This window comes from Cryptomeria japonica, chromosome 1 (assembly GCF_030272615.1).
Source record: "Cryptomeria japonica chromosome 1, Sugi_1.0, whole genome shotgun sequence".
Lineage (NCBI taxonomy): Eukaryota > Viridiplantae > Streptophyta > Pinopsida > Cupressales > Cupressaceae > Cryptomeria > Cryptomeria japonica.
Window position 1 is genome coordinate 717,908,898 of NC_081405.1, and position 144,179 is coordinate 718,053,076.

Sequence of the window (144,179 nt, forward strand, 5' to 3'; positions counted from 1 at the left end):
GGTAGTTTAGGGATTTAAATAAATATTTTATTATTTATTTAAATGATGAAAGGGGGTTAAATTAAATAAATGTGCTTTATTCATTAATAGGAGAGAGGTTGAGGATGAAATTAATTAAATATTAATTTAATTAATTGATTATTGATGGTTAAATGATCAAATAAATAGTAAATATTCATTTAATTAAGTGGACAGATTTATGTGACTACACTATGTTTTGCTGGATGCATTGTTCTATCTCTCTGAACTTAACCAAATCTTCATTCCAACTTTTGGTAGGATCAGATCACACATTGAAGATGGAATAACTAACTTGGGTTGTCATAAATGACAACATTGGATGACCTATGCAATGTCTCTTGCCAACAAGTTCTTCTTCCATTGCTTTTACCCAACTTTTATCTTTACTCGCTTCCTCATAAGTCTTCGGCTTAGTCATTGATAGAAAATAGTAATTGGCTTGTTCTTGAGCTTTTGCAATATTTCTTCTTGTCTAAACACCTTTTGTCTTATCTCCAATTGTCTGTTTTTATAAATGGTGCTTCTAAACATACTTAGCATGAGCTTTTGGCTAATTCTTTCTCTTCTTCTTCTCCTTCATTATTTTCCTTCTCCTTGTTCTCTTCCAGATAACCCCTTTGAATATGAATATCTGGGCAACTGAGATTGGGGGTGAATCAGTTGATAGTAAATTTTTTATTTTAACTTTAATGTACAAATCCAGAATATTGAGCAGAAATGATAGAATTAGGAAACACATGCAAAACACAAGAAACACCATAATTTATGTGGAAAACCCAAGAAGGGAAAAACCACGGAGAATGCTAATTCTCAATATCTAAACACCGGTTAAGGTGATTTTTACAAAGTGTGGCTCACTGCTCTGAAAGGCTCACTGCCTGAAAGGCTCATTGCCGAAGAAGAAAGAAAGACAAATAAAATCCACCACAAAAAACACAGTCTACACTGCTAGCACTCCTAACAAATGTCTCATGTAATCACTAGATTCCTTCAATCTTGCATATCTTCAAAATAAAAAGCCACATATATAAAATCAGCAAATCAAACTCCTATATATACTGTCTCCAGAAATCATAATTCTCCATGTCAGCTGAGACAGGCATCTAAAATAGGTCTCCACTAAACATTTTGGTGGTGGTAAGAAATGAAAAGTGAACCATATCACATCGTTTCTCCTTGAACATATTAACATGCTACATACATCTCCAAGGCCAGACCTAAAACACATCCACACACTATACATCTTCAATATCCAGTCTAAGGCCTCGAGCTCCGAATCACACCGGACCCAAAGATAATACAAAAAACATCTTATGAGATATCAATCACATCCATTGAAACCGAGAAACCTTCACAGACACAATATGCCTACTCTTTCTTGCCATACCACATCCGGACTTAATTGAGACCTAAAGGTTGATGTCAGTGACAACACATAATGCAATTCTAACAATGTCCCCCTTTGTTATTGATGGCTACATCCATCGATAATAATTAATGAAAGATCATCACTAAATCAATAAGGGCAGAACCATTTACTCTTATCTCTCTCTCCCCCTTTGAAAACAATGACAAAGGTGGTCAAACATCTCCCTAAGAAACTCACTCCTACTCCCAGAGAGGAAGCATATCAGGACCAGTCTAGAAAAAAATATACATTCTGCTTGCTAGACCAATGCACACCTGAAATGCACATTAGTTGAAACTGGTAGGGGGTAATACCCCCAACTTCTGCCAAAGATAATCAAAAGTATCTTTTCATAACTCCTTTGTGAAAATATTTGCAATCTACTCCTTTGTGGGCACATACTCAAGTCTGACCTCATTATCTAGAACTTTCTCCCTCAAGAAGTGATACTTGATAGATATATGCTTTGTTTTGGAATGTTGTACCAAATTATTGGAAATGTTTATTGCACTAGTATTATCAGACATGATTGGAATGGGGCCATAAAACTTCACACCAATGTCCTTCAAAGTCTACTTCATCCATAAAATTTGAGTGCAACAAGAAGATGTTGCAATGTACTATACTTTTGTCGTAGATAAGGATACAAAATCTTGCTTCTTGATTGACCACGTGACTAATCGGGAGCCAAGAAAGAATGCTCCTCCACTTGTGCTTTTTCTATCATCTACACTTCAAGCCCAGTCTACATCTATGTAAGTTGTGAGGTTAAAATCTGAATTTTTAGGGTACGATAGTCGGAACTCCTCTGTACCTTTAAGATATCTAAAAATCCTTTTTACTACTACAACATGTGATTCTTTCGGTTCTTGTTGAAACCTTGCTTCCAAACACACCACATACATGATATCCAATCTAGTAGTAGTCAAGTATAACAATCCTCTAATCATTGAACTATACCAACTTGCATTTGCCTTAGGTGATTTATCATCCTTGTTAATTTGAATCCGGTATTTATAGGTGTGCATACTGGTTTAGAACTCTCCAACCCAAACTTCTTCAATAGTTCTTTGACATACTTAGATTGAGAAATGTAAATTCCTTTATCATTCTGATTAACTTGCAATCCAAGGAAAAAATTCAATTCACTGATCATGGACATTTCAAATTCTTTTTGCATCTCAACAACGATTTTTTTGCACATACCTTCATTTCCTCCAAAAATTATATCATCAACATATACTACCACAATCTGAATTTTACCTAATTATGTCTTGAAGTACAAGTTATTGTTCACTGAACCCTTCTGAAATTCTTGATCAGTTAGATACTTGTCTAATCTTCCATACCAAGCTCTAGGAGCTTGTTTCAATCCATATAAAGCCTTTATCAATCTGCAAACAATATTCGGATCATCCTTCAACATGAATCCTTTTGGTTGTTCAATGTAAAATTCTTCTTTTAATTCTCCATTAGGAAATGTTGATTTCACATCCATTTGATAAACCTTGAATCTTTGAATGATGTAAATGCCAGGAATATTCGGATTGCCTCCATTCTTCCAACCAGGGCATAAGTTTCATCAAAGTCAATGCATTCAATCTGAGTGTAAGCTTTGCAAACCAACCTTGCCTTATTCCTCACAGCCTTTCCATCTTCATCCAGCTTGTTCTGAAATACCTATTTAGTACTGATTACATTCTTATCTTCTGGTCTACTGAATAATTCCCATGTCTAGTTTTTCTCAATCTAATCTAGTTCCTCTTTCATTGCCTTCATCTAATACTGATCTTTGGAGGATTCCTCTACTGTATTTGGCTCAGTCTCAGATACCAGACATATCAAGACACGTGCTTGTGTTGTTTTGCTTCTTGTGATAACTCCTTTGATCTTGTCTCCAATGGTCTAAGCTTCTGAGTGATTCTTCTTGACAAACATTGGAGTCTTGGATGCAGGTGGTGGAGTATCCTGATCATTCTTTTCTTTATTCTTGGTTTCTTCCTTCCTTTCCTTTTCTTTAGACTTGTCTGAGTCATATCCAACTGCTATTTCTAACTCCTTTGAAGAATTCTCATCAACTTTTACACTTGCACTTTCAACAATCTTGTTCAACCTATTGTTAAAACATTGATATGCCTTGATCTTTGTTGAGTAACCCAATAATATTCCTTCATCTTCTCTATTGTAAAACTTTCCAAGATTATCTTCATCTGTCCTAATATAGCACTTTCTTCCAAAAACTGAGAAATATTTTACTATGGGAGTTTTACCATACCATAGTTCATAAGATGTCTTACCATACTTCCTCTGTGTTGGTAAATAGATTTTCCCCTTTTTGAAATCTTAACAATTATCTTCCTTAAGCAAAAATATAACTCTGTTTCACCCTTATAAAAGGAGACAAATTACCAACAGTTGGATGAATTAATAAAAAATCAACCTCTGCATTAGAGGGCAGCTCCTCATATGATTTGCAATGAATTTACTATACAAATGATATGCTAATACTTTTTACCAAAAAGCATTCAAAGGCTTCAACATTCACTCATCAACACAAATAAATGCCTTCAAAACTGTAACATAGAAAATTTTCTGAAAAAATATTTTAAAGAGAGTTCACAGACTCTAATTTACAAACATGCTCACTGTATAAATTCAAAACACAATAGAGGCTCAGCAATATTGATGGCTGACCGATACTCTCTCATGCCTCATTGGGCAAGGGGGATCAAGAAATCAATACATGCGAGTCTTCTAACAACTAATGATGACCATGAACTCAAGAAAAATACAAAGATAACTGATCACATAATTATATCATGCCATAACAACTTTCTCAAGAAAGATTACGAATCTTCAAACACACAGATTCAAAGATTGCATAACATAGCATTTCATTGATAATCAACTATTGTATTTTTAAACAATTCATATGCGAACCAAAATATTATCTGCTGCTCCTAAAAGTCACAGTTTTTTGGAACCTTATAAAGACAAGCTTTTCAGCTTAAATAGCCTCCAGGCTCATATTTTTTACATAATCAAATTACATTTACTTTTGATCAAAGTGAAAGAAATCATTTAAAACAACAGGAAAGAAAACTAAATCAACAACCACTGGGAGGCTGACACTTCATCTTCGGATCAACTATGCTTCCACAGTGGCAGAGGAGGTTACGGATCTATCCTGCTTTGTCACAAAACCATGCCATTCCAGGTGCGCTACCAAGAAGTTAAGGATGACTTGGAAATAAGGAAGGCCAATGTGTTGAATCCTTTGCTTCCACACCTCCTTATCCATATTCACTTGTGTCACTTTTGCCTTGTGTACCTCCAAATGACTAGAATACACTATGAGCATTGATTTGATCCTTCCCACCTTTGAGAAGTCATCCGTGGTTAAAGATTTTGTCATCTGAATGGATTGGATTCTTTCCTGAAAAAATCTTGGTCATATCCTCAGCTACCTCAATTGTCTTGGCACCATCTTTCATGAGCTGAATGTCAATGCACTTGAGATCCTTATGTATTGTATCGATCAAATCTATCAATCATCTGAGCAATTTGGTGGATTCTTCATGACCTTGTTTAATGATCGAGTTGCGCCACTCCATGTTCTTCCTTGATACATACAATGCATTATCATCTAGACTTTTGATTGGTTTTTCGGCCAAGAAATTCATCATCGTATTTCTATATATCATTCATTTGTGCAAGGACTACCACCCATTTGATTCTTTCTTTCTCCCAAGCCACCATTTCTAGCTCTAATTCCTTGATGATAGTTTCAACATCTTTATAAACTTTTACCAGATTAACAATATAATCTGATCCCTGTTGCATAATAAGATCCAACCATTTATTGAACATTTTTGTAACTACTTTGTTCCTTTGAACCTGGTCCAACATCCTCTGATTAGCTGGAGATTTGGGTTCAAATGATACATACATCTGTGACAAAGGTTGGGGATTTGGACTGTGGATGGCATTGATATACTCGGCCATCGAAGTAACAGCTTGTTTCAATTCTCTTTTGTCCTTTTCATCCTTCCATGTTCTTGAAATTATTCCTTTTGTGGATGATTCCAAATGCTTAACATCCACAACACACAAAGCAACTCCCAAATCTATCTTTTCAATGGTAAAATATCCCTTAGTAGCTTTATCTACATCCTTCCCTGGAATTGGTTTGGCTATCTCAGCTATCCAGTGACCTGTTGCTTCATCCACTTCAAGCATTGTCTGTCTCTTGAGTTTCTTCGACCTTGATGTCTTTCCTAAACATCGGCTGACCATGTCTTCCATAGGGATTGTAATCGGCATGACACTCTGTTTCTTTCCAACAACAACTTCCAACCATCATGGTGCACCCGTAGGTTCCTTAGGTGGAGGAGTTGTCTGTATATCAGGTGAAGTGACAATAAACATGGTGTTCATGGGGTCCTGTTGGCTTTCTTCTTCCTTGCTCATATCCATTTCTTGCATTTCAGGTTCATCTAGATTCTATGAATCCATTGTCTCCTCAACCTCTTCACTAGGGTCTAGGTCTACAACAATCTATTTTGATACGGGCTCCTTACTCTTCTTCTTGCTCCTGGAGCGAGTTACCCGAGCACTTGTGAGACCAAATGGTGACCTCTTTGATCTCCTTGGTTGGTTTTTCTCAATAATAGGTCTTGAAACACCTACAACATTAACAATTTTGTTAGTGGAAGAAATGGGAGATTGAGTCACAATGTGTGAATCAATTCTTAGATCATGCGAGGACATGTGAGGTCCCTCCTTGAACTTTTGGTTTCTCAACCATCTTTTTGTTCTTCTCACAACATTGAAGGTTCTAGTTTGAATACTATCATCCTCCTTTTTATTCCAATAAATTTCTGGATTTGGTTTTCCCTGAACCCCTGTGTCAAACTTAGGATCTAGGATATCTTCCCCTATATCTTTTGATACTCCAGATATATTAATTGGAAGCTTCATGGTAACTTTTTTCTATAAAGTGAACCTTGACCACAGTCTTTTCCTTACTTCATATTCATCACTGTAGTTCTCCCAGTAATCCTCCAACTGAGGCTCATGGCAAAAATGACTATCTACATTTAGGTTTTCCATTGCATAACCCCTACTGTCAAACTTTTGCCTTGCCACATATGGTTGTAGGTTCATCCTTTTGAATTCTAGTTCCAGGTTCAGGGCGTCTGATACAGATTTGCAGCTATAGTATCCAAGTTCAACAAGGAATACAACTCTAGACTCGCCCTTTGTTTCCAATCTTTTATCAATGTAAGCTAGCTGCCTGCTTACCTCTATAAGTACATGACTATCAAAAGCATACCTAGGCAGCTTGAATGGTTGGCCCTCAAAACCGCCTACTCGTAGATAAGTAAACCTGGGAAATTGATTAAAGAAGCTACCATATATGCTCACGAATTCCATTGCTTCAATAGACATCCTCTTGTTCACATTCCCCTAAAGCTCAAAAACAAGTCTTCCCACGAAGACTCCATTCCATCTATCAATCTGCTCAACGTGTCTCTATTGTTGTAATATGGGATAAAAATTATACACACACATCCCATCTACCCAAGGTTCATTAGGAAAATTAGGCCAATCCCTTGTACAAACTAGTATGTAGAAAAGATAAGAAGACATATAAAAACCAGTAATTCCCACAAAATTACTCAACCCTTCATGAAGTCTCTCTGCAATTACCTGAGACCAATCGAGATACCTGTCACCAGATAACACCACTTGGATGAAAATGTACATCCAATCTTTCCAATAGAAAGAATGTGAGTTTCCCTTCACCCTATTTAGAAGTATCAGAATATCTCACACTTCTATGATGAAGTGCTCTCTAGTTAGGGGTATTGGAAGTCATGACCCTCCTTTTTGAACTTTTAGGAGCCAATTTGGTGCAGGAGCACCCCATTGTAGAAGCACAATCAGGATGTCCAAGGTCACTATTTGATTATATTCGGATCATTTATGACTAGTAAATAATATATGTATGTATTTGAGTTCATTTTTATCCAATGGAGTCATAATGTAAGGTTACTTGAGCCATTTGTGTAAAAGTTGCATAGTTTACCATTTAGGACCTAGTGGGGTCAAAGAGTCCAAATGATGTAAACATGCCATGAAAGGACATAAATGCTTGTAAAAGGTCATTTAAGGGTTATTTGATATGTTTATAAGGTTTTTGTCAAGTTTTGGGGTCATTATGTGAAAATGTCACAAAAAGTTGTCAAAAAGATGAAAAATGGCAAAAATGCAATAATGTAAAATTGCATTAAAAGTTGAAAATGGGAAGTTGAAAGGTCTTGGAGGTAGTTATAAGGTCCAAACTGATCAAGAGGCTATAAAAGGTTGTATTTGGTTCAACCAAAGAGGAATGAGAAGGAGGATAACAATTTTGAACAATTTGTGTATTCATAAGCTTGCCATTTTGATAGTTTCCATTGTTAATTTGTTGTTTCCTGGCCTTGTACAGACTTGTACAGCCTACAAACCATGTATAATTATCATGGTTAGATATTATTTTGAATTATCTTCCTTCTTGTTTTGGTTTGGAGTGATTTCATTGAGAAACGAAGAAGTTATGGATATTTTATGGATTGCAACTTCCAGATTTCCTTAATAAAGTCATGTTGCAGCGTATGGTATTGACGCATATTAAATATTTATGAACTCTAAATGGATTATTTGGAAATATGTGTGATTAACCTTTATTTCTCCTTTGGTTTGAGTCAATTTCATTCAGTTTTGAGAAAGTTATGAAGGTTTTGGTGAAAACTGGTTTTAAGTTGTCTTAAATGGAGTTACTGGAAAGGGTTTGTAATTATCTTGTGATTTCACCATTGAAAAAATTAATGGCTTGAATATTCTGAAAGTAGACTCAGAGAGATTTCGTTTGAGTATGGTCTTTTTTTCATTTGGTTAAGTATTTATTGTGAAATATGATGCCCTAGCAGGCAACAAGCATACATTTTCTAGATTTATGACAGTCAAAATTGGTCTCGGTGTAGAGATGTTAACGTCTTATTTCACTGTTGGATCTTTATTAATTTTGGATATATTGTTCTCAATAAAGATTTCTAAAACTCCACTGGAGAGACTACCTTAATCGTTTCGAGTTTGGAAGTTATTAATGACTGAGTGGAGGTATAGAAACCTGTCATGTGAATGACAATCACCTTGATGATAGTGAATTGGATTCTTTCAATGAACAATGATGTTTAATAGTTTGCATAGGTATAGATGATTGGATATGTTTGAGACAACATTAATGAACCCCTGTAGCATGCATGGAAGTACAACTATTGAGATGCGATATATTACCTTGAAATCAATATGGTATATGAGTTTGATGTTTTAGTACCTTGATAAAGAGTGTTGGATAAACTTGAAATGGATCTGGATGAAAGTAATATGACAATATGAGAAATTTTAATATGTTTATGCCTCTAATATTGAAGATATTGTGTTGAATATTGAACTCCATGTTTTATTTGGGGTTCTTGGTTGGTTTTTTCATGATGCTTTGTATCAAATTGGTATTAGAGCTCAACAAAAGGTCTGGGCTGAGCAAGTGATTGGTATTTTGGTTTGCTAATGGTTGTGGTTGTAGATGTATATCCACTAGTTTCAAGTAGGCAGACATGAAGGTTTGTCATGGGGCCATAAGAGATGGTCCAAGGGGCCCGAGAAGGAGGTCCAGTGAGTTGCCAAAGGACCTGGGGAGAGAGGCAAGGAAAGGAATCCTGGGTGAGGCAAAGTAGTTATTGAGTTTGGTGCAACATTGAGGGTAAACTTATGTTTGGAGCAACATCTTGACACGCAGCCAGTATGAACTCCATTGATGGGAGTTTTGATTGAAGTAGAAGACAAGAAAAAGCAACAAAGGCATCAAGAGAATCCAAAGAGACAAAGAGAAACAAGGAGGCTATGTTGAAATTAAAAAAATGATGAACATTTTTGGTCTAATTTTTCTTGCAGGTTGTATTCCTCATTTCCAAGAGACTTGGAAACTTTTGAAGGCCGGTAGTATGGTGCAGGAGCACCCCATTGCAGAAGAACAATAAAGATGTCCAAGGTCACTATCTAATTATATTTGGGTCATTAATGACTTGTAAATAATATATGTATGTATTTGAGTTCATTTTTATCCAATGGAGTCATAAGGCTACTTGAGCCATTTGTATAAAAGTTGCATAGTTGTCCATTTAGGACCTAGTGGGGTCAAAGAGTCCAAATGATGTAAACATGCCATGAAATGGCATAAATGATTGTAAAAGGTCATTTAAGGGTTATTTGATATGTTTATAAGGTTTTTGTCAAGTTTTGGGGTCATTATGTGAAAATGTCACAAAAAGTTGTCTAAACGATGAAAAATGGCAAAAAAGCAATAATGTAAAATTGCATTAAAAGTTGAAAATGGGAAGTTGAAAGGTCTTGGAGGTAGTTATAAGGTCCAAACTGACCAAGAGGCTATAAAAGGTTGTATTTGGTCAAACCAAAGAGGAATGAGAAGGAGGATAACAACTTTGAATAATTTGTGTATTCATAAGCTTGCCATTTTGATAATTTCCATTGTTACTTTGTTGTTTCCAGGCCTTGTATAGACCTGTATAGCCTAGAAACCATGTATATTATCATGGTTAGATAGTATTTTGAATTATCTTCCTTCTTGTTTTGGTTTGGAGTGATTTCATTGAGAAACGAAGAAGTTATGGATATTTTATGGATTGCAACTTCCAGATTTCCTGAAAATAATCATGTTGCAGTGTATGGTATGGATGCATATTAAAGATTTATGAACTCTAAATGGATTATTTGGAAATATTTGTGATTAACCTTTATTTCTCCTTTGGTTTGGGTTGATTTCATTCAGTTTTGAGAAAGTTATGAAGGTTTTGGTGAAAACCAGTTTTAAGTTGTCTTAAATGGAGTTGTTGGAAAGGGTTTGTAATTATCTTGTGATTTCACCATTGAAAAAATTAATGGCTTGAATATTTTGAAAGTAGAATCAGAGGGCTTTCATTTGAATATGGTCTTGTTTTCATTGGATGAACTTGAAATGGATTTGGATGAAAGTAATATGACAATATGAGAAATTTTAATATGTTTATGCCTCTGATATTGAAGATATTGTGTTGAAGATTGAACTCCATGTTTTATTTGGGGTTCTTGGTTGGTTAGATAGTATTTTTCCATTGTAGAAGCACAATCAGGATGTCCAAGGTCACTATCTGATTATATTTGGGTCATTTATGACTTGTAAAGAATATATGTATGTATTTGAGTTCATCTTTATCCAATGGAGTTTATTTGATGCTAAGCATCATGAAATAACCAACCAAGAACCCCAAATAAAACATGGAGTTCAATCTTCAACACAATATCTTCAATATCAGAGGCATAAACATATTAAAATTTCTCATATTTGTTGGCATATGTGCAGAGTTTGATGACATGCATGATGACATTGTATGTTGTCATTGATGTCAATATGCTGAAGTATGAACCAGTATATTGAAGAAAACAAACTGGCAAGATAACCGATATGATGGTATGAAGTGAACCGGTATGATGATGTGAACTGATATATGTGAAATGGTGAACCAGTATGTTTGAATGTGAACTGGTATATGCAAAGTTTGTATCGAGGTTTCATTTGATATGACTACCAGTTGGTAGTCTCGACTTCAGGGTTTCTGGTTGATGCATTTCGAGTCTGTGTGATTCGACCGATGACATCCTGTGATGGGTTAGCATTGAAATGAAGATCAGATCATGTTGCCACATCAACCTTGTGTGCTTGAATAATTTCCTTGAGGATCTTGCATGAAGAAGATTGATCCTATCTACCTCAGGAATGTGCAAAGTCTCAGTAAACGGTGGAGAGCGCGTGATGGGTTATCAGCTTCCAGAAGTGACAAAGAATGAACGATGGAGAATGTCTTGAGATTTTTTCAAGATTATTTTACTCTATACAATGTGATTAAATGGTCAGGATTGGACCGACTGTATTGTTAACCTAGATGCTTAGGGTTTTAGGTTTTAGCTACCGACCTAATTGTTGTCTATAATGTCGATGATGATTTGTATTGTGAAGTTGTTGGCAAATGTTATGTGTGTATCTAAGTGAAGAGATACTTGATTCTTGCCAGACTGGTGCAGTGAGTTAAGATCTGTAGAGTGTGATTGCAGATATGAAGGAACTAAAGTGGATCTGCCTTGGCATTGAGTGTTGTTATCAGATCAGTGTTTTACCTATTGACTTCTAACCATTTCAGCAGTTGGAAAATCCCTTGACCGGGTAGCTTTAACAGGCTTGTTGTAAATCCTCTAATAGGGTGACTCAAAATCATTGAGTTCTTCAAATCCTCTTGCGAGGTAACCTTTAACAGGGTTCTAACCTTTACCGGGTATTTAGCCATCCCTTAACCGGGTGATCACTAACAGGATCGGTTCCTAGCAAAACCCGTTGTAAAGTCCTTAATGGGACTAGGCTCCTAATAGAGCGGACTTCAGAAGAGATCAAGAACAACTTGTGGGTAGTCATCCCCACCGTGGTTTTTCCCAGTTGGGTTTCCACGTGAAAAATCAGTGTGTTATGTGTGATGCTTTTTCATGTGATGTCTTAGTGTTTTCTGTTAAGTGGTAAAGCATGCTGATCCAATGGTCTTTATATTTCTGATGTATTACTTGCTTATGCATATGGATGAAGTGGAAATGAGATATTAGGTTTTGTGATGATCTAGATGTTATGGGTTTATGTGTTTCACAGTCTCACTGTGTTTTACTGGTAGTGGCCTGATTTAGATCGGTGATGTTGTTTACCAGTTAGTGCAATCTTTGCAGTCAAAGTGGTTTAAGGAAGTTTTTGTCTATACTAATTCACCACCCCCCCCGCTCAGTATCTATTGAGTACTTACTATTCATCATTATTCATCAATATTTTCATATTACTTTCATCCAAATCCATTTCAAGTTAATCCAACACTCTTTATCAAGGTACTAAAACATCAAGCTCATATACCATATTGATTTCAAGGTAATATATCACATCTCAATAGTCATACTTCCATGCATGCTATAGGGGTTCATTAATTATGTCTCAAAAATATCCAATCATCTATACCTTTTCAAACCATTAAACATCATTGTTCATTGAAAGAATCTAATTCACTATCATCAAGGTGATTGTCATTCACGTGACAGTTTTCTATACCTACACTCAGTCATTAATAAATTCTAAACCCGCGATGATTAGGCCAATCTCTCCAGTGGAGTTTTAGAAACCTTTATTAAGAGAAACATATCCAAACTTCATAAAGATCCAATAGTGAAATAAAAAGTTATCATCTCTACACCGAGACCAATTTTGACTGTAATAAATCTGAAAAATGTATGCTTGTTGCCTGCTAGGGCATCATATTTCACAAAAAATACTTAACCAAATGAAAACAAGACCATACTCAAATTAAATCGCTCTGAGTCTACTTTTAGAATATTCAAGCCATTACTTTTTTCAATGGTGAAATCACAAGATAATTACAAACCCTTTCCAACAACTCCATTTAAGACAACTTAAAACCGGTTTTCACCAAAACCTTCATAACTTTCCCAAAACTGAATGAAATCAACCCAAACCAAAGGAGAAATAAAGTTTAATCACACATATTTCCAAATAATCCATTTATAGTTCACAAATATTTAATATGCGTCCATACCATATGCTACAACATGACTATTTTCAAGAAATCTGGAAGTTGCAATCTATAAAATATCCATAACTTCTTCGTTTCTCAATGAAATCACTCCAAACCAAAACAAGAAGGAAGATAATTCAAAATACTATCTAACCATGATAATTAGACATGATTTTTAGGCTATACAGGTCTATACAAGGCCTTGAAACAACAAAGTAGCAATGGAAACTATCAAAATGGCAAGCTTATGAATACACAAATTGTTCAAAATTATCATCCTCCTTCTCATTCCTCTTTGGTTGAACCAAATACAACCTTTTATAGCCTCTTGGTCAGTTTGGACCTTATAACTACCTCCAAGACCTTTCAAATTCCCATTTTCAACTTTTAATGCAATTTTACATTATTGCATTTTTGCCATTTTTCATCTTTTTGACAACTTTTTGTGACATTTTCACATAATGACCCCAAAACTTGACAAAAACCTTATAAACATATCAAATAACCCTTAAATGACCTTTTACAATCATTTATGCCCTTTCATGGCATGTTTACATCATTTGGACTCTTTGACCCCACTAGGTCCTAAATGGACAACTATGCAACTTTTACACAAATGGCTCAAGTAGCCTTACATTATGACTCCATTGGATAAAAATGAACTCAAATACATACATATATTCTTTACAAGTCACAAATGACCCGAATATAATCAGATAGTGACCTTGGACATCCTGATTGTGCTTCTACAATGGGGTGCTCCTGCACCACAATTCCTAGCAACCAGACTCTTGTACTTATTCTTGTTTTTTGAGAAGTAGGCATACGAGTTCCCAATAGTCCAGTACTCATATTAATCCATTTGTGGAATTCCCATTGTTGCCATTACTGTTTCTCTATTGATATTGACCAGAAGCTCACCATTACTAGTTCTGATGCATCTGTTCTCTGTGTCATATCGGTTCATGCAAGCCATCACTAAATCCGGACACGGTGTGACAAGCGGGAACACAACAGCTTCCACAAGACCGCGTTTCACTATTTTCTCCAATAATGAACCGGTTTGAGGGTTCTTGGCTCTTTCTAGGAAATCCCCTAAATCTACATGAACCAAGGAGGTGTCTTCTAGCTCTAGTAAAATACTCACTAGGCATGAGGTCCAACCAAGCTTCGACAGTATTGGCCTCATACTTCCTATCTATACTTCTAACCAAGAAATTCTAAAACAAGGCAGAATCCTACTCCAACAATTTAGAGATTTTTCTTTCTATACTGATAAATCTTTAGAACTTAAAGAAACATAGTTTAGGAAGAATCATCTGAACTTACCCGTTACCACCATGAAAACTGGAAATTCCTTAGGAAATCAGAGCTGGTTTTACCTTTGGCGCCTCCAATTTGCTCAAGTATGGCAGTTGCAACCTTCTCAACTGTGGAAATAAATTCATACATTTCCTTCAATCAGACGGGAAAATATCTATAAAGCCACACACGCTTCATCAGGATTTACCCAAGCATGCGAAGTAATGGTGAAATGACCAAAATCTGACACCTTCTTAATTATCCATCACTTCCGCACAAGTAGTCTGATGCACTCATGATTACTTTCCATATTTAGAATTTTAAACTGCTAAAAAGGGAATATTCCTTCTTGTTGCGCCGCTTTCATTTTCATCCAAAAAGCCTTAGAGTTAGTTTTGAAATGAACTCATGAACCTTTAACCATTTGATAAAAAGTTCAACTGTTCAAGTTCATTTAAGAAATATAACAGTGAGTGAGCGGCACACAACAACACCGGGAACGAGCGACAAGAATGACTATTAAACGTGAACCTTGAACCCATTGAACTGCTTGAGATTTGGTTGAAGGTTCAGGACCGCAAATCAACTTAAAACATATGGACCCACGCTCGTTATACAATGATACATTATCGTGACTCAAAAAAGGCATTTTGAACCTTGAACCATTTAACAAAAAGTTCAACAGGTTCAAAACTTCAAGATGAAAAATAAAAGCGCACTTGCTCACATGACGACAAAGACCACAAATGACTCTCTTCTAAATGTGCTTTGAACCTTGAACCTTTTGAACTTTTTAGAAAGAGTTCAACGGTTCATATACGAAGGAGAACAAACGACCCGATGAAAGTAAAGGCACAAAAAGGCAACCCGCGAGTATGAATACTCAAAAGAGAAAATTATGGGGGGGACTAACACTCTGATACAAAACTTTGTTGAGTGTGTATGCTGCTATATGAATTGCTTCTTTCCAGTAGACTTCAGATAACTCTGCACCTTTTATCATGGCTCTAGCTACTTCTTGTATAGTCTAGTTCATTCTTTCTACTACACCATTTTGTTGATAGTTGTCTTTTGATGCCATGCTTTTCACAAAAGTCATTGAGATCATCCGAGATGAATTCTCCTCCTCTGTCAAACCTTAAACACTTGATTTTCCCACCAGCTTCATTTTCAAAATTTGCCTTGAATATCTTGAACTTTTCTAATGTGAAGCAGCCACCAGTGAGGAGGGACCTCACAGAGATCAATCTGGATTGGTTGACAAGAGTAAACACAACAGAAACAAAAATATATGATGGAGGCAATACAAAATAGATTGTTTTAATGCATGAAATTCAATTACATCCAACTGGTAACAACTAGGTTAAACATACTAGCTTACATGGTTGGTAGAATAGGGCACAACCGAAACCTTGCATCTTATGATCTATCTTCTATGAATAGTCTAGCTATCTGATTCTCTGATTGATTCTAATTTATTTCATTCTAATGTATAATTAATGTAGCATAGGAATTTCGGAAATCATCACAAACATTATCAAAATACTAATCTAGCCCAATCACGAAAGCTTAAATGTAATGATCTATCCTAAACACATTCAATAAAGACATAAAGATAAAACATTCAAAAGTAAATACTATGCAAACTGATGCTCTGCAAAAAGGATTAGAAAATCTGCTTGATGGCAACACACACAAGAGCACAAGAAACAAACGTTAGTGTTAGAAACAAAAGATTATCCTAAACAGGCATATCAAGAGAGATATTAAGCATGAAATAGAAAGCATATAAACATATAATAAAATAGCTAATCAAGATGCTCATAGTTGCTCCTCCCTTGTTCCTCTCCTCTCCAAGTCCCAAATGAGTGTAGCTCTCAGCTTTTAGCACTAGCCATAGATGCCATATGGAGATTCAAGATAGTTGAATATGATAAGCAAATGCTATGCAAGTGTAGATAGTGATGCTATGAGAAAGCTCTATGCTAATGCCAGTATAACAACAATACTCTAATGCTTCCTCTTGCTTGAGGAGAAGGGTTCTATTTATAGAAGAAATGGGGAAATGAAGGGTTAAGATTGAATGGTTTAATCAAGGGCCAAGTTTGAAAGTTGGGGATCCATGTGCACAATTGGCACCAATAAAATGGTGACAAGTGTCAACATAGGATTGGGTTGAGAGAAGAGGTTGGAGGCATTAAAGGCCTGAGAAGACCTCATGGTTATCTAGAAGGTAAGGGTCAAGTCTAAATTAAGATTACCCATTGGATTAAGAGTTAATCCAAGGATAAATCTTTGTGCAAATGATTAAGAGATAATCATGGTCAAAGCATTAAAGGCTTGATGAGACCCTTGGGTTGGGTAGAGGTTGAGTCAAAACAAATGTTTTAACCATGTGGGAGGGTTTGAGGTAACCATTAATGGTTATTGGAGACTTTGGGGATTAAGTGGTTGAAGGTTGAAAGCCTTCAATGGTTATCAAAGACTTTGAGGGTTAATTTGTTGAACACACAAAGCATTAATTGCTTTTCAAAGACTTTGGAGTCTTTGAGAAGTGATGATAAATAGGATTTTAAATAAATAATTTATTTAAAATAGTTGTGCAACTTGCTTTTGTAGGAAAATACAAGTGGGTGGAGGATAAAGGTGATTTAAATAAATTATTTATTTAAAATAATTGTGCAACTTGTATTTGTAGGAAAATGCAAGTGGGTGGAGGATAAAGGTGATTTTAAATAAATGATTTATTTATTTAAATGTGAGAGGTGGGATTTTGGGGGTTTTAAATAAATATTAATTTATTTAAATGTGAGAGAAGATTTAATTAAATAAATATGATTTATTTATTTAATTAATGGTCTGAATTTGGTTAAGTGAATTAAATCAAATAAATTGAATAATTTATTTAATTAATAGGAGAATAGGGTTAAGATGAATTAATTAAATATTAATTTAATTAATTATTAATTGATGGTTAAATAATCAAATAAATACTAAGTATTCATTTAATTAAGTGGACAGATTTATGTGACTACATTTGCCCCTCTTTGAGACGGTGCGGTTTATCGCGTCGTTTCAAAGAAAGAAAAATAGGTGTGAAGAAATGCCCCATAAAATGTAAATTTAAAGGGTGGTATGCCCCCTCGAGAGATGGGCCGAATGTTTTTTTTTTTTTTAAAAAAAAAAATTGGGCGATCTCTCGAAAAAGAATGAAAAGTGGAGGGGAGGTAGAATAGAAGAAATCAGAACTAATGATGAAAGAATGGGAGAAAATGGAGTGAATATGAAGAAACAACAAGCCAACGAGTACCCTGAGGTCATGCAAGAGATACATAGCAGATGTAGTGTGGGGTTTTGATTGATGCTATACAATTGATCAAAATTGGTTGGACAATCTGGTGCAATCGGTTGAATTGCCCCGGTCAAGTCAAAGCGTGACAGTTGATGTCACTTGGTCACTTGGACATGATAAAGTCTGAGTAAGTGAATCAAAGTGACCTGATGTGACTTAGACAATTGATGTAATTGTCCGATGAAGTCAAGGTATATGAAGCAAAATACTCGTTGAGACTTAGACAATTGATGTAATTGTCTGTTGGATTGTGTTTGATTGGTTGATCAATTGATAGTATGTGTGTGTGATGGATGGTTGTGGGGAATCATGGCAGCCCCGTTGAGACTAGGTCATTATGATAAATGCCTGATGTAGTCTAGGATTACCATAATCGATTACCTGTTGAGACCCGAAGATACGTGATCAGAGTATCTGTTGATAGTCTAGGTGTGGGGGAGTCGATGTATCTATGTAGACAGAGTAACTGGCTTAATTTTGTGGATGAGTGAGGATGGCAAGCGATGAAGGGATTAGGATGTTATTGATGATCAAGATAGGGAGGGTGAGGGGGGATTCGATGTTAGATAGAAGATATGGAGGACTAGGACCGAGTCCTATGGAAGAAGATGAGTAAAATAGAGTATGCATTATTATGACTATGTATGCATGATATGCAGCTATTATGAATGTATGGATGGGTGGAATACAACGAAATGCAATATATACAGATGAGATGGAATGACGATCCATGGTGCTTTATTTTTCATCATTGAGCTGTAAAATGTTGTAAGAAAATACAAGCAACTTGACATAAAGATTCAAGATGACCAGAGTATTTCTTACATGGATTTGATATAGCAAGTTAATACAAGCAACTTGATATAATGGATCAAGTTGACCTGAGTATTGCTTGCGGAACAGATAAGGATTATCTCCTTTCATGCATGACTTGGAACGTCCTCCTTGATCTTAGGCTGATCATATCCTGAGACAAGTGCATACCGTAATAAGAGATAAAACCTTTATCCAGTTTGGATGAGGTAGGAGGAACCAAAGAAAGAGAATTGTACCTGCAAACAAACAATATATACATAAAGAATAAAGAATATGGATCCTTGGTAATGGTTCATGCTCATATGGTCGAGGTATACGCTGTAGTCAGCAAGCCGTAATGATCTATGACTGCATTTTGCATAAGATCATGTAGCTTGGTGAACTTCCCACATAGACACCATTAGTACATGCCCCAGTACTTCATCGGAAGTAATGCGCAAACGATACAAAACAATGCTAAAAGATCCCGATACAGATAAACAAATGATTGTACTCATAAATCAACCAAGTATTTGATAGCTTAACATAATTTTCTTGTCAAAGAAAATGTCATCTTGTCTTTGTTTTGATAAGGAATGATGCATCCTTGTTTAAGACAGTTTGGATTGTTGATGTTGATTGTGTTGGTCGAGTGATAAGTGGTCATTTGTGTGAGTATTTTGTATCTGATCGGATGAATATGTACAAGGTGTTGTCATGTTTTTTTGGGTGATTTTCGATGGTTTTTTGATGTTTTTGGATTTTGTGTAATAGTTTTTGAATGTTTGTGGATTTTGTGAGTCATTTTTGAATGTTTTTGATATTTTGCAAGACATTTTTGAATGTTTTTGTATTTTGCGAGACATTTTTGAATGTTTTTGTATTTTGCGAGACATTTTTGAATGTTTTTGCCAATGAATCACCAGTAATGTAGAATCCACTTCCATCATCTAGATTGTAAGGGCATTTCCCCCAAGTTGGACATGATTTATGAAAAAGCGGGATGCTAGACGCATGAAGTACTTTCTTGGATGACAGATCAAATAACAAGCCATGGTTAGATGGATGGATGTGTGTATGTATGAATGTGATCGCAATGAGCCTGAAAGATACTGGAGCCATTGCCTTTACGAGTGGCGCCTGTTTGCCAGGTTTTCACCATCGTACTTACCCAAGGTGCCACTGGAGTGGTTGTTCACCGTTTGGATGCATGATTTTTCTTTACTTATTTGAATGTTTTTGTATTTTCTTCAGGACATTTTTGAATGTTTTTGGTATTTTTCTTCAGGATATTTTCTGATATGTAGGGGAGCCTGATGCTCTGTACACCTTAGGTATAAAACCGTTTGAGGTGCATGCTATTGATTGGATCTGCGAGCGGTTCTCCGTCTGATGTAGCCAACTGATATGCCCCGGACCCGAATACAGCAGTGACAACATATGGGCCGAGCCAATTTGATTCAAACTTGCCTTGATGTTCTCTGTTTGGTTGGTTGCGAGGATTTTCTCGAAGAACAAGATCACCTACCTCAAATGTACGAGATCTAACTCGGTGATTGTAGCTTCTACTCATGCGCTGCTGATAGGCTTTGAGGTGATTGTATGCAGCTTGTCACTTCTCATCTAGTAACTCTAAGTCCTGAAGACGAGATACTCTGTATGCTTCATCATCGATGAGATTGTGCAATGAAACTCGTAAGGATGGTATCTCGACCTCAATAGGTAAGATAGCTTCAGCACCATAGACCAATGAATAAGGAGTTGCACCTGTAGGGGTCCGAATGCTAGTTCGATATGCCCATAGCGCTGGATTCAATTGAACATGCCAATCACGGCCGACATCATTGACTGTCTTCTTTAGGATCCTCAATATGTTTTTATTGGATGCTTCGGCCTGACCATTGCCTTGTGGGTAATAGGGAGTGGAAAAGCGGTGTTGGATATGAAATTTCTCACAAAGCTCACGGACATCCTGATTTTTGAAAGGAAGACCGTTATCTGTGACGATGGACATGGGTACACCATACCGGCAGATGATGTAGTCGAGGATGAATGAGGCGATCTGCTTGCCGGTGACTTGGGTAAGTGGAACAGCTTCGATCCACTTGGTGAAATATTCGGTGGCGGTAATAATGAATTTATGGCCATTGGATGAAGATGGATGGATTTTACCCACAAGATCAAGACCCCATTGACAAAAAGGCCATGGTGTTGTGATTGGTTGCAGTTCTTGAGCTGGTGCATGTATTAGGTCGCCATGAACTTGACATTTTTTGCACTTCCTGACAAAGTAGTAGGAATCCTTTTCCATAGATGGCCAATAGTATCCAGCTCGCATGATCTTCTTGGCTAGTGATGGACCACTTGAGTGAGTCCCGCAAATTCCTTCATGTACCTCTTCCAAAGCCTTTGTTATCTCACCTTGTTCTAGACATCGAAGGAGAGTACCATCAAGACCGCGTCGGTATAGGGTTTCGGCAATAATGGTATATCGAGCAGTTTGGCGAATGAAGGTTTTACGTTGGTTATTTGATTGGTTGGGAGGAAGGGTGTGATCGCGGAGATAGGTGTAGAACTCACCATACCATGGGGATTCTGAACTAACAAGGCGACATATCATTTCGGATTCGGGGATATCATAAGCGGGGATCCAAAGTTGTTCTACCAAGAACTCGTAGTGTGTTGAATTCTGTGGAAGATCTAGGAGAGATGCGATGGTAGCCATAGCATCAGCAGATCGATTCTGATCTCTTGGTATCTGGTCAAAAGTGATAGTAGTAAATGATGTCTTTAGAGTGTCCACCATTTGCTTATATGGCATGAGTTTATCATCTTTGGTCTGATATTCATCTGTCGCTTGTCGAATGACTAGTTGTGAGTCGCCATATACTTGCAGTTCTTGTAATTTCCATTGTACGGCTAGCCTAAGTCCTATGATCAAAGCCTCATATTCTGCTATGTTGTTTGTGCATGGAAATATGAGCCTGTAAGACTTCAGGATGCTATCACCTTGAGGTGTGATAAACAGAATGCTTGCCCCCGAGCCGTGCCTAGTGTATGACCCATCAAAATATAGTTTCCATGGTTGTGCTGCTGTGATCATGAATATCTCTTCATCTGGAAAATTGGAAATGAGAGGATGATCGCCTGTGAGTGGTGCATCGGCCAACTGATCTGCAATAACTTGACCTTTGATAGCTTTACGGTCCACGTACTCGATGTCAAATTCACTTAGAATCATCACCCATTTGGCCAAGCGGCCTGTCAATGCTGCTTTGCTGAGCAAATACTTGAGTGGATCAATCTTTGCGATGAGTTGTACCTTGTGTGTCAACAGATAGTGTCGCAATTTAGTGGCTGCTAAGATTACTGCTAGGCAAGCTCGCTCAATAGGTGTGTAACTGAGTTCATAGCCAACCAGTGTGCGAGAGATGTAGTATACAACACACTCTTTACCTTCTGCATTATGTTGTGCCAGTAGCACACCCCGTGTTGTACTTGTTGCTGAGATATAAAGTAACAACGGTCTACTTGGATCTGGTGGCATCAACAATGGTGGATTCATGAGATAGCCTTTAAGTGCCTGAAATGCTTGCTGGCATCTGTCATCCCATTGAAAGCGTATGTTCTTGTGTAGCAGGTGTGTGAATGGGTGACACTTATCAGCCAATTGTGCAATGAATCTTCGGATGGATTGAAGCCGCCCTTGTAATGTCCTTAGCTGACTGATATTCTTTGGAGGTGGCATGTCCATGATTGCTTTTACCTTTGCTGGATCGACCTCAATGCCTTTGCTTGAGACAATGTATCCTAGAAGCTTCCCGGAGGTCACTCCGAAGACACATTTCTTTGGGTTGAGTCGAACATGGTATTGTTCCAGTCTATCAAAGATTTTATCTAAGATGTGAAGATGTCCTTCTCTAGTAAGTGATTTTGCTAGTAAATCATCCACATAATCTTCCATTATAGTATGCATCATGTCATGGAAGATGGTGGTCATTGCTCTTTGATAGGTCGCTCCTGCATTCTTTAGACCAAAAGGCATTACATTCCAGCAGTATGTGCCCCATGGACATGTGAAGGCTATCTTATGTTGGTCCTCCGGTGCGATCTTTATTTGATTGTATCCTGAAAAGCCATCCATGAGTGAAAGCACGACATGTCCTGCTGTCAAATCTACTATGATGTCGATATTTGGTAGAGGGAAGTCATCCTTAGGACATGCCTTATTCAGATCTCTGAAGTCTGTACAAATGCGGATGCCCCCTTTTGGTTTGCCAACTGGTACAATGTTGGAGATCCATTCTGCATAATCAATTGGTCTAATGAAACCAACATCCAGGAGTTTCTTGAGTTCTGTTTTGACTAGCACGGCAATCTGAGGATGCATCTTACGAAGCTTCTGCTTGACAGGTTTGGCTCCTTTTGCTACTGTGAGATGATGCATGACTAAATCAGGATCAAGCCTAGGCATGTCTGCATATGACCATGCAAAGTTGATCTGACGCTATTGGAAGAACTCTATAAATTGAGGCTGTTCCTCTGGAGTGAGAAGAGATGCCAGATGTATGATATGAGGGTTTTCAGGAGTCCCCACATTGTATTCTTTGGTCTCCTCAATGAGAATCGTCGATCGTTCCTGTTGTGTACTAGCAAGGAGAATGTCAAACCCTTCATCCTCAAGTGCCTCAGAGAGGTTTTCACCGTTGGATACACTCTTTCTTTTTACTTTTGTTGGATCAAACAGTGCCACAGTGTGGTTTTCACTGGAAGATCCATGTTTTAATGTTATATTTTTGTAGCTGAAGGGTTTGGCATCTGCCCCGAAGTATGCTGCGCTATTAAGTTCAATGGCGAATCCAGCTTTGTGATCCCCGCTTGGTAGATTATCCCTTAATTCCAAAAAGTCAATGATAGCCTCATCATTTTGGAAGAGGTCAAGACATGGGGGATTTGGTTGGTTCCATTCGATGAGTTCAGGGTGGATAATGGGCATTACTTCATCGATTAAGTTAAGTGTGGGAGATGTATCAGTGAGGGTTAAGACAGTGTGGTGAAGGTCATTGATGGTACTTTCCCTGTCAGAATCAGGCGTAGGATGAGACGTAGGGTCTGTGGAAGATGTTTCCAGCTCAGGTACCCAAGTGGTCTTTATCTGTGCTTCTCCGTAAACAGGGATGTCTTTGCGTGGCAGAAGTGGTGATGTGTCTTCCTCATCTGAAGTGTTAAGCTGTACAGAATCAAATTCCCACTCATGTGAGTCAGTCTCTGAATCACTTTCCAGCATGCGATTGCTATACCATACTGGGATGTCGCTGGAGTTGAATACTGCAGGCGTGGTCGGTTTATGTACCTTTGTAGTGACTGGTGCTGCAGGAACTGTGATGGGGATTAAAGGTTTTGTTACTGAAAGTATCGGCAGTGTTGACTTAGTGGCTTCTATTGGAACGACTGGTGCCATAGATGTTGCTGCGAGTTCCGATATAGTTGCTGCTATGAATGGTTTTATTGATGTGATGACTGCTGTGGATGGGATTACTGGTTCGTTTGGTGGAATGTTTGGCACTGATGATGGTTGCGGTGGAGTCGTGAGCCTCGATGGGGCAGTGGGGATAGTGCTTGATGGTGCTTTGATTATAAAAGGTGTCCTCTTTGCAGTAGGTGGGCAAAATGGTCTGCTGGGTTTTCCTTTGAATCTGAGTTTAGGAAGGACTTCTCTTTCAAAGCCTAGGCCTGTATTACCTTTGGGTTTTAACTCTGGCAACAGCGGTTCATGTTGTCCTTGTTTGCAGGATCCCAGAGCACTCTGACCATCATACCCCATTCTTTACATAATGAGGAGGCCTTTACCATACTGTTCCGTACGAAGTGTAACTTGCGGTTTATCAGTGGTGATGGGATCCTTATAGATCCATTCCGCTAGGTCCTCATCTTGTGTCTCTTCCTCTTGACTCTTTCCAAGGATGAAAGGCGTCAAGGCACATGCAGGCATGATTAGTGGTTGCTGGAGTAACTGTTGTGGTTTACCATGTGTTCTAGGAGAAGTGGGCATTTGTCCCACACAAAAGAGCTGACTTAAGTTGTATTCTCCAGGACCTTCCTCTACGACTTTCATCTTAAGCTTTTCTTGCTTGGGTATAGGAGTGTTTGAACTGGCAAGAGAGGCGGGATTTACATATGATGTGGAAGAAATAGCTTCCCTATTATTAGGAACAGTAATCTCCAGTTGATGGCTGATATTATGGCAAAATGCGAAGGGATTTGCATCGCCCAGGATTGTGATCTCTGCACCGTTATGTGGGAACTTGATACATTGATGGTAGGTAGATGGAACGGCTTGCATGGCATGTATCCAAGGTCTCCCTAATAATAGATTATATGGCAGAGGAAGGTCCAGAACCTGACAAATTATGTGTTTTACCACAGGGCCCACTCGGATTGGTAGGACCACAGCTCCTTTAGATGAACGCTCTGCATCATCATAGGCTTTGATGGTGATCTTCTTGCGAGGATCCACTGATTTTATTGCATATCCCAATGCTGTGACCAATTACAGTGTACAAATGTTTAGGCCTGCTCCATTATCTATCAAGACTCGCTTGATCCTGTGTTGGTTGATAAAGCCTTCAATGTGTAGGGAAGCATTATGAGGTTGTTGGAAAGAAGAGTTGTCACTTTCGGAAAAAGTGAGACAAGGTGATGACTTTAGATTTCCAACCATGGCTTGAAACTGGTCCGTATTCAGGTTTGCAGGGACTGACGCCTCTTGGAGTGCTTGTTCCAAGATAGTTTTATGAGATGGTGATAGGCGTAATAGCTCTAAAATGGATATGAGCGCAGGGGTTTTATCTAATTGTTCCACAAGGTTATATTGCTTTGGGGCGGAGGTGGTGCCTTGTGGAGCTGCCTTGATGGTGACTTTGCCGCGACGTGTAACAACATTGCAATTTGAGGTGGGATTTTTGAAGGTTATAGTTGCAATTTGTTCACTGGCATCATACAGGTGATTTACAGTGTAGTTATACGCAGCCTGCGTATAATCAGTGGTATCAGTACCTCACTTGGAAGTGGAAGGACCCCTTTGATCTTGTGATGGAAGTGGATTTTTGAACATCAGATGATCATTATTGGTTGTTTTTGGGTCATGTCCTTCAATCTCAATTTCTCCTCGATCAATGAGATCCTGAATGAGATCTTTCAATCGGTGACAATTACTTGTCTTGTGTCCTCTTCCTTGATGGAACTCATAGTATTCAGTATCTCTCCACCATGCCGGTTTGACCTGAGGTTCATAGTTGGATAGCTTAGGTAGAGTGATCAAATTCTGAGAAATGAGTTGTCGTATCACTGTTTCAATGGGTTCCCCTAAGGGAGTATATGTGCGTTTTTGTTTTTGCTGACGAGGTCTTGGTTCATCTTGAGATGTGATGGGACCTTGATTAGGAGGAACATTTGTGTTATTTTGAGGTGGAGGATTTTGTCCTGCAAATCGAACCACATGTTGTGCATTTTGGATAGTTCGAGCATCCACAACCCCATTGTTGACGATATTTTTATTCTTGTTCCAGAAGTTTGGTTTATCGCTATTGAAGCGCGGGAGAGGACCATCTTTTGGTTCATTAAAGATTTTGATGAGTCCTTTCTTGATGAGTGCCCTTTCACATTTTAAACCCTTGGTGATCATATCGTTAAAAGAGTCTGTGTCTTTGACATCCAGGTGAAATTCCATTTCTTCGTTTAAGTTGGAAATGAAAATTTCCACTAGTTCTCGTTCAGGTAACTGAAGAGAACGTCTACTAGACATTTGGCGCCATCGTTGCAGGAATACTGAGAATAGTTCACCTGGTTTTTGTTTGGTATTGCACAGATCAGCCATGGTGATGTCGCGTTCAATGTTATAAGAGTAATGAGATAGGAACTTCTGGATGAGTTCCTCAAATGTTCTAATGCCACCTGGAAGTCGGGAAAACCATGATGTGGTTGTTCCTCCCAAGCTTTGGGGAAAAAGGCGCATTAGGTATGTGTCCTCATAAGCCACTTCAAGACAAGCAGAATGAAATTCTCGGACATGATCACGGGGATCCCCGTTTCCTCTATATTTTTCAAATTTGGGTGTTTCAAACCTGCGTGGAAAGGGTGGCATATAAAGATTCCTATCAAACGGATAGGGACAGATGTCGTTAAGTGAGAATTGATTGGTCTTAACACCACTATGAAGTTGTTGGGCGAGATTCTCGACTTGTTGCTGCAACATCTCCATTTCATTTGGAGGAGGAGGTGGTGGGTTACCTCGAGGAATGTTATATCTGATGTGATCTCTACCTCTTTCCTCCTCATGGTGACTTTGTCTTTCTGATGCATATCTTAATTGGGCAAGATCAAAGTCAGAGGGGAGTTTGGCTCCTTCTTGAGCAAGTTTTAAGAAGTGAGCATCCGCATTACTCCTGAGTATTTCGTCAAATAATCTGTTGAAGTGAGGGTTATGCTGAGCCCTTTCGATTGTTGAAGGAGTGGGAGTACTTGGGTTTTCATCAGTTACAGTTCCTCCAAGTGCTTCTTGAAATTCATTGAGGTTGTCTTCTTCTTCCTCAATTTCTATTTCTCATTGCCTTGATCGCGATCGGGTTTGAGCCATTTTGTTTGTAAGTTTGTGTTGAAGTTGATTGAAGATGATGATGAGTTATTGATGAAAGATTGATGATTGGTGAATTGTAGATCTCTAGCACTCTAAAGGTAAATGTAACCAGAATTCTTTCTTTGAATTGCTTGTTTGTTTTGATGATTTTGGATGTGATAAGGTGTAGAGAAATCTGAGATGTGTTACAGATTTTGACTACCTAGTAATGAGAGGATTCACTCATGAACTAGTTTTAACCTACGTAGATGTGTCTCTTAGGATGAGCTTATCCTAGATGTAGAAACAATCTAAAAGTGATGTGATGTGTTTGATTTCAAGCAATATCTAAAAAGGAATCGTGGGACAAGAACCTCTTAATGTTTTGAGAGTTGGGATGGATTGATGATGAAGTGATGATGTATGAGTGGGACGATGGATGAAAATTTTTTCAACTTTCAATAAAAACTTTGTGTCACAAATGGGACAAACTCTTCTTCTTCCCTTTCAAACGTTGGTGGCACTTCTCGAGCTGTGTTGTAGGTGATACAGATGTTTGGGAAGAAATTGGGATTAATCTTTCCTTCTTGATTTTTGTGATAACTCAGAGCTCTATATTGCATAAAAGCTCTGCGGTTCAATGATTCTGAATCAAACTCGTTTGTTTTACCTTGAAGGTATAGACGCATGCGATGTAGAAAGACTCTATGGGAGACAAAGATTTGTCGATTGATATAGAAGAATTTCCTCCTTTTGATTAAAGCCTTTGAGCTTAGTGGTCTCTTTTTCAAGGTGATACTCTGATGACACTTCTTCTTTCGCAAGATGTGAAGAATGGTCATAAATTTTTGACTCTTTGTTTGTTTGCACTTTGTTTTTGGTATTTTTGGTTGTGTTGACAGATGTTGGATGAATACTTTGTTTTTGGGATTGATTTTCTGATTTTTCTTTGACAAGAAAACAAAGCAAGCACACAAACACAAGATTGTAGCCTCAAAGGCACAAATGAGTATGGGTCTAGATCAACCCAATTCTTGGACTTGTTTTTGACCCTTCCTTTAGATGTATTTTAAGGTGTATTTCCAAAGCCTGAAGTCGGCTCAATTCGCACTAGGTCTGTAAAACGAACACACTTCAAACACTTTTTATCCCTAAGGTCAAATGGCCAGTTGTGATAAATTTAGCCCACATCTTGATATTTCTTCGACTTTGGTACTACATACCTTATGAATCCTGCCATGGCAGGTAAGGATGTGATATACTAAGTCTTGCATGAGCATAACAAATAGATGATCCCTATGATGGGGGAGTCACCACTTTTATCAAGCCACAAGTGACTTTTCAAAAAGCTATGTTTCTACTCAAGGAAATATGTATGGTGAGTATCTTGGGAGCAAAACCTTCTATGCTCTTGCACTAAATTATACCTCAAATATCCTCAATCAATAGAACAGGTGGGCTACTACTTAAAGGTGTTTAGTCATGTTTGATGGCTTTGGACATAAGTTCATTCTGCAGTGACTCACTTAAGAGCCTTGTAACTGGTGGTGGGGGCCATTTGTCCTTTCGGCCAGTTACACTGTAGGAACAGCTATACCCAAGGCTACAGCTTTCGCTCTCACCTGATTTCTATAGCGGCTCGAAGGATTTACCGCTCGAGGTCATTCCCAAGAGTATCGATCCCTTGGCAGGCCTCTCTTAAAAAGATAAAATTTGAGCGTTACTAACACTTTTCTCTTGCACCTAGGACCACGAGAGCCAAGGGAGAGGATAGTGTGTGTTAGAGGTAGGACCACTCGACCAACTCTTTTGCACAAGTGTGCCAAACACAAAATTCACTTGTTCCTTTTAATTTGTCATCGCAATGATTTTCTATCTATTTGGAGATGTTGCTCCAACAATCATGGTGTTCTTTTTAATTTTCAAAGGCAATTGTTGGAGTAAACTAGAATTTGAAAATCCTGGTCAACTTAATGAAAAACACGTTTGCATGAAGTAAAATTGCTTTAAAAATGAGACAAGTTGATTGTGAATTTTATTTGCACCAAAAATGGAAGTGTGGATTGTAAGTTTTATCTTGATGCAAGAAATAAAATTTGCCTTGTTGATTTTAAGCACCAAAAGAATTTGTTCCTAACTTTGCAACAAAAAAATTTGCGTGTTTTTGTTTTTGTGATTCTTTTTTAGAGCTCCAAACGAAAGATATGGTTCTTTTTAAAACTCCAAATGAAAGTGTAGTTGATTTTAACCCAAAAGGAAAATGAATTTATTTTATCCTAACTTGAAAGACAAAGTTAGCAATATGAACAAATTTATTTCCTAAGCTAAAATTGCTAAAAATAATGCTATTGTAGGGGTTAGTTAAAACCTGCACAAAAGATAATTAGTTAGAAAAATCTGCATGTTTTGGTGGGCTTCTACAAGCCTAAAATTTTTGGTTTTCAGTTACAAGGAATTTTCTTACAACTCTTTGTTACAATAGCTCTACTCTGTGTGAAAACAGAAGTGTTATTTAACATGAAAGAGCAACATTATAGACAATAGCGTTAAAGTATCAATTTGCGAAGGTGCTAAATTGAGAAGAAAAATGCAAGAGAATGACCTGTGTGTCAATTAAAACATTCAAAAGTTAGTAGTCTTCAAAATGATTGCTCTTTGATTCACGTCAGGTTCACCAAATGATGTCATGGAAATGGGGACAAGGCAACAACAAAGTTCAATGTTAATAAGTTAGTTTCAACCATAAAAACAAAACAAAGAACTAAAAACCATTCCAAACATATCAAGAGAGATTTCAAAAAGCATGAAAGAAGTTTAACAAAATAAAAGAAAGGAGAAGAGCCTCCCTAAGATGCTTCCATGATGCCTTTTGATGCTTCTCCCTTGTTTCTCTCCTCTCCAAGTCCCAAATGAGTGTAGCTCTCAGCTTTTAGCACTAGCCATAGATGCCATATGGAGATTCAAGATAGTTGAATATGATAAGCAAATGCTATGCAAGTGTAGATAGTGATGCTATGAGAAAGCTCTATGCTAATGCCAGTATAACAACAATACTCTAATGATTCCTCTTGCTTGAGGAGAAGGGTTCTATTTATAGAAGAAATGGGGAAATGAAGGGTTAAGATTGAATGGTTTAATCAAGGGCCAAGTTTGAAAGTTGGGGATCCATGTGCACAATTGGCACCAATAAAATGGTGACAAGTGTCAACATAGGATTGGGTTGAGAGAAGAGGTTGGAGGCATTAAAGGCCTGAGAAGACCTCATGGTTATCTAGAAGGTAAGGGTCAAGTCTAAATTAAGATTACCCATTGGATTAAGAGTTAATCCAAGGATAAATCTTTGTGCAAATGATTAAGAGATAATCATGGTCAAAGCATTAAAGGCTTGATGAGACCCTTGGGTTGGGTAGAGGTTGAGTCAAAACAAATGTTTTAACCATGTGGGAGGGTTTGAGGTAACCATTAATGGTTATTGGAGACTTTGGGGATTAAGTGGTTGAAGGTTGAAAGCCTTCAATGGTTATCAAAGACTTTGAGGGTTAATTTGTTGAACACATAAAGCATTAATTGCTTTTCAAAGACTTTGGAGTCTTTGAGAAGTGAGGATAAATAGGATTTTAAATAAATAATTTATTTAAAATAGTTGTGCAACTTGCTTTTGTAGGAAAATACAAGTGGGTGGAGGATAAAGGTGATTTAAATAAATTATTTATTTAAAATAATTGTGCAACTTGTATTTGTAGGAAAATGCAAGTGGGTGGAGGATAAAGGTGATTTTAAATAAATGATTTATTTATTTAAATGTGAGAGGTGGGATTTTGGGGGTTTTAAATAAATATTAATTTATTTAAATGTGAGAGAAGATTTAATTAAATAAATATGATTTATTTATTTAATTAATGGTCTGAATTTGGTTAAGTGAATTAAATCAAATAAATTGAATAATTTATTTAATTAATAGGAGAATAGGGTTAAGATGAATTAATTAAATATTAATTTAATTAATTATTAATTGATGGTTAAATAATCAAATAAATACTAAGTATTCATTTAATTAAGTGGACAGATTTATGTGACTACATTTGCCCCTCTTTGAGACGGTGCGGTTTATCGCGTCGTTTCAAAGAAAGAAAAATAGGTGTGAAGAAATGCCCCATAAAATGTAAATTTAAAGGGTGGTATGCCCCCTTGAGAGATGGGCCGAATGTTTTTTTTTTTTTTTAAAAAAAAATTGGGCGATCTCTCGAAAAAGAATGAAAAGTGGAGGGGAGGTAGAATAGAAGAAATCAGAACTAATGATGAAAGAATGGGAGAAAATGGAGTGAATATGAAGAAACAACAAGCCAACGAGTACCCTGAAGTCATGCAAGAGATACATAGCAGATGTAGTGTGGGGTTTTGATTGATGCTATACAATTGATCAAAATTGGTTGGACAATCTGGTGCAATCGGTTGAATTGCCCCGGTCAAGTCAAAGCGTGACAGTTGATGTCACTTGGTCACTTGGACATGATAAAGTCTGAGTAAGTGAATCAAAGTGACCTGATGTGACTTAGACAATTGATGTAATTGTCCGATGAAGTCAAGGTATATGAAGCAAAATACTCGTTGAGACTTAGACAATTGATGTAATTGTCTGTTGGATTGTGTTTGATTGGTTGATCAATTGATAGTATGTGTGTGTGATGGATGGTTGTGGGGAATCATGGCAGCCCCGTTGAGACTAGGTCATTATGATAAATGCCTGATGTAGTCTAGGATTACCATAATCGATTACCTGTTGAGACCCGAAGATACGTGATCAGAGTATCTGTTGATAGTCTAGGTGTGGGGGAGTCGATGTATCTATGTAGACAGAGTAACTGGCTTAATTTTGTGGATGAGTGAGGATGGCAAGCGATGAAGGGATTAGGATGTTATTGATGATCAAGATAGGGAGGGTGAGGGGGGATTCGATGTTAGATAGAAGATATGGAGGACTAGGACCGAGTCCTATGGAAGAAGATGAGTAAAATAGAGTATGCATTATTATGACTATGTATGCATGATATGCAGCTATTATGAATGTATGGATGGGTGGAATACAACGAAATGCAATATATACAGATGAGATGGAATGACGATCCATGGTGCTTTATTTTTCATCATTGAGCTGTAAAATGTTGTAAGAAAATACAAGCAACTTGACATAAAGATTCAAGATGACCAGAGTATTTCTTACATGGATTTGATATAGCAAGTTAATACAAGCAACTTGATATAATGGATCAAGTTGACCTGAGTATTGCTTGCGGAACAGATAAGGATTATCTCCTTTCATGCATGACTTGGAACGTCCTCCTTGATCTTAGGCTGATCATATCCTGAGACAAGTGCATACCGTAATAAGAGATAAAACCTTTATCCAGTTTGGATGAGGTAGGAGGAACCAAAGAAAGAGAATTGTACCTGCAAACAAACAATATATACATAAAGAATAAAGAATATGGATCCTTGGTAATGGTTCATGCTCATATGGTCGAGGTATACGCTGTAGTCAGCAAGCCGTAATGATCTATGACTGCATTTTGCATAAGATCATGTAGCTTGGTGAACTTCCCACATAGACACCATTAGTACATGCCCCAGTACTTCATCGGAAGTAATGCGCAAACGATACAAAACAATGCTAAAAGATCCCGATACAGATAAACAAATGATTGTACTCATAAATCAACCAAGTATTTGATAGCTTAACATAATTTTCTTGTCAAAGAAAATGTCATCTTGTCTTTGTTTTGATAAGGAAGGATGCATCCTTGTTTAAGACAGTTTGGATTGTTGATGTTGATTGTGTTGGTCGAGTGATAAGTGGTCATTTGTGTGAGTATTTTGTATCTGATCGGATGAATATGTACAAGGTGTTGTCATGTTTTTTTGGGTGATTTTTGATGGTTTTTTGATGTTTTTGGATTTTGTGTAATAGTTTTTGAATGTTTGTGGATTTTGTGAGTCATTTTTGAATGTTTTTGATATTTTGCAAGACATTTTTGAATGTTTTTGTATTTTGCGAGACATTTTTGAATGTTTTTGTATTTTGCGAGACATTTTTGAATGTTTTTGCCAATGAATCACCAGTAATGTAGAATCCACTTCCATCATCTAGATTGTAAGGGCATTTCCCCCAAGTTGGACATGATTTATGAAAAAGCGGGATGCTAGACGCATGAAGTACTTTCTTGGATGACAGATCAAATAACAAGCCATGGTTAGATGGATGGATGTGTGTATGTATGAATGTGATCGCAATGAGCCTGAAAGATACTGGAGCCATTGCCTTTACGAGTGGCGCCTGTTTGCCAGGTTTTCACCATCGTACTTACCCAAGGTGCCACTGGAGTGGTTGTTCACCGTTTGGATGGATGATTTTTCTTTACTTATTTGAATGTTTTTGTATTTTCTTCAGGACATTTTTGAATGTTTTTGGTATTTTTCTTCAGGATATTTTCTGATATGTAGGGGAGCCTGATGCTCTGTACACCTTAGGTATAAAACCGTTTGAGGTGCATGCTATTGATTGGATCTGCGAGCGGTTCTCCGTCTGATGTAGCCAACTGATATGCCCCGGACCCGAATACAGTAGTGACAACATATGGGCCGAGGAAATTAGGAAATAATTAGCAGTGATGAAAATTAGGAAATTAGTGAATTAATCAATAATTTTTCATTTATTAATTAATTCATTCACAAAGAGGAATAATTAGCCAATTAAATGAACATTTAATTGCGATGAGAAGACTTAGGATAAATAAACAATTTATTAATCCTAAGGAAGAAATGACACACAAGGTTAAATGATGAAATCACGAAACCCTAGAAGACGAATTAGCAATGCGAGAATGACAATTAGGTCTTGACAAAGGATAATTGATATCGATTCGATCATGATTTTGAATTGATAAATGACCAGTGTTGATAAATGATTTGATTGAGATTGGTTGACAAAAATCAATGACAAATTGACCAAATTGACATGATTGAAAAGGACAAGGATCAATGACGAATCGATTGCAATATGGCAAGATTGACAAGGACAAAGATTGACCCAAAATCATGATTGAAGATTGTTGTCGACAAGACCAAATTTGAGAGCAAGACGAATGAAGAATGTAGAAGAAAGACTCGATGCTCGCAAATGATAAAAACCAAGTGCGTGACATAGGAGAAATGTTAATGCGATGCAAAAACCTAAAATGAGGCAATGCACAAATGTTAAAGTATGATCCCACAAGCGTTGACCATTTTTAGGTGTCTACATTTTGCCCCTCTTTGAGACAATGTGATTTTAAGCGTTGTTTCAAAGAACAATAATAAAAATGCCCCAGACAATGATAATGACATATGCATGCCCCCTCGAGGAATTGGCTGGAAATAGGCAGAGAAGAGGCCAATTGATCGATAAAAATGATAGAAAATGATAGGAGCAAATAGACTGACAAGACTGACAGAAGATATGTTAGTAAGCAGAAATTAGACAGAGGATAGGTAGAAATGAAGAAAAAATTGCTTTCAGTAATGCACTTTGTAGGTGAAAACCTTTATTTTAATGTAGCAAAATGGATGCGTAGCATCATGGCATTGAAGGCCAGAGCTGAAATGCAACCCTTTTTGCAAAAGACAAACACATCGCAGACAAATAGCAATCACAAAAGAAAAGAATAGAGACCATGAACCATCCTGGTCACTCTAAATCACTCAGTGACATCATCGAGCAACATAGGGACATGACCGAAGCCAAAGATAAATCAGTAAAAAGATAAGGTGCACAAATTCCAACAAATCAAACAAACATCTTGATCTTCATTGTCAAAAGTTGAAAGTGCTGATAAGACGATCATGCTGTCTGATTTCAGGAAATGTGATACCCCGTCTAAGACAGGACATAGTCTGGTTTCGAGTATACCACACCCTGTATAAGACCCATGATAGTAGAGACAAGGACAAATGATTTGCGGTTGATGCTGACATTCGATTGAGAAGACAATTGTGATCAGTTTGAATGTTTGGTTTGATTGAAAAAGGTGATCTGTTTAAGCGTGATTTCATTAAAGCACAGTGTTGGATTGCGAGTGTCGTTGGATGTATACGCAGTGATCTGTCTATGCACAAAGGGATCATTTATTTATTTTTGTTTTGCTTTTCGAATTTTTACAATTTTTTTTTTTCTGTGTTCATTTTTTCAGGACTTTATTTGATGTTTAGGGATTTTTTCAGGACATTATTTGATTTTTAGAGATTTGTTCAGGACATTTTACAATTTTTTGTGAATTATTTCAGGACATTTTACAATTTTTTTTTTTTTGTTTCAGGACATTTTCAATTTTTAAGAGATTTCTTCAGGACATTTTTCAATTTTTAAGAGATTTTTTAAAGACATTTTTCAATTTTTTAAGAGATTTCTTCAGGACATTTTTCAATTTTTAAGAGATTTTGCCCCCAATGTCTAGCAAGGCAAGGAATATGACAGGTGAATAAATAGGCTTACTAAAATGTTGGTGGATAGAGGGAAGACAAAGGCCTTTTATTATGGAGACAATGCAGATGCAATTTTCAAGGGCTATGGCGTGATGGGACAAGAGACTGGATATGACAATGTAAAGCAAGAACATGGCGTGAGGGACATGTCAAGAGGCTTTTGAAACCATGTTTAAATTTTGTGTCCTTATGTTAGATCAAGATCAAGGAATGAAGAAGAGTGTATGGATAGTGATAAGATATGGATAGGATAAGCAAGACCAAGAATGGATAAGGGACATGGACTGAAGGTCGGGATAGGATACGGGATAGTGGCAGAAAGTTGCAATAAGACAGGGAATATGGATGAAAAGTTATAATAAGCAAATGGATAAAGACCAAAAGCTATGATGGACTAAAAGCTGCAAACAAGATGCGTGATGCTCATAATGATCTTCAGCCTTGTCAAGATCAAATGTGGAAAGAGGAAATGGACCTGAGGGACAATAGGATAATGGAGGGTAATGACAGGGGTTTGATAGGATAATGGAACAATGAAGGACAAAAGGATATGATAGGATAAAACTTTCCCCCAAGTGTGGTGTGCAAGAAGTTCATAAATTACACATGACGCCTGTTTGCCAGGTTTTCATCACGGTACTTGCCCAAGGCGCCTGTTTGCTAGGTTTTCACCAGTGGACGAATTATTTTTCTTTACTTTTTTCTTTTTCTTTTTTTTTTTTTTTTTCACTTTTTTTGATTTTTTTGTATTTTTGAGCTTTTTCAATAGAAGATGGACACATGATAGGGGATGGAAGAAGGACTCAAGCGTCTTTTTTTTTTTTGGATAGTAACCTTGAAAAAAATGGACCATGACCTTTAAAAGTATGCACAAAGACGTTGGTAGGACAAGAACATGGAAAATAAGATGAAACTAAGGCAAGGATTTATGTAAAGGATGGGATCAAAGGGATGGAAGGATGGAAAATATGCATTGGATAATGGATAGGGTATTGGAAGAATTGGGCTTCACTGGATGGAAATGGAGGCAAGATCGACATTGGCACACACCTTGAGGGGTGATGGACTGATGGAGGAAAGATGTATTTTGGATATTGAGATTTTGACAAAGGAATAGCTTGGGATTTTGGGACATAAGGGCCCAAAATGGATGAAGAAGGTGATGGAGGAACAAATTTGAGAGGTTGGGATGGAGGAATAGCAACTTTGGATGCCAAGTTGGATGTTTCTTTAGGCTTTTGTGCTTCAAGGAGCCGCTTAGGAACCCACATTGTTTTGGATTTTTCATGCTTTTGTGGTTCCTTGGAGTGCATTGCTTGCACAAGGGATTTAGGAACCCATATATATTTTTACTTTGCTTTATTTTTCTCAGTGGGCCTTTGTGGCCTTTTGGATATATCTTTTTCTTTATAGATCAAATTTTTCTTTGCTTTGACATGTCGATTATATTGGACATGTTGATCCTTGAATACATGTGGATTGCTAGACTTATGACTTTTATAATTGGCATCCAAATTGCTTGGAGGAGGAAAGGAATGCATGGATGGATATGAATGAAGTGGAGTTCTTTTGGATTGATGAAATTTACTCAAGGATGTGTGCCTTTGTTGACCTTGCATAGAGGATGAAGGGATATAATGACCTAAGATGGATGGAAGGGATGATGGGGAAGATATATGTTTGGATTTTGATGGAGGGATACCAATGTCTTGAGAGTGAGCTGTGTAGAAATGACCCTTAAGATCTTCTTTAACATGAAGGGATTCTTGCTTATGAAGATCTACTCCTTTGCCTTTATGAATATCTTGACTTGTAGGATACTCTTTTCTTTGGGAAGAAGATGCGAGTCCATTATGAGGTGGATATGATATGAGAGAAATAATGAGATCTTGAAGTGGATCGGATTGCACCAAAGTGGAAGAACCCATTATGCATGTTGAGGGTTCATGAACATCTTGCACTGACACATTAGAATCATGAGTGGGATTAGGATCATGAGGGGGACTAGGATTGTGTAGTGGACATGGTTCAATGGCAGGCTCTTCAAGAGATGGAATGGGAGAAATAATGGGATCATCAAAAGGAATGAGATCTTGGAGTGTATATGCTGCATTAAGACAAGGAGATGGAGGAACAAGTGGATCTTGTGGAGGATCTGAAGGAATGATAGGGTCTTGTGTTGGAAATGAATTTGGAAGGATACTTTGATCTTGACAAGGAGGAAGATCATTGGATTCCTCTTTAAATGTGCTTTGCTCTTGACTTTTAATGGGATCATCGGAAAGGATGGAAGGGATATCTTGCTCTTTCTTAGGAAGTAGAATGTCAATGGGATTTGAAAGGACATTGTGTTCATGAAATGGAAGAGGATCGTTTGGGATTGGATGAGTTGGGATATCTTGATCTTGCCCGGGGAATGGAGTGTCAATAGGACTTTGGATAGGATGGACAAGAATAGGGGAATCATCATGAGTGTCTAGGAAGATGGGATCTTGGTCAAAAATTGGATGGGATGATAAGGTTTCAAGATCTTGATCTTGATTTTCTTTAGGACTCATTTCTTCGTGCTCTAAATTATCCTCTTGACATGGGGTTGGACTTTGGATATACATGGGGGATTCTAACAAGGGATCAATGTTTTGGGATGAAGGAAATGCACTTTGAACATTTGTGATGGATTCTGGCAAGGAATCAATGCTTGAACATGAGGAAGAGGGACTTCGAATGGGGTCCTCTAAAATAGGTAATGGCAATAAAGTGCATGGTTGCATTGGGTCTAGTATTTCTGAAACATGACAAGGATGTGCATCATGAATTGGATTATCGTGGCAATCAATTATGGATAGCCCTTGGGTAATTGCATCCTTGGGTGTATTATTTGAGGAGGACAATATGGAAGGTTCTTGTGAAACTTCTAGAGGTGTAGGGATAGATGCCACTGGAGAGTCAATTTGCTTGTGGGGGGATGAGGCATTGCTAGACATAATTGTATTATCTTGATCTTCCTCAAAGAACTCACTTGGTAGTTTCCTTAAGAGCATTGCAATAAAGCCACCTTTCTTTCGAGGTTTTGACATAGTTGTATCTGGAATTTTAACTTGTTTGGAAAGGAATTGGTCTTGGTTTGATGTCATGTTTTGATATTGGATTTGGTTCAATTGTTCTAACATGTTTGAAATTTGGGTTGGTGTGTGCTGCAACCTTTGTTTTTGAATGTTTGGTTGCGGTTGTTGACATTGATATGTTGGTTGAACTTGTTGATATTCCACCATTGGTTGAACCATTTGTGGACATTGTATAGTTGGTTGGACATATTGTTGAAATTGGACCATTGGTTGTATTGGTTGTATATGTTGGACAATTGGTTGAACCATTGGTTGAAAATCTGATTGATAGTAAACACCTTGTTCTTGTTGTGGAGGCACATAATGTTGTTGTTGATGTTGTCTCCTTTCTTGAAATTGTTTCATCATCTCTATTTGGGAGAGGAGAGTTGGTATGTCTGATCGTTCAAGAAGAGATCTTACATCAATTGGCTCAATCTTTGGATTTTGACCTTGAAATTTTCGAAACATTTTGGACATTTGTGATCTATTCTTCTCAATGTTTTTCACTCTTTGTTCCAATATCTCCTCTTCTTGAGCTAGTTTCTCCTCTAGTTTTTGTATTTGGAGACTTGTTTCATCATAAAAAGTTTGATCAATGTTGCTTTGTTGTTGGGTTGGATATAATTGTGATTGCATTGTCGGTTGATATGTCAAACTTTGTTGCATCATTGGTGCTTGGAACCTTGTTTCAATAGACATGTCACTATGCAAATGCAATATTTTTGGAATTTTTCAAGGATAATGTATGATATGCAACTAAATGCAAACTAAATAAATGAAGATGCAATCTATGGCAAGAATGCAACCTATGTTTTTGGTTGTTTTTCAAGATTTTGACAAACTTTTTGGAATGCAAATCTAAAAGAGACCCTTAGGAAATTGAAATGATGTCTAGACCTCAAAGGACAAAAGGACCAAGTGACAAAAGGACAAATGACAAAGTCTCCCCTATATGCTTGGATACTAAGCTAGGTTTGACCAAATGACAATAATGACATAAAAAGAAGAGGTTTGACAAGGTCTAGACTTCTTAACAATGACTTAGGGTTTATCAAAGATTTGGATTACTCAAGTATGACAAAACCTAGTTTTGACACTATATGCTAAGGGACAATTACTATGAAAATGACCCCAATATGATATGATAATGACCTAATCTTTATGAAGAGACTTAAGGTATGCAAACATGAATGTATGACAATGGTATGACCTTAATGCAAGAGGACACATGCAAATGGACAACCCTTATTGATATGCAAAGGAGTATGACCTAGGTGAAACCTAACCTTGGTAGTTGACAATGACTTTGCAAAATGGACACCTAGGATGAACCTAGATCTAAGTGACATGAATGTTGAGACAAGATTTTGGAAAATGTTTGACAACCATGTTTGAAGGTGTTTTGAACTTTGTTGAATGAAATGTTCTTGTGTTTAATCTTATGTTGGATCAATTTGTTTTGTTTTTGAAATGGGATGCAATTCAACTTTTGACAAGCAAAGAATACAAGATATTAATCATGCTCATTCCCACATTTCTTATGGTAGGCAAGGACATTAGGTACTTGAGAGGTAGACTTGTTATGGGATTCAAGGAGAATACATAGATGCTTGACCCCACGGGCTCCCCTCCACGGCACTCACTTCTCAGGGCAGCCAAGCATCAGTCCCCATGGAAATCTCCCCATGGCGAACTTAGTATCTCTTCCAAGTATCCGAACTTGTCCTTCTCAAGCAACTAGAAGGGTTTTTGGCCTCTAAAAACAAGGTGTTTAGTAAGGATTTCTGTTAAGTGTTACTCCTTGATGTCACGCAAGCGTGATTGAGACATTAAGCCCATCAAGATACCAAACAAATGTAGTCGCGCAAGCATGATTTAGACCATGAGGTCCTACTTAGATGTTGATATGAGAAAGAGTCCAAGGGTCATCACTTCCCAAGTAACTGCAATTCCCACGTAACCCTTCCTTCAAAGCTTTCGCTCATCAGGTATTTGTTTATAGTGAGTTAGAATGCCAAGGTATTCTAGCTGTACTCACTTTGGGTCGTTCCCTTCTCATGTTTATCTCTTGCTTGCAAAAGCAAAGTGGTCGGGAAGGCAGGCCCTCTAAAGGAGACACACAATCAAAGACATGAGCATGGTATCAAAGATCTGGATTTCTGATCACCCTAAGAAGGATGAGAGCATACTCTCCTACTCCAATGTCACACTCAACAATCAAAGAAAAAACATGTTCATTCCAACCTATTTAGAAATCACTAGGTGCCTAAAACATTAATGACAAACACAAAGTTTAGTTGTTTCTCCAAGGCAACCTGCAAAACCCAAGTTAGAAGTTTGAGGTATTTATTCTTTGACTATCGATTCTGCATAACACATGTTAGTAGTTTGATTTGTTTTCTTTGCCATGTGTATGCCAAGATGCTGCACAGATAATTAGTACCAAAAACCAAAACACAGAAAATAGAATGCAAAAACAAGACAATTTTCAAGTAAAACACTGCATTTTTACCTCTGTTCTGGACTTTACACAGGCGCAGAACCCATGACACAAGCACAAAATGTCTTCAAAATAGGCGCAAGTTGCTTCACACAGGCGCAAGTTGCTTCACACAGGCGCAGAAGTCTCCAGAAAACCCTGCACGACCCTGTTTTTGGGTTTTTGGCCTGCAAATCAACTTGAAAGCTCTCAAAAACACCATAAAGGGGTTAGATGGTTAGTGTTCACGTCGGGTTCACCAATTAATGTACATTAGGAAATAAGAAATCATCACAAATAAGATAAACATACCAATCATTAGCTCAATCACAAAAACTCATTGCAATGATCTATCCTAAACAACACTCAATAGAGACATGAAATAAAAACATTCAAAACTAGAAATTAAGCAAACCAAAGGTATGATTTGAATGCTCCTTCATGCGGCTCCATTGTCCTTCTTTCTTCTTCAAATAGTTTTGTTGTGGATCTCACCTACTAGTGCATGATCATGATATGAAAGCAAGTAAGTAAGATATTGCTCAAGAATACTCGAAGCGTGATTAACTAGAAATTTGATAATCTGATTAGCGGCCTTTAATTGAAGAAATTCATCCAATTTATAGAGAAATTGGAGAAAAAGATCAAATTAGCATGATAATGATTCGAATGGAAATTCAAATCAAGAATAGCAAAATTATGACATGTGTATGACAAATTGCTATGCAAGGATTTATGACAAGATTATGAGAATTTATGACAAATTGCTATGCAAGGATTTATGACAAGATTTTGAAATAGAAATAGACATTTAGGAATTTAGGAGAAATTAGAAAATTAGGTTAGAAATGATGACTTGGAAATTAGAAAATTGATGCAAATTAGGTAAATTAATTAATAATTTCTCATTAATTAATTAATTTACAAAAATAGGAGGAATTAATTAGCCAATTAAATAAACATTTAATTGTGACAAGAAGACCTAGGATAAATAAATAAATTATTTAACCTAGAGGGAAAATGCCAAACAAGATTAAATGAATAAATCATAAAACCTTGGAAGATGAATTAGAAATGCAAAGACGACAATTAGGTCTTGACAAAGGATAATTGATATCGATTCGATCATGATTTTGAATTGATAAATGACCAGTGTTGATAAATGATTTGATTGAGATTGGTTGACAAAAATCAATGACAAATTGACCAAATTGACATGATTGAAAAGGACAAGGATTGATGACGAATCGATTGCAATGTGACAAGATTGACAAGGACAAAGATCGACCCAAAATCATGATTGAAGATTGTTGTCGACAAGACCAAATTTGAGAGCGAGACAAATGAAGAATGTAGAAGAAAGACTCGATGCTTGCAAATGATAAAAACCAAGTGCGTGACATAGGAAAAATGTTAATGCGACGCAAAAACCTAAAATGAGGCAATGCGCAAATGTTAAAGTATGATCCCGCAAGCGTTGACCATTTTTAGGTGTCTACAATTATATATATATATATATATATCCAAACAATCCATTCGGCCCAAAAGGGATCAAAACCCAAAGAACAAGACCTAACGTGCAAAATAAACAAGGTCGACCTCTGCCAAGAGATTCCTCTGGAAAATACAAAGAATGAAACATAGATCATGGGAAAAGGTCGACCACACACCAAGGAACATCAAAATCAATTCCCAAGGCTCTGCAAGCTTTGTAATGGGTTCTGGTAGATCACTAGAATAGGTCTCAGGCAACTGGTAACAAAGAAACAACCGATAACAAGAAATTGTCATGGAAACCGGTAGTGATATCTTGCCGGAAAATGATCCAAATGCGATGTGGTCTAGAAGAAAGAAAGATGATCAATTATTGAAGTAGAATCCAACTCCACATGATCTGGTGAGACAAATATGAGACACACAAAAATGAAAATTGAAACTGCAAACATAAAACAAAACATAAAGAAAAGTGTTTTTGGTTGATGCAAGATTGCTATGAATCGGGGATGCTCCTGCATCAGACATCCAGGGTTATTGAAAAAATGAGCCTCTCACTTTGCTGGGGTCAGAGCGAAACCAGGGTAGTCTACCTCTGCTTGAGAAATACAAGATGAATCTTCAATTGGTCTATCCTTCCACTTCAATAGATATTCTTTATACTTACTGCTCCGGGTACTACGCCCAATCCTACTGTCCAAATTTTTTTCAATCTGATCTGGTTTCTTTCGGGGTAACTGTTTCTCCAAGTCTGCAATACGATCCTCACTGAATTTTGGTTCATGATACTCATGAAGATCTGCAATGTTCAATATAGGTGAAATAATCAAACTATCCAGTAACTCCACTTCATATGCATTTCCAGAACTGAACTTCCTCAAAATCCTGCAAGGTCCAAACTTCTTCATCTAAAACTTATTATAAATTCCAACCAGGACTCTTTCTTTTCTTAGATATACCATCACTTCATTGCCAAATTCAAATTTCTTATGTCTCCTCTTCCCATTTTCCTTTTCCTCATACTTGTTGTTCATGTCTTCCAAATGTTGCTTAACCTGAATATGCAACGCTGCCATGTGATATGCAAAGTCTTTTGCTTCTGAACTCCTCTGGTCTTCATTGCTAATGTCTCTCAATTCTGATATCTCTCTAGGACTCACTTTGGTAACAATCTCAAAAGGTGTTCTTCTGGTACTCCTATTCACTGAATTGTTGTAGGCAAACACTCCTTGTGCAAGGATTAAATCCCAACTTTCGGTTTTGTCTCCCATTAAACATCTCAAGTTTCCCAAAATTCAGTTAACAACTTTTATTTGTCCACCAGTATGTGGATGAAAAGTAGAGCTGAACTTCAAATTTGTCTTCATCTTCTTCCAAATTTCTCTCCAAAAATATCCAACAAACTTAGTATCTCTGTCTCAAACTATGCTCTTAGGTAATCCATGCAATCTCACCACTTCCTTGAAAAATAGGTCTACTACATGTAATACACCTAATGTCTTCTTAAAAGGCATGAAATGAATAATCTTTGAGAATCTATCTACTACCACAAATATATAATTCCCTCTCAGTGTCTTAGGTAATTCAAGTAAAAAATCCATGCTTATATCCTCCCAAAGTCTTACCAGTACTGTCAAAGGTTTAGACAATCTCACATTATGACTACTACCTTTTGCAACTTGACAAACTCTACAACTTTGCACATATCTCTTAACATCCATATGAATTTGGGGCCAAAAGTACTACTTGATGAATACTAAGAGGGGGGATGAATTAGTATGCCAAAAATCTCTATACTTAAACACTTTACTAGTCTAGCAGTAAACTGGTAACACAATTTAGAAAACAAACCAGTTAGCACACATGCAAACCAAATGGAAAATAATGCATTCACCCACAGAAGCACAAACACCATAACACAAGATATTTTGACGTGGAAACCCAAATGGGAAAAACCACGGTGAGATGAAACTCACAAGTAACTATCTGTAGAATAGGAACCAGACCAGTTAAGGTCATACAATGTTCTTTACCAGAACAGATCCTATTAGGAATCTCAATCTCTATTAGGAGATAAGTCCGATTAAGGACTACCTTACTAGAGGATTTTAGATCCACAGATGTGAACAACCTTGTTAGAGGATTTACAAAAGGCTTTTTGGGCCTACCCGGTTAAGGGTTTCAGACTTGTCGAAGATGTGAGTAATCAACAAGTGAGTGATCTAGCAAATAGCACAGATTGCTTGATTAGATCCTTTATAGCTCATTCCTGATGCATTCCAGCATTACTTCAGTCTTCAACACATTCATACTCTACCTTTTTCTCATAGACATGAACTTATCTTCTATAATCTCACTTACAAAAATTCATCAACAACCTTAAACCCTAGACATGATGTCCTTATAAAGGAATTTGATTTCATGTCGGTCCAATAGGATTACAATACAATTTCCTAGGTTCAATGCATCTAGACATATCTAGTAACATGATACAAAAAGCACCGCCAGAGTGTCGGCACCACAAAACAATCGGTGGATGGTAGCTCATCACAAAATGTCGGTTGGTAACTCATCACAGAGTATTACCGGTTCAAACAGAATACTGGTTTAAGAAAAATACCGGTTGCTAATTAGACAAAATGAAGACTATGAAATATGAGTTGTGCTGCTTCATTCCTTCATACGGCTTGAGGTCCTCGAACCGCTTGGGGTCTTCATACTGCTTCAAATCGGTAAACACTTTCTGGAAAACACCGATAGTCTAAAGACTATAATACATCATGCCGGTTGGAACAAATACCGGTTGAGCTTTAACTCATACATACAAAAAGTGATCTCATAGAAATCCTGTGTCCATCAATGACAATCACAACATAATCATCAAAAATGCCAACAATCTCCCCCTTTGGCATTGATGGCAACACTTAGGAAAATTTTGACATCTAAGTGTTTTACAATAAAGAATATGCCATAATCAAAATTACTCCCCCTAAGCATATATACTATGTTGGCATTTTTTATGATTATGTTGTGATTGTCATTGATGTACACACACTTGAGATCACTTTTATATGTATGAGTTATGCTCAACCGACAATTGTTCCCAACTGGTATGATGTATTATAGTCCTTAGACTATTGGTGTTTTGTAGAAAGTGTTTAGCGATCTGAAGCGATATGTTGACCCCAAGCGGTTCAAGGATCTCAAGCGGTATGAAGGATCAAAGCGGTACAACACATATTTCCCAGTCTTCATTTTGTCAAACCGGCAACCGGTATTTTGTATGAACTGGTAATACTCTATGATGAGTTACCATCCACTGATTGTTTGACGGTGCCGACACTTCAACGGTGCTTTTTGTGTCATGTTACTAGATATGTCTAGATGCATTGAACCTAGGAAATTGTATTTGTAATCCTATTGGACCGACATGAAATCAGATTCCTTTAAAAGGACATCATGTCTAGGGTTTTAGGTTGTTGCTAGGGTTGAACATGGTTAATGAGTTAGAGAGTGTGAATGAGCAGAAGATTGAAGTAATGCTTGAATGCATTAGGAGCATGCTATCAAGGATCTAACCAAGCAATCTGTGCTATTAGCTAGATCACTCACTTGTTGATTACTCACATCTTCGACAAGTCTGAAGCCCTTAACCGGGTAGGCCCAAAAGACTTTTGTAAATCCTCTAACAAGGTGGTTCACATCTTTGGATCTAAAATCCTCTATCAAGGTAGTCTTTAATCAAACTTATCTCCTAACAAAGATTGAGATTCCTAAAAGAATATGTTCTGGTAAGGAACATTGTATTACCTTAATCAGTCTGACCTTAACCGGTCTGGTTCCTATTCTGCAGATAGTTACTTGTGAGTTCCATCTCACCATGGTTTTTCCCATTTGGGTTTCCACGTCAAAATCTCTTGTGTTATGGTGTTTATGCTTCTGTGGGTGAATGCATTGTTTCCTATTTGGTTTGCATGTGTGCTAACCGGTTTGTCTCCTAAACTGTTTTACCGGTTTACTGTTAGTCTAGCAAAGTGTTTAAGTACAAAGATTTTTGGCATACTAATTCACCCCCCCTCTTAGTATTCATGAATTGGTATCAGAGCCTACCTTTCTACAAGTTTAACCACTTGGAAAGAGATGTGGGGGAATACACATTGAGGGAACTTACTCATCGGCTCACTCAATCTGAGAAAGCCTATGATGATCTTATGGTCAAATACAAGGCCTCTCAAGTAAAAAGGAGAGAACATGCTGAAAAGATGATGGAGCTATCTGAAAATAGTTCTTCTGATGAAGTGGACATGGAAGCCCTAATCCAAGAAGTAGAAAAGATGAATGAAACCAATTCCAATCTGAGAAAGGAGTTGGAAGGACTAACTATCCGAATGTGCCAAGAGCTTGAGAACCGGAGGAAAGCTGAAGATCTGGTCAAAGACAAAGATCATGAAATCTCCAAGCTGAAGCAAGAGATCAGTGCCCTAACTGCTCAACTCCATGTGAACAAAGTGGAAAAGGAAGACATGCAAGGAGAACTGAACATTGCCATCTCTGAAAATGAAAACCTGATGGAAACAAATGCTGCTATTTCCAAAGAACTCTCTGAGTCAAAGGAAATGCTTTCTAAGTTCAACAAGAGTACTGTTAAGCTAGAGAAAAAGCTTGAATCTATCAAACCTGTCAAGAATACTGATGGACTTGTTTATTCTAGTCATGAGGAAGGTGAGACCTCTAGTACAAATGTTGGAGCATCAAAGAAACAACTGACATCAAAGGATAAAGATAAGCAAAAGTTTAAACCTGTTTGCTTTAACTGTCTTAAAGAATGACATACTGCCAATGTGTATAGGAGTAAGGCTTACAATAATTTTCCTTATTTTCTAAATGATAAGCCTAGATCCTATAGATTCAATGGTAACTGTTATGCATGCAACAAGTTTGTTCATAGAGCATCTGAATGCAGGTTTGTTATGAACAACGCTAGAAGATATCCTCAGAGAACTCAACGAGTTGGTCTTGAACCTTTTGTGAACCATAATCACAACCCATTTAATGCCTTCAATCATCAGTCAAGAAGCGGTGGCTATCAAGCGGCAACCAGATGGAGAGCAAACTGTATGGTCTATCATGGTCATGGTCACACTGCTGCAACATGCAGGAGGAAGAATGACAACATGAATAATGGACCTTGGAGAGCACCTGGAATGGTTTGCGATCATTGCAACAAACTGGGTCACATTGCCAGATCCTGCAGAACAAGAAAGAACATATCGGATGACATACCAATCACTCCAGAAGGAAAAATTGATATTGACACTGTTCAAGTAGATATGAACAAAACCTGGAAGAAGAAACCAACAATGCTGCAAGAAGAATCAGTTTCTGCACCTAGTGTGGAAATATCAGAACCGGCAAACTAAGCATCAGAAAAGCTTAGGGGGAGAAAATGGCGAAATGTTTCGAACCCCCGATTTACACCGGTAAAAGACCTTAACTGGTATGTGATACCTGTCATTTGGCAGAAGATCAAAAATGGTAAAAGGAAAATTATGGTTTACGCCCTAATGGTGGAGCATTAATTATGGTTGGTGAGGAATATGCTTAAAAGGAATTTTCAAATCATTTCTCACTATCATTTTTTCAAGCAAAGAAGGTTTTCAAGTGCAGAGCGACAGAAAAGTGATTTGTGCTGCGATTCAGAGAAATTTAGAAACCTTGAAGGAGATTCAGAGGCAAATTACAAACGGTCAAGAGAAGAATGCAAAGTGGTGATTCTGCAACCGACGAAGTGTGAGGTGAAGTAGAATCTGAAAGCCCTAAGTTCTCAATTTCCGAAAGAGATTTCTCAAGTTTTCTATTTTTATCATGGCTTCTGCATCTCATACTAGCTCTAGTGCATCTATCGATTCAGTAAGCTTCATTCAACACAAGTCCAAATACAATGCCCTGTCACAAGTTCCTGCTGGAGTAATAGTGGAAGAAGGAATATCTGATTATATAGACTGTAAAATTGAGGACCTAGGGTCTCTAGCAATCCACTCGCAGCTAGGTCTATTATGTGGGAAAGATAAAAAGATCAAACCAGAGTATAGCATTTTGGAGAAGAAGAAACTTCACAATGCAGTTTACTTCCTAGAGGATTTCATAGATGACCACATTAGAATCATTCTGAGCAGAGTTCATGGTGACAAGATGTACCTGGAGAGAATGCATGATATCACACCACAAGTTGTTCATGCCGTCACCTATTGCTGCAACGTCGGTGAAGTGCCAGCCCCGAGGAAGATCATCAAGACTGAAATGACCAAGCTGAGCAGTTCAATGAGCAACTCACGAGGAATGACTGTTAATTCCATCAAGGATGACCTCATGAAATATGCATGCATGGTGATTGGATACCGGATGTTCCATGCCAGCAGAATTAACTCTGTATCTGCTGTAGTGGTAAATGTTGCTTACCGAATGATCAAGGAAGATGCATCACTTGACCTCTGCACTGGTATGAAAAGGCAACTCCTGTTGAATCTTAAATCAATCAAACAGGATAATGCATTAAAATTCAAGTTTGGACAACTACTAGTAGGACTATTTTTCTACTTCCCCAGAGTGGGAGATATTTAGTGGTCTACAAACCAACCAGTTACCAAGTAGATCAAAGAAAGCCTGCAAGCAGTTGGAACCGGCTACCTTGAAGTTCTGAACAAGTACTTTGATGAGTTCAGAAGCAAGATGAGTCTAAGGATGAGGATATACGGTGACATTGTCAAAAAATATGAAGATGATATCTGCTTTATCATCAATGTGGATGAATGCATAATGGAGGTCATTGAGACTAGACAGGAAGAAGTAGAGCCTATGGGCTATGAGGTGATGCACGATATGCTTCTACCCTAATCGCCTCACCTCTTGATCCTAAGGAAAAGAGAACCGATAGCTATCTGGAAAGGGTTGCACCGGTTGTAGAACCTCCTGAAAAGAAAGGAAAGGCAATGCCTTCAGCATCGACACTGGTTACTACAGCTAGTCCAAAAGTGACCAAGCGGTCACCTGCAAAGAAGAAACTGGAAGCACCACCTGCCAAAGTCTTTGAGAGAAAGAGGAAGACAAGGAATAATTCACTGGACTCAAAAGAAACTGTATCTGAAGAAAAACCCAAGAAGACAAGACAAGTAAGAAAAAAGATAGAATGAACTGACATCATCGACACCGGTAAATATTGACATTTCTTCCTACAAACCTTTGACACATTGTCAAAGAACCATAAAAAATATTAGGAGAAAAGTGTTGAATGATTTGATTGATTGTTTTGATGATTTCAATGATGATGAAAAGGAAGCAGTTGAACAAGAAATCATTAAGTATTTATGTGTTAATGACCAGTCATCTTCAGAAATTAGATCTGTGACACCGGATTCTTTGTATAACTCCTTAGACAATAAATGACGCATTGCCATAGAAAAAGAACAGGAAATGAGAGAGACAATTTTTGCTCAACATTTTCTTGATGTATCAAATTCAAAACTTTTCGAAGTTATGAATAAATACAAAGGCCTCTTCTTCATGAGAAGAAGAAGACTCCTGTTGCTAGAAGGAAAGAGTCAAGAAGTGATCAAGAATACACACACTCTTTCTCTAGGAGCTCTTAAGATGCATCAAGTGGCTAAAGCCAACAAGAAGGTTGAGAAAGAAATGACAATAACTAAACCGGATGAAGTGTTTGATAATAAAGGAAACCCAGTTGTTGAGCCTATAGACACTATTGATGTCGATGCTCTGGATGTAGAAGATGTTGCGCAGGACACACCATCTGAAGCAACAAGACAAGAGAAGCAGTCTAAATAGGTTGAAAAGCAAGCAGAGGACAAACAGGAAGAGGTAGCAAAGAAACAAACAGAAAATTAAAAAAAGGAAGAAGATGAGGAGAAATAGAAATAGGAAGAAAAGAGAAAAGAGGATGAGAAGAAGAAAAGGAAGAGGAGAAGAGGAAGGAAGCATAGAAGAAGAAGGCAGAGGAGGATAAGGAAGAGGAAAAGAGAAAAGAAGCGGAGAAGAAGAAGGTGGAGGAGGACAAGGAAGTAGAAGCGGCAAAGAGTATGCAGATGGAGACTCCAAAGGCAACTGGTAGTCAAGACAAACCGGCTGACCTCACCTGTCCTATTGACCTCCAGTCTACAAATGAAATGGAGCTGCTACAGAGCATTAAGGTTGCTCAAGAATGCCTTGAAGTGTTAAGGAGGAAGAAGGAGGAAGATGTGATGCAAGCTGCGGTGGACACTCTTACCGGTTTGTTACCTAGCACAAACCTCCCAAGTACTGACTCATCATTGGCACAATTGAAGCTCCTATGCACCGTAGTGGATGATCAGGTGCAGAGGCTAGAAGAGGTAGCAGAGCCAAATGGCAATAAAGAGCATCAAAAGGCTCTCAACATTGCCTTGGTGAAGAAGCTTAATGAGCTCTGGTCCGAACTACAAAAAGCACAAAAAGACATAAGGAATTCTCTGGATGAGGGGAATCTACTACTGAGTAAGATTTGCCAACCCCATCCCTTCTATGATGATGTGCTTGTACAGAAGCAAAAGCTACAAACTGACTTGCAGTTATATATGAGCACCTTCAAGCTGTTGTATGACTCTTTTACAACTTATGGGCAAACCATTCACCGGTTTCACATCTAGTCTACCAAAATAGAGTTGGAAATCAGCAACCGGACTCGAGATTTGCAGGAACTCCAACTGGTTCTACTCCCTCGCCTGCAGATACTTCAGAAATGTTATCTAAATCTAGATGCCTTAATGGTGACTCAGGAGATGAGCACATTAGATGCCATGGAAGAACAGGTCTCCCAGATGCAGATAGAGAAAGAAGTGGCAACCTCCCTACTTGAGTCCTGGTCCTTATCTATGAAACAATTTTTGTAGGACTTTAAATCAGTTTTTGACAAGTTTTATTCTTTACTGTCATAAACACTTATTATTTTAATGAACAAGGGTTAGTTTGTAATATTATTTTTGTCATTGTTGGCAAAGGGGGAGAAGTATAAATTTTGAATATTTTGATGTATACTTTCATGTTATTTCTGTTAAGAAGTAGTATACATTGTATTTTCTGCAAAAGGGCTAATGTATATGCTTAGGGGGAGTAATTTTGATTCTAGCATATTTTTGTTGTAAAACACTTAGATGTCAAAATTTCCTAAGTGTTGCCATCAATGCCAAAGGGGGAGATTGTTGGCATTTTTGATGATTATGTTGTGATTGTCATTGATGGACACACACTTACATTGAGATCACTTTTATATGTATGAGTTATGCTCAATTGACAATTGTTCCCCAACCGATATGATGCATTATAGTCCTTAGACTATTGGTGTTTTGCAGAAAGTGTTTACTGATCTGAAGTGGTATGTTGACCCCAAGCGGTTCAAGGATCTGAAGCGGTACGAAGGATCAAAGCGGTAGAACACATATTTCCCAGTCTTCATTTTGTCAAACCGGCAACCGGTATTTTGCTTAAACCGGTATTTTATATGAACCAGTAATACTCTGTGATGAGTTACCAATCGACATTTTGTGATGAGTTACCATCCACCGATTGTTTGACGGTGCTGACACTTCAACATTGCTTTTTGTGTCATGTTACTAGATATGTCTAGATGCATTGAACCTAGGAAATTGTATTTGTAATCCTATTAGACCGACATGAAATCAGATTCCTTTAAAAGGACATAATTTCTAGGGTTTTAGGTTGTTGCTAGGGTTGAAGGTGGTTAATGAGTTAGAGAGTGTGAATGAGCAGAAGATTGAAGTAATGCTTGAATGCATTAGGAGCAAGCTATCAAGGATCTAACCAAGCAATCTGTGCTATTAGCTAGATCACTCACTTGTTGATTACTCACATCTTCAACAAGTTTGAAGCCCTTAACTGGGTAGGCCCAAAAGCCTTTTGTAAATCCTCTAACAAGGTGGTTCACATCTGTGGATCTAAAATCCTCTAGCAAGGTAGTCTTTAATCAGACTTATCTCCTAATAGAGATTGAGATTCCTAACAGGATCTGTTCTGGTAAAGAACATTGTATGACCTTAACCGGTCTGGTTCCTATTCTGCAGATAGTTACTTGTGAGTTCCATCTCACCGTGCTTTTTCCCATTTGGGTTTCCACGTCAAAATCTCTTGTGTTATGGTGTTTGTGCTTCTGTGGGTGAATGCATTATTTTCTATTTGGTTTTCATGTGTGCTAACCAGTTTGTCTGCTAAACTCTTTTACCGGTTTACTGTTAGTCTAGCAAATATTTTTGGCATACTAATTCACCCCCCTCTTAGTATTCATCACACTATCCCTTTTGCAGAAAAAGCAATGTATACTACTCCTTAACAGAAATAACATGAAAGTATACATCTAAGTATCAAAATTTATATACTTCTCCCCCTTTGCCAACAATGACAAAAATATTGTAGACTGACCCCTATTTCATTAGTATTAAAATAATAAGTGTTTATGAGAATAAAGAGTAAAATTTGTCAAAAACTGATTTAAAGTCCTGCAAAAATTGCTTCATGGATAAGGACCATGACTCAAGTAGGGATGTAACCACTTCTTTCTCTATCTACATCTGGGAGACCTATTCTTCCATGGCATCTATCATGCTCATTTCTTGAGTGACCGTTAGGGTATCAAGATTTAGATAGCATTTCTGGAGAATTTGCAGTCTTGGCAGTAGGACTAGTTGAAGTTCCTACAAATTTCGTGTCCGGTTGCTTATCTCTGCCTCTAGTCTTGCAGACTGCAGTTGAAGTCGGTGAATAGTTTATCCATAGGTGGAGAAGGAGTCATAGGGCATCTTGAAGGTGCTAATAAATGATTGCATATCAGTTTGCAGTTTGTCCTTCTGAGTGAGTACATCATCACATAATAACTGAGGTTGGCAAATCTTGCTGTGTAGAAGATTGCCCTCATTCATTACATCTCTAATGTCCTTCTATGCCTTTTGGAGATCAGACCAGATCTCTGTTAATTTTCTCACCAAGGCAGTGTCCAGAGCCTTTTGATGTGCCTTCTTGACATTTGCTTCTGCGACCTCTTCCAGGATTTGCACCCGGTCTTCTACAACTGTACATAGGAGCTTCAAGTGAGGAACTGGTACTGGGAAGGTTTGTACCGGGTATCAAATTGGTAAGTGTCTCCACCGTAGTTTGGATAACATCTTCCTCCTTTTTCCTCCTTAGAGCATCCAATCTCTCTCGAGCAAGCTTAATGCTCTACAACAGCTCTGATTCATTTGCAGACTGGAGGTCAATAGGAATGGTAATGTCAGTCAGTTTAGCCTGACTACTGGTTGCCATTGGGGTCTCCACTTGTGTTCTCTTTGCCACTGCTTCCTTGTCGTTGGCTTTTTGCTTCTCTTTTTGAGCCTTCCTTTGCTCCTCTTCTTCTTTTTTTCTTTTCTCTTCTTCTTGTCTCTTCTCTTCATCTTTTCGCTTTTTCTCTTCTTCATCCTTCTTCTTCTCCTCTTCCTTCTTCCTCTTCTCCTCTTCCTGTTTCTTCTCTTCCTCTTTCTGCTTCTCCTCTTCTTTTTTTTCCTCTTCCTTCTTCTTCTTCTCTTCCTCTTGTTTCTTATTTTCCTCTTCTTTTCTCTTTTTCTCCTCTTCTTTTTCCTCTTTCTTCTTTTTCTCCTCTTTTCTCTTATCCTCTTCCTCTTTCCTCTTTTCCTTTTCCTTTCTCTTATCCTCTTCATCTACCTATTTCTTCTTTTCTTCTTCTGCCTTCTTTTCCTATCCCGTTCCTTCTAATGGTGTACCCTGAGTAACATTTTCACCATCTAAGGCATCAACATCAATGGGGTCCATTTGTTCTGTGACTGGTTCTTCTTCACTGTTATACACCTCATCCGGTTTACTAGTTTTTGGTTCTTGCTCAGCTTTTCTGTTGACTTCAGCCACTTGATGCATCTTAAGAGCTTCTTGAGCATGAGTATGTGTATCTTTGATCACTTCATGAACCTTTCCTTCCAGTAACAGGAGTCTTCTTCTTCTCATGAAGAAGAGGCCTTTGTATTTATTCATAACTTTGAAAAGTTCTGAATTTGATACATCAAGAAAATGTTGAGCAAATATTTCCTCCCTCATTTCCTATTCCTTTTCTATGGAAATGTGGCATTTATTGTCTAGAGAATTATACAAAGAATCCAGTGTCTCAGATCTAATTTCTGAAGGCGACCGATCATTGACACACAAATACTTAATGATTTCCTATTCAACTTCTTCCTTTTCTTCATCATTGAAGTCATCAAAACAATCAATTAAATCAATCAGCACTTTTCCCCTAATATTCTTTATAGTTCTTTGACAATGTGTCAAAGGTTTGTAAGAAGAAATATCAATATTTACCAGTGTAGATGATACCGGTTCATTCTTTGTCTTTTTCTTCATTTGCCTAGTCATCTTCTTAGGCAGTTCTTCTAACACCATTTCTTTTGAGTCTGGTGTACTGCTTTTTGTCTTCCGCTTCCTTTCAAAGACTTTTGCAGATGCCGCTTCCGGTTTCTTCTTAGCTGGTGACCACTTCGTCACTTTAGGACTGGTTGCAGTAATTGGTGTCGATGCTGAAGGCACTGCCTTTCCTTTCTTTTCTGAGGGTTCTTCTACCAGTGTAACTCTTTCCAAATAGGTGCCGACTCTCTTTGTCTTAGGATCAAGGGGTGAGGTGATTAGGGTAGAAGCATACTCATCCATCATATCATTCATTACTTCATAGCCCATAGGTTCTACTTCTTCCTGTCTAGGCTCAACAGCCTCCATTGTGCATTCATCCACTTTGATGGTGAAGCAGATGTCTTCCTCATAATTTTTGACTAAATCACCGGATATTCTTATTCTTTGGCTCATCTTGCGTCTGAAACTCATCAAAGTATTTGTTCAGTGCTTTTGAATAGCCAGTTCCAACCGCTTGTAGGCTCTCCTTGATTTTTTTTGTCATCAGTTGGTCGGCAGACCAATGAATATCACCTACTCTTGGAAAGTAGCCTTGGAAGTAAAAGAACAAACCAACTAGTAGTTGTCCAAACTTAAATCTCAGTGCATTGTCATGTTTGATCGACTTAAGATTCAACATAAGTTGTCTTTGCATACAAGTGCACAGATCAAATGATGCATCTTCCTTGATCATCCTGTAAGCAGCATTTACCACTACAGCAGAGACATAATTAATTTTGCTAGCAGAGAACATTAGGTAACCTATCACCATGTAGTCATACTTGACTAGATCATCCTTGATTGAGTTGACGGTCATGCCACATGAGTCGCTTACTGAACCGGTGAGCTTGGACATTTTAGTCTTGCTGACCTTCCTTAGGGCTAGCACTTCCCCTATATTGCAGAAACCAGTGATGACATGAATCACTTCCAGTGTGATATCATGCGTCCGCTCTAGGTACATCTTATCATAGTGTACCCTGCTTAAAATAATGTGAATGTGATCATCTGATAATTCTTCAAGAAAGTAAACTGCATTTTGAAGTTTCTTCTTTTCTAGAATGTTGAATTCTGGTTTAATCTTCTTATCCTTTCTGCAGAATAAGCTCAGCTAGGAATGGATTATAAGAGACCCTAGGTCTTCAATTTTGCAGTCTATGTAATCGGAAATGCCTTCTTCTACTATGACACCAACAAGTACTTGAGACAGGGCATTGTATTTCGACTTTCGTTGAATGAAATCCATAGAATCAACAGTTGCACTAGAGCTATCATGAGATACAGAAGCTATGATAAATGGAGAATTATGAAGAATACCTTCACTAATCAAAATTTAGGGCTTCATAGTTTGAGCTTCTCCACACACTCCTTTGGTTGCAGGGATACTGCTTTGCATTCTACACTTCTCCAATAGATGTTTGCTTCAGATTCTTCTTCGGGAATTTGACCAATTCTTTGATTCGCAATGTAAATCACTTTCGTTCGCTCTGTACTTGAAAAAATTCTTCACTCAAAAAATGATAAGTGAGAAATGATTTAAAAATTCCTTTTAAACAAGTTCTCCACCTACGATAATAAATGCTCCAATATTAGGGCATAAACCCTAATTTGCCTTTACCATTTCCAGTCTTCTGCCGACTGACAGGTATCTCATACCGGTTAAGGTCTTTTACAGGTGTAAACCGGGGGTTCGAAGTATTTTTCCATTTGCTCCCCCAAAGCTTTTCTAATGCTTAGTTTGCCGGTTCCGTGGGTTCAAGTGCAGAAATCGGTTCTTCTTGCAACACTCCTGGTTTCTTTTTCTAGGTTTTGTTCATATCCACTTGAACAGTTTCAATATCAATCTTTCCTTCTGGAGTGATCGGTATGCCATCCGATATGTTCTTTCTTGTTCTGCAAAATCTGGCAATGTGACCCGATTTGTTGCAATGATAGCGAACCATTCCAGGTTCTCTCCAAGGTCCATTATTCATGCTACCATTCTTCCTCCTGCATGTTGCAGTAGGGTGACCATGACAATGATAGATCAAACAGTTTGCTCTCCATCCAGTTGCCACTTGATAGCCACTGCTTCTTGACTAATGATTAAAGGTATTAAACCGATTGGGATTCCCATTCACAAAAGGTTCCAAACCAACTCCTTGAGTCCTCTGAGGATATCTTCCAGTGTTGTTCATAACAGACCTACATTCAGATGCTCTATGCCCAAACTCTTTGCATGCATAACAATTACCATTGAACTTATTGGATCTAGGTACATTGTTTATAAAGTAAGGAAAATTATTGTAGGCTTGCTCCTACATACATTAGCAGTATGTCCTTCTTTAAGATAGTTAAAGCAAACAGGTTTGAACTTTTACTTACCTTTACCTTTGAATGTCGGTTGCTTCTTCGATGCTTCAACATTTGCACTAGAGGTCTCACCTTGCTCATGATCGGAGTAACCAAGTCAATCAGTATTCTTGACAGGTTTGGCCGATTCAAGCTTTTTCTCTAGCTTAACAGTACTCTTGTTGAACTTAGCAAGTATTTCCTTTGACTCAGAGAGTTCTTTGGAAATAGCAGCATTTGATTCCATCAAATTTGCATTCTCGGAGATGGCTATGTTTAGTTTTCCTTGCATGTCTTCCTTTTCCACTTTGCTCGCATGGAGTTGAGCGGTTAGGGCATTGATTTCTTGCTTCAGCTTGGAGATTTCATGATCCTTGTCCTTTACCAGATCTTCAGCTTTCCTCTGGTTCTCAAGCTCTTAGCACATTTGAATAGTCAATCCTTCCAACTCCTTTCTTAGGCTGGAATTGGATTCATTCAGCTTTTCCACATCTTGAATTAGGGATTCCATGTCCGCTTCATCAGAAGAACTATTTTTAGATAGCTCCATCAGTTTTTCAGCATGTTCTCTCCTTTTTTCTTGAGAGGCCTTATATTTGACCATAAGATCATCATAGGCTTGCTCAGATTGAGTGAGCCGATGAGTAAGTTCCCTCATAGTGTATTCTCCCATATTTCTTTCCAAGTGGTTAAACTTATAGAAAGGTTGGCTCCGATAGTAATTGATGAATACTAAGAGGGGGGGGGGGTGAATTAGTATGCCAAAAATCTCTGTACTTCAACACTTTACTAGTCTAGCAGTAAACCGGTAACACAGTTTAGCAAACAAACCGGTTAGCACACATGCAAACCAAATAGAAAATAATGCATTCACCCACAGAAGCACAAACACCATAACACAAGATATTTTAATGTGGAAACCCAAATGGGAAAAACCACGGTGAGATGAAACTCACAAGTAACTATCTGCAGAATAGGAACCAGACATGTTAAGGTCATACAATGTTATTTACCAGAATAGATCCTGTTAGGAATCTCAATCTCTGTTAGGAGATAAGTCCGATTAAAGACTACCTTGCTAGAGGATTTTAGATCCACAGATGTGAACCACCTTGTTAGAGGATTTACAAAAGGATTTTTGGGCCTACCCGATTAAGGGCTTCAGAATTGTCAAAGATGTGAGTAATCAACAAGTGAATGATCTAGCAAATAGCATAGATTGCTTGATTAGATCCTTGATAGCTCATTCCTAATGCATGTTGGCATTTTTGATGATTATGTTGTGATTGTCATTCATGGACACACACTTGCATTGAGATCATTTTTGTATGTATTAATTAAATCTCAATCGATATGATGCATTATAGTCCTTAGACTATTGGTGTTTTGCAGAAAGTGATTACCGATCTGAAGCGGTATGTTAACCACAAGCGGTTCGAGGATCTCAAGCGGTATGAAGGATCAAAGCGGCATAACACATATTTCCCAGTCTTCATTTTGTCAAACCAGCAACCAGCATTTTGCTTGAACTGGTATTTTGTATGAACCGATAATACTCTGTGATGAGTTACCAACCGACATTTTGTGATGAGTTACCATCCACCAATTGTTTGACGGTGCCGACACTTTGATGGTGCTTTTTATGTCATGTTACTAGATACGTCTAGATGCATTGAACCTAGGAAATTGTATTATAATCGTATTGGACCGACATGAAATCAAATTCCTTTATAAGGACATCATGTCTAGGGTTTTAGGTTATTGTTTATGTTGTTGCTAGGGTTTAAGGTGGTTGAGGAGTTAGAGAGTATGAATGTGTAGAAGACTGAAGTAATGCTCTAATGCATTAGGAACGAGCTATCAAGGATCTAACCAAGCAATCTATTCTATTTGCTAGATCACTCACTTGTTGATTACTCACATCTTCGACAAGTCTGTAGCCCTTAACTGAGTAGGCCTAAAAGCCTTTTTTAAATCCTCTAACAAGGTGGTTCACATCTATGGATAAAAAATCCTCTAGCAAGGTAGTCTTTAATCGGACTTATCTCCTAACAGAGATTGAGATTCCTAACAGGATCTGTTCTGGTAAAGAACATTGTATGACCTTAACGGGTCTAGTTCCTATTCTGCAGATAGTAACTTGTGAGTTGCATCTCACCATGGTTTTTCCCATTTGGGTTTCCACATCAAAATCTCTTGTGTTATGGTGTTTGTTCTTCTATGGGTGAATGCATTATTTGCTATTTGGTTTGCATGTGTGCTAACCAGTTTGTCTGCTAAACTATTTTACCGGTTTACTATTAGTCTAGCAAGCGTTTAAGTGCAAATATTTTTGGCATACTAATTCACTCCCCCTCTTAGTATTCATCAATTGGTATCAGAGCTTACATTTCTATAAGTTTAACCACTTGGAAAGAGATATGGGGGAATACACATTGAGGGAACTTACTCATCAGTTCACTCAGTCTAAGAAAGCCTATGATGATCTTATGGTCAAATACAAGGCATCTCAAGCAAAAAGGAGAGAACATGTTGAAAAGTTGATGGAGCTATCTGAAAATAGTTCTTCTGATGAAGTGGACATGGAAGCCCTGATTCAAGAAGTAGAAAAGCTGAATGAATCCAATTCCAACCCGAGAAAAGAATTGGAAGGACTAACTATCCGAATGTGCCAAGATCTTGAGAACCAGATGAAAGCTGAAGATCTGGTCAAAGACAAAGATCATGAAAACTCCAAGCTGAAGCAAGAAATCAGTGCCCTAACTGCTCAACTCCATGTGGGAAAAGTGGAAAAGGAAGACATGCAAGGAGAACTAAACATTGCCATCTTTGAGAATGAAAACCTGATGTAAACAAATGCTGCTATTTCCAAAGAACTCTTTGAGTCAAAGGAAATACTTGCTAAGTTCAACAAGAATACTATCAAGCTAGAGAAAAAGATTAAATCTGCCAAACCCGTCAAGAATACTGATGGACTTGGTTATTCCGGTCATGAGGAAGGTGAGACCTCTAGTACAAATGATAGAACATCAAAGAATCAACTGGCATCAAAGGATAAAGGTAAGAAAAAGTTTAAACCTATTTGCTTTAACTGTCTTAAATAAGGACATACTGCCAATGTGTGTAGGTGTTAGGTCCCAGAGACAATTGAGAGGAGGGGGTGAATTAGTTGTCAAATAAATTCAAACCAAAAACAACTTAACCAACTTAATGCTTAGTATCGGTAAACCAGTTAAGTATGTCGGTAGATAGTTTTAATAGTTAATTGCTATCCTGGTAAAGATTAATGCATGAAACATAAACACAAAGTCATCCACAACACATGACACCAATATTTGTACGTGGAAACCCTGTAAGGGGAAAAACCACGGTGGGAAACCTTACCCACAATCAGATGATACTACTGCAGATAGTAAGTGTACATAAATGGGGTCTACACATGCAGAAAGGCCAATAGCCTAGAGCTCACTGCTCAATCACAAAATGGGAGTTATACTGACTACAGCTGGATGGTTAAATCCAATAAGAATGTACTGCACAAAATAGCATCTTCATATGCTAGATTCAATACCGGTGTAATGCTGATATGCTTTCACAAAAACCTAGCTTCACCTTCAAATGATGTCTGCGTGTATTTCATTGCTTAATCTTGCATATACCTTCACACATTTCTTTTTTGCACTCCACACTTGATCTTACAAATAAGATCTTACCTTTATACCATAACCTAAGACCAATTTTAGTAGGTTGGCTCTACAAGATATTACAATAAAAACATTTTACAAACAATATAATATTCGATGCAATAACCAATTGAACATGTCGGCTTAATGCATTTACAACAATAATTAATCATTTCCATAGCGTGCCATGTTGATCTGGAAAAGATAAACCTGTTGGTGTAACCCTAGGTAACCCTGGACCTATTTGCCGGTAAAAGCAAATATGCAAATATGAATATACCAATGATTAATTCATTAAGATAAGATGTCCACAGGATGTCTTCGATATTACCAAGTGTCTTCCATATCATTTCAAGTGCTGGTGATCATTATATCATGTCGGGGAACCATATACCAGTAACTGTGCAATAGTTACTTGCTTGCCGGTGAATGTTGTTGGATCTCCAAAGTGCTAGTGTTTTAGTAGGTGTTGACATCAATGACAAAAGCATACCAAAATACCAACAATCTCCCCCTTTGGCATTGATGGCAACACAAGATGGAAAAACCATCAAAGTGCAAAAACAGAAATGCCAAAAACCAACAATCTCCAAAAAGATCATAACCAGAATACAGAGAGTAATAGTCTCTCCCAAACAACAATCTCTCCCCCTGGGATCAACATGTGTTATCCAAAGTTCCTCAAAAGATAATGTGTTTTTCCATAGATATCTCTCCCCCTTTGACATCAAATGCCAAAGTTATAATAAAACCAAGTTCATATACAAAATACCAATCAATTCAATATACCAACTACTCCCCCTGAGAAGTAGCTTCCTCATCAAAGACCGGAGTAAAAGATTTGTCTTTTAATTCTGCCGGTTGATGACAATCATCAACTATCTAAGTCTCTACCGTTGGTGGTATGACTCCACGCTGATCTCTGAGATATTCAAAAGTCTCCTTAGGCAAAGGTTTTGTAAAAATATCTACAAGTTGTTCTTTAGTATTCACATAAACTAGTTTTATCTCCTTTTCTTCAACTTTTTCCCTTAGAAAATTCAGTTTGATAGAAACATGCTTTGTTTTAGAATGTAGTACTGCATTCTTAGATATATCAATTGCTGCAGTGTTATCACAATATATAGTAATAAGTTCCTTGCATTTTACCTTTATGTCTTTCAACATTTGCTTAAGTCATAGTACCTGTGTACAGTTAGTTGCTGCTGCAACATATTCTGATTCTGTTGTTGATAAAGATGTACAACTCTGTTTCTTACTCAACCAAGAAACTAGTCTATTTCCAAGAAAGAATGCTCCGCCGGTGGTGCTTTTTCTATCATCCACATCTCCTACCCAATTTGCATCTGTGTATGCACATAATTCAAAGTTTTCATCTCTAGGATACCATAATCCAAGATTTATAGTGCCTTATAAGTACCGAAAAATCCTTTTTACTGCTGATTCATGATTTTCTCTAGGATTACTTTGAAATCTAGAAACAATACATACTGCATTAATAATATCAGGGCTGGTTTGTGTCAAATACAATAAACCACCTATCATAGATTTGTATCTAGTTGAATTAACAGGTTTAGATTCATCCCTTTGAGATAATTTGTCATTTGTAGTCATAGGTGTGCTTACCGGTTTAGAGTTCTCCATCCCAAATTTCTTTAGTAACTCTTTCAAATATTTGGACTGACTCAAGAATATACCTTTATTAGTCTATGAAATCTGCAATCGTAAAAAGAATTTTATTTCACCAATCATAGACATTTCAAATTCTTGCTGCATTTTAGTAGAAAATTCCTTACATAAACCATCTTCTCCTCCAAAGATTATATCATCAAAAAATACTTCTATAATCAAGATGTCATCATTAGTTATTTTATAATATAAATTGTTGTCTGCATTTCCTTTAGTAAAACCAATCTTTAAAAGATACTTATCCAATCTTGCATACCAAGCTCTTGGAGCTTGTTTTAATCCATAATGAGCTTTTCTTAACCTGCAAACCATATCATTGTCATCTGTCAAAGAATGTAAAGACGTCAATCTAGGATCTAACCCTAAACTACTCTTTATTCATAAATAAACTTAAATTTCAATCTCTAAGCATATTTTATACAAGATATAAGCAAACATCGAATATGGATATAAAAACATTCATAGATATATCATTATAATGCAAATGAATAATACAATTTCATACTTAGAAGTTCTTATTTCCTACTTAGGCTTCCAAATTGCCTTAAGAATATACAAGAAGATGCATCTGTCGATCTTCAGTCTGAGTCGCTTCCTTCTGTCTTTTGAACACAGACGAGAACAAGAATCAGGCGCTTTTTCTGCCCAGCCTTAAAGCTTATGCTTCCCCGGAATTCTTGGTCAATCAAGAATACCCAACCCTGCACGAATTGGTTTAACCAAAGAATTCGAAAGCAAGAGTGAATTTGGTGCATGCCTAGATAATATATGAATTTTCATTTTTTCTACTTCATTCTAAGAAACAAGCATTCGCTATCATACTAGGATGTGGTAGAGAGCATAAATAAGGAATTTCCATCATTTTCTACAGATAATTCAAACAATAACTCGGCCGAGTATATGCCATGCACAACAAAATAATAGTTGGAAAAAGCAACTATTCTCCCTAAAAACATCCACATTCGGCACCCGTCCCGAAAGGTAAATTTTCTAACTCAAGCTTAACCCTAGCTTGATTCCCTCAAACACAAATTCCATTGAGAATACGATCTTTCTTTCAAAATAAAAATAGAGATATCATTTTCCTTACTAATCATTACTTGTCTAATATATCTATCGAAGACAATCTTTCATATTTTGGAAAACGATAAACTTTCATAAGCAATAATCTTAAAATCAATATTTTGACTAAATAAGGTACATGCAAAAGAAGGTGTTATACATGTATGAAATTAATCTCATATATAACCAAAAGTACGTAAACACATTCTTAAAATAGAATTAGAACTAATTATTTTGGGGCAAAATACGATATTAACAACATCTTTTCTCTAAATTCTTTTCTTCTATTCCACAATGGTTTACAAAGCATTTCAAATAAAAAAATAATAATTGCTACCCATTTGGACGTACGTACCTATTATTTAAACTTCCATTTCTATACATTTTATTCCAAATATAACAAATAAAATAAACATAAACAAAGAATTCTAACCTCTTGAAAACTTAGAGTGGTTTGTAAGATTTTGACCTTGATGCTCTTTCGTCAAATAATTCCACACCTTGAACGCAAGTCTTTCTCCAACTATTCCTATCTCTATATCAAACTATCTCTATCTCTTACTCTCTATGAAAATATCCAAATATCTTCTCCTCTCTTCTATTCTAACCTTCCCTTCAAGAAATTATCGCTCTTCTCTCCTTGTGAAAATGAATGAAGGAATGTGTGTGTTTTCCTCTTGTCCTCCATCTCTATTTATTCACTTTTTCCCTATGTTTACTCCTTTATTAAGGGCTCGGTTATCGTTATGAATTTGTCATCCTTGCTGCATTATAGACAGGTCCAATACTTAACTACTCCTTCACTTTACATTTTACCAATTAAGCGATCTCTTTTGTCGACAAGTCTTGGAGTGTTGGAAAGTGAAGTTATGTTTGCTGAAGTGATCGAGCTTGGTTCATGGAGAGTTGGTTGATCTTTTCCTCCATCATCGTGGAGTCTGCAGTTATAACCGATTTCTATGGCACTGCGTGCTCATTAACTTCCTTTCCCTGCTGATCATGAGCCATTTACAACGATTTTTCTGGGATCAAAGTGAAGTGATCTGCAGTACGTGGGGTGTGGCTATCGTTTGGTTTTTGCCACCACTTAGAATCTTCCTCTAGCTGTGTGAAGTGAAGACGTAAACCAGCAGTTATGATGCCACTAGTCTAAGCATTTTCTAACATTAATAATGGTATATGTCCTTTGCATGCTAAATTCCAACGCTAGAATCATCCAATTCATGCGTTTAATTGCTGGTTTAATGGTTTAGTCCATCATTTTTGCCTTATGCCACCAATCGGCTCTTAGTAGTTGTTTTTTTTAACTCCAAGTTGCTTGGCCAGATGTATTTGTCGACTATAGTCTAAGCGGCCACCTTTTGGTCATGCAACATAGTCGTTTTTCAAACTAAATCCACCACCCTTTAAAATGCGACTATCTATAATTTGCAATGTAAATAATAAATATATAATTTACGTATATGCTATATAAATACGTTTTAGGAAGAGTCATTTTTATAGCTTATAACAATATTCATATTTAATTAAATTTACAATTTTTTCTAAAAATCTATATATACGAATATGTGTAATCGACAAAATCAAGTTGTCTACCTTCTATATAACAAATGACTAATCATTTTATATACTAGGTCATAGGATATACAAGTTTATAATCTATTCCTAACTTAAAAATATGTACAACTAAATGTAATTCCGAAAACCAAACATAATCAATAATTTCCACACAAAGAACATAAAATATAGAATCACTATATAATTCAATCATTAATCAATTTTTTTTTTCATTCTATATAGTCGAATTAACATAATATTTCATTCATAAATGTAGAGATAAACATATATGCATATTTTCTCTAATGTGGTGTGTGAGATTCCCTTTTTCCATTGAAGTCATTTAGTTAAAAGCAATTCTACCTGATTCGTGTTCTTGCCTTCGACCTCCTTCACCTCATCCTGCATTACTTGCACTCAAAAGTTTATCAGTATTGACAAACCCAAAAGAATATTAAATGTCAAATTTCATATCAATTGTAGGAGTAAAAAGCATACTATATTTCCTCACACTAGATTATGAATGGTCTAATCTATTTTAATTTCAAAATCACATTAAATCTTTAAATTGCACATTATTAAATAAAATGATTCATGACATCCTTCCCCTCTTGGAAGACACATCGTCTCGATGTCTTGCCACTCATCTATAATCGTATAAGAATAATATGAAGAAATGTCAACCATACATCAAATAATAATAATAATACCACTAGCACACATGCTATCCAAGTTTACATCATAAAATTTGTATCATTGTTTCAAAATATCCAAAATTAAATAGCAGTTATTTCCTAAGAAAACAAATGAGGAAAATGACGGTCAATCATCTCAGCATCCTCCCATGTAGCACTATCCTCAGAATATTGGTCCCACTGAACCTTATACTAAGTAAAATCTCTGCTACGTAGCTTCACACTATGCTAATCTAGGATTCAGATGGGCTCCACTAGCACCACCCTTGGATCCTGAACCTGTAAGGATTGCCAATCAAGAATATGAGATGCATCAGCATTGTAAGGTTTCAGTAAAGACACATGAAACACATTATGGATTCGAGCTAGAGCAGGGGGTAAAGCTAATGTATAAGAAACTGGATTGATAACCTCCAGTACATCAAAGGGTCCCACATATCTTGGAGCCAATTTTGATGATTTTCCAAAGGAGATAGAGCTCTTATGAGGTTTGACTCTCAAAAAGACTTTATCTCCTGCAGTGAATTGTCTAAAAGTTCTATTTCGGTCTGCATAACTTTTCTGTCGGTCAGCTGCTTCCTTCAATCTACTCTTAATCAACACCATCTACTCATCCATTTCCTTGAGTAAATCTGGACCAATAATGATCCTATACTCTAGTCTATCCCAGCTGATAGGTGTGCGACATTTTTGCCCATAGAGTGCTTCAAAAGGTGCCATACCTAATGATGCATGAAAGGAGTTGTTATAAGCAAATTCAAGTAAGGGCAAGTACTCCTCCCATTTGTACTGCTGATCCATGCAATACATTCTCAAAAGATCCTCCACTACCTAATTAACCCTTTCTGTTTGGCCATCAGTCTAAGGATAATATGTTGAGCTAAAATTTAGCCTTGTTCCCAATGCTGCATTCAATGTTGTCCAAAATCTGGAAGTCATCCTTGTATCCCTATCAGATATTATAGTATTTGGAACTCCATGTAACCAAAAAATTTCTTGCACAAATTTCTTGGCAAGAACAAATGATCCATCTTTTAGATTTCCAGGTATGAAATGTGGAACTTTAGTCAATTTGTCCACCACTACTAAGATAGTGTCATGCTTATTCTTACTCATTGGTAATCCTTGGATGAAATCCATACTGATTACCTGCCACTTGTATTCTAGTATAATATGTTGGAATAGAAGTCCTGCTGGATGAACATGTTCAACTTTTACTCTTTGACATTCTAGACATTGTGCTACATACTCAACCACTTCTTTCCTGAGTTTAGGATAGAAATATAATGTTTTCAAATCAGCTACCATCTTTGTTATTCGAGGGTGTCCTGAATAAGGTGTATTGTGCATCTCATGTAAGATCAACTTCCTCAAATCTCCCCCTTCTGGTATGTACATCCTTCCTTGGTATCTCAAAATACCCTCTGGTTCTATCTCATATCCATCATAGCGATGGTCTGAAGAGTCTCTTTCCAAGGCTTGTTTAACTCTTAAATAATGTTCATCTTCGGAAAGATTCTGCAACACTTGTTGCTTCAAATTTGTCCTTGTTGTAACCATTGCAGATAGGTGTCTTCTTCAGCTGAGAGCATCAGCTACTCTATTTTTCTTCCCTTGGATATATTCAATACCAAAGTCATACTCACTTAGAAATTCAAGCCACCTTCTCTATCTTGCATTTAGGTTAGGTTGTGTAAAAATATACTTCAATCCTAAATGATCTATTTTAAGCTCAAAAGGCTTCCCTAAAAGGTAATGCCTCCACATTTGTAATGCATACACAATAGCTAGTAGTTCTAAATCATGTGGAGCATAATTCATCTCATATTGCTTTAGCTTTCGTGATTCATATGCAACCACCTTTCCTTCTTGCATCAACACTGCTCCCACACCTTTACCTGAGGTATCTGTAATTACTACAAAATGTCCATTGGGATCTGGTATTGTTAATACTGGTGCTATTGTCAATTTCTGCTTCAGGAGTTGAAATGATTCCTCAAATTTCTCAGTCCATTCAAACCTTTTTTCCTTTTTCTGAAGTGAGGTAATTGGTGCCGCTATCCTAGAAATCCCTTCCACATATTTTCTATAATATCCAGCAAGTCCCATAAAACTTCGAACTTCTGAAACATTCTGGGGTGTTGGCCAATCTACTATTGCTTCTATCTTTGCAGGATCAACTGAAATTCCTTCGACAGATATGACATGACCTAAGTATTGCACCTTTTCCTGAAAGAAGGCACACTTAGAGAATTTCCCATAAAGTTTACGATCTCTCAATCATTGCAAAACTATCCTCAGGTGCTTCTTATGCTCTTCTTCGTTCTTAGAATAGATCAATATGTCATCAATAAAGATTAAAACAAAGTCATCCAAGTATTCTCTCAAAATACTATTCATGAGGTTCATGAATGCTGCTAGGGCATTAGTTAAACCAAATGGTACAACTATGAATTCAGAGTGCCCATACCTTGTTCGAAATGCAGTCTTAGGAATGTCTTCATCTTTAATCCTTAACTGATGATATTCGGATCAAAGATCAATCTTGGAGAATATAGATGCACCTTTCATTTGATCAAATAATTCATCTATCCTTGGTAGAGGATATCTGTTTTTGATGGTTACTTTGTTCAACATCCTATAGTCAATTCATAACCTCAAAGTACCATCTTTCTTCTTTACAAAGATCACTGGTGCACCCCACGGGGATACGCTCGGTCTAATAAAACCCTGCCTAAGCAATTCTTGCAATTGAGCCTTAAGCTCATACAGTTCTGTTGTTGTCATTATATATGGAGCCTTAGATTGCGGCTCCATTCCAGGTAAGAGTTCTATAGAAAAATTGAACTCTCTCTTAGGTGGTAACTTGGTAAGATCTTATGGAAAGACATCTAGAAACTCTGCAAGGACAGGATAATTTGTAGGACTTTTCTCTACATTATTCAAATCATTAACCATGACAACAATGATGGAACATCCTTTTCTTTGGGCCTTCTTGAGTTGCATTGCCGAAATGTATCTCAATTCATGAGGACTTTGAGACCCGAAAATTTCAACGGAATTCCCAAAATCATCCATGCAACTAATGACCTTATCTTCACAGTTCACTATGGCTTTATGTTCAGTCAACCAATTAATATCTAAGATCACATCATATGATCCTAGTGGTGCAACATAATGGTTAACTTGGGTTTGGAAACTAGGAAGTTCTAATTCACTGCAAAATAGACAAGTATCTACCGTCTTTTCTGCTCGATTTCCATACTGAACCATCCATGAATTTGAAATATAACCAGGTTTAACAGATATTCTAGAAACTACTTGTGGATCAATAAAACATTTAGTAGCTCCCATATCTATTAAAATAGAAAATGTTTGTCCAAAGAGCTTACCCATAAGCTGGATAGGTGCCGCTTGGGAATTAGCTTGACGATTGTTGACAGCAGCGTGAATCTGATGTTGAGGGGCTCCTTGCTGATATGCTCCTCTCTATGCTGGGTACGTTGTGGACAATTGGAGGCGTAATGACTCCCTCCACAATTATAACACCCATCCCTAGGACCAGGATGGCCACCTGACCTTCCTCTATCCATATTCTGTCGAGCATTTGTGTTATTGTTTGCTTTCTTATTTCCATCCTGATTCGCTCTTCCTTTTTCCTGGGTGTTGGGTCCCCTCTTAAGATTTCTTATCTGTCGATTATTGCTATTGTGGTTCCTTTGGAAATTTCTATTCCCAAAATTTGGTCGGTTGTTCTCATTCTTTTGAAGGTTCCCCAACTATTGTAACTTCTACTCTTGCTTCGCCTTTTCAAATACCTCCAGCATAGTTAATGGATTATGGATATCCACCTCCGCTCCTATATGGGTTCTTAAACCCAAAATGAACTTCTGAATGTGGAACCTTTCATCCATCTGGTATTGTGGAACATACTTAAGGAGATTAGTAAATTTCTCCTAGTACTGTGTTACCGACATACTACCTTGAGTAAGGTTTTGAAATTTTGTCATCTTCTTGTCGAAGAATAACAGTGGAAGCCACCTTTTCTTGAAGGATTGTAAAAACAAATCCCAAGTGATCTCTCTTGGTTGTAGTTTCCTTTCTGAATTTTCATTGTCCCACCAAGTAGCAGCTTCACCAAACAACTGATAAGCAGCCCAAACTGCCTTGGTTTCATTTGACATGTTGCGGAGACCAAAATATTTCTCCATTTCAATTACCCATGCCTCTGCACCATCACCAATTGTTTTTCCATCAAACTTTGGCGGGGCTATCCTTTTCAAATCATTTGCCAGCTCTTCTTCTATTCTGGCTTGGTTGTCGGGTTGCTCGTCAACCCTTGGGGCTTCCTGTTGGACTTCTCCGACCCTTCCAACCTCTTGTTCAAGATCATTCATCCTTGCACTTTGCTAATTGAGCAGATCAAGAATTTGATCTAACCTTTTGTTCCCATTGCTTGACCCTGCTCTTGTGGTTCTTGAGGCCATTTCTATTTAATAATTCTGCAATAGGGAGATATTGATAATTCTTAGCGATAAGAGACATATTTGCAATGTTACATCTTTCATAACTTCTATAATACTCCCTAACTTATAGCTTTATAAAACAACTAGAGAGTTTTAATACTCCTATTGAATATTTAAGGAAAATAATATAAATTTAAAATATAACAATATCAAATAATTTCACTCTACTTCATTCCAATTTACAATATAAGTTAGGTTCAAAGTATATATAGATATCATTAGGAAATACACAATTTTTAACTCAAAATAGAATAGAAGACATCTTTATTTTATAATAGAAGAGAATACATCTTTATTTTGATAATAGAAGGGAATACATCTTTATTCGGTAATAGAAGGAAATACATTTTTATAGAAGTGTTGTAACACGTTACATCACTCATTGGGAGGAGTCAGGGGAGTGGATTATTCTGACTCATTAGGACTTAATGGGGTATATCATTCTAATTCAGTCTTACTTAGAGGGGTATAGCCCTCAGATTCATCATCACTTAGAGGAGTATACTCCTCAGACTCTTCAGAACTGATCACTATTGGCCTGATAGGTGAATATTCGAACTCAGGCTCTTTTTCTTTTTCAGGGATATTCTTCTCAGTATGACATTCGGTAGGGTCCTTTACTATTACAACACTCTCTTCTGGGATTGGTTTTTCTTCAAAAGGGGTGTCATCCAAAACCGGCTTGACAAGTGATTGAGGATCCTCTTTAACCCTCAGGTAATGGGCATACCCTGCTACTAACTTTTAGGCTGTCTACTTGGTACGAACCATTTCTGTAATGTTTAAACAAAAAGCTATTAATTTCTAGATTTATCTTAGCGAAGTGACTCATATAGGTCCTAGTGTTATAAACCTTGGCTCTAATACCAAAATGATAAAGACGTCAATCTAGGATCTAACCCTAAACTACTCTTTATTCATAAATAAACTTAAATTTCAATCTCTAAGCATATTTTATACAAGATATAAGCAAACATCGAATATGGATATAAAAACATTCATAGATATATCATTATAATGCAAATGAATAATACAATTTCATACTTAGAAGTTCTTATTTCCTACTTAGGCTTCCAAATTGCCTTAAGAATATACAAGAAGATGCATCTGTCGATCTTCAGTCTGAGTCGCTTCCTTCTGTCTTTTGAACACAGACGAGAACAAGAATCAGGCGCTTTTTCTGCCCAGCCTTAAAGCTTACGCTTCCCCGGAATTCTTGGTCAATCAAGAATACCCGACCCTGCACGAATTGGTTTAACCAAAGAATTCGAAAGCAAGAGTGAATTTGGTGCATGCCTAGATAATATATGAATTTTCATTTTTTCTACTTCATTCTAAGAAACAAGCATTCGCTATCATACTAGGATGTGGTAGAGAGCATAAATAAGGAATTTCCATCATTTTCTACGGATAATTCAAACAATAACTCGGCCGAGTATATGCCATGCACAACAAAATAATAGTTGGAAAAAACAACTATTCTCCCTAAAAACATCCACATTCGGCACCCGTCCCGAAAGGTAAATTTTCTAACTCAAGCTTAACCCTAGCTTGATTCCCTCAAACACAAATTCCATTGAGAATACGATCTTTCTTTCAAAACAAAAATAGAGATATCATTTTCCTTACTAATCATTACTTGTCTAATATATCTATCGAAGACAATCTTTCATATTTTGGAAAACGATAAACTTTCATAAGCAATAATCTTAAAATCAATATTTTGACTAAATAAGGTACATGCAAAAGAAGGTGTTATACATGTATGAAATTAATCTCATATATAACCAAAAGTACGTAAACACATTCTTAAAATAGAATTAGAACTAATTATTTTGGGGCAAAATACGATATTAACAACATCTTTTCTCTAAATTCTTTTCTTCTATTCCACAATGGTTTACAAAGCATTTCAAATAAAAAAATAATAATTGCTACCCATTTGGACGTACGTACCTATTATCTAAACTTCCATTTCTATACATTTTATTCCAAATATAACAAATAAAATAAACATAAACAAAGAATTCTAACCTCTTGAAAACTTAGAGTTGTTTGTAAGATTTTGACCTTGACGCTCTTTCGTCAAATAATTCCACACCTTGAACGCAAGTCTTTCTCCAACTATTCCTATCTCTATATCAAACTATCTCTATCTCTTACTCTCTATGAAAATATCCAAATATCTTCTCCTCTCTTCTATTCTAACCTTCCCTTCAAGAAATTATCGCTCTTCTCTACTTGTGAAAATGAATGAAGGAATGTGTGTGTTTTCCTCTTGTCCTCCATCTCTATTTATTCACTTTTTCCCTATGTTTACTCCTTTATTAAGGGCTCGGTTATCGTTATGAATTTGTCATCCTTGCTGCATTATAGACAGGTCCAATACTTAACTACTCCTTCACTTTACATTTTACCAATTAAGCGATCTCTTTTGTCGACAAGTCTTGGAGTGTTGGAAAGTGAAGTTATGTTTGCTGAAGTGATCGAGCTTGGTTCATGGAGAGTTGGTTGATCTTTTCCTCCATCATCGTGGAGTCTGCAGTTATAACCGATTTCTATGGCACTGCATGCTCATTAACTTCCTTTCCCTGCTGATCATGAGCCATTTACAATGATTTTTCTGGGATCAAAGTGAAGTGATCTGCAGTACGTGGGGTGTGGCTATCATTTGGTTTTTGCCACCACTTAGAATCTTCCTCTAGCTGTGTGAAGTGAAGACGTAAACCAGCAGTTATGATGCCACTAGTCTAAGCATTTTCTAACATTAATAATGGTATATGTCCTTTGCATGCTAAATTCCAACGCTAGAATCATCCAATTCATGAGTTTAATTGCTGGTTTAATGGTTTAGTCCATCATTTTTGCCTTATGCCACCAATCAGCTCTTAGTAGTCGTTGTTTTTAACTCCAAGTTGTTTGGCCACATGTATTTGTCGACTAGAGTCTAAGCGGCCACCTTTTGTTCATGCGACATAGTCGTTTTTCAAACTAAATCCACCACCTTTTAAAATGCGACTATCTATAATTTGCAATGTAAATAATAAATATATAATTTATGTATATGCTATATAAATACGTTTTAGGAATAGTCATTTTTATAGCTTATAACAATATTCATATTTAATTAAATTTACAATTTTGTCTAAAAATCTATATATACGAATATGTGTAATCGACAAAATCAAGTTGTCTACCTTCTATATAACAAATGACTAATCATTTTATATACTAGGTCATAGAATATACAAGTTTATAATCTATTCCTAATTTAAAAATATGTACAACTAAATGTAATTCCAAAAACCAAACATAATCGATAATTTCCACATAAAGAACATAAAATATAGAATCACTATATAATTCAATCATTAATCAACTTTTTTTTTCATTCTATATAGTCTAATTAACATAATATTTCATTCATAAATGGAGAGATAAACATATATGCATATTTTCTCTAATGTGGTGTGTGAGATTCCCTTTTTCCATCGAAGTCATTTAGTTAAAAGCAATTCTACCTGATTCGTGTTCTTCCCTTCGACCTCCTTCACCTCATCCTGCATTAATTGCACTCAAAAGTTTATCAGTATTGACAAACCCAAAAGAATATTAAATGTCAAATTTCATATCAATTGCAGGAGTAAAAAGCATACTATATTTCCTCAAACTAGATTATGAATGATCTAATCTATTTTAATTTCAAAATCACATTAAATCTTTAAATTGCACATTATTAAATAAAACGATTCGTGATAAAGAAAATCCATCAGGTTGTTCAATGTATACTTCCTCTTCAAGATCTCCATTCAAAAATGCACATTTAATATCCATTTGATAAACTTTGTAGTTCTTGTGTGCTGCAAAAGCCAAGAATAATTTGACTGCCTCAATTCTAGCTATCGGTGCAAAGGTTTAATTGTAATCAACTCCTTCTTTCTAAAAATATCCCTTACACACTAGTCTTGCTTTATTTATGACAACCTTACCATCTTCATTAAGTTTGTTTCTGAATACCCATTTGGTTCCAATTACATTTTTATCTTTAGGCCGAGGAACTAATGTCCAAGTGTTATTTTTCTCAATTTGTTCTAATTCTTCTTCTAGAGCTTTAATCCAAAATTTATCTTCACATGCCTCATTAATAGATGATGGTTCAATTTGAGAAATAAGACTTACCTTTTCATTTTCCAATCTTCCTCTTGTCATAACTCCTTTAAACTTATTTCCAATTATCTGATCTTCAGAATGATTCAATCTTACATATCGGGGTGTCTTTGTTTGTTGTTGTTCTTCAATTATTGTGGAATCCTCAGATGGTACTGGGGTAACTGGATCTTTATTCTGTACCGATGGATTTAGAGTAGGTTCATTTGTCACAATTTTTGTTGTTGGTTCAGAGTCTATATACCTTGGAGTTCCTTTGAATTGTTCATCAATCTTTACATTTGTACTCTCAATAATTTTCTGCAATCTCTTGTTAAAACATCTATATGCCTTGCTCTTAGATGAATAACCAAGAAATATTCCTTCATCACTTCTAGGATCAAATTTTCCAATATATTCATCTCTTCTGATATAACTTTTACTTCCAAAAATTCTGAAATACTTAAGAGTAGGAGTATTACCAAACCATAGTTCATGAGGGGTCTTACTGGTTTCACCTTTGATGTGAACTTTGTTGAATGTATAGACCATTGTGCTGACTGCTTCTCTCCAATACATGTGGTAAATTTTCTTCTGATAACATACTTCTTGCTGCATCCAAGATAGTTCTATTTTTCCTTTCAACAACTCCATTCTGCTATGGTGTCTGAGGTGCTGATAGTTGTCTTTTGATTCCATTCACTTCACAGAATGTATTAAAGTCCTTAGATGTGAATTCTCCTCCTTGATCTGATCTTAAGCATTTGATTTTCTTACTGGTTTCATTTTCAACCATTGCTTTGAATAGTTTGAACTTTCCAAGTGCTTCTGATTTTTCTCTGAGAAAAGTAACCCAACACATTCTAAAATAGTCATCAATGATTAGCATGAAATATCTATCACCTTGTAAGCTTTTAGTTCTAGCTGGACCACATAAATTAGTGTGAATCAAATCAAGAGCATTATTGGATTTTTCTGGAATACTTTTGAAACTAGCTCTAACTTGTTTTCCAAATTGACATTCCTTACATATTGTATTCTGAAGTTTGACAATTTTAGGTAAATCTCTAATTGCCTTAGTAGTACTGATCTTCACCATGCAATCAAAGTTTACATGACAGAGTCTCTTATGCCATAACCAACTTTCATCTATATGTGCAATCAAGCGTGTCTTTTCACTGTTATTCAAATGAAAGATATTACCTCTAGTTAGATTACTGGTTGCAATTTCCAAACCAGTTCTATTCATGATTTTACATTTTCCATTTTTAAATTGTAACTGAAATCCTTTCTCAACTAATTGACCAACACTTAAAAGATTATGATTTAATCCTTCAACATAGTAAACATTGTTAGTGTTATGCTTACCATCAAGAGATATTGTACCCTTACCTTTGATAGAATAGGTTTTGTCATCTCCAAATCTTACTAATCCTCCATTGTATTCTTGAAAGTTCAATAATTTACCTTTGTCTCCTGTCATATGATGTGAGCATCTTGAGTCAATGATCATTCATCCTTTACTTCAACTTTAGCTGCTAGGGCTTGTTCTATCGATTGAGCAATAGCTGTTAGTTGATCTTCTATTATAGCAAAAAAAACCCATCCATTGTCTGTTGGATCCTCATCAGAATCATCAATCACACCTTCATCAACAATGTAACAAGATTTATCTTTGTTCTTCTTAAATTTGTATCTCTGATATTCAAGATTAGGCTTGTATGTTCTTCTAGCTTCTTCTCTTAGTCTAGCATGTCTATCAGGGCATCTCAAAGCCATATGACCAATCTTATTATAGTGCTCAAGAATACACACACTCTTGCTCTAGAAGCTCTTAAGATGCATAGAGTGGCTGAAGCCAACAGGAAGGTTGAACAAGAACAGGCAATAACTAAACCGGATGAAGTGTTTGACAATGAAGGAAACCTGGTTACTGAACCCATAGACACTATTGATGTTGATGCTTAGGGTACACCATCGAAAGCAATAGGATAGGAGAAGCGGGCAAAATAGGAAGTAAAGCAAAAGGAAACAGAGGACAAAAAGGAGGAAGCAAAGAAGCAAGCGGAGAAGAAGAAGAATGAAGAGGAGAAGAAGAAGAAGGATGAAGAGGAGAAGAAGAAGAAGGAAGAAGACGAGGAGAAATGGAAACAGGAAGAAAAGAGAAAAGAAGAAGAGAAGAAAAGAAAGGAAGAGGAGAAGAGAAAGGAAGAGGAGAAGCGAAAGGAAGCAGAAAAGAAGAAGGAAGAGGAAGATAAGGCAGAGGAGAAGAGGAAGGAAGCAGAGAAGAAGAAGGCAGAGGAGGATAAGGAAGAGGAAAAGAGAAGAGAAGAGGCAAAGAAGAAAATAGAGGAGGACAAGGAAGGAGAAGCCGCAAAGAGCACGGAAATGGAGACACCTAAGGCAACCAGTAGTCAAGCCAAACCGGCTAACCTCACCAGTCCCATTGACCTCCAGTCTGCAAGTGAAATGGAGCTACTGCAGAGCATCAGGGTTTCTCAAGAATTCCTTGAAGTAATATAGAGGAAAAAGGAGCAAGATGTGATCCAAGCGGCGGTGGACACTCTTACCGGTTTGTTACCCAACACAAACCTCCCCAGCACTGACTCATCATTGGCCCAATTGGAGCTCCTATGCACAGTAGTGGATGATCAAGTGCGGAGCTTAGAGGAGGTAGCAGAGGCAAATACCAAGAAAGAGCATCAAAAGGCTCTCAACATTGCCCTGGTGAAGAAGCTTAATGAGCTCCGGTCTAAAATACAAAAGGCATAGAAGGATATAAGGAATTCTCTAGATGAGGGGAATCTTCTACTCAGCAAGATTTTCCAACCCCATCTATTCTGTGACAATGTGCTTGCACGTAAGCAAAAGCTTCAATCTGATCTATAGTCATACATGAGCACCTTCAAGCCGCCATATGACTCCTTTATAGCTTATGGGCAAACTGTTCACCGGTTTCATATCCAGTCTACTAAAATAGAGCATGAGATCAGCACCTGGTCATGAGATTTGTAGGAGCTACAACTGGTTCTACTCCCACATCTGCAAATATTTCAGAAGTGCTATCTTAATCTGGATGCCTTACCGGCGACACATGAGATGAGCACAATAGACGCCATGGAAGAACAGATCTCCTAGATGCAGATAGAGAAAGAAGTAGCCACCTCCCTACTTGAGTCCTGGTCTTTATCTATGAAACAATTCTTGCAGGACTTTAAATCTATTTTTGACAAGTTTTATTCTTTACTGTCATAAACACTTATTATTTTAATGAAACATGGGTTAGTCTGTAATATTATTTTTGTCATTGTTGGCAAAGGGGGAGAAGTATAAATTTTGAATGTTTTGATGTATACTTTCATGTTATTTTTGTTAATAAGTAGTATACATTGTATTTTGTGCAAAAGGGATAGTGTATATGCTTAGGGGGAGTAATTTTGATTCTGGCATATTTTTGTTGTAAAACACTTAGATGTCAAAATTTCCTAAGTGTTGCCATCAATGCCAAAGGGGGAGATTGTTGGCATTTTTGATGATTATGTTATGATTTTCATTGATGGACACACAGTTGCATTGAGATCATTTTTGTATGTATTTGTTTATGGTGAAAATGGATACAACAATGTTGAAAGACTAAATGAATTCAACCACAAAACCCTAGCCTAACAACAACAAAGATCCACCATAACATATGAAGATTACCTAAGACAATGCAAATCAAATGAAATCACAAAGATTTTACCATCACATGTCCAATAGGGTTTGGATCTCCATTCTTCCTATCTCCATTGATCTTGCTTGATATATTTGCTCTCAGATTTTATGTGCACAAGAACTCAACAAAGAACGAAATGTGGTTGCAAGTAGGATCACATATGAAAGTGCAAAAGGTGTAGTGTAGTCGAGTGCGTAATTGAGTTAGTTAGTTCGCATAGGGTTGATAATGAAGGAAGCATCTTCTTATATAGAAGACACTATATGAAATGGAGGGATGAGATTGAGAGGTGTAAAAGATAAATGGTCGGCTATGATTAGAGGGTAGGTAGAGAAAATAAGAAAATAATGAAAGGGTAGGTAGTGTAGGAATGAAGAGATGAATGGCATGTGTCATGGGTAGAAAAGGTTAATGAATTAATTAAATAAATAAAGATTCATTTAATTAATAGAAGAAGTGGGATAATTAAATAAATAAGATATTTATTTAATTTAGGAAAAGGATAATTTAAATAAATAAATGTATTTATTTAAATGAGAAATAAGGCTAGAAGAGGATAAATGAAAGAATTAAATAAATAAAGATATTTATTTAATTAGACATGACAATTTTAGGTGTCTACATTTTGCCCCTCTTTGAGACAATGCAGCTTGTCGCGTTGTTTCAAAGAAGATAATATGAACTGATACAAAGTTGCCCCAAGATGGGAATGATATGCCCCCTTGAGAGATTGGATGAAAATGTCTGGAAAGATCGTAGACAATCTCTCGATAAGAAAGAAAGGGATAGAATGAATTGACCGGATAGAGTGACAGAGTCATGGGATAACGAAGACTGACTCGGGAAATGAGGGCTAGAGCTAGGGCTAGGGAAGTCTATAAAATAGACCACGAGGGGAATACATCCTCATTGTCATTCACACATCTAAGAGATCAGAATGCAGAGTGAGAATAGAGCAGCAACAGTCAGCAGCGATGGTATTGGTTCACATATTCGATCGTGCTCATCGATTTCAGAGGCCAGCAGATGCAGGAGAGCCAGTAAGTACCACAAAACCTCTTTATACTTTGTCGCAATAAATTTTGTCATTAATGCATCCTAGGTAGCACAATAAATGCATTTTAGAATATGTCAAACAAGGTCAAAAAATGCTTAGGCACGTTTGTGTTTATGCCAGACACATCTGTGCAATATGTAAGCACATTTATGTAATGAAAGCGTGTTTATGTCTTCTAGGTCGAATCGACAGTTCTGTGATAAACATACGTTGTCGATTGGATAAGCTGCTGAGAGGATACACTCAATGAGGTCCTCTAGGGAAGACTAGGATAGATCAAGGCACTTTGTGATAAACGGTGAGTACCAAGACATAGTACTTTGTGATGAACAGGGAGTACTAATATGAGCAACACTTTGTGATGAACAGGGAGTGCTAATATGAACAACACTTTGTGATGAACAGTGAGTGCAAAAACGCATAGTGCTTTGTGAAGAACAGGGAGTACCACTAGGAAAAAATAGCAACACTTTGTGATGAATAGTGAGTGTCACTAGAATAGAAGCAACACTTTGTGATGAACAGTGAGTGTCACTTTGATAGAGCGCCATATGATAGATATATAAGCACTAGGATAATAAGCAGCATTTTGTGATGAACAGTGAATGCTGCTTTGATTGACATGATTGATTTGTTTGACTGCAGGAGTATCTACCTATGCTGGAGTCACGGAAGAGATTCCCATCGACTCAGAGTTTGCGAGCAGAGATGACAGTTGAGGATAGAGTAGCGATTGAGGCTATGGGCCTACAACATATTCTGTATGTGCCTAAGTTTCGGGTGAACATGGGATTGCTGACTGCACTTTCTGAGAGATGGCACTTTGAGACATGCATGTTCCATTTGCCTGTGGGTGAGATGATAGTCACCTTAGAGGATGTATACAGGGTTCTGAGGATACCGATCGATGGGGAGTTAGTTCCTTATGATGAAGACAGAGACAAGGATGCACTGAGATGAGTGTTTCAGGATCTAGGACTGAAGATGAGAGTAGGACATGTCGCCTGGGGCACCATGAGATGGATAGGATTAGCACTACCAGTAGTATTGGTAGGAGTGATCAGTGGGTTCCTCTATCTGGATAGGGTGACACGAGGATTGGTTGCGAGATGGGGGAGGAGGAGGAGAGGAGGAGGATGAGACAACTAGGCTCAGGAGACAAAGGGGACATGAGAGATGATCCTGGGGCAGGTCCTTTTAGGGATCAGACTCCATCAAGGCCAGTCGACTCTGAGGGAGGGAGTTCATCATAGCCTTAGAGGGCTCCCTATGTATTAGTTTTGTACCATTTTGTATGATGATGTAGACACCTTCGGGTGATTTTGTCATATGTATTTTGACATCATTGTATCATGACACTTATAATTTTGATATATGTATGAGATGATTCTTTGCGGCATCTATATGCATGTGTACCTATGTGATGAGATGTTTCATGATGTATGTTTCTATGTGATGCTTATGTTATGGATGCAAATATGTACATAATGAAATGCAATATTTTTGTTCTGTTATGTTTTATATGTTATGCATATGTGAATGTGAATGTATGAAATACAGATGGATATGACGATGCAAAAAACTATTTACAAGATGAGAATGTAAAATGTGCTAACATGTGTTGTGTGCAGGATATGGTGCAATTGTGATATCTATATGTATGTATGAAATGCTTAATATGTGGGAATGCAGGTGCAAAACTACATGAAATGCAAATATTTTTGGTGTGTCTTTATACTCAGTCATGTGATAGTTGGCTACATAGACTCGAGAAGGACAATGGAAGTCAATCAAGAAAGGGGGATGGAAGATAGAAGATATGAAAGTGAAAAGAGCTTCTTGTGTGTTATCATCATTGAGCTTTATCAAGGCATATGTTCGACCTAGAAAGTCATTGTACCCATTTGCAAGGAGATAAGACAGTTGCAAACAAGGAATGCCCCAGTTCATACTAGACTCTCAGTGTCCTCATATCCTTGGACAAGTCATAGAATTACTAAGAGACAATCCACATACAACAAAGAAAAATAGGTGACGATACCCCATCCTCACCTTTCTAGTCAAAGACATTCTGGAGATAGAATCTCTAGTCAGAGACATCTTGGAAAAGCTAAAAGACATGTCACCAAAAGATAAAATCAAAATAAAACCAAGACTCGACACCAACATCCACTGTAGTCCTCAAGTTTAGTGTCTCTTGTCACTTGTATAGGTTTTATTTGATTGTGGTCACAATGTTTACTTTCACAAAAAGGATAGATAGCACTGAACCATAATGTTGTCTAAGTCTATTGAAAGATTTGATTTGTTGAAGCCCATTGTTGCTACTGTGTCTCATCTGAAAATGATTGAATCCATGAAACTGATACTTTATTGTGGAGAAGATGAAACTTTATTGCGGATTGGTGATGCAAGTGTTGTTTTATTGCGGATTGTGCGCGAATAGACTGAAGAAAACTGGAAGAAATTGTACTCCTCAAAACATGTGATGTTCTTAGTTCCACACCCATCACTAGACGTAGGATCTGCCTTAGCCATAGATAGGAGCTGATTTATTATGAATGGTGAACCAATATTAGGTAGATCAATGACAAGCCATGATGGAAATAGGTAAGTTTATTATGGATGAATAGGTTGTGAGTGTGTGCAAAGTGAAAGGATGAAATGGAATCCTGAAGGACGAAGGAGAAATGTCTCTACACATGGCACTGGTGACCCAGTTTTCACCATGGTACTTGCCCAAGGCACCACCGAAATGGTTTTCACCATCGGACGAAATGTTTTTTTTTTTTTGTGTGTGTGTCACAAGGCACCTGTTTGCCAGGTTTTCACCAAGTAATGATTTTTTTTTTAAATTTTTTGGTATTTTTGATTTTTTTGTATTTTCGAATTAGGATATTTTGAAGAGCTATGTGTAAAACCTGTGAAGGTGCATGTTGTTGATAGGATCCTCCAAAGGTTCGCCACCTAGAGTTGAAAGTTGATATGCATCGGATCCATAGACTGTCGTGATGATGTAAGGACCAAGCCAATTTGGTTCAAACTTGTCCTTCTTCTATCTGTCTTGCTAATATTTAGGATTTTCCTTGAGAACTAAGTCACCCACCTCAAGTGTCCGAGGCTTTATCTTATGATTGTAGTTGCATTGTTCCTTGACTGAATGATGTGTAGCTTGAGTGTTTGTCTTCCTTGATAAAGGAACTGAGATAGAATTACTAGTGTGTGGACTACACAGGCCCGTATGCGTGTCACCTAAAGAAGTTTGGGCATCCTTGACATCAAATTCCTTCGAGGAAGCTCCACTAAAGGTCCATGATGTATCGCCAGAAGGGAAAGGATGTGTGGAACAAGTGGATGAGTTATGAAGGCTTGTGATTGTGAAAAGAAGTGAAAGTAGGATGACATGATGGAGACTTAGGATCAACAAGTGTGCTTTTTGACTTAAAATTTTAGAACTTTTGCCCCCAGTTATTTTGGTATTAGGGGAGATCAACTCTTTCTCTTTTTGCTTCATAGGATTTTTATCCTTGACTTTGATTTTTACAGAGTCTAGTAGCTTTTGATTATGATTTGGACTAAAGAGCTTTTCTTTATTATTGACTTTTAGATTTTTCTTTTCAAAGCTTGATTTTTGATCCCTAATGAGTAAGGTATTTTGTAATTCTTGTTGATCCAATTCTAGGAGCAGAGTGGATATGGAATGAGTGGATGAAATGGTAAAGCTATGTGAGTTATCAAGAGGGTTGGTGATATGCTCAATAGATTCTTTGCTGGAACCACTCTTAGGACTATTGATATCAAGAGTTTCTTGCACCACTAGAGGAGATTCGCATTCAGACTTAGTAGCCACAACACTAGGTGGTTCACACCCAATTCCTTGCAAATTATTTATAGATTGTTCATGTTGACTGAATACCTTAGGAGATAGTGGGAGTTGATGAACATGAAAGATATACTCACCACATCCCAAGTCTTTAACCTTGATTTCTCTTTGAGCTCTGTTTGTTTTGATGTAGAAGCTTTCAATGATTCTGGATCCACATATGCTGAAGATCGAACAATTTCTTGATTGATTGGTATTATTATTTCTGATCTAGGTTTTAGATTGTTGCAATTTATGAATGGATTTGGGTCAGCTTTGATGGTCACTTCAACTCCATTGTGTGGAAACCTGATACAGCGATGATATGTAGAAGGGACTACGCTCATCTCATGAATCCATGGATGTCCTAGCAATATATTGTATGTGAGATTGAGATCAAGGACTTGACAAACCACATCCTTAGTAATTGGCCCAACTTTGAGCGGAAAGGTGACTGTGCCTTTGGAAGAATGTTCTTCATCATCATATGCTTTGATGGTAATTTTGTTTGTAGAATTCACATCTTTATCTGAATATCCCAATTGTTTAATAGTGCTCAATGTACAAATGTTCAAACCTGCTCCTCCATCTATCAAGACTCATTTTATTCAATGTTTGTGTAGGAAGGCTTCAATGTGTAAAGGTGCATTATGTGGTTGGCTTACGAAGGCATCATCGACTTCTGTGAATGTAAGGGAGTGTGGAATGGAAAGGTATCCCACCATGGCTTGAAACTGGTCCACGTTCAGATTAGTAGGGACAAAAGTATCTCTCAAGATTTTGTCAAGAATGGCTTTATGGGCAGGGGATATGTGTAAGAGATCAAGGATGGAGATGAGTGCGGGTGTCTTCCCTAACTGTTCTACAAGGTCATACTCAGGTTTGGTTGATGCAGAAGTGGTGTTTTTAACTGGAGCACCTTGCAAAGTGAATTTACCTTGACGAGTTGTAACATTACATTCAGAGGTAGGTTCGGAAGAAGATCCAATGCCTTTTAGGATAATCTTGGGTCTTTGGGTGGAATTCTCAGGCGTTTTGTCCTTGATGATAATGGTAGAGACATAATTGTCCATTGAAATGTGATTGATAGTTGAATCATAGTTATAAGATGCTCTGGTATAGTTGGTCTGGTCATTTGTGGCTTTGGCTTTTCCCTTGTCATGCTTTGGGAATGGTTCTTTAAACATTCCATGTTCTTTATTGGATGAGTGTCCTTCAATCTCAATGTCACCTCTATTAATGAGATCTTGTATGATGTTCTTCAGTCGATGAAAATTACCTATTTTATGACCCTTGCTCTTATGAAATTCACAATACTCATCATCGTTCCACCAATTTGGTTTAACCTTTGGCTCATATGGAGGAAAATCTGGAATTGTTATTATTTTGTTTGCCACTAGCTTTTTGAAAACTGACTCTAGTGGTTCTCCCAATGGAGTGTACTTCCTTCGTGACTTTGAAGTTGTTTGAGTATTCACCTTATTGTTTGTAGAGATTGATCCGAAAAAACTGATTTTGGGTCATACTGTATTGGCATCAACAACACCATCATTGACTGTGTTCTTGTTTTTATTCCAAAATCTTGGCTTATCTTTTCCTTTAAAGTCATCTTTGTTTTCCTTGAATATCTTCATGACTCCTTGTTCAATTAGGACCTTTTCTGTTGCCAAGCCTTTTTCAATGACATCCTTGAAGGTGGACAAACAAGTTTTTCTTAGGTCATAACCAATGTCTTTGTTAACATTCTGGGTGAACATTTCTACCATTTGTTTTTGTGGAATATCACAAGAGCATCTGCTAGCTAGATTTCTCCATCTTTGTAAAAATGATGAAAAAGATTCTCCATCCTTTTGTTTGGTGTTGCACAAAATAGTGACTGATATATCTATCTCTATGTAGTATGAGAAATGTTGGATAAATGCCTCTGCTAAATCACCCCATGACTTAATTCCAGGTGGCAGTTGGGAGAACCATTCCATAGCTTGATCACCTAAGCTTTGTGGGAATAATCTCATCAAATATGTCTCTTTTGCTGCTACCTCAATGCAAGCTGTGAAAAACTGTCTTATATGTGCCTTAGGATCCCCTTTTCCTCTATACTTATCAAACTTAGGTGTCAAAAAGTGTGTAGGAAATGGAGGCATTGGAATGCTTTTGTCAAATGGATAGGGACATATGTCTTTCATTGTGTAAGTTGGCTTCGGTGTATTTATGTCTTCCATTTTCTTTTGTAAATCCTTGATTTGTTGCTCCAAATTGTTCTTAGGTGGAGACCAACTTCTTGGACCATATCCCATGCCCAACCACCAAGTGGAGGAGGAGCATGTTGCATATATGGATGATATTGATCATACACATGTTCATATGGAGAAGGTCTATAGTGATGCTGCGTATATGTATAAGGACCACTTGATATAGAGTCATGTTGAGGAATGGAATATCTACTTTGTCCATGTATGCCATACTCTATAGGCATGTCATGAGTTTGATCTAGTGTGTTGCCCCAAAATTTGACACGGGGTTTCCTTGTGTCCAAATTTTGATCATGCCTATGGATATCCAATTGCTTTGGTGGTTGATCCTTAGCATTGGTATGTGATTGAGTATATTTTTCTACATAAGACCTCCATAATGGTCTGCGAAGGTGAGTATCATATGCTTGACCTTGTGTATGTAGGACCTCGGGTTTTTGAAACAAAGATGATGGTGATTCAGGCACAAGATGTGTTCCTCTATTGCCTTCACTATTAGGCCTCCTTTGATCCATGTTGGAGTGAGTTTGTTGCAAAGGTCGAATTTCCATTATTTGAGACATGTCAAAATCATGAGGGATCTTGGCTCCACTTTGTGCCATCACTTGTAAGAAGTATTGTCTATATCTTCTCATTATTTCCTCAACCAATCGATTAAAACGGGGATCCATAATGGAGTCTTCCACTTCTGCTGAATGTACTGAAATGTTGTCCATATTGTCATTATGTGTGTCATTGTTGTTTGTAGTGTCCATGTTCGCAACATTTGGAAAGTTTGTATAAGCATCCATGTCAAGTAATGTAGTATGATCGGAATTGAAAAAGATATCATTGTCATACTCATAAGAACTCATGTTTACGGACTCTTGAGCCTCTTTAGTTTCTCTCCTAGATTTTTGGGAATGGGTTTCAACCATGAACTAGGTATTGACCGAGATGTGTGAGACTAGATGAAAATGGAAAGAGTATGGAAGACCAAGAGTTAGATGGAATGTAAATGAATCTGAGGTTTACTTGCAATGTCCAAAGTGTAAGATCAAGTATGTATGTAGTAGAGTAGGTGTGACTTACAAAGAGATGATAGTTTCTCTTGATGAGGTAAGTTGACCTTGACTCTAAGTAAGACCAAATGAGACCCAAAGGTGATAGACCTTGATGAGGGACCACTTAGCAAAATGTTGTTTTATGTAATGTGTTGACAAAGTATGATGAGGAAAAGCAAGTGATCTTTTGACTCAAGTTTAGACAAATGTGAATGTAATGTTAGGTGTAAAGTAATGATGGACTTTGTGAGACCCAAAAATAGGCTGAATGCTAGATGAAAACCCGGAGAAATAACTTAGGAAGCTCAAGAATTTTGAAACTGATTGCTCTTGTTTGCTGGACTGTAAAATTTTCTAATTTATGAAGTTGTTTTGTTATGACCCAATCTAAAATTTTGATTGTATTTCTGTGACAAGAGGATACAATGTTGATGAGAACTCAATGTTTGCAAGTGTTTAGACTCAAAATGACTCAAAGAAAAGTGTGTTGTTTGATGTAAAAAATTGTTTTGCATACACTTGAAGACACAAAAGACACAATGTTTTGTTGTTAGGTCTTGAATGTTTGATAGTTCAAAATAAGACAAGCACAATTCTTATGGTTGGCCAGGATAATAGTTGTTGATCCCATATGGAGTTTCCCCCGAGGCTACGCTATTCAGAGCGGATACTTAGATGCTTGACCCCACTAGCTCCACCCTCGGCACTCACTTCTCGGGGTAGCCAAGCATCAGTCCCCACAAAAACTCCTCGTGGTGAAATTTGTATCTCTACTAAGAACCATATGTGTGGGCCGCTACTAGAGGTCCGACCTCCTGCCCCAACAGCTAGAAGGATTTTGGCTTCTAAAACAAAAAGGTGCTAGTAAGGGCATCCGCTTGTGTGGCCATACATGCAGAACTTTTAGCTCTTTAAATACAGAAGGCTCCCAGCTGGTAGGGGTTACGCCCTACAAATGATCAAATAAATTTGATCAAACGGGTTTATGGGGAGACATAGTGTCGATATGAACTAATCAGCACACGTTATCCATAGTTTTCACCATGAATACAGTTGTTTATAGTGGTTCGGAAGAGGTGGGTTTTCCTCACTACCACTTGGGTCATTCTCTCCTCACTAGTAGTCCTAATGACCACATGGGGAGACAGGCCCTTTAAAGACTAAACAAAAAGAGCCTATTGCACAAGACACAAAGGACACTGGTTCAATTTTAGTGCACCAATTGAAGTGTTTGATAATCTATGAAAACAAGGCACACAATAAAGATCAAAAGAAAATCCTTGTCAAGGTCCTGCAAAAAAGATTTGTTAGTAGTTTGGATTGTTTCAAATGATCACCTCTTCCTGCAAGCACACAAGTTAGGTAAATTTTAGATCCAAAAGACTTTGTGAAATAGGGGCCTTTAACAATGTGTTTTGTTGACCAATTCAAATATCTGATTTATCATAAAAAAAAAGAACACCTATAAAATTTCAAGAGATTTCCATAAATGTAAGAAAGTCCAAAAAATTTGCTAATTTGCTCCAAAAATTAATTTTTGAAGAAAAATCATAAAAAATTCATATAAAATGCAAAATCAATCCAAAAAATCTGAAATTTTTACTGGAGACTTTTGATCATCTTCCAAACCTGCAGAAAAAAATTTATGCAACAAATCCAAGCAGTTTGTGAGATATGAGTACAATAATGCAAAACCCTAATTTTCAAAGATCCAATTTTTGAGGAATGATTTTGCATCAAATTTAAAATCACAAAGAACAGCTCCTATGTATAATTCTGAGAGATTTCCAAAAATGTAAGAAAATCCGAAAAATTCGCTAATTTGCTCTCAAAATTAATTTTTTTAATGAAAAATCATAAACAAATCATATAAAATGAAACCTTGATCCAAAAACTCTAAAATTTTTACTGAACACTTATGATAATTTTCCTGACCTACAAAAAACATTTGAGGCCAAAATTTGAAGCCGTTTGTGAGATCTGATCAAAATAAGAAAAAACCCTAATTTTTAGAGATCCAATTTTTAGGGAAATATTTTGCATCAAAATTAAAATCACAAAGAATAGATCATGTGTATAAATTAGAGATGTTTTCAAAAATATAAGGAAATCTAAAAAATTTGCTAATTTTCTTTCAAAATTATTTTTTTATGAAAAATAAAAAAAAAGTCATGGAAAATGGCAATGTGCTCCAAAAATTCTAAATTTTGGATTGAGAGCTGTTAATACTATCCTCAACTTGCAAACAAAATTTGGTGCAAAAATTATCAGCCGTTTGTGAGATCAGATCAAATCTCTCCAAGATCTTGATTTTCTGTCCAAAACTCTAGCTGCACAAGGTTATTCTCCAAATTGTTTTACAAAACAAAAATATAGGGTTAGAAAAACCTGCAAAAAACACAGATCTAACAAAAATCCATGTCCCATGGGGTGTGCCAAAATATTTATGGTGAAAATGGATACAACAATGTTGAAAGACTAAATGAATTCAACCACAAAACCCTAGCCTAACAACAACAAAGATCCACCATAACATATGAAGATTACCTAAGACAATGCAAATCAAATGAAATCACAAAGATTTTACCATCACATGTCCAATAGGGTTTGGATCTCCATTCTTCCTATCTCCATTGATCTTGCTTGATATATTTTCTCTCAAAGTTTATGTGCACAAGAGCTCAACAAAGAACGAAATGTGGTTGCAAGTAGGATCGCATATGAAAGTGCAAAAGGCGTTGTGTAGTCAAGTGCGTAATTGAGTTAGTTAGTTCGCATAAGGTTGATAATGAAGGAAGCATCTTCTTATATAGAAGACACTATATGAAATGGAGGGATAAGATTGAGAGGTGTAAAAGATAAATGCTTGGCTATGATTAGAGGGTAGGTAGAGAAAATAAGAAAATAATGAAAGGGTAGGTAGTATAGGAATTAAGAGATGAATGACATGTGTCATGAGTAGAAAAGGTTAATGAATTAATTAAATAAAATATAAGAAGTGGGATAATTAAATAAATAAGATATTTATTTAATTTAGGAAAAGGATAATTTAAATAAATAAATGTATTTATTTAAATGAGAAATAAGGTTAGAAGAGGATAAATGAATTAATTAAATAAATAAAGATATTTATTTAATTAGACATGACAATTTTAGGTGTCTACAGTATTAATTAAAGTTCAACTCGTATGATGCATTATAGTCCTTAGACTATTGGTGTTTTGCAGAAAGTGGTTACCAATCTGAAGCGGTATGTTAACCACAAGCGGTTCGAGGATCTCAAGCGGTACGAAGGATCAAAGCGGCAGAACACATATTTCTCAGTCTTTATTTTGTCAAACCAGCAATCGACATTTTGCTTGAACCGATATTTTGTATGAACTGGTAATACTCTGTGATGAGTTACCAACCGACATTTTGTGATGAGTTTCCATCCACCGATTGTTTGACGGTGTTGACACTTTAACGGTGCTTTTTATGTCGTGTTGCTAGATACGTCTAGATGCATTGAACCTAGGAAATTGTATTGTAATCCTATTGGACCGACATGAAATCAGATTCCTTTATAAGGACATCATGTCTAGGGTTTTAGGTTGTTGTTGATGTTGTTGCCAGGGTTTAAGGTGGTTGAGGGGTTAGAGAGTATGAATGTGTAGAAGACTAAAGTAATGTTGGAATGCATTAAGAACGAGTTATCAAGGATATAACCAAGCAATCTGTGCTATTTGCTAGATCACTCACTTGTTGATTACTCACATCTTTGACAAGTCTGTAGCCCTTAACCGGGTAGGCCCAAAAGCCTTTTGTAAATCCTCTAACAAGGTGGTTCACATCTGTGGATCAAAAATCCTCTAGCAAGGTAGTCTTTAATCGGACTTATCTCCTAACAGAGATTGAGATTCCTAACAAGATATGTTCTGGTAAAGAACATTGTATGACCTTAACCGGTCTAGTTCCTATTCTGCAGATAGTTGCTTGTGAGTTCCATCTCACCGTGGTTTTTCCCATTTGGGTTTCCACATCAAAATATCTTGTGTTATAATGTTTGTGCTTCTGTGGGTGAATGCATTATTTTCTATTTAGTTTGCATGTGTGCTAACCGGTTTGTCTGCTAAACTATTTTACCAGTTTACTATTAGTCTAGCAAAGTGTTTATTTAATTTAATTCCCTTTCCTCTTTTAAATAAATAAATATAACATTTATTTAAAATCATTAAATCCCCCCACTTGCATTCTCCTACAAATGCAAGTTGCAACCACAAGTTGAAACAAATTAATTTTATTTTAATTTAAATCCTATTTTCCCTCACCCACCAAATCCACTTGCAATCCTAAATCCCCTTCTAGACCCTTCTAACCACTTTCTAATCATTTCTAATTATCCTAATCCATCCCCTAAATATTGTCACATTCCTAAGCAACTGGGAGTCACTTCTCAAAGACTCCAAAGTCTTTGAAAAGCATTTAATGTTTTATGTGTTCAACAAGCTAACCCCTAAAGTCTTCGAAACCACTAATGGCTCTTACATGACCATTAATGACTCTTACATAACCATTTATGGTTAAATCCACTTGCTCTCATGGTTAGAGACTTTACCTCTAACTCAACCCTCATTTAACCCATGGGTCTCTTCAAGCATTTATTGCTTTGACCATGGTTATCCTCACTAACTCTTGCACAAGAGTTTATCCATTGGATAAAGACATTATTTATTGATAATGGCTTTATTCATTCAACCCAACATTAACCTTACCTCCCAAGTTAACCCTCAAGTCATGTCAAGAATTTAATGCTTATTTCCTCTCCTCTCAACCCATTTTTTGTTGATATTTGTCATCCTGGGATTGGGTTGAAAGCCGTCACATGGATCTTAAGCCCTTCAATCCTAACCCATGTTGAGATTACTCAATCTCAACCCTCCATTGCTCCCTTTTACCTATAAATAGACCTCACATTCCTCATTTTGAAATCCTCAAGCATTCTCAAGCACATCTATGATCTTGAAAACTTGTATGCATCTAACTTATAGTAAATTTTAGAGAGCCTTTTAGCATAATCATCTATATTTGTCATTTTGGGCTAAAATTAATCTTATTTAATTACATAATATCTCATATTTAGTTTGTTTTACACTTGCATTTGCATAGTTTAAAGCATTTACAATCTTGAACCTCCATAAGACATCCAGAATAGTGCAAAAAGCTACTGAGAGATACACTCATTTGGGAACTTGGAGAGGAGAGGAACAAGGGAGGAGAAGCTACAAGCATGGTGGAAGGCATTTGTAGATGCCTTGTTGCATTTCTTTTCTTTGTGAAATGTTCTATTTTGCTTTTAGTGTCTCTCTTGATATGCTTGCTTAGGATAGTGTTTGATCTTTGATTTTCTAACACTAACACTTGTTTCTTCCTGTTTGTTGGTGTTTGTTATCCTAACCATCATTTTTGCAGAGCATCATTTGGTGAACCCGATGTGAATCGAACACGCAATCTTCTAATATCTTTTTTTTGAAAACTACTAAATTTTGCAAGTTTTAATTGACACACAGGTCACGCTTTAGTGCCTTCGTTCACGCTTTAGAGCCTTTAAAAGTGGGTACTTTAGTGCTATCGTTCCTAATAATAGTGCTATTGTCTCTCAACTGGTTCTATTGTTCGTCTTTTAGCACTATTGGCCATTAAATAACGCTATCGTATCTATTTTTAGTGCTTTCAGCTCTCTATTTGACAAAATTAATTCTGTCTGACAGAGTTCTTTTAGCGCTTTTGTCTTTTTTTTTAGCTTGTTTGTGTTTCTTTTGGTGCTTTTGATTGTTATTTAGCGCTTTCGCATTAAATAGCGTTTCTGTTTTCACATAGAGTAGCGCTATTGTAATAGAGAGTTGTAAAAAAGGCTTTTTGTAATAAAAAAATTAGGATTTAGGCTTGTAGAAGCCCACCATAATCATTTTGGCTAACTGTTTATCTCTTTGTGCAAGTTTTTAAATTAGATTAGGAAGTAGATTTACTTTTTTTACTAACTTTTTCAAAGTTGGCTTAAAAATGAATTCACTTTTTATTTTAGTTTAAATAAACTTCACATTTCTTTTTGGGTATAAAATGAATTACACATTTTGTTTGGGCTCATAAAAATAATCTCATTTGTCAAAAGTAAAAAGAACCACAATTTCAAAACCCAACAAAATTTCTCTTTTTTGTAAGATAGGAGAAAAATCTTTATTTTGGTGCTTAAAATCAACAACACAAATTTCATTTCTTGCATCAAAATTAAAATAAATCACAATCCACACTTCGTTTTGGGCAAACTTTAAAAAGAACAAACCATTTTTCCTTCAAGTTCAAAAAGATTTTTTAATTCAAGCAAAATGTGTTCTTAATTTAGTTGACCAAGATTTCAAATTCTTAGACTACGAAACATTTTTCTTTTGAAGTTAAAAAGAACACCATGATTGTTGGAGTAACATCTCCAAATAGTTAGATCACATTGCAATGAAAATCAGTTAAAAATAAAAGAACAAGTGTTTTTGGTGATTGGCACACTCGTGCAAAGTTTGTCAAGTTGTCCTACTTCTAACACACACTATCCTCTCCCTTGGCTTTCATGGTCCTAGGTGCAAGAGAAAAGTGTTAGTAACACTCAAAATTTTATCTTTTTAAAGAGAGGCCTGCCAAGAAACACATCACTCTTGGGAATGACCTCGCACAGTAAATCCTTCGAGCTGCTATAGAAATCAGGGGTGAGCGAAAGTTGTAGCCTTGGGTATAGTTGTTCCTACAGTGTAACTTGCTGAAAGGACATATGGGCCCCACCACAAGTTACAAGGCTCTTAAGTGAGTCACTGCAGAATGAACTTATGTCCAAAATAATCAAAAATTACTAGACATTTTTTTATATAGACACCCACCCATTCTATTGATTGAGAATATTTGTGATAAATTCAGTGCAAGAGCATAGTTGGTTTTTCTCCCAAGATACTCATCATACATATTTCCTTGAGTAGAAATAAGGCTTTTTTTGAAAGGCTACTTGTAGCTTGATAAAAGTGGTAACTCCCCCTGTTGGGACCTATAAAAATCATGCTAAATTCGGTGACCCAATGAAGCCTTTCTTTATGGATATCTCTTCGCGGCTTTGTTTTATGGTAGGGCAAGCACATTATTGTAATTCATGTTGAACTTGAACCCTTGAACCTTTTTGTTTCAGGGTTAAAGGTTCAAAATGTCCCTTTCTTTTGATTAAAGGTCTTTTCTCATTACTTTTTCCACTTAAGTGAAAGGGTCTGCGCGTCATCAACAGGGGCCCCCTTTTAAAGTCTAGGCCTGGGCGGATTCTGATAAGTTTTTAATTTTTCCTAAGTCCTGTGTCTTTTCCTATGTCTCTGTCGGGTTTTACTAAAGATCGAGCAATTTTCCTTAGATCTTGTGGCTGTCGCTATACCGCAACATAAAAGTTCTCAATGGTTATCGCTTGGGACTTGGCGACAAACCGCTAGAGGTGAACCATGGCCGACAGTTAATACAAGCAATTCAGGAAAATAAAGATCCACAGGTGTTTGGGGAGGCATCAAAGTTTTATAAACAATGCAATGGTAGGTGTATAGTCCGAGCCCAGACCAGAACCATCCTCTCTACATAGTCCAAAGAAGCAATTTCAGTTGCCAGTGACATTGGGTATCGATAGAGGCTTTTTCATGCTACACTGATGACCCAATGGAAAGGCCCAGGCATGGTCCATTTATCCCACATTGGCCATGGAGAGGAGCATTTCAGTATTTAAAGGAAAAGCCCCACACATATTATTCAGTGGCAAAGCTTACGGGCTTTTAGAAAGTAGCAGAACAGGTGGTGGGCCCTCCGTGTGCATCTCAAAGCACCCAAATTTTGTAGCGGAAAGGCAAAATAACCAATGAGAAAGTCAAGCATATCAATAGTGATCACAAAAGATCCAATGACCATCACTAAACCACCATGTGAAAGTGCTTGACTATTAATAGTCGTGACTTGGTGACTGATGAGGTGGCAGACATGTGGTGACATCATGGCATAAGAGAGAGCCGCTCAGGAGAGGCTAATGATCAAGCAGATCACTGAAATCCAATGACAGATCCGAGGCAGATCAATGGTGGGGTGATATTTTCGGGCTAACCATGACTATCGCTGTACTACGGTTGTGAAGTGCCTGGAATGAATACCCTCGCAACAGGTGGCGCCGAGGTGGACTCTGAGAAAATCATGAGGTGCCACATGGTGACACACAGCTGATGAGGTGGAAGGTCTAGTGGTAACACAAGGAAGACAAGTGGCATGTCATTAAAATAAACATCCAATAGATCTTGGCTTTGATGGACCTCTAAATGGACTCACTGAAGGCATCAGTTTCATCAACATGAAAGGTGTCGATGAAACTAGGGTTTCGATAAAACATGAAAGTTGCTTGCCACAGGGGAGGTTTGGCCGAAAGACTGAGGCCTAACAAACCAGAATAGGTGGTGGGTTCGGTGGTGTTGAGGTGGCGAATGAGGCCGTGCTCAGGTGGATCCACTAGCCGGTCACAAACTAACACCTAGCACGGATGGATGAAGAGGTAAAGACCGAGCAGGTTTGTGCCAATCTAACTATTGTCGCTATACCACTATGCGAAGGTGCCCGATGGTTATCCCCTGCTACATGGTGATTGATGACATGACAGTTGAGGTGGCCATCTAGATGGATCCAAAGGCAAATCAGGATATACCACGTGTCGGGCCCACCAGAAGAGAAAGTGATAGAGGGAGCTGCTTAGGCGAGGTAAAGGTTGGGGAAGTCAAGGCAGATCAACGACTATCGCCAAGTCGCAAAAAAAAGTTTCTCGATGGCTAATAGCTGTGACTTGGTGACCAGGCGGTGGGGCTCGATAGAAAAGAAGAGCAATATAGAGGAAATAAAGAATAAGAAAGTTCAAGGAAGATCTACGGTTGTCGCCATACTACAAGATGGAGGTGCTCAAATGTTAATGTTCATGACTTGGGGACTGATGAGGTGGCAAGACCGGTGGAGTCCAAAGGGACTCATGAGCGAACCAGGTGGTGACATGTGGCTGAAACCTGCATGGGAACGTCAGGTTAAAATATAATTTCAGATTGTGGTGAAAAGGCAAAAACTTAAATGACCAACCTGTAGAGGGATTGATGACTAAGGGATTATTTTTTGCTCGATATATAAGAGTTATATATCATTGGAAAGATCTTGATCTGAGGAATCTGATTCTGTAGTCAAGTGTAACCCACGACAAGTATTTTGGGGTAGTTACCTCAAGATCTCAAATTGGATTTTTTCAGTTTTGTCAGAAAGGTTTTCTGCAAGCCAAATTGTGCAAAACAACTAATGTTGAAAAATAGGGTAGTTTCCATTGTCAGATAATGAAATCTGATTTTGTCCTCTCTACCTTCTTATTCGAGAATTCTCATTTTGCAAGGGTTCCATATTTTTTGTGAGAAAGGATCCTGAATCTTGGTTTCCAATTCTGAGTTTTTTCCAAATTTATAATACAATGTCCCTTTTTCAAGTAATAGAGTATCTTCTTGTTGTAGATGTTTTCTGTTGCAGGTCACATATATGTAAGGCATATATATAGTTTATTGGAGTGTCTCTAGGCCTTCTCTGATTTTCAATAAATCCAGTCTTCAAGGGAATTTGGGTTTGTCCTCTCAAAGTGAAAGTGTAATGGTTGTTCTTAGGCACTCTTCAAGGAAGAGTTTAAATTCTATGAATAATCATTTTGGGTTAATGATAATGTCTGGATATGTATTATCCTATGTTTGAGTTTAGAATGTATTAATGTTAGGCATTAATACAAGAATATCTTTTTCAATAAATTGGATTTTGCAATAGAGGTTTTCATTTGCATTTTGATGTATGACTCCATGCCCTTGGATAAAGCAATGATCTTACAGATTCTAGGAATCCTCATAGATTTTAAAATCAAATATCCATTTACTTTTCATGTTTGTAGTTTAAGTTTGTTCCACCTATCTCATGCTCTAATCTAGTTGAGATGTCAATATAGATCTATCCCATCTGCAGTAACCTCCTTGTTGTTGAGACTTTTGAGATTCATCTGCTTTTATTGATGCCATATGTCTGTAACTGGTTATATTTTATGCATCAAAAGGGTGTCCCCCTAGGTCTACTAGAACCTGAAGTATAGGAGGATCATTAGGATCATATGTCATGTTTTCCAAGCCCTGAAGCATTTCATTGATTGAGATTGCTATTTCATAGATAGTTTGTAGGTGAACTTGGGTTTCTTTTTTTTGAGAACAACACCCCCATCATAGGGATCATCTATCTATTATGATTGCACAAGACTTAGTATATCACATCCTTACCTACTACAACGAGATTCATAAGGTATGTAGTACCAAAGTTGAAGAAATATCAAGACGTGGGCTGAAATTATCGCAACTAGCCATTTGACCTTAGGGATAAAATGTGTTTAAAGTGTCTTCATTTTGTGTCAGACTAGTGATAAATTGAGCTGACTTCAGGATTTTGGAAAAACATACACAAAAACATTTGAAAAGGGGTCAAAAAGTTCAAATATTGGGTTGATTTAGCCCCAAACTTATTTGTTCTTTTTGAGGCAACATTATTGTGTCTATGTGCTTGCTTTGTTTTCTTGCCAAAGAAAATCAAAACCAGTTCAAAAACAAGTATTCATCCAACACAAAAATTTCAAAATCAACATTTGGAAAAAATCAAAACAAAGTGTAAACAAAATATCAAACTATATGACCATCCTTTACATTTTGAGAAGGAAGAATCTTCATCAACATATCAATATGAAGAAAAGACCATTGAGCTCAAAGAATTTCATCAAAAGAAGGAAATTTTTCTATCTCAATAGACAAATTTTTGTCTCACATAGAGCCTTCTTGCATCACATGCATCTATATCTTCAAGGAAAATCCAACGAGTTTGATCAAGAGTCTTTGAACCACAAAGCTTTTACTCAATATAGATCTTTGAATTATCATAGAAAAAAGGAGGCAAAATCAATCCTACCTTCTTTCCAGACATCTGCATAACATATAAATAGCTTGGGAAGAACCACCAACCCTCGAAAGAGAAGAGGAAGAATTTATCCCATTTGTAACACAAATTTTTTATTGAAGTTAACATTCCATCCATTCTCACATTCATACATCATCAATCCATTCCACCTCTCAAAACATAAAGAGGTGTTGTCCTAAGTTCTTTTCAGATATTGCTTGAATAAAAACAACACATCACTTTTTAGAGTGTCTCTACATCTAGGATAAACTCATCCTAAGAGGCATTTCTACGCAGGTTAAAACTAGTCTATGAGTGCATCCTCTCATTACTAGGTAGCTTGGTTTGTAACACATCTCAGACCTTGCTATACCTTATCATCTCAAAACATTGTCAACAAACACATCAAGCAATTCATAGAAGGACTTTGGTAACATCAACCTTTAGTGTTAGAGATCCATATGCTAAACACTTCACCAAACATTTATCTCTCATTCCATCACCAACTCATAATCATTTTCACCAAACTTCAACAACAACTTTCAAAAATGGCTCAAACTAGATCAAGGACTAGACAACTAGAAATCGAAGAAGAAGAGGAGAAAAATCTCAATGAATTCCAAGAAGGCCTTGGAGGAAACGCAAATGATGAAAATACTAGTACTCCCACTCTTGAAGAAATAGAAAGGGCATAACACAACCCCCTCTTCAATTGACTTTTCAATGAAATCCTCAAAAACAACGTTGATGCTCACTTTTTGAGACTTGCTCAAGAGGGAGCCAAACTACCCTTTGATTTTGATACTGCACAATTATGGAAAGCATCAGAACACCATGGTCATAATGAGGGTGGAAGAGGTCGAGATAACTTTAGATATGACCTTATTTAAGGAAATCCCCCACCTCCTCCTCCTCCTAATGACATTGACATGTTGAGGCAACAAGTCGAGAATCTAGCCCAACAACTCCACAGTGGTGTGAAAACTACCTAGTTTTCACTTAATGATATTTGTCCTTATCCCTTTGATAGGAATCTACATATGCAACCTTTTCCATGAGGGTTTGAAATACCTAAGTTCAAAAAGTATTGGGGAAAAGGAGACCCTAGAGATCATGTCAGGGAATTTCACTCAGCTTTCCTAGAAGTGGCATATAAAGACACATATTTAATGTGCCTCTTTCCTCGAAGTTTGGGGGGAACAACCACACAATGGTTTTCCCGACTAACAAGCAACATTAGGACATTCAAATAACTAGTCCAGAAGTTCATTGCATATTATTCACACAACATAGAACACGATGTCACCATGGCAGATCTTTATAACACAAAGCAAAAACCAGGGGAGCTATTTTCAGCTTTCTTGCAACGTTGGAGACAACTATCTAGTAGGCGTTCTCTTCATCTACCCAAATGAGAGCTAGTGGAAGTATTTATTTCCAACTTGAACAATGAAATGGAATTCCACCTAGACATGAAGGGCACAAAATCCTTTGCTGACATGATCACCCAAGGGTTAAAATTTGAATGGGCCCTCATTAAAAAGGGGCTTATCAAGATATACAATGAACCAAAAGAAGGCCCTCGCCCGTGCTTTAACAGTGATAAACCCAACTTCTGGAATAAAAACAAGAACATCGTCAATGACGGGGTTGTAGATGCAAAGACTATAAAGAGTGCACAACCTGTGGTTCGATTTGCAGGGCAAAATCCCCCTCCTAAGAACAACATGGTTGCTCCTTCGCAAAATCAAGGATGCAATGCACCGCAAGAGGAACCGAGACAACGACAACAAATTAAAAACCAAAAAGTACATACACTCCCTTAGGGGAACCTATTGAAATAGTGTTACACCAATTGGTCTCTTCAAATCTGGAGACCTTACCAAAGACATCTAATTATGAACCTCAGGTTAACCTCCATGTTGGAGGGATAATGAACATTTCTAATTCCATCAAGGGAAAGGGCATAAAACAACTAACTGTCATAGATTGAAAGATCTTGTTCAGGATCTTATTGACCGAGGAGAGACTGGAATTGAAGGAGACGACCCAAAAACATCAAATAATGATCATCTCATGTTTAAGAATCCACTTCCATCACAAGATCAAAGGGGTCCTTCCACTTCAAGATGAAACACAGATACCAATGATTATCAGCGATCTGCTTATAATTACACTGTGAATCACCTATATGATGCCAATGAACAAATTGCAACCATTACCATCAAAGATCCAAGCCCTACCTGCAATGTTGTTACGCGTCATAGCAAGATCACCATTAAAGAAGCTCCACAAGGCATAACCTCCATCCCAAAGTAGTATAACCTTATGGAACAATTAGATAAGATGCTTGCACTTATATCTATCTTAAAGCTTTTTCTCCTATCCCCATCTCATAAAACAATCTTGGATCAAGCTCTCCAAGAGGTGTCAATCCCTGTCAATCTAAATACAGATCAATTTCAAGCTATGGTTGGTAATCTGAGGTCATCACCATGTCTCACTTTCTCTAAAAGTGGCAATAAATCCTTCCAACAACCTCATAACGCCTCACTCCATATTGAAGGATTTATCAACCAACATAGGATCAAGCGAGTCTCGATCGACAATGGAGAATGCCTAAATATATGTACATTACAATTGGTCACAACATTGGGATATGCAGTTGAATCAGTGGACCTCCACAAAAAGATAACCATAAAAGCCTATGATGATGCAGCGCGTTCTTCAAAAGGAGTAGTTGTGTTACCAATCTGAGTGGGCCCAGTGGTGAAGCACATCATATGTCAAGTTCTGGACCTTCCTCTACCATATAATTTATTGTTAGGAAGACCTTGGATATATGCCATGCAAGCCATTCCATCCACCTATCACCAGTGTATCAAATTTCCTCATAATGGTGTAGAAATTACAATATTGTGCGATGCAAATCCATTTGCATATTGTAACAATATCAACCATCAGCCAGAGATTACTGTTCCCAACTACAGAGAAGCTATCCAATCCACATCATATGTAAGTCTAGCCTCTCTTTCCAGTTCAAACACCACTATACCAAAGCAAGAGAAGCTAAAGATGAAAATGGCAGAGGAAGGTCCTGGGGAGTACAAACTAAGCCAACTCTTTTGTGTTGGGCAACTACCCACTTCCCCTAGAACTCATGGTAAGCCTCAAAGGTTACTTCAAACACCATTGGTCAAGCCAGCATGTACTTTGGCACCTTTTATCCTTGGAAAGAGTCAAGAAGAGGAGACCAGAGATGAGGACTTAGCAAAATAGATCTATAAAGACCCTATCACCATGCAAATCCCACAAGCTAAGCTTCCCATAAATCAATATGGCAAAGGCCTTACCATTTTGCAAAGAATGGGCTATGATGGTTAGAGTGCTTTGGGACCTCACAAGCAAGGATGACACATACCATTGCAGCTTGAATTAAAGCCTAAAGATAACACTGGATTAGGCTTTCAAAAGGAGACTCTTCCTAAGCTCAGATTCAAAGGGAAACCCAACAAACCTCTATATCAGCCTAATACTCTAAAGAGGCCACCCTTGATTATATTAGCTATACCAATAACCATACCAACTGCCCTAATGAGGCTAAGAATCCCAAAAATACCATCCACAACACCAATCATCCCACCAATCAAACCAACAACTCCATCAACAGCAGCAACTACATCAACAACACCATTAGCAGTATCAGAACCCCTAGCAATATCGACAACACTGATAATTCCATCAGAAGCAACTGATTCAACAATGTCAATACTCCCAGTATCAGATTCACTAATCCCAATAATCCTCCTCACAGCACCCACCATTCCATCTCCAAAGGTACATCAATCGATTACACCTACAGTGTTTAACTCAAAGGATATCCCGGTTCAGTATAGTAATCGGATGTTGGATAGTGACTTAGAGATCGACTCACATGAGTGGGAATTTGATTCTGTACATCTCAATACCTCAGATGAGGAAGACGCATCACTACCTCCACCTCACAAAGAAATCCATATTTATGAAGAAGCATAGATTAAAACCTCTTGAGTTCCTAAACTGGAAACACCTTCCACAGACCCTACGTCACATCCTACGCCTGATTCTGATAGGGAGAGTACCATCAACAACCTTCACCATAATGTCTTAACCTCACTGACACATCCCATGAACTTAACTTGATCGATGAGGTAATGCCCATTATCCATCCTGAACTCATCGAATGGAACCATCCTAATCCCCCATGCCTTGACCAATTCCAAAATGATGAGGCAATCATTGAATTTTTGGAACTATGGGATAACATACCAAGTGGGGATCACAAAGTTGGATTCGCCATTGAACTTAATAGCGCAACCTACTTCGGGGCAGATGCCAAACCTTTCAACTGCAAAAATATTACAATAAAATATGGATCTTCCAGTGAAAACCACAATATGGCACTGTTTGATCCCAAAAAAGTAAAAAGAAAGAGTGTATCCAACAGTGAAAACCTCTCTGAGGCGCCTATGGATGAAAGGTTTGACATTTTCCCTTATAGTGCAAATCAGGAATGATCAACAATCCTTATTGAGGAAACAAAAGAATTCAATGTGGGGACTCCTGAGACTCCTCACCACATACATCTGACATCTCTTTTTAACTTCAAAGGAACAACCTAAGTTTGTAGAATTCTTCCAGAAGTGTCAGATCAACTTCGCATGGTCATATGCAGACATGCCTAGTCTCGATCCTAATTTAGTCATGCATCACCTCACCATGGCAAAAGGAGCTAAACTAGTAAAACAGAAGCTTTGCAAGATGCACCCCTAGATTGCGGTACTAGTCAAAGAAGAACTTAAGAAACTCCTAGATGTTGTTTTTATTAGACCAATTGATTATGCAGATTGGATATCCAACATTGTACCTGTCAGCAAACCCAATGGGGGCATCCGTATCTATACTGACTTCAGAGATCTAAACAAGGCATGTCCTAAAGATGCCTTCCTCCTACCAAACATTGACATGATCGTGGACCTAACAATAGGACATGTCATGCTTTCTCTCATGGATGGCTTTTCAGGGTACAACCAGATAAAGATTGCACTAGAGGATCAACATAAGACAACCTTCACATGTCCATGGGGAACATACTATCGGAATGTAATGCGTTTTGGTCTAAAGAATGCAGGGGCGACCTATCAAAGAGAAATGACCACCATATTTCATGATATGATGCATACCATGATGGAGGATTATGTTGATGACTTACTGGAAAAATCATTAACAAGAGAAGGTCATCTAGAAATATTAGAGAAAATATTTGATAGACTAGAACAATATCATGTTCTACTCAACCCAAAGAAATGTGTCTTTGGAGTAACCTCAAGAAAGCTTCTAGGATACATTGTCTCAAGCAAAGGCATTGAGGTTGACCCAACAAAGGTCAAGGCAATCATGGACATGCCACCTCCAAAGAACATCAGTTAGCTAAGGACATTACAAGGGTGACTTCAATTCATCCAAATATTCATTGCACAACTAGCAGATAAGTGCCATCCTTTTACACATTTGTTACACAAACACCCACTCTCAATGGGATGTCAGATGCTAGCAAGCATTCTAGATGCTTAAGGACTATCTCATGAATACACCATTGTTGATCCCACCAGATCCAAGTAGACCTCTATTTCTCTATATTTCAACAACTAATACAGAATTGGGAGTACTACTGGCACAACATAATGCAGAAGGGAAAGAGTGTGCCGTATACTACATCTCTTGCACACTGGTCATCTATGAGCTCAATTACACAACTATTAAGCGAGCTTTCCTAGCAGTAATCTTGGCAGCCACTAAATTGAGGCACTACCTATTCACACATAACGTACAACTCATTGCAAAGATCGATCCACTAAAGTACTTACTCAACAAAACAACATTGACAGGTCGCTTGGCCAAATGGGTGATGATTCTAAGTGAATTTGACATCGAGTATATGGACCATAAGGCTATCAAGGGCCAAGTTATTGCAGATAAGTTGGCCGATGCACCCCTCATAGGTGATCATCCTCTTATTTCCAATTTTCCAGATGAAGAGATGTTCATGATCACAGCAGCACAACCATGGAAACTATACTTTGATGGTTCATATACTAGGCATGGCTCGGGGGCAGGCATTCTGTTTATCACATCTCAAGGTGACAACATCCCAAAGTCTTACAAGCTAACTTTTCAATATATAAACAACATAGCAGAATATGAGGCCTTGATCACAGGACTCAGACTAGCCATACAATGGAAACTGAAAGAGCTACAGATATATGGCGACTCCCAATTGGTCATCCGATAAGTCACAGATGAATATTAGACCAAGGATGATAAACTCATGTCGTATACGAAAATGGTGGACAATTTAAAGGCATCATTTACGACTATCACCTTTAAGCAGATACCCAGAGATCAAAATTGAGTTGTCGATGCTATGGCTACCATTGCATTTCTCCTAGATCTTCCACATAATTCCACATGCTACGAGTTCTTGGTAGAACAAATTTCAATTCCCACTTATAATATCTCTGAATCTGAGATGATATGTCACCTTGTCGGTTCCGAATCCCCATGGTACGGTGTGTTCTACACCTATCTTCGCGATCACACACTTCCTCCTAACCAATCAAATAACCAACGCAAAACCTTCATTCGCCAAACCACTCGATACACCATCATTGCTGAAACCCTATACCGACACAGTCTTGATGGTACTCTCCTTCGATGTTTGGAACAGGATGAGATGACAAAGGCCTTAGAAGAGGTACACGAAGAAATTTGTGGGACTCACTCAAGCGATCCTTGTTTAGTAAAGAAGATCATGCGCGCTGGATACTATTGGCCATCCATGGAAAAAGACTCCTACTATTTTGTCAGAAAATGCCAGAAATGCCAAGTTCATGGAGACCTGATACATACACCAGCACAGGAATTGCAACCAATCACAACACCATGGCCCTTTTTTCAATGGGGACTTGACCTTGTGGTTAAGATCCATCCATCCTCATCCAATGGGAACAAATTCATTATTACCGCCACTGAATACTTCACAAAGTGGATCGAAGTTGTTCCACTTACCCAAGTCACCAGCAAGCAGATTACCTAATTTATCCTTCATTACATCATCTGTCAGTATGGTTTAACCATATCCATAATCACAGATACCGGGCTTCCTTTCAAAAATTAGGACATCTGTGAGCTTTGTGAGAAGTTTCACATCCAACACCGCTTTTCCACTCCCTATTACCCACAAGGAAACGGTCAGGCCGAAGCATCGAACAAGAACATATTAAGAAACCTTAAGATGATAGTCAATGATGTCGGCCATGATTGGCACGTTCAATTAAATCCAGCACTACGGGCGTATCGAAATAGCATTCGAACCCCTATAGGTGCAACTCCCTACTCACTGGTCTATGGCGCAGAAGCCATCCTTCCTATTGAGATTGAGATATCATTTGTATGGGTTTTCTTACATAATTTGACAGATGATGAACCATACCAAGTCTCCCATCTTCAAGACTTAGAACTACTTGATGAACGACAACAAGCTGCATACAACCATCTTAAGGCCTATCAATAGTGCATGGGTAGAAGCTATAATCACCGTGTTAAACCTCATACATTTGAGTTAGGTGATCTTATTCTTAGAGAGAATCCTGATAACCAACCAAACAGAGAACATTGGGGAAAGTTTGAATCAAACTAGCTAGGTCCATATGTTATCACTGATGTATTTGGGTTTGGGGCATATCAGTTGGCTACTTCAGAAGAAGAACTGCTAGCACATCCGATCAACAACATGCACCTCAAACGGTTTCATACATAAGTTGTATAGAGCATCAAGCTCCAATACATATCAGAGAGAACACCAAAAACATTCAGATAAATGTCCTAAAGAAAATACAAAAAAAATCAAAATAGTAAAGAAAAATAATACATCCAAATGGTGAACAACACTCTGGTGGCACCTTGGGTAAGTACGATGGTGAAAATGTGGCAAACAGGCGCCACTCATAAAGGCTATGGCTCCATTATCTTTTAGACTTGTTGTGATCACATTCATTGCATCCACTCATCCATCAATCAAACCATGACTTGTTATTGATCTGCAATCAAGGATAGTACTTCATGCATCTTGCATCTCACTTTTTTTTATAGTCATGTCTAAACTGGGGGCAATGCACTTAACCTATTAATGGAAGTGGATTCTGAATTACTTGTGATTCATTGAGTTCTTCATTCAAAACTGTCTCACAAAATCCAAAAACATTCAAAATTGTCTCACAAAATCCAAAAACATTCAAAACTGTCCCACAAAATCCAAAAAACATTCAAAACTGTCTCACAAAATCCAAAAACATTCAAAACAACTCACAAAATCCAAAAACATCATAAAACATAAAAAATCGACCAAAAACATGGCCACACATGAAAATCCTTTGTACATACACATCAAAGCAGACATCAAACAAATATTTTTGAAATGATGATCACTTATCAAAATCAACCAAACAATCAACAGGTATGCACAAACTGTCTTAACAAGGATGCATCCTTCCTTACCACAATAAAGACAAGATAACATTTTTCTTTGACAAGAAAATTTTATTTAAGCTATCAAGTACTTGGTGAGTTTGATAAAGTTATTTATTCATTTATATCAGGTTCCTACGCTACTCCGGGATATCCACAAGTTATTAGAGTAGCTGGGATGGTGCCTTCGTATTGTTTGTTTATTTTCTGCGAATTATTCCAATGAAGTTTTGGGGCATGTACAAATGGTGTCTACGTGGGAAGTTCACTTAGCTACGTGATCTTATGCAAAATCTAGTCATAGATCACTATGGCTTATTGACTACAGCATATACCTCAACCATATGAGCATGAACCATTATGGAGGGTCCATATTCTTTACCTATGCTTCTTGCTTACAAGTACAATGTTCCAAACTTGGTTCCTACTGCCTCGTCCAAGATTGATACTACCATTTCTCGATGATGAAAAATAAAGCACTATGGATCGTCATTTCATCTCTATATATATTGCATTTTGTTGCATTCCATCCATCTATACGTTCATAATAGCTGCATATCATTCATACATAGTAATGACAATGGATGCATACTCTATTTTTTCGATCTTCTTCCATAGGAATGAGTCCTAGGTCCTCCATATCTTCTATCTAGCATTGAATCCCCCTCTCACCCTCCCTATCTAGGTCATCATCATAATCACATACCCTACATCATTTCCCATCCTAAGTCATTCAACCCAATCAAGCAAGTTAGTCTATCTACATAGGTACATCGACTTACGCACACCTAGACTATCAACAAATACTTTGATAAAACATCTTTGGGTATCAACAGGCAATCGATTATGGCAAACCTTGACTACAACATGCATTTATCACAATGACCTAGTCTAAATGGGGCTGCTATGATTCACCACAATCATACATCACACGCATACACTATCAATTGCTCAATCAATCCAACACAATCACAACAAATAATTACATCAATTGTCTAAGTCTCAACGAGTATTTTCTTCCTATACCTTGACTTCATTGGGAAATTACATCAATTGTCTAAGTCACCAACAAGTCACTTTGATTCACTTACCCAGACTTTATCTTGTCCAAGCAAACAACCGACATCAACTATCATGCTTTGACTCGACCGGGGCAATTAAATCGATTGCACCAGATTGTCCAACCAATTTTGATCAATTGTATAGCATCAATCCAAAGCACACACTACCTTTGCACCATATCTCCTACATGGCCTAAGGGTACTCACTGGCTTCCCCTTTCTCCGTGTTATCTTCGATTTCTTATATTCTTTCATCGTTAATGCTAAATACCTCCCCACCCAATCTCATTCTTTTTCGAGAGATCGCTCGATTTTTTGAACTTTTTTCCCATCTCTCAAGGGGGCATACCACCCATTAAATTAACATTTATGGGGCATATTTCTTCACACCTATTTTTCTTTCTTTGAAATGACGCGATAAACCGCACTGTCTCAAAGAGGGGCAAATGTAGTCACATAAACTGTCCATTTTAATTAAATGAATATTTACTATTTATTTGATTAATAAATCTACTAGCCAACAGTTAATTAAATTAACATTTAATTAATTCATCTTCAATCATTCTCCTATTAATTAAATAAATTATTCAATCTATTTTAATTAATTGATTACACCAAATTCACAATCAATTAAATGAATAAATTTTATTTATTTAATTTAATTCCCTTTCCTCTTTTAAATAAATAAATAAAATATTTATTTAAAATCATTAAATCCCCCCACTTGCATTCTCCTACAAATGTAAGTTGCAACCACAATTTGAAATAAATTAATTTTATTTTAATTTAAATCCTATTTTCCCTCACCCACCAAATCCACTTCCAATCCTAAATTCCCTTCTAGACCCTTCTAACCACTTTCTAATCATTCCTAATTAGCCTAATCCATCCCCTAAATATTGTCACATTCTTAAGCAACTTGGAGTCACTTCTCAAAGACTCCAAAGTCTTTGAAAAGCATTTAATGTTTTATGTGTTCAACAAGCTAACCCCTAAAGTCTTCGAAACCACTAATGGCTCTTACATGACCATTAATGCCTCTTACATAACCATTTATGGTTAAATCCACTTGCTCCCATGGTTAGAGACTTTACCTCTAACTCAACCCTCATTTAACCCATGGGTCTCTTCAAGCATTTATTGCTTTGACCATGGTTATCCTCACTAACTCTTGCACAAGAGTTTATCCATTGGATAAAGACATTATTTATTGGATAATGGCTTTATTCATTCAACCCAACATTAACCTTACCTCCCAAGTTAACCCTCAAGTCATGTCAGCATTTAATGTTTATTCCCTCTCCTCTCAACCCATCTCTTGTTGACATTTTTCATCCTGGGATTGGGTTGAAAGCCCTCACATGGATCTTAAGCCCTTCAATCCTGACCCTTGTTGAGATTACTCAATCTCAACCATCCATTGCTCCATTTTACTTACAAATAGAGCTCACATTCCTCATTTTCAAATCCTCAAGCATTCTCAAGCACATCTATGATCCTGAAAACTTGTATGCATCTAACTTATAGTAAATTTTAGAGATAATTTAGCATAATCATTTTCACATTGTCATTTTGTGCTAAAATTAATCTTAGTTAATTACATAATATCTCATATTTAGTTTGTTTTACACTTGCATTTGTATAGTTTAAAGCATTTACAATCTTGAACCTCCATAAGACATCCAGAATAGTGCAAAAAGCTACTAAGAGCTACACTCATTTGGGAACTTGGAGAGGAGAGGAACAAGGGAGGAGAAGCTACAAGCATAGTGGAAGGCATTTGGAGATGCCTTGTTGCATTTGTTTTCTTTATTAAATGTTCTATTTTTCTTTTAGTTTCTCTTTTGATATGCTTGCTTAGGATAGTATTTGATCTTTGACTTTCTAACACTAACACTTGTTTCTTCATGTTTGTTGGTGTTTGTTATCCTAACCATCCTTTTTGCAGAGCATCAGTATACAACACAAACTCCTTAGGTAATAAATAATGTCTCCACTTCTTCAAGGCTTGAACTATGGCATAAAACTCCTGATCATACACTAAATATCTCCTCCGGGCATCATTCAATTTCTCACTAAAATAGGCTACTGCTCTTCCTTCTTTACTCAAGACTTCTCCTATTTGCTATTCCACTTGCATCACAATCCACTTGAAATACTTTATTGAAATCCGGTAAAGCTAACACAGGCTACTCAGTCACTTTCTGCTTCAACAGTTCAAAAATTTTGTTTGCTCCAGTGGACCACTTGAATTCCTTCCGATCTCCTCTCATGGTCTCAGTCATAGGGTTACAAACTAAATTAAAATTCCTATTAAACTTCCGATAAAAACTAGCCAATCCATGAAATGGTCTTACCTCTCCAATGCTTTCCAGTGTAGGCCATTCAACAATTGCTTTCACTTTCTTAGGGTCCATCTTCAAACCATCCTCAAATATCACAAATCCCAAATAGACTAACTCATCCTTCATGAAATTATACTTCTTGATATTTATCAGCAACTTCTCTTCTCTCAATCTCTGCAAAACTTGTCTTAACTACAACAAATGATCATCTTTTGTCTTACTGAAAAATCAGAATGTCATCCAAATACACAATAACAAACTTACCCAAAAAATTCTTCAATACCTCATTCTTCAGCCTCATGAAAGTACTCGGTGCATTAGTCAATCCAAAGGGCATCACCAACCATTCAGATAGTCCTTCATTTGTCTTAAATGTTGTCTTCCACTCATCACCTTCTCTGATCCTGGTTTGATGATATCCATTCTTCAAATCTATCTTTGTAAAGTATCTAGCTCCACTCAAGCAGTCCATTATGGCATCCATCCTAGGTAAAGGAAACTAATATTTTACTATGATCTTGTTTATTGCTTTGGAATCCGTACACATCCTCCACTCTCCATTCTTCTTAGGTTCTAACACCGTTGGTACTGCATAGGGGCTCAGACTCTCCTTGATCAAACCTTTCTTCAACAACTCCTGCACACATTTATTCAGCTCTTCATTTTCTACCGATGTGTATCTTTGTTAGGCAAACTAGCTCTAGGAACCAAGTCCATGAAATTACTAATACTTCTCACAGGTGGCAATCCATTAGGTACATTATCTGAAATGATGTCCTCATATTCTATCAGCAAATCTCTTATCTCTTCTGGGTGTTCTCCTTCTGGTTCTGGTCTCTCAATCTTCTTAGTAATTAAGGCAAAACACATATTCTCATGTCTCAGTCCATCCAGACATTTCCTTCCATCTACTAAATAGATTCTAGCATTCATACAGACTTCATTTGTCAAAGGTTCCTCCAAAGGTAATAAGGTTTCTTTATCCCATTGGCCACAATAGTGCATGTATTCTTCCTCCCATCATGTACTGCCTATCTATCAAACTGCCAAGGTCTACCCAACAAAAATGACAAATATCTATAGGCATAATATCACATAAGACTTCATCATGATAATTCCCATTTTTCAATATCACCAAACATTGTTCACTTACTAACAACTTATGTTCATCCTGAATCCATGTTATCTGATAAGGCTTAGGGTGTTTCAATCTCTCCAATTTCAACTTATTCACCATCTCTTCTGACACAAGATTATCTGAACTACCACTATCAATAAAAAATTTACAACACTTACCAGATACCTTACATCTGATCTTGAACAGGTTCTTCCTCTGCAAGGGCTCTTCATATCCTCCGGTATGAAACAAAGCTCTCCTCATCATCAACAGTTCTCCATCTTCTGGTTTATTATCTGATCCGATGGAGTTTTCTTCCACCACCATTTCTCTTCTGGTAGTTTTTTTCTTCTTACACTCGAATGCATGATGTCCTTCTCCCCCACACTTAAAGTAGGTTCCTTTGAATATCCTCTTGTCTTGTCTCCCAAAGTTCTCATTCCGATAACCATTTGGATCTCTCCTCTGGTAGAAATTTCTATCATCCTTCTAATATGAATTACCTTCTTTTCTCACTTCCTTGTCCTTTCTCTATTCTGTACTGGTTCCTCTTTCTCCGGTATATCCTCTTCCTCCTTGAAATCTTCCTCCACTAAACCTTCAACCTCTACCACTTTGTCTCTATTCATGTCTTTTGTTTAACTTCTCTTCTGCCTTTAGGGCATACTGGTAAGCCTCTTCAACACTCTCCAATTTGATCATACTCAATTCATCTTATATAGACATCTGCAATCCATTCAAATATCTTGCAACTTGTTCAACTTCATTCTCAACATGTCCGGATTTGATGTTCAACTTGTAAAATGCTTCGGTGTACTCCTTCACACTAGATTCCTTCTGTCTCAAATTTTGCAACTTCTGGAACAAATCCACTTTATAATTCGCCAACATAAACTTTGATTTCAACTTTACAATCATCTGATCCCATGTCTTAATCTTCTCTTTACCTCTTCTCTATCTATCAACTTGAAAATGCTCCCACCAAAGAGATGCATGACCTTTCAACCAAGTATAGGCATATTTCACCTTCCTCTCTTCTATAGTGTTTTCAAAATAGAAATACTTCTCCATCTTTGAGATCCAATCCATCAATTCATCTGAATATAAATTCCCATCATATTCTGGTGGGGTAAAATGAGGTTTAGTATTCACCCTACTCAAAACCCTTAAAAACCTTTCCTCATCCAAATCAACCACCGGTAGGTTTGCTTGTTCTGTTGGGGCTTCTTCTCCTTCATCTTCACTTACATCTTCAATATGTCAGCCTTTTCTTTGGGTTGCCTCTATGACTTCTAACTAGGCTGCTATTCCTCGCAACATCTCCATCACAACAAGCCATGCCAAACTTCAAAACGGAGCACCAGGAAGATCAATCCTGTAGGAAAGACATCTAGGGAAGAAACTAGTATTTAGAAGCCTGAGGCAGCTAGAGGATTATCCCACACCTTTTCCCTCTTTAACCGGATAGGAAAGAAGAATCTTCCAAGCTATAGTAGGGACAAAGACCAACATTTCCATTGGATTCATTAGTTGATATTAAGGAATCTCCACTTAGAGAGTCTGCATTCTCACATGCTCCATCATTCCTAGCTCCTCTACAATTGTAGGTTGGATCCGCAATCCACCACCCTACAAAAAAATTTAAGGACATGCAACCTCCATTTTCCTGAAATATCACATTGTATCCATTTTTGCACGTATGTCCAACACTTAAGAGATTGTGATGCAAACCCTTCACATAATAAACATTGTCAGTGTTATATTTTCCATCAAAGGTAATTGAACCAATACCAACAATTTGTGTTGTCTAATCATCTCCAAATCTAACTAAACCTCCATCATACTTTTCAAGTTTTATGAATTTTCTTTTATCACCAGTCATATGTTTTGAGCATCCACTATCAATTAGCCATCAATTCTTATCTCTTCTAGCATGAAATGTGTTAGCAACAACCTTATAGATATCATACTTAGGAACATCCTTTTCTACCAAAAACAAACAATCACCATCCTCATAGTCTGATTCATCATTTGAAATGTCAACATCATCCTTAACATAATATGCCTTCTTATTGAACTTTCCCTTGTTTTCCTTAAACTTTTGTCTATTTTCCTTTTTGGACATCTAGTTGCAATATGACCAATCTTACCACGTATAAAAAATTTAAAGGGTAACATACCTTTGTATTTGTTTGTGCCTTTCTTCAACTTCCTTACAAAGTTTTATTCTATCTCATCCAAGCTTTCCTCATCTTCCAGACTATCTTTAGATGCCTTGAATGCGGTCTCTGATTTGTCTTTATCTAATCTGAATTTCTTTACTTCAAATGTAATTAGGGTACCAAACAATTTCTCTCTTGTAAACTTATTTGGATCATAAGTTTCTTTGATTGTAAAGATTTTGTCACTATACCTCATCGGTAATGTCATCGGGATCTTGTAAATTACATCTTCATCACTTAAAGTGCCTCCAAGCTCTCTGATCTTGTTTACTGTTGTATCAACTTTCTCATAATAGCTCACAATATCCTCTCCTTCTTGCATCCTCAGGTTTTCATATCTTCTTTTAGTAGTCAATCTCTTTGTTAGCTTGACTCTCTCATTTCCTTCATAGATGTCTTTTAACTTCTGCCAGACTTCATGAGCAGTTTTCAAAGAGATAACCTTAGTTAATTCAGTTTTTGATAATGCATTGAAAATAACATACCTTGCTTTTTCATTTTCTTCATAAGCTTGAATCTCATCCAAAGTGTTAAGTCCATTCACCAGAGGAACATGCTTAGTCTCCACATCCTTCCAAGTATTGTAACCTAGAGAAACCAAGTAACCTCTCATATTCACTTTCTAGAAACTATAATAAGATCCTTTAAAGATGAATGGATAATTTGTGTGTCATCGGATTAGGATCTACCTCAAGTGGTGAAGCTCTATATCAAGGAACCAAAGCTTTGATACCAATTGTTGAATATGAATATCCAGGAAATTGAGAGGGAGGGGGGTGAATCAGTTGACAATAATTTTTTTATGGTCTTTAATGCACAGATCAAGAATATTGAGCAAAAATAACAGAATTAGGAAACACATGCAAAACACAAGAAACAACAAAATTTACGTGGAAAACCCAAGAAGGGAAAAACCACGGAGAATTCTATTTATCAATATATAAACACCAGTTAAGGTGACATTAGTTAAGGTAATTTTTACAAAGGGTGGTTCACTGTTGGTTTGGCTCACTACCTTGAAAGGCTCATTACCGAAGAAGAAAGAAAGACAAAGAAAATCCACCACAAAAAGCACAGTCTGCACTGTCAAAACTCCTTCTACTAAATGTCTCACGCAATCACTGGATTCTTTCAATCTTGCATATCTTCAACACAAAAAGCCACATATATCAAATCATCAAATCAAAATCCTATATATATTGTCTCCGGAAATCATAATTCTCAATGTTGGCTGAGACATGGATCTAAAATAAGTCTCCACTAAATATTTCAGTGGTGGCAAGGAATTAAAAGTGAACCATATCACACCATTCCTCCTTGAACACATCAACATGCTACATACATCTCCAAGGTTGGACCTAAAATGCATCTGCACGCTATACATCTTCAATATCCAGTCTAAAGGCTCGAGCTCCGGATCATGTCGAACCCAAAGATAATATTAAAAAAACATCCTCTGAGATATCAATCACATCTGATAAAACCTTCACATGCACAATATGCCTACTCATGCTCACCATATCACATCCGGACTTAATCTAAACCTAAAGGTTGACATCAATGACAACACATAATGAAATGCTAACACACCTGCCTTCTCTGTAAGTTTTGGAACAATCTCAACCTTCTGAGCTAGAAAAGATTTATTCTCCTTTCTATCCTTGATATAGTATACATTTCCTCCTATAATAACTCCTTGTACAACCTTTTGACCAGTCTCCTCTTTTCTAATTACACATTTGATGCTACTGAACAAAACTTCATAGCCTTTTCTACACATCTGACTAACACTTAACAAAGTATGTCTCAATCCTTAAACATAATAAACATAATTAGTTTTGTGCTTACCATGCATAGAAACACTTCCAATGCCTTGAATAGGTGCTCCATCTTCTCTAGCAAATTGCATTGATCCAAAATCATATTCATTAAGATTAATAAGCCTGTCTTTGTCAACAATCATATGATTTGAACACTTGGAATCAATAATTCATGTATTCAACTCTATCTTAGCATGCAATGTAGTCTTGATTGTCTTCTTCTATTCTAGTTTATCCAAAGCATTCTCATTTTCTTCAATTGCTAAAAACAAGGATTCTTCATTTGATTCATCGTCAGCTTCATCTTTAGATGTATGTTCCTCTATAGAAACTAAGCCTTTTTTCTCTCTTCTATTAAAAGTTGTGTTTCCTAGTTCTATTTTTCTTCTCATCATCATTTGGTCTCTTATAATATTACCTATAAGTGCAATGAGAAGCATAATGTCCAATTCTACCACAAGAAAAACATTTTAGAGGTAACTTGCTTTTGTACTTTTCAGTGCCTCGATGTAATCTTCTTGTAAAGATTTCTTCAGCGTTGTTACCCTCATTTTCCCGAGGCATTTTGTTCTCATGTTATTAAAAATAAGGCGTGTTTTATTTAGTCTGGGCTTCTGTAAGTCTTGGTTTTTGTTTTCTTGAAGTTTTTCTTGAACTGAACCTCTCACTTGAACATCATCTAAGTTCAAGGTTCAAGTTCAAGTGGAGTACGTTGTATCACGGATTTGTTTTTAAAAGAGTTAAAGGTCTTTGTAATAATTTTCATTGAACTCTAACTATTGAACCTTTTTAAAAAGTTCAAGGTTCAGGTTCAAAGTTCAAAGTTCAAGGTTCAAGTTCAAAGTTCAAAGTTCATGGAAAAGTGATTAATGAAGCATACTATAGGAAAAATCTATAATTTTGAACCTTCTGATTGAACCCCGTGGTTCAAGGTTCAACGGTTCAGTCTGATAGTTTAATTCTACACATATATCTGCCAACCCAAAAATGCAGCCAAAACAAAGTTGTAAATTTTCAAAATCTAAAGACAACCCACCTAATATTTTGGTATTAAATGCTCCCAGATTTAATTTTGTGACTAAAAGAGCTCATATGATATATTATTTTAATATTTTCTCAGTGTAGCATTGTGGTTGGTAGGGCCAGTTTACAAAGGAAGGACCCTGATTTGGCAAGTTGTTGAGAAATGGTTAAAAACCCATTTGTAAATTTAAATATCATAATTGCTCACAAATTTTCATGGCTCCAGGATACTCGATTAATCTAGAACGAATTTGTTAAAAAGTGGTTGCAAGAAAAATTAAACTTTCTTACTTATTTATGTATAATATTTTAAAACATTTTAAGATATTTTAAAATATATTTGAGAGAAGCAATTTCATGGGAATGTGAATTTTTTTCCCTTTATCAAGAATTAGTTATTGATAACTGAAAGTCTCTTAAAAAAAGGAGGCTATATATATGTAATGAAAGGAAAGAGCTAGGATTCTTCTTGGTCTGTTGTAAAAATAGAGAGGGTAGCGTAGTTTTTTGGACTACACAGTTTTTTTTTTTTAGAAGTGTTGAGTCTGTGAGCACACATTTTGGCATTGATGAAATATAGAAGATTTTGCTAATCTGCGTATCCGTCAATATTTTCTTTTGGTTACCATGAGCTTTGTTTTTCTTGTAATTACCTTTCATTGCTTTTTTTGTTACATCAAACTGTGTATATGCATTTGATTCTGAAACTTTGATTTCAGAAATAATTTGTATGTTGGAAAGAAATCTGTTGTTAGCTCTTTGTCAAGGTATTCTAATCCCCCTTGTCCTTTGAGGCATGAGAGAGACTCGATCAGAGTCCAAAGAATTTTGATTCTATTCGAAAGGGTATTTTCATGGGCTTGGGTAATTAAACTGCGTTTTACTTATCTTTATTCACTTTATTATAACTTTGTTATTCACATCTGTGTCATGGCTATGAGTAGATGTCAGTTGCCTTTATTGCTTTCTGGTTAAAAGCATATTCAAAAAATATACATTTTTATCCAACGAAGGGAGTTGCACCTTCATATCAAAATTCAGAGAGAACTTGCACTCACCATTGCAAGTGACTCAATTGTTGATTCTTTTTTTTGGCTTTCAATTTGGGCATTTAGGAGTCATTTTTGAAGGGTATTTAAGAAGGACAAATCTGTTAACCAACAAATTTTTGGTGACTCTGTTGGGGAAAGAATCGAAGTGATGGTGTTTTCATATTTCTTCAAAAATATTAATGGTATTTTCCTTTGAACGAAAGTTGGTGACTCTGTTTATGTCTGGTTGAAGAATTCCAATCTGAAAAAATGGCTTTGGCTGTAATACAGCCATGGGGAACTCATTTTGGTCCATTTGCTCTACAACAATATTCAACCCTGCCTAAAAGATCAAGCGAATGCTTTCCAAAGTTTACTAGAGAGAAGATTCAAGATCTAGATGATCATATTAAAGCAGTTACTATTGCCTATGGAATTCTTGGAGTGCAAGAAGATGTATTTGTAAGATTGTTTGTTGAAAGCCTCACCGAAAATGTTGCAGAATGGTTTCAAAATTCAGAATATGGATGCAATACTAGTTGGAATGATTTAAAGGTAAAATTATTGAAAGATTCAAAACTGTGATTGATACATATGATTTATTGCTTAATTTATTTCAAATACAAAAGAAAGAAGATGAGCCCATTAGAAGTTTCATTGAAAGATTTAATCGGTGTGCTAGAAAGATTCCTCATGGGTCTCAACCGACTGAAAATAATCAATTATGTGTATTTATTGCTGCATTACATCTTGAGATTATTGTTGAAATGTAAGAAGGTGCAAAATCTAGAAGATGCATAAAAGGAAGCTGCTGAGATAGAGGATGATATGATTTTGAGTGGAATGAAATGCATGAGTAAATGTGTTGTGAAAGTTCCAAAATTTGAAATTTACTTTTATAATCAGAACTTTTACCCAAGAAAGAAGCCTTTGCAAAATAATCTTGTTACAAAAGAAGTGAAGCCAGTGTCATCTAATTCTTATTGTCAAAAATTGACAGTTTTTAATGAAAAATATTTTCGGGCATCTTCTGAGACTGAGAATGACACTTCTAACATTGTAAGAATTTATTATTTCCATGTTGAAGGACTTGCTTCTTTTGGAGATGCAGATGATCATGTCATTGAACCAAAAGAATTGACAGCTTGCCCAGCCACACCTACTATTAAACAAAATTTTGATGACACAAATAATGAGGAATTAAACAAAAGTTTTCTAGAAAATTTTTCATCTTCTGATTTTGAATCTTTCACATTTAAATTTATGATGTAGTTTCAACAAATGATCAAGCAAGCATAAATGACTATCATGAGAAAGAAATAGATAGTTGTGGACAGCTAGAGGTTGCTATTCAAATGGATTATGATTCTTTTCAATTCACTTGTAGCTATGGTGAAGGACACTTGCAAACTGAGTGTTTGAGAAATTATTAGAGTGTCAGAAAACAAGTAGAAGGCAATAAATTATCTACTATTGATACAATATCTAATATGCAACAAGACTTTGAAACATTCAGATTTTGTGATGAGAATTTTGAAAATAGATTGTGCCTAGAAGAGTCAAGCAATTACTCGATGCTGGAGTCTTTTTTATTTTGAGAATGATGTCATATCATCTCTATCTCAGAGACCAACGCATGAGGATGAGTGTTGCTTTCAGAATCTTTATAGAGGCTACCCAATTCAGATTCTGGTTAATTATTTAGAAAATCTGACCCAACATTCTGTTTTAAATTTAAATCAATATGTAGAACATAATGTCAAGACATCTTAGTTGACTTCATTAATTTATAATGTAGAGTGGCTTTTTGGAGCCAATATTTTATTTGAAAATATTTTACTACACATTGTTGTTGGGTCTCTTCTCACGGTGGTTGCAGGCTGGTAGTTGGGAATTATGCTTCTCTCTTATCGGCCACTTTTATGCACCGACTCATATTTATCCCAGCCAATTAATGGTTTTGCATGAGCAACCTGGAGTTTTCTTGAGGTAAGGGGTTTTTACACCCTTGTACATATTTGCAAGTAAAGTTTTTGGTTTGCTATAGGCTTTAGTGGTTTTGGCTTGTTAGTTTTCAGTTCTTACCCTGTTCCCCACCACCCCTCTACAAAAAAATGCCCTTTATTCTTGCAATTTATTTGACTCTATTGCCCAATGGATAAAGCACTGGTCTCAACCAAAGATTCTGAATTCCTCCCTAGTCCTTTATAGTCCTGGTCCCCAGTCAGAGCCGATGTTACCCTCCTCATTTTCCTGAGGCATTTTTTTCTCACATTATTAAAAAAAAGGAGTTTTTTATTTAGTCTGGGCTTGTGTAAGTCTTGGTTTTTGTGTTGTTGAAGTTTTTCTTGAACCGAACCTCTCACTTGAACCTCATCTAAGTTCAAGGTTCAAGTTCAAGCGGAGTACGTTGTTGTAAGTTCTGATACTAAATGTAAAGTACAGATGCCAATAGCTAACAAGATGAGAGGGGGGGTGAATCATACAAACTTAATCTTCCATAAAATCAACAGATTCAACCTCGGTAACTTATACTTCAGCAATATAACCAAAAACTACTAAACATGTTAATTCATAAACACATAATCATCATAACACTCATAACACTAGATTTAACATGGAAACCCAAATAGGGAAAAACCACTATGGGATTTCGGACCCACTAAGAAATATACTCTTCTAGAGTATGCTCGGTTAAAAGCAAATCCTATTAAAGATTACAAACACATTGCTAGATGTGACCCGGTTAAGGGATTTCCCTCAGATCTGTTAGGATCTTCACTTTGTTAGAAGTGACCTTGTTAAAGGCTTTCAAACACTCATTCAGAATGTTACCTTGCTAGAGGGTTTACAAATAAGACTGTTAAGTCCACTCGATTAAGAGATTTTCTGTCACTTACAAAATAACAGTAATAAAAATATATCTGCAACTTCACATCTGAAATGCTAAAGCAAATTCTTATTTGCTCAAAACAATCTAGTCATAAGACTTATCTTGTCCCTCTGTTGGGCTCTCTACTCTGTTATTCAAATGGGTCTTCAAGCTTCTGTGCTTGGTAATCACTATGTAGCATCCCTGTGCTTACACTTGCCCACATACATTGTTTATCAACAATTTCTTATTTATAAACAATTGCTAACTGCTAAATCTCCTTGATCATATTTCCCATGACCAATCTTAGCCATCAGATCTTCAAACTTGACTAGGTTCAATGTATCCTTCCGATCTGAAAATGTTTTACCTTGCCTCGGGACTTGCATTCCTTTCTAGGAACTTGCACAAGGTTATTGCGGTTCAATCTGCGCTGTAGATCTTCCTACCGATTTTCCTTTGCCATAGATCCTTAACAAATTTCATGCACGGCATACTAATCATTTATACATCTCCAGCTAATCATTGTCCTTCATTAAATAATGTTTTTATCCATCCAATGCGCAGTGTCATAACTCGGTTGCAACTTGGTAAATACTAAACTTTACTCGGTAGACATTCCGCCTTTATTAACCGATATCGATAACCTTAAGGTTTACCGACTAGATTCTTTGCTCAGTGACATAGTATAGTATTAACCTTACAATCAACAACATATGTAGGATATCAAAACAATCTAAACATCATGATCTCATCATTGTCTAACTCGGTAATAGTTGCCTATTGAATAACTTATTTCTTCCTTTATTCATCACATTCTTTCTATGTCTTTTACCGACATCTTAATTATCTTCAAATCAATCTTCTCAAGATATGGCAACATCATACTAAATCAAAAAATCAATTTCTTGACATCAATGACAAAATAATGTTATAAAGATAGTTATCATCCTTCTTCGATTATATCAATAATCTCCAACAACCTTCTCAATATCCTTAATGAATATCAACAATCTCCTGATATTGAAATGCCAACAATCTTTCTTACTGTAATGCCAACAATCTCCCCCTTTGACATTGATGGCAAAAACCAACAATTAAATGGTAATACCAACAAGATATTCAAATTGTTTCAGATTCAGATTGTTGTTAGACTTCTCCTATTATCCTTGAGCTGTTGTCTTGCATTTAGTCTTCTCCATTTTGCAATCTTCTCCCCCTGTCATTAGTCTTCTGTTATTCATCATTCAGAATTTTACCATTTAGTCTTCTCCCCCTTTGACAACAATGCCAAAAAGTAAAAGAACTAAATCATGACTGCTTCCTCTGTGAAGTGATTTGCCTTGCTATGTATCATCTCAGTCTTGGCTAGAGCAACTTGTCTCTATTCACTATTTCCTGCACAACTTTAGAAAGCCTTCTAAAGTGCATAAATTAGCATCAATCCACACATAATATTGTGTAGATTCATCGAATTGATGCTTTCACCAAACTCGGTCAGTGAGTAGAAGATAGGGGTAGGACCCCTAACTTGCTTCTGAGATACTCAAAAGTGTCCCTTGGCAATGACTTTGTGAAGATGTCTGCTAATTGTTCCTTTGAACTGATATATTCCAACACAACTTTCTTCTCTTGAACTTCTTCTCTGAGATAATGATACTTTATAGATATATGCTTTGTCTTAGAGTGCATTAATGGATTCTTTGAAATGTTAATGGCACTAGTATTATCACATAATATAGTTATTGGCTCGGTAACTTTCTCATTTATACCTTCCAACAGTTGTTTGATCCATGCTATATTGGTACAATTCAATGCTGCAGCAACATATTCAACTTCTGCTGTTGACTTTGAAATACATCCTTGTTTCTTGCTAAGCCAACTTACTAGTCTTTCTCCCAAAAAGAAAGCTCCACCACTTGTTCTTTTCCTGTCATCAATGTTGTCTGCCCAATCAGCATTAGTATAAACTTTTAAATCAAAATTATTCCTCTTTTCATATACTAAGCCATAATCTTTTGTGCCTCTCAAGTATCTGAAAATTCTCTTGATTGCTATCATATGTGTTTTCTTGGGATCTGCAGAGAATCTTGCTACAATACCTACTACATGTGCTATATCCAGTCTACTATGCACAACATATTGCAACTTTTCAATCATAGATCAGTAAAGTATCTCATCAACAGATGCAGATTCATCATTCTTTGATAGTTTACAGTTAGTAGTCATAGGAGTACTTACTGGTTTAGAATCCTCCATTCCAAATTTCTTCAAGATTTCCTTTCTGTACTTGGATTGAGTAATGAAAATCTCATCTTTCATTTGCAGTATCTGTAAACCTATAAAATACTTTATCTCACCAATTAGTGACATCTCAAATTCTTTGCACATTTCATTTCCAAAATTCTTGCATAAAGAGTCATTTCCACAAAATATAATGTAGTCACATAAATCTGTCCACTTAATTAAATGAATACTTAGTATTTATTTGATTATTTAACCATCAATTAATAATTAATTAAATTAATATTTAATTAATTCATCTTAACCCTCTTCTCCTATTAATTAAATAAATTATTCAATTTATTTGATTTAATTCACTTAACCAAATTCAGACCATTAATTAAATAAATAAATCATATTTATTTAATTAAATATTCTCTCACATTTAAATAAATTAATATTTATTTAAATCCCCCAAAATCCCACCTCTCACATTTAAATAAATTAACATTTATTTAAATCACCTTTATCCTCCACCCACTTGTATTTTCCTGCAAATGCAAGTTGCACAATTATTTTAAATAAATAATTTATTTAAATCACCTTTATCCTCCACCCACTTGTATTTTTCTACAAAAGCAAGTTGCACAACTATTTTAAATAAATTATTTATTTAAAATCCTATTTATCCTCACCCACTTGAAACCTTTAATGGTTTCCCTTAAAGTCTTCAAACTTGATGGCTTTAAAGTCTTCAAATTTGATGGCTTTAAAGTCTTCAAACTTGATGGCTTCCTTCTATAGTCTTCTTAATTCTTTAATGGTTTCCCTTAAAGTCTTCAAACTTGATGGCTTTAAAGTCTTCAAACTTAATGGCTTCCCTTAAAGTCTTCTTAAGACTTTAATGGTTTTCCTTAAAGTCTTCAAGCCTTTAATGGTTTCCCTCAAAGTCTTCAAGCATTTTAATGCTTTATCTTCCTTTTTCTCATTTAAATAAATTAATATTTATTTGAATATTTATCCAAATGCAAATTACACCATTTAATTGAAATAAATAATTTTATTTTAATTGAAAATACCAAAATTTCTCCCACTTGCATTTTCCTACAAAATCCACTTGCATGTCTAAACCCCTTCTAGATTCTTCTAAACCCTTCCTAATTGACCTAATCCATCCCCTAAATATTGTCACATTCCTAAGCAAATTGGAGTCACTTCTAAAAGACTCCAAAGTCTTTGAAAAGCAATTAATGCTTTGTGTGTTCAACAAATTAACCTCTAAAGTCTTCCAAACCACTTATGGCTCTTACATGACCATTAATGGTTAATTCCACTTGCACCCATGGTTAAGGACTTTGACCCCTAACTTAACCCTCATGTAACCCATGTGTCTCTTCAAAGCATTTATTTCTTTGACTAGGGTAACCATCATGTCCCCTCAAGCATTTAATGCTCCTTATCTCTCCTCTCAAGCCTCCTCATGGTGACACTTGTCAACATGGGATTGGGTTGAAAGTCTCACATGGATTGAATATCTTTCAATCCTAACCCTTGTTAAGATTACTCAATCTTAACCCTTCATTTCCCCATTTCTTCTATAAATAGAACCCTTCTCCTCAAGCAAAGAAGAAGCATTAGAGTATTGTTGTTATACTGGCATTAGCATAGATTTTTCTCATAGCATCACTATCTACACTTGCATAGCATTTGCTTATCATATTCAACTATCTTGAATCTCCATATGGCATCCATGGCTAGTGCTAAAAGCTGGGAGCTACACTCATTTGGGACTTGGAGAGGAGAGGAACAAGGGAGGAGCAACTATGAGCATCTTGATTAGCTATTTTATTCTATGTTTATATGCTTTCTATTTCATGCTTAATATCTCTCTTGATATGCTTGTTTAGGATAATCTTTTGTTGCTAACACTAACGTTTGTTTCTTGTGCTCTTGTGTGTGTTACCATCAAATAGATTTTCTAATCCTTTTTGCAGAGCATCATTTGGTGAACCTAACGTGAATCAAAGAGCAATCATTTTGAAGACTACTAACTTTTGAATGTTTTAATTGACACACAGGTCATTCTCTTGCATTTTTGTTCTCAATTTAGCACCTTTGCAAATTGATACTTTAGCGTTATTGTCTATATTGTTGCTCTTTCGTGTTAAATAGCACTTCTATTTTCACACAGAGTAGAGCTATTGTAACAAAGAGTTGTAAGAAAATTCCTTGTAACCGAAAACCAAAAATTTTAGGCTTGTAGAAGCCCACCAAAACATGCGGATTTTTCTAACTAATTATCTTTTGTGCAGGTTTTAACTAACCCCTACAATAGGATTTTTTAGCAATTTTAGCTTAGGAAATAAATTTGTTCATATTTCTAACTTTGTCTTTCAAGTTAGGATAAAATAAATTCATTTTCCTTTTGGGTTAAAATCAACTACACATTGATTTGGAGTTTTAAAAATAACCACATCTTTCATTTAGAGCTCTAAAAAGAATCACATTTGTTCAAAGTTAAAAAGAATCACAAAAACAAACACGCAAATTTATTTTTTTGCAAAGTTAGGAACAAATTCTTTTGGTGCTTAAAATCAACAAGGCAAATTTTATTTCTTGCATCAAGCTAAAACTCACAATCCACACTTCCATTTTTGGTGCAAATAAAATTCACAATCAACTTGTCTCATTTTTTACAGCAATTTTACTTCATGCAAACGTGTTTTTCATTAAGTTAATCAGGATTTTCAAATTCTAGTTTACTCAAACAATTGCCTTTGAAAATTAAAAAGAACACCATGATTGTTGGAGCAACATCTCCAAATAGATAGAAAATCATTGTGATGATAAGTTAAAAGGAACGAGTGAATTTTGTGTTTGGCACACTTGTGTAAAAGAGTTGGTCGAGTGGTCCTACTTCTAACACACACTATCCTCTCCCTTGGCTCTCGTGGTCCTAGGTGCAAGAGAAAAGTGTTAGTAACACTCAAATTTTATCTTTTTAAAAGAGGCCTGCCAAGGGATCGATACTCTTGGGAACGACCTCGAGCGGTAAATCCTTCGAGCCACTATAGAAATCAGGTGTGAGCGAAAGCTGTAGCCTTGGGTATAGCTGTTCCTACAGTGTAACTGGCCGAAAGGACAAATGGGCCCCACCACTGGTTACAAGGCTCTTAATTGAGTCACTGTAGAATGAACTTATGTCCAAAAATATCGAACATGACTAAACACCTTTAAGTAGTAGCCCACCCGTTCTATTGATTGAGGATATTTGCGATATAATTTAGTGCAAGAGCATAGATAGTTTTGCTCCCAAGATACTCACCATACATATTTCCTTGAGTAGAAACATAGCTTTTTGAAAAGTCACTTGTGGCTTGATAAAAGTGGTGACTCCCCCATCATAGGGATCATCCATTTGTTATGCTCGTGCAAGACTTAGTATATCACATCCTTACCTGCCAAGGTGGGATTCATAAGGTATGTAGTACCAAAGTCGAAGAAATATCAAGATGTGGGCTAAATTTATCACAACTGGCCATTTGACCTTAGGGATAAAAAGTGTTTGAAGTGTGTTCGTTTTAGTCAAGACCAAGTGCAAATTGAGCCGACTTCAGGCTTTGGAAATACACCTTAAAATACATCTAAAGGAAGGGTTATATAAAAGTCCAAGGATTGGGTTGATCTAGACCCATACTCATTTGTGCCTTTGGGGCAACATTCTTGTGTTTGTGTGCTTGCTTTGTTTTCTTGTCAAAGAAAAATCAGAAAATCACTTCCCAAAAACAAAGTATTCATCCAACCAAACATCTGTCAAAACAACCAAAAACATCAAAAATAAGGTACAAACAACAAAGAGTCAAATTTTATGACCATTCTTCACATCTTGCGAAAGAAAAAGCGTCATCAGAATATCAACTTGAAAAGAAGACCATTGAGCTCAAAGGCTTTGATCAAAAGGAGGAAATTCTTCTATATAAATAGACAAATATTTGTCTCACATTGAGTCTTTCTGCGTCACATGCGTCTCTACCTTCAAGGAAAAACAAACGAATTTGATTCCGAATCATTGAACCGCAGATCTTTTATGCAATATAGAGCTCTGAGTTATCACAAAAACCGAGGAAAGATTAATCCCAACTTCTTCCCAAACGTCTGTATCACATACAACACAGCTCGAGAAATACCACCAACACTCGAAAGGGAAGAGATAGAGTTTGTCCCATTTTTAACACAAAGTTTTTATTGAAGTTGAAAACATTTTCATCCATCATCTCACTCATACATCATCACTTCATCATCAATCTGTCCCAACTCTCAAAACATTAAGAGGTTCTTGTCCCAAGTTCTCTTTTAGATATTGCTTGAAATCAAACACATCACATCACTTTTTAGATTGTTTCTACATCTAGGATAAGCTCATCCTAAGAGACACATCTATGCAGGTTAAAACTAGTTCATGAGTGAATCCTCTCATTACTAGGTAGTTAAATCTGTAACACATCTCAGATTTCTCTACACCTTATCACATCAAAACTTATCAAACAAACAAGCAATTCAAAGAAGGAATTTTGGTTACATCCACCTTAAAGGTGCTAGAGATCCACGTGCAACACAATTCACCAACCATCAATCTCTCATTTCAACAAAAACTCATCATCATTTTCACACAACTTCAACAAAAAACTTATAAACAAAATGGCCCAAACCCGATCACAGTCCAGGCAACGAGAAATAGAAAGGGAAGAAGAAGAAGAGGAAAATCTCAATGAATTTCAAGAAGCACTTGGAGGAAATGCAGATGATGAAAACCCAAGTACTCCCACTCCTGCAACAATAGAAAGGGCTCAGCATAACCCTCTCTTTAACAGACTTTTTGACGAAATACTCAGGAGCAATGCGGATGTTCACTTCTTAAGACTCACTCAAGAAGGAGCAAAACTCCCCTCTGACTTTGATCTTGCCCAATTAAGACAAGCATCAGAAAGACAAAGTCACCATGAAGAGAAAAGAGGTAGAGATCCCATCAGATATAACATTCCTCAAGGTAACCCACCACCTCCTCCTCCAAATGAAATGGAGATGTTGTGGCAACAAGTCGAGAATCTCGCCCAACAGCTTCATAGTGGTGTCAAGACTAACCAGTTCTCACTCAATGACATCTATCCCTATCCTTTTGACAGGAATCTTTACATGCCACCATTTCCACGAGGATTCGAAACACCCAAATTTGAAAAATATAGAGGAAAGGGGGATCCCCGCGATCATGTCCGAGAATTTCATTCTGCTTGTCTCGAAGTAGCATATGAAGACACATACCTAATGCACCTTTTTCCCCAAAGCTTGGGAGGAACAACCACATCATGGTTTTCCCGACTACCAGGTGGCATTAGAACATTTGAGGAACTTATCCAAAAATTCCTTGCTCATTACTCTCATAACATTGAACGCGACATCACCATGGTTGATCTGTGCAACACCAAACAAAAATCAAGTGAACTATTCTCAGTATTCCTGCAACGATGGTGCCAAATGTCTAGCAGACGTTCTCTTCAGTTACCTAAACGAGAACTAGTGGAATTATTCATTTCCAACTTAAACGAAGAAATGGAATTTCACCTGGATGTCAAAGACATAGACTCTTTTAATGATATGATCACCAAGGGTTTAAAATGTGAGCGGGCACTCATCAAGAAAGAACTCATCAAAATCTTTAATGAACCAAAAGATGGTCCTCGCCTGCGCTTCAATAGTGATAAACCAAGCTTCTGGAATAAAAACAAGAATATCGTCAACGATGGGGTTGTGGATGCCCGGACTATCCAAAATGCACAACCTGTGGTTCGGTTTGCAAGACAAAATCCTCCATCTCAAAACAACACAAATGTTCCTTCTAATCAAGGTCGCATCACATCTCATGATGAACCTAGACCTCGTCAGCAAAAATAGAAACACACATACACTCGCTTAGGGGAACCCATTGAAATAGTATTGCGACAACTCATTTCTCAAAATTTGGTCACTCTACCTAAACTATCAAACTATGAGCCTTAGGTCAAACCGGCATGGTGGAGAGATACTGAACATTGTGAATTCCATCAAGGAAGAGGGCACAAGACAAGTAATTGTCACCGATTGAAAGATCTCATTCAGGATCTTATTGATCGAGGAGAAATTGAAATTGAAGGACATGACCCAAAAACAACAAATAATGATCATCTGATGTTCAAAAATCCACTTCCATCACAAGATCAAAGGGGTCCTTCCACTTCTAGGCGAGGCACTGATATCACTGATTATACACAGGCTGCGTATAATTACACTATAAATCATCTGTATGATGCCAATGAACAAGTTGCAACTATAACCTTCAAAAATCCCAACTCAAATTGCAATGTTGTTATGCATCGCGGCAAAGTTACCATAAAGGCAGCTCCACAAGGCACCACCTCCATCCCAAAGCAGTACAATCTTGTGGAACAATTAGACAAAACCCCTACGCTTATATCCATTTTAGAGCTTTTGCGTCTATCGCCATCTCATAAAACTATCTTGGATCAAGCACTCCAAGAGGCATCAGTCCCTGCAAACCTGAATACAGACCAATTTCAAGCAATGGTTGGAAGTCTAAAGTCATCACCTTGTCTCAATTTTTCCGAAAGTGACAACTCTTCCTTCCAGCAACCTCATAACGCTTCGCTACACATTGAAGGCTTTATCAACCAACACAGGATCAAGCGAGTCTTGATCGATAATGGAGCAGACCTGAACATTTGTACACTATAGTTGGTCACAGCATTGGGCTATGCGGTAGAATCAGTGGATCCTCGTAAGAAGATCACAATCAAAGCCTATGACGATGCAGAGCGTTCATCCAAAGGAGTTGTGGTACTACCAATCCACGTGGGCCTTGTGGTAAAGCACATCATCTGTCAGGTTCTGGACCTTCCTCTGCCATACAATCTATTATTAGGAAGACCTTGGATATATGCCATGCAAGCCGTTCCATCTACCTACCATCAACGTATCAAGTTCCCACATAACGGTGTAGAGATCACAATTCTGGGCGATGCAAACCCCTTTGCATTTTGCCATAATATCAGCCATCAACCAGAGATTATTGTTCCTAATAATAGAGAAGCCATTTCCTCCACATCATATATAAGTCCAGCCTCTCTTGCCAGTTTGAACACCACTATACCAAAGAAAGAAAAGCTTAAGATGAAAATAGCAGAGGAAGGTCCCGGGGAATACAACTTGAGTCAACTCTTTTGTGTGGGATAGATGCCCACTTCTCCTAGAACACATGGTAAACCACAGAGTTACTTCAGCAACCACTAATCATGCCAGCATGTGCTTTGACGCCTTTCATCCTTGGAAAAAGTCAAGAAGAAGAAACCCAAGATGAGGACTTAGCGGAATGGATCTATAAAGATCCCATCACCATTGATATACCACAAGTTAAACTTCCTACGGATCAATATGGCAAAGGTCTCCTCATTATGCAAAGAATGGGGTATGATGGTTAGAGTGCTTTGGGATATTGCAAACAAGGACGACATGAACCTCTACTGCTAGAATTAAAACCCAAAGGTAATATAGGCCTAGGCTTTGAAAAAGAGATCTTTCCTAAACTCAAATTCAAAGGAAAACCCAACAAACCATTATGTCAGCCTACTGCAAAAAGGACACCTTTCATTATCAAAGCAACATCAAGCACCATCACAACTACCCCACCGAGGCTCAAAATCCCAACACAACCATCACTAATGCCACTCATCCCACCAAACGAACTCGTAATCCCATCAACAGCACCATTAGCAGCAGCAACTGTATCAAAACCCGCAGTAGCATCTATGACACCAGCAGTATCAACAAAAGCCACAAAGTCAATATTACTGATACTCCCTGTACCATATTCTTTTACCCCCATCAATCTTCCTGTAGCACCAATCACTACAAAGGTACATCAACCAATCACACCTGCAGTATTTAACTCAAAAGACATCCCAGTATGGTATAGCAATTGGATGCTGGAAAGTGATTCAGAGACCGACTCACATGAATAGGAATTTGATTTGGTACAACTTAATACTTCAGATGAGGAAGACACATCACCACCTCCACCACGCAAAGACATCCCTATTTACGGAGAAGCACAGATAAAGACCACTTGGGTTCCTGAACTGGAAACATCTTCCACAAACCCTATGTCTCATCCTACGCCTAATTCTGACAGGGAGAGTACCATTAACGACCTTCACCATAACATCTTGACCCTCACTGATACATCTAACACACTTAACCTAATCGATGAAGTAACGCCCATTATCCACCCTAAACTCATTGAATGGAACCAACCAAATCCTCCATGTCTTGACTTCTTCCAAAACGATGAGGCCATCATTGACTTTTTGGAATTAAGGGATAACCTACCAAGCGGGGATCACAAAGCTGGATTCGCTATTGAACTTAATAGCGTAGCATACTTCGGGGTGGATGCCAAACCTTTCAGCTGCAAAAATATAACAATAAAACATGGATCTTCTAGTGAAAACCACACTATGGCACTGTTTGATCCAACAAAAGTAAAAAGAAAGAGCGTATCCAATGGTGAAAACCTCACTAAGGCACCTGAGGATGAAGGGTTTGACATTCTCCCTGCTAGTACACAACAAGAACGATCAATAATCCTCATTGAGGAAACCAAAGAATACAATGTGGGGACTCCTGAAAATCCTCATCTCATACATCTGGCATCTCTTCTCACTCTAGAGGAACAACCTAAATTTATAGAGTTCTTCCAGAAGCGTCAGATCAACTTTGCATGGTCATATGCAGACATGCCTGGGCTTGATCCTGATTTAGTCATGCATCACCTTACCATCGCAGAAGGAGCCAAATCTGTCAAGCAGAAGCTTCGTAAAATGCATCCTCAAATTGCAGTACTAGTCAAAACAGAACTCAAGAAACTCCTAGATGTTGGTTTCATTAGACCAATTGATTATGCAGAATGGATTTCCAATATTGTACCTATCGGCAAACCAAAAGGGGGCATCCGCATTTGTACTGACTTCAGAGATCTGAATAAGGCATGTCCTAAGGATGACTTCCCCCTACCAAATATCGACATCATAGTGGATCTGACAGCAGGACATGCCATGCTTTCACTCATGGATGGCTTTTCAGGATACAATCAAATAAAGATCGCACCAGAGGACCAACATAAGACAGCCTTCACATGTCCATGGTGCACATATTGCTGGAATGTAATGCCCTTCGATCTAAAGAATGCAGGAGCAACCTATCAAAGAGCAATGACCACCATCTTCCATGACATGATGCATACCATGATGGAAGATTATGTTGATGACTTACTAGCAAAATCACTCACCAGAGAAGGGCATCTCCACATCTTAGATAAAATCTTTGATAGACTAGAACAATACCATGTTCGACTCAACCCAAAGAAATGTGTCTTTGGAGTAACCTCTGGTAAACTTCTAGGATACATTGTCTCAAGAAAAGGCATTGAGGTTGATCCAGCAAAGGTAAAAAAAATCATGGACATGCCACCTCCAAAGAATATCAGTCAGCTAAGGACATTACAAGGACGGCTTCAATCCATCCGAAGATTCATTGCACAATTAGCTGATAAGTGTCACCCATTCACACACCTACTACACAAGAACATCCGCTTTCAGTGGGATGTCCGATACTAGCAAGCATTTCAGACACTTAAAGACTATCTCATGAAACCACCATTGCTGATCCCACCAGATCCAAGTAGACCGTTGTTACTCTATATCTCAACAACCAGTACAGCATTGGGTGTACTACTGGCACAACATAATGCAGAAGGAAAAGAGTGTGTTGTTTACTACATCTCTCGCACACTGGTGGGCTATGAACTCCATTACACACCTATTGAGCGATCTTGCTTAGCAGTAATCTTAGCAGCCACTAAACTGAGGCACTATCTGTTAACACACAAAGTACAACTCATTGCAAAGATTGATCCACTCAAGTGCTTACTTAACAAAGCAGCATTGACAGGCCGCTTGGCCAAATGGGTGATGATTCTAAGTGAATTTGACATTGAGTACGTGGACCGTAAAGCTATCAAAGGTCAAGTTATTGTAGATCAGTTGGCCGATGCACCACTTATAGGCGATCATCCTCTCATTTCCAATTTTCCAGATGAAGAGATATTCATGATCACAACAGCACAACCATGGAAACTATATTTTGATGGTTCATACACTAGGCACAGCTCGGGGGCAGGCATTCTGTTTATCACACCTCAGGGTGATAGCATCCCGAAGTCTTACAGGCTCACATTTCCATGCACAAACAACATAGTAGAGTATGAGGCCTTGATCACAGGACTCAGGTTAGCCATACAATGGAAATTACAAGAACTGCAAGTATATGGCGATTCCCAACTAGTCATTCGACAAGCAACAGATGAATATCATACCAAAGATGATAAACTCATGTCATATAAGCAAATGGTGGACACTCTAAAGACATCATTTACTACTATCACTTTTGAGCAGATACCAAGAGATCAGAATTGAGCTGCTGACGCTATGGCTACCATCGCATCTCTCCTAGATCTTCCACAAAATTCAACACGCTACGAGTTCTTGGTAGAACAGCTTTGGATCCCCGCTTATGATATCCCTGAATCCGAGATGATATGTCGCCTTGTCGATTCTGAATCCCCATGGTACGGTGAGTTCTACACCTATCTCCGCGATCACACCCTTCCTCCCAACCAATCAAATAACCAACGTAAAAGCTTCATTCGCCAAACTGCTCAATATACCATTATTGTCGAAACCCTATACCGACATAGTCTTGATGGTACTCTCCTTCGATGTCTGGAACAAGATGAGATAACAAAGGCTTTGGAAGAGGTACATGAAGGAATTTGCGGGACTCACTCAAGTGGTCGGTCACTAGCCAAGAAACTCATGCGAGCTAGATATTATTGGCCATCTATGGAAAAGGATTCCTACTACTTTGTCAGAAAATGCAAGAAATGTCAAGTTCGGGGCGACCTGATACATGCACCAGCCCAGGAACTACAACCAATCATGACACCATGGCCTTTCTGTCAATGGGGCCTTGACCTTGTGGGTAAGATTCATCCATCTTCATCCAATGGCCATAAATTCATTATTACCACCACCGAATATTTCACAAAGTGGATCGAAGTTGTTCCACTTACCCAAGTCACCGACAAGTAGATCGCCTCATTCATCCTCAACTACATCATCTGTCGGTATGGTGTACCCATGTCCATCATCACAGATAACGGTCTTCCTTTCAAAAATCAGGATGTCCGCGAACTTTGTGAGAAATTTCATATCCAACACCACTTTTCCACTCCCTATTACCCACAAGGCAATGGTCAGGCCGAAGCATCCAATAAAAACATATTGAGGATCCTAAAGAAGACAGTCAATGATGTTGGCCATGACTGGCATGTTCAACTAAATCCAGCACTATGGGCATATCGAACTAGCATTCGAACCCCTACAAGTGCAACTCCTTATTCATTGGTCTATGGTGCAGAAGCTATCTTGCCTATTGAGGTCGAGATACCATCATTACAGGTTTCCTTGCATAATCTGATAGATGACGAAGCATATAGAGTATCTCGTCTTCATGACTTAGAGTTACTTGATGAGAAGCGACAAACTGCATACAACCATCTCAAAGCCTATTAGCAGCGCATGAGCAGAAGCTAAAATCACCGAGTTAGACCACGTACATTTGAGGTAGGTGATCTTGTTCTCTAAGAGAATCCTCACAACCAACCAAAAAGAGAACATCAGGGCAAGTTTGAATCAAACTGGCTGGGCCCATACGTTGTCACTGTTGTATTCGGGTTCGGGGCATATCAGTTGGCTACATCAGAAGGAGAACCACTCACAGATCCAATTAACAGCATGCACCTCAAACGGTTTTATACCTAAGCTGTACAGAGCATCAGGCTCCCCTCCATATCAGGAAATACCAAAAACATTCAGAAAAATGTCCTAAAGAAATACAAAAACATTCAAAAAGTAAAGAAAAATCATGCATCCAAATGGTGAACAACCACTCCGGTGGCACCTTGGGTAAGTGCGATGGTGAAAACCTGGCAAACAGGCACCACTCATAAAGACAATGGCTCCAGTATCTTTTAGGCTCGTTGCGATCACATTCATACATACACACATCCATCCATCCAAACCATGGCTTGTTATTTGATCTGTAATCAAAGATAGTAGTTCATGCGTCTTGCATCCCACTTTTTCATAGTCATGTCTACACTTGGGGGCAATACCCTTAAAAAATCTAGATGATGGAAGTGGATTCTACATTACTGGTGATTCATTGCCAAAAACATTCAAAAAGGTCTCACAAAATCCAAAAATATTCAAAAAAAGTCTCACAAAATCCAAAAACATCAAAAATAAAACAAAAACATGGCAACACATTGTACATACTCATCCGCACAGATACCAAACAAACATTGTGATATACTCCACAAAATGACCACTTATCAATCGACCACACAATCAACATCAACACTCAAAACTGTCTTCAACAAGGATGCATCCTTCCTTACCAAAACAAAGACAAGATGACATTTTCTTTGACAAGAAAATTCTGTTTACGCTATCAAATACTTGGTTGATTTATGGTCTAGTAATTTATATCAGGTTCCTACGGCATTGTTTGTGTATCTTCGACGCATTATTCTGATGAAGTTCTGGGGCATGTACTAATGGTGTCTACGTGGAAAGTTCACTAAGCTACGTGATCATAGGCAAAACTATAGTCATAGATCACTACGGCTTGCTGACTACAACGTATACCTCAACCATATGAGCATGAACCATTACCAAGGATCCATATTCTTTATTCTTTATGTATATACTGTTTGTTTGCAGGTATTGTTTGCAGGTACAATGCTCTTTCTTTGGTTCCTCCTACCTCATCCAAACTGGATAAAGGTTTTATCTCTTATTATGGTATGCACTTGTCTCAGGATATGATCAGTCTAAGATCAAGGAGGACGATCCAAGTCATGCATGAAAGGAGATAATCCTTGTCTGTTTCGCAAGCAATACTCAGGTCAACTTGATCCATTATATCAAGTTGCTTGTATTAACTTGCTATATCAAAATTCATGAAAGGAATACATAGGTCATCTTGAATCTTTATGTCAAGTTGCTAGTATTTTCTTACAACATTTTAAAGCTCAATGATGAAAATAGAGCACTATGGATTGTCATCTCATCTCATATGTATATATTGCATTTCGTTGCATTCCACCCATCCATACATTCATAATAGCTGCATATCATGCATACATAGTCATAATAATGCATACTCTATTTTACTCATCTTCTTCCATAGGACTCGGTCCTAGTCCTCCATATCTTCTATCTAACTCCCTATCTTGATCATCAACATCATCCTAATCCCTTCATCGCTTCCCATCCTCACTCATCCACAAAATTAAGCCAGTTACTCTGTCTACATAGATACATCGACTCCCACACACCTAGACTATCAACAGATACTCTGATCAAGTATCTTTGGGTCTCAATAGGTAATCGATTATGGTAATCTTAGACTACATCAGGCATTTATCATAATGACCTAGTCTCAACGGGGTTGCCATGATTCCCCACAACCATCCATCACATGCACACACTATCAATTGATCAACCAATCAAACGCAATCCAACAGACAATTACATCAATTGTCTACGTCTCAATGAGTATTTTGCTTCATATACCTTGACTTCATCAGGAAATTATATCAATTGTCTAAGTCACATCAGGTCACTTTGATTCACTTACTCAGACTTTATCATGTCCAAGCGACCAACTGACATCAACTGTCACGCTTTGACTTGACCGGGGCAATTAAACCGATTGCACTAAATTGTCCAACCAATTTTGATCAATTGTATAGCATCAATCCAAACCCCACACTACATTTGCTATGTATCTCTTGCATGACCTTAGGGTACTCGCTCGCTTGTTGTTTCTTCATATTCACTCCATTTTCTCCCATTCTTTCATCATTAGTTCTAATTTCTTCTATTCTACCTCCCCTCCACTTTTCATTCTTTTTCGAGAGATTACCCGATTTTTCAAAAAAAATTCGGCCCATCTCTCGAGGGGGCATACCAACCATTAAATTTACATTTTATGGGGCATTTCTTCACACCTATTTTTCTTTCTTTGAAACGACGTAATAAACTGCACCGTCTCAAACAGGGGTAAATTTACATTTTATGGGGCATTTCTTCACACCTATTTTTGTTTCTTTGAAATGACGTGATAAATTGCACCGTCTCAAAGAGGGGCAAATGTAGTCACATAAATCTGCCCACTTAATTAAATGAATACTTAGTATTTATTTGATTATTTAACCATCAATTAATATTTAATTAATTCATCTTAACCCTCTTCTCCTATTAATTAAATAAATTATTCAATTTATTTGATTTAATTCACTTAACCAAATTCAGACCATTAATTAAATAAATAAATCATATTTATTTAATTAAATATTCTCTCACATTTAAATAAATTAATATTTATTTAAATCCCCCAAAATCCCACCTCTCACATTTAAATAAATTAACATTTATTTAAATCACCTTTATCCTCCACCCACTTGTATTTTCCTACAAATGCAAGTTGCACAATTATTTTAAATAACTTATTTATTTAAATCACCTTTATCCTCCACCCACTTGTATTTTCCTACAAAAGCAAGTTGCACAACTATTTTAAATAAATTATTTATTTAAAATCCTATTTATCCTCACCCACTTGAAACCTTTAATGGTTTCCCTTAAAGTCTTCAAACTTGATGGCTTTAAAGTCTTCAAACTTGATGGCTTCCTTCTATAGTCTTCTTAAGCCTTTAATGGTTTCCCTTAAAGTCTTCAAACTTAATGGCTTCCCTTAAAGTCTTCTTAAGACTTTAATGGTTTTCCTTAAAGTCTTCAAGCCTTTAATGGTTTCCCTCAAAGTCTTCAAGCATTTTAATGCTTTATCTTCCTTTTTCTCATTTAAATAAATTAATATTTATTTGAATATTTATCCAAATGCAAATTACACCATTTAATTGAAATAAATGATTTTATTTTAATTGAAAATACCAAAATTTCTCCCACTTGCATTTTCCTACAAAATCCACTTGCATGCCTAAACCCCTTCTAGATTCTTCTAAACCCTTCCTAATTAACCTAATCCATCCCCTAAATATTGTCACATTCCTAAGAAAATTGGAATCACTTCTCAAAGACTCCAAAGTCTTTGAAAAGCAATTAATGCTTTGTGTGTTCAACAAATTAACCTCTAAAGTCTTTCAAACTACTTATGGCTCTTACATGACCATTAATGGTTAATTCCACTTGCACCCATGGTTAAGGACTTTGACCCCTAACTTAACCCTCATGTAACCCATATGTCTCTTCAAAGCATTTATTTCTTTGACTAGGGTAACCATCATGTCCCCTCAAGCATTTAATGCTCCTTATCTCTCCTCTCAAGCCTCCTCATGGTGACACTTGTCAACATGGGATTGGGTTGAAAGTCTCACATGGATTGAATATCTTTCAATCCTAACCCTTGTTAAGATTACTCAATCTTAACCCTTAATTTTCCCATTTCTTCTATAAATAGAACCCTTCTCCTCAAGCAAAGAAGAAGCATTAGAGTATTGTTGTTATACTGCCATTAGCATAGAGATTTCTCATAGCATCACTATCTACCCTTGCATAGTATTTGCTTATCATATTCAACTACCTTGAATCTCCATATGGCATCCATGGCTAGTGCTAAAAGCTGAGAGCTACACTCATTTGGGACTTGGAGAGGAGAGGAACAAGGGAGGAGCAACTATGAGCATCTTGATTAGCTATTTTATTCTATGTTTATATGCTTTCTATTTCATGCTTAATATCTCTCTTAATATGCTTGTTTAGGATAATCTTTTGTTGCTAACACTAACATTTGTTTCTTGTGCTCTTGTGTGTGTTGCCATCAAACAGATTTTCTAATCCTTTTTGCAGAGCATCATATAATATCATCAACAAATATGGCTGAGATCAGTATTCCATTGTTCTCATCATTCTTCATGTACATATTGTTGTTTTCACTTGTCCTTATAAAACCAATCTTGATTAAGTAAGAGTGTAGTCTTTCATACCATGCTCTAGGTGCTTGTTTCAGACCATATAAAGCTTTGTTCAGTTTGCATACTTGATCTTTACTTTTGTCTTCAACAAACCCTTCAGGTTATTCTATATAAACTTCTTCTTCTAGTATACCATTCAAAAATGCAGATTTAACATCCATTTGATATACCTTGAAATTTTTGAAAGCAGCATATGCCAACAATGTTCTTACTCCCTTAATTCTAGCCACAGGTGCAAAAGTCCCACCATAATCTATTCCTTCTTCTTAAGCATAACCTTTGCAAACTAGTCTTGCTTTGTTGCGAATGACATCACCTTTTTCATTTAGCTTGTTTTTGAAAATCCACTTAGTACCAATTACATTTTTGTCCTTTGGTCTTGGGATTAGTGTCCATGTGTCATTCTTCTTGATTTGATCAATCTCTTCTGTCATAGCATTTACCCAATCTTCGTTGTTAAATGCCTCTTTTACTATTCTCGGTTCAAATTTAGATATCAGACATGTGTTCTGTCTCAGTTTGTTCCATGTCATCACTGGATCATCCTTATCTCCTATAATCTGACTTGATGCATGATGTCTTCTGACATATTTGGCTAATATAGGCTCGGTAGGTTCTGTATGATCTTCTTCATCACTCGATAACTGGACATTATCTTCATTTTCTTCAGCAACTTTTTCGATAGGACTTCTCGGTTGAACATAAACAAATTCTTCATAATCTTCTGGTTCTTTGGAATTTCCTTCATCATTTCTTTTTGCAAATTCATCAATTTTCACGTTTGCACTTTCCACTATTTTGTTAGATGATTTGATCAGACATTTAAATGCTTTACTTCTAGAAGAATAACCAAGAAATGTTCCTTCTTCACTTTTCTAATCAAACTTTCCATTTTTGTCATCTTTGTGAACATAGCATCTACTTCCAAAGATTTTAAAGTAACTTACATTAGGTTTCTTGTCATACCAGATCTCATATGGTGTCTTCATAGTTCCTTTCTTCAATTGAACTCGGTTCAGGGTGTAAACTGCTGTGCTGATTGTTTCTCTCCAAAATGTTTGAGGTACCCTCTTTTCTATCATCAGGGTTCTTGCACAATCCATAATTGATCTGTTTCTTCTCTCGGCTATCCCATTTTGTTGAGGTGTTCTCAGTGAAGATACTTGCCTCTTTATACCATGATCATTGCAGAATAAGTTAAATTCATCAGAAGTGAACTCTCCTCCTCTATCAGATCTAAGACATTTCAGCTGTCTTCCTGTTTCATTTTCAACTCTTGCCTTGTACCATTTAAACATTTGAAAAGCTTCTGATTTTTCTTTTAAAAACATAACTAACATCATCCTTGAGTAATCATCCACAAATAATATGAAATATTTATCACCATAATAACTTTGAACTTTAATGGGACCACAAAGATCAGTGTGTACTAGATCTAAAATTCCTTTAGAAGTGTAGGACCTACTTATAAAGCTTGATCTTGTCATTTTACCCATCTGGCATCCTCGACACATAGCATTCTCAGGTTTTTCAAGACTCGGTAGACCTCTTACTCGGTGCTTCTTACTTATTTTGATCAGATTATCAAAATTTACATGACAAAACCTTTTATGCCATAACTAGGTATCATCTATCTTAGCATAAAGACACTTGTTCGGAGTTGATTCAAGATGAAATGTATTACCTTTTGTTTGTGTCCCGGTAGCAACTAACTTTCCATGCTTGTCATGAACTTTGACAATTCCTTTATGAAATTCTATTCGGTATCCTGTATTGTTTAGCTGTGCTACACTCAACAAATTGTATTTTAATCCTTCAACCCAGTATACATAATCACATTTAGCATTGTCAAGAAGTGTTATAGATCCTTTACCTTTCACCGGACATGGTGCATCATTACTAAATCTTACATAGCGTCCATCATAGTCTTCTAATTTAACAAACTTGTGTTTATCACCTGTCATGTGATGTGAGAATCATTATTATTTATGTGAGATATTAGGGCTTTTCTTCATACCTTTCTTCATCAGATCCATCTTTAATAGCCACATAAACAACTTCCTCTGTATCAGTTTCATCAGATTTGTCATTGTTGGATTCCTCATCTGCTACTAGACATGTCTTTCTATCTCTCCTTCTGAAGTCTCGGTGTCCTTTGTATTGGTTGTCTTTCTGCCTGTTATCTCGGTATTCTCTCTTTTCACTAGACTCTTTGTCAGGGTAGTTAGAAGCCATATGTCCTATTTTATCACAATTGAAACATTTTAAAGGTAGCTTCCCTTTATACTTACCTTTGCCTCTCGGTAACCTTCTGGCTAATAATGCTTCAAACTCTTCTTGCTTCTTGATTTCCTCATACAGTTTGTGCACTTCTTCCATGTTCTTACAAAATCTTTCACTTACTCCACTGTGATTCCCTTCATAGTACTTACTCATTCTATCATTGTAATCATCAGATTCACCAATATGAAAAGAACTGAATGCAGATTCTACTTTATTTACCGAAGACCCACTGTTATCAAAATTACTTAACTCAAATTCAAGTAACTTACCAATAGTAGCATCCAAAGAAACTGGCATGTTAGGTACAAACCTCAATTCATTGATTGTAGAGACTCGAATAGCATAAGCTAGTAGAAGGGTTCTCAACAACTTACTTGTTATATCCTTTTCTTCAATAGTTCCACCTGCTCCTTTAATTTGATTGACAATCTCCTTTAGTCTTGTATTGTATTGGGTTATATTCTCACCTTCATTCATTCTCATGGATTCAAGTTGTCCTCTTAGACTATCTACTTTTTCTCTTTGAACATGTTCATCACCTCCATACAAAGATATGAGCTTAGTCCACATTGCTTTTGCATCATTACAGCCTTCTAGATCATTAAACTCTGAGTCGATCAATGTTGATGTTATTTCAATCATAGCTTGAATATGTTCTTGCTTTGCCTTTATCTCTTCCAAGGTCATAGGGTTGGTGCTCGGTGTAATGTAATCATTCTCCAAATAATATGTTGCATATTCTCCAATTCTTGATAAATGCAGCTTCATCATTTTTTGCCATGTGGAGAAACTTGACTTGTTCAGCTTCGGTGCATCCCTTTTATACATCTTCAGATCTTTGCCTCAAGTACCTTTAAACTTTTCTTTCAGAGTCCAAGGCTCTGATACCAATTGTAAGTTCTGATACTAAATGTAAAGTACAAATGCCAATAGCTAACAAGATGAGAAGGGGGGTGAATCATACAAACTTAATCTTCCATAAAATCAACAGATTCAACCTCAATAACTTATACTTCAACAATATAACCAAAAACTGCTAAACATGTTAACTCATAAACACATAATCATCATAACACTCATAACACCAGATTTAACGTGGAAACCCAAATAGGGAAAAACCGCTGTGGGATTTCGTACCCACTAAGAAATATACTCTTCTAGAGTATGCTCGGTTAAAAGCAAATCCTGTTAAAGATTACAAGCACATTGCTAGATGTGGCCCGGTTAAGGGATTTCCCTCATATCTATTAGGATCTTCACTTTGTTAGAAGTGACCTTGTTAAAGGATTTCAAACACTCATTCAGAATGTTACCTTGCTAGAGGGTTTACAAATAAGACTGTTAAGTCCACTCGATTAAGAGATTTTCTGTCACTTACAAAATAACAGTAATAAAAATATATCTGCAACTTCACATCTGAAATGCTAAAGCAAATTCTTATTTGCTCAAAACAATCTAGTCATAAGACTTATCTTATCCCTCTACTGGGCTCTCTACTCTGTTATTCAAATGGGTCTTCAAGCTTCTGTGCTTGGTAATCACTATGTAGCATCCTTGTGCTTACACTTGCCCACATACATTGTTTATCAACAATTTCTTATTTATAAACAATTGCTAACTGCTAAATCTCCTTGATCATATTTCTCATGATCAATCTTAGCCATCAGATCTTCAAACTTGACCAGGTTCAATGTATCCTTCTGATCTGAAAATGTTTTACCTTGCCTCGGGACTTGCATTCCTTTCTAGGAACTTGCACAAGGTTATTGCGGTTCAATCTGCATTGTAGATCTTCCTTCCGATTTTCCTTTGCCATAGATCCTTAACAAACTTCATGCATGACATACCAATAATTTATACATCTCCAGCTAATCATTATCCTTCATTAAATAATGCTTTTATCCATCCAATGCACACTATCATAACTCTGTTGCAACTCGGTAAATACTAAACTTTACTCGCTAGACATTCCGCCTTTATTAACGGATATCGATAACCTTAGGGTTTACCGACTAGGTTCCTTAGGGTTTACCGACTAGGTTCTTTGCTCTGTGACATAGTATAGTATTAACCTTACAATCAACAACATATGTAGGATATCAAACCAATCTAAACATCATGATCTCATCATTGTCTAACTCAGTAATAGTTTCCCATTGAATAACTTATTTCTCCCTTTATTCATCACATTCTTTCTGTGTCTTTTACCAACATCTTAATTCTCTTCAAATCAATCTTCTCAAGATATGGCAACATCATACTGAATCAAAAAATCAATTTCTTGACATCAATGACAAAATAATGTTATAAAGATAATTATCATCCTTCTTCAGTTATATCAATAATCTCCAACAACCTTCTCAATATCCTTAATGAATATCAACAATCTCCTGATATTGAAATGCCAACAATCTTTCTTACTGTAATGCCAAGAGTTGTATCACGACCTTGTTTTTAAAAGAGTTAAAGGTCTTTGTAATAATTTTCATTGAACTTGAACTATTGAACCTTTTCAAAAAGTTCAAGGTTCGGGTTCAAAGTTCAAGGTTCAGGTTCAAAGTTCAAAGTTCAAAGTTCAAAGTTTAAGGTTCAAAGGTTCAACGCGCATAAGAATGCAAAGGAAAAGTGATTAATGAAGCATACTACAAGTAAAATTTATAATTTTGAACCTTCTGATTGAACCCCATGGTTCAAGGTTCAAGGTTCAACGGTTCAGTCTGATAGTCTAATTCTGCACATATATCTACCAACAAAAAAATGCAGCCAAAACAAAGTTGCAAATTTTTAAAATCTAAAGACAACCCACCTAATATTTTGGTATTAAATGCTCCCAGATTTGATTTTGTAACCATCCGAGCTCATATGATATATTATTTTAATATTTTCTCAGTGTAGCATTATGGTTGGCAGGGTCAGTTTACAAAGGAAGTGCCCTGATTTAGCAAGCTGTTTAGAAATGGTTAAAAACACATTTGTAATTTTAAATATCATAACTGAGCACAAATTTTCATGGCTCCAGGATGATCGGTTAATCCGGGGTGAATTTAGTAAAAAGTGGTTGCAAGAAAAATTAAACTTTCTTACTTATTTATGTATAATATTTTAAAATATTTTAAGATGTTTTAAAATATGATTGAGAGTAGCAATTTCACAGGAATGTGAATTTTATTCCCTTTATCCAGAATTAGTTATTGATAACTGAAAGTCTCTAAAAATAGGAGGCTATATATATGTAATGAAAGGAAAGAGATAGGATTCTTCTTAGTTTGTTGTAAAAAAAGAGAGGGCAGCGTAGTTTTCTGGACTACACAGTTTTATTTTTTAGGAGTGTTGAGTCTGTGAGCACACATTTTGGCATTGATCAAATAAAGAAGATTTTGTTAATCTTCATATTTGTCAATATTTTCTTTTGGTTACCATGAGTTTTGTTTCTCTTGTAATTACCTTTCATTGCCTTTTCTGTTACATC